Source organism: Eschrichtius robustus, chromosome 3, assembly GCF_028021215.1.
Source record: "Eschrichtius robustus isolate mEscRob2 chromosome 3, mEscRob2.pri, whole genome shotgun sequence".
NCBI lineage: Eukaryota > Metazoa > Chordata > Mammalia > Artiodactyla > Eschrichtiidae > Eschrichtius > Eschrichtius robustus.
Window position 1 is genome coordinate 3,510,916 of NC_090826.1, and position 144,179 is coordinate 3,655,094.

Genomic DNA, 144,179 nt, shown 5'->3' on the forward strand with positions numbered 1-144,179 from the left:
TGGACAGGGTGGCACCTGACCTCTGCCCCCAACCTCACTCAACCCTCTCCTATCTGGTCTCCATCCTCACTGCACCATCCAAGTGATTTTGGTTGAAGCCACTGGTGATCCTCTTGTCTTAAATGCAAAGCATGTGTCTCAGACTTCATCATACCCACCTTTCTGCATTCTTCACATTAAACCATCACCTTCTCCTCAAACTGACAGCCCCTCTGGGCTCTGGGGTGCCATACTACCAGGTGTTCATCCAGGGGCTCACCCCCTGCCCCCACAGGCACTCTCACCCACACCCGTGGCTTCATCAACACTGCACACAGGCATCCCCAAGACCTGCATCTGCTCCCACGTCTTCGTTGAGCACCAAAGCCACATGGCCAATCGTCTCGTTGACCAAAAGCCTACAATGCACCACCAAGTCAAAAAGTTAAGAGCCCCGATTTTCCATAACAAAGCCAATCTTACTTATTTGAAAGGTTGGCCCACCATGAACCCAGTAAACAAGCCAGAAATCTAGGAGTCCCTCTGGCTGTCTCTCTCTCCCTCACCCCCATATCTAACCCATCACTGAATCTTCCCAATTTTATCCCCAGACATCTGGCTGTTCATACAGCTTCCTCTGTCTCCAGTGCCTGCACCCCAAAAGCCATTGGTCTCTTTGCAAGTGTGCTTCTCAAATGCTCTTCACCCACTCTTGTCCCCTTCAACCCTTATTATTCTTTTCTTTTTAAGGATAATTACAAAGGGGGCAACTGGATACCCAAGAAAGAGACCTTGGCCAGAGTCTCAGAGGGCTTGTCCCTCCCCCATGCCTTCCCCAACCATACCCTTGCTCCTTTTTAACAACAATTCTCTTGCTTTTATTTACTGCTTTGCCACCTACAAAGGTATCCCCAAACAACAGAGTTTAGATTCTGTCAGCTACTGATCTTACAGAAAAAGAATTAGACTACATGTGTTCTCTGTGACTTGCTTGTGTAGCTTATCATTTATTGGTGAGTGTTTTTAGCGCTGTAACTTATTCATTTCCATTTCAAGTATTCAGCAATTCATTTATCTGATGTACAGCTGATAGACATCTGGGGTGTAGTCAGTTTGTTGCTCTGAAAATTCCCTCTGCAGGTCCCCTGTATAAAATACACAACACTGCAATGGGAAGTGGGAAGTCCTGCAAGTCCTCATCTATCTCATCACCTCCTGTTTTCAGGTCTTTAAGCTTCTACTCTTCTGAGGTATGTGGTGTAGCTCATTATGGTGTTAATTTGCGTTTTCCTAATTAACAGTGAGGTTGGGGTATCTTTATATATGTTTATTGACCAATTGGATTTCATCTTTTTTGACATGCTTATGTAATGCCTGTGAGGCTGTATTGTAGATGCTTTTAATTTTCTGTATATTAAGATGTTATAGCATCCTAAAACTAAACAAAAACTTTCTAGCTGGGAAGATACTGCCCCTCTTTGAGCCAGCAGATTCAAAGAGAGGGCAAAGGACCCAGCAGGGAGCAAGCCTTTGACGCGCAAAGTGACTAACCCAGAGCCAGACCTCCTTTATCTGACCCTGCATCCCAGGAGGCAATATTCCCTTGCCTTAATCATCCAGAGCCAGGCACCATGTAACTAGGGACCACCCCCATAGCCCAAAGCTAGCCAGAATTATTCAAACTAGCCAGTCCTAAGCTGTTCACCTTGCCCCACCTTTTCTGCAGAAGCCCCACTAAAGACTTTGACTAAATGCTCCCCACCCCCACCCTGTTCCTGCCTCCTGACCACTCTGGTGCTTCCCCATGGTGCCCTGCATGGCATGCCAGCTCCTGTGTCTAGGACTCCTAAGTGTAACAAACTTTGTGTTTTCCTGCACCTCTCCTCCACCTTCTCTTGTGGCAACACCTGACTGACCACCCCATAAAAGAATACAGAACAGGGGCTGTGGATGGATCCTGATAGGTTGTCCATCGTCTCTAGGTTGATTCACACAAGTTCTCACTATCATCTGGACACTGGTCCTCTACTGATAAAAGAATCCAGACACCTCTCTTCTGCTTGAGGTAAACATTCCTAATTTTAATGTCATCAAATTTATGGATCCTTTATTTTATAGTTAGTGCTGTCAGCACCTTGTAAAAAAAAATCCTTTCTCACCCTTCGTGATAATTCTTGGTAAAGGAAATTATCCCTCCTTGCTCTTCAATAGCTTTATCTGTTTTATCCTTCCCTGCATTTGTTGCTTGGCTTTTATGTGTTTCCTTTTTTATGTCTATGTCAATACAACACTATCTTACTCATTTAAAGATTGTTGTGGTAGATTTTTGGAGTAATGGTCCCCAGTAGATCACATCACTTGTGTGTTTCCATCTCACACTGTGACTTGCTCTGGGCAATGGGACATCAGAAAATGGGACAGAGAGACTTGATAAGTGCTCCTTCACTGGGGATTACCCCCTGGAATGCTGCACAAGAATGACCATGGCATGAAAGACCACATGGAGAGAATGGCTGGGCCATGCCAGCCACTGCAGCTGAACCCAGGCACACACTTCCAAATGCAGCCAGTGAGACAAGGCAAGCCTAGCAGAATGTGTGGGTCACTTCACAGAGGGGAAAAAAAGAGTCACTATTGCTTCGGGGTGTTTGGTTATCAGAAATAGATAAGTGAAGCGATGGCCTTGGTAATCTTGGGTCTCTGTGCTTCTATCTGGTCCACAGCTTTCTCTCCAGTTCCCACCCTTCCATCCTGGTGTGAACCACTGACATCTCTGCCAGAGCCTCTCACTGGTACCTCTGCGTCCACTTTGCTTCATCCAATCTATCGGAATTCAAACATAGAAAAGTACTCAGAAAAATTTAACAAACTTCTTTGTACTCAGCATATTTTTAAAATGTCATTTGATATTTCAATTCAAATTGTTTTGAATATAAAAACAATAAAGTCCCTTTGAGCCCTTTCCCAATAATACTCCCACCCTTCCTCTCCACAGGAAGCACTCCAGTAGGAACCATTATCCAACTCTTTGTATTGACTAAGATTCTCTCCTTGACCAAACTTTGGGCAGCCTCAAAATTTGTGCCCTGTTCTCCACTAGGCCTCATCTTTGGGCCCTGTCTTCAGCCTGCCGAGTCCAGTGTTAGCAAGAATCCTGATAAGTCAGTTAGGTAAGAATGCCTCCACCCCTGATAGCTTATTACCTTGGCCTGCCTTCATCAAGAATCCTGTTAAATCACTTTAGCAAGAATCCCCCCACCTTGATGCCTGCTCTTCATAATTTCCATCCACTGACCCCTGCACCCTGCTTCTTGGCTATAAATCCCCACTTATCTCTTGTATTTTGGGTTGAGTCCGATCTCTCTCTCCTATAGCAATAGTCTTCAACAAAGTCTTCCTTACCATTTTAACAAGTCTCAGAATGAATAATTTTTTAACAGATAGCATCCTTTTGTCAAAGTTTTTATATGCCTACTATGCACACATACACACAAACACACATACCATGTTAATCTATGAAATATTTTTAGCATTGTATGTGTTACATTTCCATAAGGTTAACAATTCTGTACATTCTATTATGCCTTCTAAAATTCAACCTCATATTTTGAGCACTATCAGGCTGATTCAAACAAAACAAAGTCATTTTTCCAAGGACTGAGTAGTATTCCATCGTAAGACTACACCACGATATATTTACACACTTCCCACTTGGTGAACATTCAGTTACTTCATGTTTTTCCCTCTTGTTGACCTTATTGCAAAGGAGATCTTTGTGCACATAACCTGGTGCATGTAAATAAGAGTTTCTAGTGTAGGATATAAAGAGAAAAGCAGCATTTCTGGGATTTAGGGTTACACATCTCACTTCCCTAGGCAATGCCCAATGTTCTTCCAGAGGGGAAGCATCAAGTGACATCCCACCAGCTATGGATGAGTCTCTCAACACCTTTGCCAACACTTGATATTTATATACATTTTAAAATTTTTACTTTTTATATATATATATATATATATATATATATATATATATATATATATATATATATAATTTTATAAAAATAATTCCCTTTGAGGTTATTTAAGGAAGGGCCTATGAATATAAAATCTCTTCATCTTTATATGTCTGAAATACATGTATGAATGTTCTTATTTAGCGTTCAACCTTGAATCATCATAACTATCCCAGTATAGAATTCTGGATTGATTATTATTTCCTCTTTGCCTTTTGAAAATCTTTTATCTTTCCAAAGTCTTATGGCATTTATGTGCTCTCATTCTAATTGCCATTCCTTTATAGATAATTTTCTTTTCTTCTTGGAAACTTTTAAAATTCGTTCTCTGGTTTTTCAACCTCCTGCAGGTTTGCTACCCTGTTTCTAGATTTGAGTTTGCTTTTATATTCTATCCCTTCAATATCTAAACTTTTTTTCATGATCTCTCTCTCTCTTTTTTTTAATTAAAGTATAGTTGATTTACAATGTTGTGTTAATTACTGTTGTACAGCAAAGTGATTCAGTTATACATATATATACATTATTTTTTAAATATTATTTTCCATTATGGTTTATTATAGGATATTGAATATAGTTCTCTGTGTTCCTTGTTGTTCATCCATTTGTGATCTATTTTTTATCTTCTTTTAGAGTGTCAATTTTTTCCCCTTTATCTCTTCTTTAAGTTTCCATCTCTTTATCCATCTGTGCAACATTTTGGCTGATTTCATTAATGTTCTCTTCAGCTCTATCTAGTTTCTTCAGTCCACCCATTGAATAGATTTTTTCCCACATAATTTTGTTTTCTGGAATTTCTCTCTGGTTATTTTCAGAACTACCTACCCATGTTTTTTACTGTCTGATCTTGCTCACAGCTTCTAGCTTTTCCTCTTCATGTCTTACTCTTTTGCTCCCTCATCTATTGTTTCTGTGTTATAGTTTATCTAGGATTTCTTTATATTAGAAGCAGGATAGGGAATTCCCCCATTTCAAATTTTTCCACCATTTTGCCTAAACGTTTCCAACTAGTTTTTCCCCCAGCAGCAAAAGTGAGCTGTTAAAAATGTAGATCTGCTTAAATGATTTCACTGGAAAATTTTACTAAATATTTTTTAAAAGAACATCAATTATACATAATCTCTTCCAGAAAATATAAGAGGAGGAAACACTTCCCAATTTATTTTATGAAGCTAGTGTTATCCTGATACCAAAACCGAGAAAAAGACAGTATGAAAAAACTCTAATGACAGCAACTACAGACTAATATTCCTCATGGATATAGATTTTTTAAAAAATTCTTAACAAATTATTAGCAAATAGATTTCAGAAACATAGAAATTACACACAATGACCAAGTGGGGCTTATTCCAGGGAAACAAAGTGGTTCAATATTTGAAAATTAATCAATGTAATCCAACATATTATCAGGTTAAAGAAGAAAAATCACAATAATATATCAATTAATGTAGAAGATACATTTGACAAAATCCAGCACCCATTCATCATGAAAAAAAAAATCTTGGAAAAGGAGAAATACAGGGAGACTTCATCAGCTTGATAAAAACATCTGCAAAAATAAATAAATAAATAAACAACTAACATTATACTTAATGGTGAGACACTATACACTTTCCTCCTCAGCGTGGGAACATGGCAAGGATGTCTACTCTTATCACTTTTATTCAATATAGTGGAGGATTTCTAGCCAGGGAGGTAAGGCATGTAAAAGAAATTAAAGACATACAGATTGGAAAAGAAGAAATAAAACTGTCCCTCCGTGCAAACGCCATAATTCTCTATGAAGAAAATTCCATGGAATCTCCAAAAAAACTCCTAGAAGTAATAGATGAATTCACTAAGGTTGCAAGATCCGAGGTAAACATATGGACATCAACTGTATTTTTATATATTAGCAATGTACACATGGACACCAAACTTTAAAATGCAATATAATTTACAATCGCTTAAAAATTAAATGTTTAGGTATAACTCTAACAAACCATGTACATGATTTGTTTGCTGAAAACTACAAAAGGCTGATGAAAGAAATCAAAGATCTAAATAAATGGAGAGACATACTGTGTTCACAAATTAGAAGACTCAAAACAGTAATATGTCCTCCTTTAATTGAAACACAGGTTTAGCACAATACATATCAAAATCTCAGGAAGATTTTTTGTAGATATAGAAAAAATATTTTAAAATTCATATGCAAAGACAAAGAGCTATAATAGCTAAAATAATGTTGAAAATGAATAATAAAGAGGAAAGATTTAGTCTATCCAATTTCAAGACTTATTATGTATCTATAGTCATCTAGAATGGGTGGTACTGTCAGAAGGATAGACACATAGGTCAATGGAACAAAACAGAAAACCATAAATAAACCCATGAAAGCATTCCCAATTGATTTTTGACAAAGGTGCAAAAGTAATACAACGGAGGAAAGATAAACTTTCCATCAAATGACATTTTTTATGGGTTAAATTGCATCTCCCGAAAAAAGTATGTGGCAATTTTAAAATCCAGCACCTCTGACTGTGACCTTATTTGGAGAAAAGGGTCTGTATATAAGTAATCAACCTAAAATTAGGTCATTACGGTGAGTTCTAATTCAACATGACGGGTGCCATTATAATAAAGGGACATCTGGACACAGAGAGAGCCAAACACAGAGGGAGGATGAAGTGAAGAGACAGGGAGAGGCCATGTGAAGATAAAGGCAGAGGTCAGGGTGTTCCTTCTACAAGCTAGGGAACACAAAGACGCCAGCAACCACCAGAATCTAGCAGAGAGGCCTTGATCAGATTCTCCCTCACAGCCTCAGAAGGAACCAACCCTACTGAAACCTTGATCTTGGACTTCTGACCTCCAGAGCTGTGAGAGAATAAATGTCCATTGTTTAAGTCACCCAGTGTGTGGTACTTTGTTAATGGCAGCCCCAGGAAACTAATACAGTACTGGACCAAGTAGACAGCAATTGTCAAAAAAATAAACCTCAACCTAAATTTCACACCTTATACAAAAATTAACTCAAAATGGATCATGGAATTAAATGTAAAACTATAAAACTTTTAGAAAAATCACAGGAAAAAATCTTTAGTATCTAGGGCAGCCAAAAAGTTCTTAGATTTGACACGAAAAGCATGATCCATAAAAGGAAAAATGGATAAATTAGACTTCATCAAAATTAAAATCTTATGCTCTGTGAAACTCCCTATTAAGAGGATGAAAAGGCAAGCTACAAACTGGCAGAAAATATTTTCAAACCACATATTTGACTAAGAACTAGTATCTAAAATATACAAAGTACTCTCCAAAGTCAATAGTCTTAAAAAAAGAAGAAAAAAAAAAAGCAATCCAGTTAGAAAATGGACACATGACATGAGGAGAGATTTCACCAAGGAGGATACTCAGATGTAAAATTACCAAATGAGAAGATATTCAACATCATTAGCCATGAAGGGAACGCAAATTAAAATCTCAATGAGATACCACTACCTACCTATCAGAATGGCTAAAAGAAGAAAAAAAAAAAAATCCACAACTCCAAATGCTGGTGAGTGTGCAGAGAAACTGGATCACTTACATTGTTGGTGAGAATTAAACATGGGACCGTCACTCTGAAAAAGTCTGGGATTTTCTTTATAAACTAAGCATGCAACTAGCATATAACCCAGCAATTGCACTCCTGGGAATTTATCCCAGAGAAATGAAGACTTATGTTCACACAAAAACATGGCCACAAATGTCTATTGTAGCTTGAATTTCCTAATAGCCCCAAAATGGAAGCAATCCAATGTCCAATGTCCTTCAATAGGTGAATGGCCAAAAAACTTTTGTACACTCACACCAGGTAATACTACATGCAATAGGAATGAACAGACTATGGATACACTCAGCTGCCTGCATGACCAAAGAATTATGCTGAGTGAGAAAAACCAGTCTCAAAGGTTACATACGCTATGATTCCATTTATGTAACATTCTCGAAATGAGGACATTATAAAATAAAGGTCAGTGCAGTGGTTGCCAGGAGTTGAGGAGGAGTTGGGGATCTGAGGGAAGTGGACGTGGCTATAAAAGGGCAACAATGTAAGATCCCTGTTCTGTATCTTGATGTATCAACATCAATGTCCTGGTTGTGAGGTTGTTTATAACTTTGCAGTACGTTACCATTGGGGAACATGGGATGTCCCTGTATTAGTTCCTACAATCACAGGTGACTCTATAATTATTTCAAGATAAAATGTTTAATTTTAAAGATGAGGATGTTTATTACTCTCCATTGTGTAAACCTCCCATATGAGCTTCCTACTTGTCCTTGTAAGAAGACCTGGCCGTTATCATGGCTAAGGACCCCTGTGATCTTGTCTCTACCACCTTCACCCCCTCCCAGCTCTTCTTCTGGTTTCTGCCCGTGCTCCCACCACACTGCCCTTCCATGCCCTCCATCCTCAAATGCGCCATGACCTTCCTGCCTCAGGGCGTGCAATGCCCTCTCCTCTTCCTGAAAGTTTATGGTACATCACACACTGAGTTATTCACTTATAGTGAGAATTTTTGTACAAAAAATGTCCGGGAGCATCTACGATGTACCAGGTCCTATTCCACGCAAAGAGGAAACAGCAGCGAGCAACCCAGCTGAAATGCTTGCTGACACACAGCCCACCTTCTGCATTGTCCGCCTGTGTCTCTGAGGAGGGCAGAAGCTGCAGGACAGCATGGGGTATGTATACCCCATGCAATATTTGGGATATACTTATACCAAAAGTTATTTGTTATTTATCTGAAATGCAAATTCAACTGGGTGTTCTGTACTTTATCTGGCAACTCTAACAGGTAGGGCCTTCTGAGAAACCTCACGAGGTATGTCTTAGACCCACCTGCTCGGGCTGAGTGGGAGCATGGCATCCATCTCTTCCTGTCCCCATTAGTGAAGGTTGACACATGGGATGTTAACTCCTCTGCACTTCTGGTTGTCTACATGATGCAAAACACTTATACCAAAAATTAGTTGTTATTTCTTGTTCTATTGCAAAAGTCTCTCACGCTCATCTGCACATAGCAAGTCCATGTCAGTAGTTGTTGAGTGAACCAATAAATGAATCATTGATACCTACACCCGTTCTCTGTCCTTCCTAGGAAACTGTGTGCTTTAAACATCTCTTAGACCCCATATCAGACCCTCTTGGGCTCACTCTTCTTCCAGCTGCTGTGATGGGGACCAGTTCTGCACAGTCTTGGCTGGCTTTATGCAGGTGCTACCTGGTAGCACCTTGCCTGAGGCCCATGGCACACCTTGCAGTGCCGTCCCCAGGGTTCTCTGATGCCCAGTGAGCATGGGAACCCTATGCAAACCTGATCAGCTCTCTCATGTCAACAACCAGGAGTAGTTACCATCTCCCCTGGCAACCCTTGGCTAATGGCGACAGGAAGAGATGGATGAATGCTCCTCCATTCAGCCCCTGAGCAGTGGTTCTAAGACACAACTCATGAGGCTTCCCCAAAGATCCTACCTGCTAGCGTTGTCAGATAAAGTACAGCATACCCAGGTAAATTTGAATCTCAGTCAAACAATAAATAATTTTTGGTACAAGTATATCCCAAATATTGCATGGGAATATGAACTGTATCTGTATGAATAAGAACAATATCTGCTGTTTATCTGAAATTCAAACTTAGCTGGGCATCCTGTATTTTTATTTGCTGAATCTGGCATCTAGCTGCTCATTAGTTGGGCCATGTCTATAATGTGTCCTTGTGTTGACTCTCCCTCCTTCCCTGGAATCACAAATAAGTTACTCCCGCTTAAGCCTTTGTCTCAGGCTAAGACACTCTTTGGTTTTCAAAGAAAGACTTTTTAAAAAAAGTCAACTGATCCAAAACTTAAGAAAACCCTCTTTCATAATGTGGGTCACCATGGTCTAAGTTAAGGGCATGCTCCCCACCCCCAGCCCCTACTGAGTTCACCGAATTTCCTTCTGAATATTCTTTATACCCTTTGAAGTCTGAGGGATATTAGCTAAGAAGACTAGTACTTAAGTATAAGCCTTTAAAAAGTCGTTTGACCTGGTTAAGTCACCTGTGCCCTACTTTGGCAAAATGTTTTTGAAGTCTTCATCTCGATAGCAACAAATCTTCCCTTTTAAAAAAGCTCCATGGAGAAGCAGAGGGTAGTAAGGCATGACCCCTCCAGTGGGCTAGTTTCAGCTTCAAGAACTTTCCTTATTAGTGATAGACTAGTGTGTGCTTACATAATACACCAATTACTCAAAAGCCTTCATTCAGAGACAAATTCAGCCACAGACATTCTCCCGGGAGAGAGGCCAGCCTTCAAACATCTGTTTTCAGATAAGGGATCTGCAAAGCTTTGTGTGTGTGTGTGTGTGTGTGTGTGTGTGTGTGTTGCAGGGGAGGGGGAATAGTGGTTATCAGAGGGAATTTTCCCGAACTACAAGGTAAGTCAAGGGCAGAGAAGAAGCCAGAGGTTTAATAAGGAACAGGATGGTCAAGAATGGTCAGTCTTTGGTGTGTGTGTATCTTTTCATTACTATCTTTGTTAGCACACCTCAGAAATAGAAAGCTCCTGTTAGACCCAGAGATAAAGCCCTTTCTGCTTTATACTCATCACCTTGGGCGAGAATGTTCTGTTTCGACAGATTCATGATGTTATATCCATCCTGCTAAAGTGCCAGATGGGACTCCCAAGATTATCTCAGTTTAACTGAAAGCCAGTTTTGAACAGTAAAGGGGCATCTTCACCCACCCATGTACTTGGGCTGGTTCGTATCCCAACCCCGCTGAACCTGGTCTGCATTCCAAACTCCTCAGAGCATCATGTGTCGACCCAGAAACCAGGGAAGGGGTGCAGGCTAGCTACATCAGAGTCTCCGGGTGAGGGCAATGAGCCCCCCAGTCCCAGCACCCACCCAAGCCCCTGGATCAGGCTCTCTGAGGGTGGGGTCCATGACTCAGCACCTAGACCAGCTCCTCAGAAGGACTTTGTGTGCTGTACGGTTTGCTAACTGCCCAGTTAAAGGAGACAGACCTCCTGCTCTTTCCTCTCTTCCTTCCCTTCGGGGTCACAGAGGCTAAAATGTCCCGTGTCCACATCTGCCTTTACTCCTGTTTCTCTTGGCTTTCGGTCTTTGTAGGAAAAGGATGGAAACTATTTCAGGGGGCTGAGTGCCCTTGCAATCCCATCCTCAAAGACATTTCATGTCACCTGAATCCCATTAGAGGCAAGACTGCCCCTGGTTGGGTACCTTCTGTCCTCTGCCTCTCTCTCTGCAGCTTTCTTGTGTCGCCCACCGAGCCTCCACACCAACTCAACACCAGGGGAATGGAGCCCATCAGCAAGTTCTCAGCTCTGTGTATATCTGAAGCCTTGGCATCACCGCAGCAGTTACTTTTTATAGCTTCTTTGCCCAAGATCTTGGGTACCACTGAGAGATGAGTCACCAGGTGTGCCTCTAACTAGCAAAATTAGGAATCATTCAGTGCTTTGATGGTGCCAATTAGCTTCCCAGTATGAGCACCAAGATTTTTTCTAATTAAGGCAGAAACGTTTCTCAGTCTATAATAATCTCATTTAAAGTGTGTCCAAAACACCTAACATGCCTTTGTTTAGGAACATCATTCCTAGGCATTTTTCAACTCTGTGAAGATAGATGGATCCGTGGGATGCTTACTGGTTATTCACCAGACACATATGTGGTGCTGGTGTGGGGCTGTGGCTTTGCGAGGCAAATGGGCTGTTCAAGTTGAGTTTGCACCTCTGCACACTAAAGACCTGCTCATCTATGGAAAGAGACTCATACCGTTAATGCCAAAGGAACAAAGATGTCCTTTGGATAAGAATAGTAGGTCTCTTGTCCTCAGACCTCTACCTCCCAAACACTGTGGAGGCATAGATTCAAATTTGACAGATTGCAATACCTAGGCTTAAGGCTCTTCTAAAGCCCCAGAAAATGGAAAATCAGTGTCCAAGGCTGCTCCTGAATCCCATTTTTAGCAGAGTTCTGTACAATCCAAGATTCATTGGACTGTAAGAGCCAAGAGAGTGGGGATTGGGGTATATTGTGGTCACTGCTGCATCCCCAGCACCTAGAACAGTGCCAGGCCCTTGAGGGTTGGGGGACCAAATCAACTGTTGTCCAACAAGTCATGTGACTTGCTCTTGTACTCAGTGAGATGCCTCCTCACAAAGCCTCATGACCCATGTTTCTGATCTCTTAGGTAGAGCTACAGAAAGCTAGAGCTCTTTGGAAGAGATGTAGTTTACCTTGCATGCAATAACCATTTTCAGTCTATAAAACAATCTAATCCAACTTATTTTTGTACCCATCAATTCCATAGTTGTGTGAATTTCCCTGTATGGAAGCTATAAAACCCAGGGAAGTCTTCTTCCTTCTGGTAAGGGACATCCTCTCCCCATCGTGTACTCTGTTGCACGGTAGAACAATAGTGCTTTTGTAGACATTTCACATCTGCCTCTTTCCTGACCAAACTATCATTTTAAATAAGATCTGTGGTCAAGGGGGGAGATGAGCTGGCCTGGTTTGTGCATTTCCTGCCCATTTACTGAGAGAGGCAGGTGCTCATGAATGGTCAGGAGGAAGTAAAGCAAAGACCTGGGTTTTGTGTCTCTGGTGTGAGTCCTCAGGTCACTAAAGTTGTTGGGAAGCAATTCTTTAGATGGTGATGTCAGTGTCCATGCAGGGATCATGCTTCACTTTTCTTTGCATCTCAGGGCCAAGGACTGCATTTGGTTTTAGTAAATGCCGGTTGAATGAATGAAGAGGCTCCTCAGATGGTGTGTAATTAGAAAAGGCACCGTCTTCTCTCCTGCTGTCTATAAATATTCCATCAGTGAGAAACGACGTAGCCCCAGGAAACAACAAAATGAGCTGGCGTGGAAACCAAGCGGCACTTTTTGGAATTCAGTAGAGAGAAGCCAGAAGCCACTTCCTTGGGCAGTCAACAGGGATGCCTGAGAGCTTCTGCCCTTTACAACTTGGAAGACAAACAGCAAAAACTCTGAGATTACAATAAAAATCCCTCTGCAAATAACTGCTGAGAACAGTGACGGGAGGGGAGGGGAGGGTTTGGTTCCTGGCCTCAGACTTACTGAGCAGGATGGGGGAAAGAAAGGAGAGAAAGAAACCCTCTTTGATCAGGAGGAAGTGTAGCCCAGAGGGCTCTCATTTGTAAGAAAACATTATCTCCTGATCCATATGTTCCATTTTCTATTTAGAGCTAATTTGCTGTAGTGTGTACTGTGCAGCCCTGAGGAACAGGCTGGCTTTTGGGCACCTGCCAGTCAGCCCCTCACTGCCCAGTTTACTGAATTCAGATCAGCTGGAGCAGATGTGAAGCAGCACAGTTAGTGCTGGTGGTAGTCCTCTTCAATCCCCTGGGTGGCAGGATGCACCCCTAACAAGCGTCCTTGCCATGGGGCTGCCTGGCCCAGGTGTCCCTTCTAAAGAGTCCCCAGGTCCCACTTGGACTTCACTTCTTGACCTCTCCTTTTCCTTCTTGTGTTAGTTTTCTATTATGACATAACACAAACGTAGCCGCTTTCTACAAATCTCAAGTGTTGCCTTGCAGTGTCCATGGGTCAGGAGTCCAGGCACAGATTAACTAGGTTCTCTGCTCAGGGTGACACAAAGCTTTAGTGGAGGTGTCAGCTGGGGCTGTGGTCTCACCTGAAGCTCAACTGGGGAAGGACCCAGAAGCTCACGGTTGTTGCAGCTCCTTGAAGGCCACTCAACTGAGGGTTCTGTTTCTTGCTGACTGTCAGCTGCTCACCAGGTAGCCCTCTCCAAAGAATAGCTCACAAGGTGGTGGCTTGTATCTTCAAATCCAGCACGTGGGTCCTCAAGACAAGCACGGCAGTGTTACAATGTAACAATTGTAAGAATCGTGGTAACGTAATTGTGTATGTCCCATCACCATTACCATATTCTATTTGTTGGAGGCAGGTCATAGGTCCCACTCACACTCAGGGGGAGGGAATCCCACAAGGACGTGACCCCCTGGAGATGGGGATCATGGAAGCCACCTTAGAATCTTCCTTCCACTTCTGTCCACATTCCATCCCTTGATTTTAAATTCTCTCAAAACCGCCAAATTTAAACACCAACTCCAAAATTCTAGACTTGCATATGTTATGCCTATTCGATATCTCCATTAGCAATCTAAAAGTGAGATTGAACTTAACACATTCATGACACAATCCTGACTACCAACCCTTCAAAAACTGATCCTCCTGTGATTGTCCTCATCTCATTTGATGGCAGCACCGTTTTTCTGAATTTTCAGACAAAAACTACCTTTCACTCGTCTCTGTTATATCCCAAAGCCCAATTCCTGCTGCCTGTACATTGAAATTGTGTCCAGACTCTGAAGACATCTTACACTCTGTCCTACTTCTGCACCCAGACCAAGCCAGCACCCCCATGTTTCACCTGGACCAATGGCATCCCAAATGGATTGTGCTTCTGTGCTTGCCGTTCTTCTCAATAGTTTAGCCAGAGTGATTGTTTTAAAGGATTCTCCTCTACTCAAAACACTCCAATGGCTTCCATCTCAATTAGAGTTAAGTCCAAAGCCTCCACTATGATCCATATGGCCCCAGGTGATGGGCCCCAGAGTACGTGTTTGACTTTAATAAATGCAACCTTTCCATTGCTTTCTCCTCTCAAACCTCATTCACCTTCTGCTGTTCGTCAGACACACAAAGCATTCTTCAGCCTCAGGGCTTTGTACAGGCTCTTCCTCTGCTACAATGCATGTCTCCCAGATATTCCAAGAAATTCCAAGATATTCCAGATATTTCCTCTCTTCCTCAGACCCCTGCTCACACCCTACATTCTGCATTCTGAGCGGGACCTTCCCTGACCCTGATATGTGTGTGTGTGTGTATGTATACATATATATATATATATATATATATATATATATATATATATATATATATATATATATATATATATATATATATATATATATATACATACATACACACACACACACACACACATACATGGCAGTCTAGCACCTTCTAACCCTCTTGCTCTACTCAGTGTTTCTCCGTAGAAGTGATGGAGTATGTGTTTATGTGTTGTTTGCTGCCCCCACTAGCATGTAAGTTCCACATCTTTTAGCACTCTTTCTCCAGGGCATAGCATCCTGCCTACTGAATAAATGTTGATTGAATGAATGAATGAATGAATGGGTCCTCAAGTCACCCTAAATTTGCTATTGTGCCTTGAGGCACAGGGAAATCCTTTTATCCATTCTCTCTATGTGTATGGGGTCTTCACCTCAATTATTTCTCTCTTCACTGAACCCTAGTTTAAGCCTTTCCAGGACTGGGGTCCAAGCTGTCTCTTTAAATAAACAACATTTCTCCTTCGGTTCCTGTTTTCCTCTCCACTCATTTGAAAAGTTTCAGCGCTTGATTATGCTGGTATGACTAATATTTTATCCTGGCAAATGCATAGTTTGCAGGAAGTGATGTTCCCTCCCCACGTTAGCTTCCAAGGAAAACAACAAAATGACAATGGTGAAGTCTGTGACAATAGTTAAGGAGATGAGGAGAAGCCCTCCACAAAATAGAGCCTTTCTGTAGATGCAAATTCCTGCTCCATCTCCTGCCAGCCATCTGACCTTGGCCGTGCTGTTTGCCCTCTCCAAATCTCATTGTCTTCATATACAGAACAGTATAATCACACCACCCATGCCAGGCTATTATGAGGAATACATAATTGAATGGATTCTCAAATGTCTACCACCGTGCCCAGCATGTAGTAGGAACTCAACAAAGAGCTAAAATTAGCCTTCATAGGAGGCTGACAAAGGCTTCTACCTTGCAACATGGTACAAAGAATGAAATAACACCCACCTTTTTCCTTTTAAGAGCATTTTTGCTTTTAAAATCACTTTGGACCACCAAGGGAACTAGTTGTGGTCTACCCTGTCACCAGGTAGCCAAACACTGAGTTAATCCTGATGGTGGTCTTGGAATATCAGACGGTTTTCTGTAGAACATTCCACCCCAACCAGGAAAGGGCACGCTTTACTACAGCACAGTCAAGCTGATCTTTTTATTTCTTCTAAATATTTGCTGCACTTTGAATAGTGTGACTGAATCTAAGAACAAAGACAGCGAATGAAGGGATTTTTTGTCAACAAATCCTTTCTGCTTCAGAGAACTTGGCAGAGTGGTTTCTGAATCCTGACGACTTTCAAAATCTCAATTTGGGAGGTAAGCCTTCTGGTGAGGTCAATGTGGTCTCCCATAGAAATAGTCAGAGTAATAAAAGACAGATGCAAACCTCCCCTTTCCATCACCTCCCTCCCATCCCCAACTTCACGTCACTGACAATCATTGTTCTAATTTATGAAAATATCACTTCCTGACAGAAAGAAGACTTTCAAAAGATTCAAAGAGTTTTATGATCTTCAACTAGATCTTATACAACAACATTTTAATATCATTTACCTCCACAGTAGCAGCATAAAGAGATTAAACTTCCGTCAAAATCGTCTGAGGAGTCAACATTCTAAGCACAAGATATGAGTGAGAGAATACTGCTTCCTATGGAACCCAGAATAGCGTTTAATAACTCTAGGAGCTGAGGCAGTCGACTCCTCTTCTTTCTTAACCCAGAAGGATGCTTGGTTGTACCCACCCAGTCCATTTTTCTTCATTTTCATAAATCTGGCATAGGTCCACCTTAAATTAATGTTAAACAGCTTTGTTAAGGCAAATTGACTTCAATTTCAAGGCTCTCCAGGAGCTGGCATGCATTAGTAGGCTCCAGTGGTTTCCAATAGATTCCAAAAGCATTTTTTTGTTGTTTTAAACATTGGGGAACATCAAGGCTGGGGATATTAATACACACTATGATTAAGCTACTGTTTTCTTTGTCAACGGTTTAATTGTTCACAGTAGGACTGCTGCTAACAGGTGTATTTCATATCCCATCACTTCCTTTACCAAGCTTTGCAGCCAGCTCATTCTGAGATGTAAAAATCATATCAGCACAGAACTTCTTGTTCTGCTCGAGAAGAAAGGAGTCGCTATTGTAGCAGGACGGCAGACCCCATGGCGTTCTAACAACTCCACGTCCTCATTCTTTCCCTCTGTGAACAGATGCAGACGAAGTTCTCTTTCTTTAATGAGCAATTAAATCACATGCAGGATGGCAGGATTGCAGTGGACCAGTGAGCAGGGGTTTCAGGATCTCACGCTACATCAGGCACAAAGCATCAAATCCGGCAGAGAGGCCTCCATGGTCTAATTGAAGTCACTTTCCCACTCATGTGTGTGAATGTGTGTGTCTACATGGATGAATGGATGCATGTGAGTGTGTGTATCTGTGTCTAGGTGGATAAATGGATGAGTGGATGGGTGGATGGATGGATGGTTGTGTGTGTATGTGTGCGTGTGTCTTGATGACTGGACTGATGGATGGACATGTGAGTGTATGTGTGTGTGTCTAGATAGATAAATGGATAGATGGATGGGTATATGTGAGTGTGTATGTGTGTATGTATACATGGATGGATGGATGAATGGATAGGTGAACATGGGTGTACATGTGTATGTGTGTGTGTGCATGTGTGTCTGTCTAGGTGAATGGATGGATGGATGGATGGACATGTGAATATGTGTTTTTGTATGTGTGTCTAGATGGATGGATGAATGTTTGTGTGTGTGTGTTGTGTGTATATAGAGGGATGGATAGACAGTCAAATATATACAAATGCATATGTATATATCCCAAACACACACACTAGCTTTCAACTTTATTAAAAACCCATCACATATTGGCCCCCACAACAAAACTTACACACTGACAGTTGTCATGAAGCTGAGAAAACTGCCTGAGGACTGTGATATCCAAGGAAGCTGCTGAAGATGCCCCTCGGAACCAACTTTTAAGTAATATGTTTTCTAGAAGCTCACACGTCATGCTGGGGTCAACACCAGTCCCAACTTCCTTTCTCAGTTAGGAAGTTGGATGTATTCTCTGGTTACTCCCAAGTTTCCCTAACTGTTATCTTTACGAGATTTGGACTATGATTCTTGGAAGAGATGGGAAAGGTTCAGAGGGGCACGTCCCACCAGCAACAGGGGGTCCTGGTGCTCCATCACTTGCTGCTGTGTCTTTGGCTCTAACCTGATACCTTCTGTGTTCAACTAACCAGTAACTCTGGACGATGGCTGGGCTCAAGCCACACACAGCATCCAATACCCCCACCCCACTCCCAAGGAATGGCACCATGAGGGCTCACACTTTCCCTGATTGCAACCTGAGAGCAGGGTGAGCAAACTGGGTTGGCAGGGCTGGGGGCTGCCCTCTGGCCAATCCCAGGAGCACTCTTGAATGACAGGACAGCCCTACTCAATTCCCTATCACATCTTGGCTAAGTGTCTAGAGGACATGGTCTTGATCAACTATGGGGCAGATTCTGCCTGGAACACAGCAAAATTGGAAGGTCCACTGTGTATGCACTGGATGAGCATCCTGAGGGCTCAAAGAAGTGTTTCAAGAGGTGCTTACAAGTGTTACAAGGTGCTTCTTTTGGTCCCAATGTGCTTACAGTCCAAATGGGGGTGGAGACACCACGTGACCACTCATGTAAATATTGCCCAAGGGTACACTTCTGGGGGAGGTGCAATGTAACTTCAATAAAGGAGGCACAGGAGGCACAAAGAAGGTGGGATCCTTCAGCCAGGCTGCATGGAGGACCTGGCAGAAAGGAAGTGAACACCTTTTGAGCAGGTGAAGTGGTGAGAGGAAGGCATTCAATAACAGGAACAGGGAGGTCATCCTCATGACATCTTAGGGGAGCATTAAAGAGGCTGTCTTTGCCTGAGCTCAGGGAACTTGAGGAGGAGGGGAGGAGGAGGAGGAGGGGAGAAGGAGGGGAGGAGTAGAAGGGGAGGGGGGAGGGGGAGGGGAGGAGGGGGAGGAGGGGAGGGGAGGAGGAGGAGGGGAGGAAGGGGAGGGGAGGAGGGGGAGAAGGGGGAGGAAGAGGAGGGGAGGGGAAGAGGAGGGGGAGGGGAGGAGGAGGGGGGAGGAGCAGGAGGGGGAGGGAGAGGGGGAGGGGGAGGGGAGGAGGGGGAGGAAGAGGAGATGGGTGTCGTTTGCAGGATGGACAGGAAATGAAGAGAAATGCGCTTTTCCATCAGATCATTTTAGAACTTTCTAACCGTTAGCACAGCAGCACTGAAGACGGGAATGGTTCCACTCATTCAGGAGTGAGACCAGGCTTTGCTCAAACATTTCAATCGCCCCCACAGGTGAGCAGCGAGAGACGTGTGACTCTGAATTATTCTTTCATCATGCAAAGCTGCTTCCCTAAGGAGCCATGGGCTACACCCACAAGATGTTCACAAGTGCCCTCTGTATCCCCAGGGGCACAGCATGGGGGAAAAAGACACGGGAATAAATGAGCCCTGAGCAGATCCCCCTGATCCGGACCACCGAGCCCTCCTGCTACCTTCCTGCGGGCTGTCCCCATCCTCACCCGTGACCACAGCTGCCTCCCACCAGCCCTCTCCCAATCCCTGTGTGTTGACGTGATCACTGGTTTCTCTGCCCCTGCAGGTGTCTCTTTATAAGGAAACCTACATGCTGACATTTCATGGCTCATATTCACAGCTTCTGATTCATTGTGCATCCCCTCCCCAGGATCTGGGGTCCTTGGACTGCGTGCTTTCCCACCCAGATTCCTCTCTCCTCTTTTCCCCAGCTGGCTTAGCAAGTTTCTGCACCTCCCTCAGCCGCCCCACCCCTACATCAACTCCCTTCATTGTCAACAACCCAGAAGCCTCCACCAGAAACCATAATCTGAATACTTAGAGTGCTGAATGCTATCCTGCTCTCTGCTCCAAGGGCTGTTTCTTCCAGAATGCTCTGCACACAGCTGTAAAAATAGCCCAGTGCACTCTGTACAAACATCAACTCCCATTCTTACAGATTTCAGGCACCACTGTGAAAAGATGTGGTGTTTCTCCTCAAGAAGCTGGCAGGCATCTGGAGCTGAGACACCTGATTGCCTGAGATGAAATCTGAGGGTGAGAAGTGGATAGGACAGGGCAACAAGCTTTTGACAAGCTGCTCGAATGGGCCTTGCAGATGAGAGAGGCCTTGGCCCTGGGGAGGAATGCAATGTCTGAGCTTGCTCAGGGATGGAACTGTTAGATGTGGACTTTGGGAATGGCAGCTCAGGGAAGCTCCCCGGATGCTCTGTTTTAATCCATCGGATAGTGGGTAGCTGGTAAAGGATTTGCACCTTATAAGTTAACTTCTATTAAAAGGATTGCTCAAGAGCTCTGTTTATGCTGTAATTTTAAAGACTTAGAAATATAATGATTTTACTTCTTGAGGATCTTTTATTCTCTGGAGAAACACACTCAATCTTACAGTGAAAATCCATGCGAAGGTACAAATTTGTACGAGTAATGTCAAGGTGGAGGTCAATATCCCCTGAGGTTTCCTCTACCTCAAGAGGTGTGTCTGTACTATTTCACAGAACAGGGACCCCAGGGGAGGGGACCATCACCAGACCTGTCCCTGGTGTCATCTTTCCTTACTTACTCCTGCCTTTTGTTACCCTGCAGCCAATTCAGACAATTACCCTTTAAGAATTTAAATACTGTGATGGCTCCCTTGGAACTTACCAACCTTCTCCTTCCCACTTTAGACTTTACTGTCCCATGACAAATACTCTCAGTTCATAAAATGGATCCTCAGAGGCTCTATTTTAATCTACATGCTTGTGCTTGAAATCAATAACCAATAACCAGTTTAAGCTCGTTGCCTTATTAGCTGCCGCACAGTACTGGTGCCCAGTACAGTGTCAGAGCTGACAGCTGATGTTAAAGAATGCTCGAAGGTCTTAGCTTTTTGGTGGTTTTTTTTTGTTTTTTTTGTTTTTTGGAAGTTCTACAGCTGTGCATTGTGACTGGAGAGCTAATAACTCTGAGATGTAGTACCATCCTCTCCAAGTTCATTTTAATACCGAAAACCAAAATGAACTATTAAAACTTATTACCATTTTTATCTCTAATGGTGCAGATTCCATTTCCTATTATTTTATTCTCATCTGAAAGCAAATCATATTTGCATAAGGATGGGGAAAACTCTTGGGTTTTTTTCTTTTTTTAATTAAGAAAAAATATACATAAAAGTTTCTAGGGGAAAGAAAGTGCCAGTCAAACACATCCGTTAAGCAAATCGAAATCCCCGAAACCTGATGTTATGGACTGAATCATGTCTCCATCAAGGTCATACTTTGGAGTCCTAAACCCGTGTACATTCGAATATGACCATATTTGGAGATCGGGTCTTTATAGAGATAATCAAGTTTAAATGAAGTCATTATGGTGGGTCCCAATCCAATGTGACTGGTGTCCTTATAAGAAGAGATTAGGACACAGACCCCCACAGAAGGACAACCACGAGGACAAGGGGAGAAGACAGCCATCTACTCACCAAGGAGAGAGGCCTCGGGAAAAACTCACCCTGCCCCTGCCTACACCTTGATCCTAGACTTCCAGCCTCCAGGACTGTACGACAACAAATTTCTGTTGTCTAAGCCACTCTGTGATACTTTGTTACAGCAGCCCAAAATGCCTACCACACCTGAAATTGAGAGGTTACTGAAGTATCAAAGTTTTGCTCATTGTGCTGATAACAGTAGGTAACATTTATTTATTACTTACTGTATGCCAGAAAATGTCCTAAGTGTTTTCATATATCATCTCATTTAATCCTAAAAAATCCCCGTGAAGTGAGTGTTACTATTGTCTGCAGTCTTGCAGATGAGGAGACTCATCACAGAGATGCTAAGTAATTGGTTCAAGGTCATCCCATTATTGGGCAGAACCAGGTGGCCTAATCCAGAGTTTATCCTCTTAACCAGGAAGCCCTACCAAGTCACTCTGGAACCTTGGATTTTGCTGGATGTGAAGTAAAATTGTGTGAGCCAGGAGTCTGGCTCCATTAAACCACCATACCTGAGCACAGGCTTTTTACTGATGACTACCCACATCAACACACACACATGTGTGTTTCATCCAGGACAGCAAAGATGAGCTGACAGGAGAAGGAGGGACACCTTCCATTGCCATCGGTTGCCCTAGGACTGGCCTGCCCTTCTTTCGAGGCATGGTAACAGCCCAGAGCAGGAAAGCCAGGGGCTCAGACAGAGACAGCAGGGCCCGAAAGGAGTCAGGGCCTCCAGGAATCGGATGTAGAGATGCAGCAGGTGGTGGCCCAGGGTTCAAGGCCAGGATGTCCAAGGCAACAAGAGACAAGCAGAAACCTGGAAGAAGGGGCAAGTTCCAGCCTCCTTGGAACTGAGCTTGGGGAACCCTGGGACCCTGGCAACACTTTTTTTCTGGGCTGGGACCACATGAGGAAAAGGGCAGCCCTGCCCAGTGCTGAGTACCATGATGATACAAGGAACCCTAAACACATCCCCCAGGAAAGGTATTTGGCCAAAAGGAGCTGCATCTGCTTCCCCTCCTACCATCGGGGGAGCAGGAGGTGACCATCTCACCTGTTCCCAAATGCCAAGATTCTAAGAGTTTCAAATTAAGTTACTAACACTTCCTGAGGACTTGCTGTGCACCAGGTTCTCTTCTCTGTGTTCCAACACCCATGATGTCTACGCCTGCTTTCACAGCCTTGTAAGGTGAATGTTATCATTGTGCCCATTTTAAAGATGAGGACACTGAGGCCCAGAGAGTGAAATAATTTGCCCAGAGACACACAACTAGCATTGAGACAAAATGTGAACCCAGGTTTGACTCCAACACCAATGTCAAATGTTAAGTGTCATGCTTCTCTTTATAACCCATGGAGTAGTCCAAGAAAGTAAGGCACATGCTACCCCTGCTGGGGGCATGGTTCTTCTCTCAGAAAGATGTGCTATTGAATATTTAATTCCCATGCAGGCCCAGGACCAAGTGGTGAAAACTGAGTAATAACTATTTCTGATCAAAAGGATACTTTGAACCCTATTATATAACATCAAGTATTTTTCAGGGACAGATATCATTTTACTGGTATTTTCTGAGATATGATTAAAACCAAGAGAGATCCTGGCATTCAGATTTTCTAAGCTCTGTTCAAGCTAAAGACTTGAGGGGAACAGGATGCCTTGTCTTAGCTCAAGCAATGCATCCATGGGGACACTGCTTCCCTGTGCAGGGGGCCGACACAATGGATGATCACAGTTGCCTCAGCTGTGAATATTCTTAATGAAATTAACAAGAATCTGGAACTATGGGGGTACATACAACGTGCCAGAGAGACCCATTCAAACAACAGGCCACTTCTGTGATGGAGGGTAAATAGTTCCATTTAACAGATGAGGCAACTGAGGAGTCAAGGTTGGACCATGTGCCCAAAGCCTGTGTCTGGGGAGCAGCAGAGCTGCGAAGTGAGTCTACTCTCTCTTCCTAGAACCCACAGAATAGCAGGTTCTGCTTCCTTCTTAACCAGCCAGAGGGCGGACACAGAGCCTGGATGGAAGGGAGCCGAGGAACCCTTGTGTTCTGTGTCATGGCAGGTCTTCACTCTACTTCCCTAATCCAGAGTAATAGTGTTCATCCTGGGACACGGCCACCACCTGGCTGCAGGTTAGCTCTCCAGCCTCCCGTGTTTCTAGGAGCGACCATGCACAGATGTGACACGTCCAGATTCCAAGTTTTGCCTTCAAGGAAGCTCCCACTGCTTGGCTGTCTCCCTGTCACCAATGAGGACAGGAGTATCACAGTGACATTGGAGGGATGCCCAGTAACAGACAAGAGGTTTGAGTCCTGCACTTTGTGGGAAGGAAATATATGAATAGTTATTTTGGCCGGTATTATTTGGCATCTCTTGCTTACAGCAGTCAAGTCAATATCTAAATGCATCTATAAAGACATTGGAGACAACTTCATCACTTTCCTTTTCCATTTTTGAAAGTTGTGAGGCTCTCATGCACACTTATAAAATAGGGTGTCACTTTCCAAAGCTTAAGATGATTTGGAGCAGAAAATGGTTCCCCAGTTTGTCTTTCGAACCAGTGAATAAATCTGGCAGATGTCCCTGATTCATAGCAAAAATGTTGGATCTACAGAGTACAACCATCTCAGCATCATTCCTCGGAAGGAATGTGTGTGTCTCCTGGAAACCAAGGGCTCGAAGGATTTCTCTGCAGGTTCTTCATCACATGTCAGCTTCATTCTTTCTTCCATAAACTGCAATGATGAGGCTGTAAAAGAATTACGTGGAAGGCATTTTCTGGGAACAAACAGGGATGGGGAGAACTGGAGTGGAAGGAGGGAATGGCTCCCCAAAGAGGCAAACTCAGTGAGTGGAATTGATGGAGACAATTGAAGATGCCAGGGGGCAAGATAATTGCAAAACACGTTGTAGTTCTGAAAACAAACAATTTTAGCAGGGAGGGCTCAGGGGCCCTGCGCAGCTTGGGGAAATCAAACTCAAGAAGACTGAAAGCCTTGGAAATCATCATCATGATGAACGCTGGAGTGTGCCCTCCCCTGAAGGTCAAAAAGGCGCTGAAGGACAATCCAGCCCAGGCAGCCCCTGTCCATGACTCTTGGTTTTTAAGGCTAGCTTGGACTTTTTCAGAAAAAAAGATGCTCATGGTCAAGGCACAGCATTTAGAGTTAATACCACAGCCCAGGCAAAAGTAAGGAAGATGAAGTCACCCAATGATCTACCAGACAATGAATTTCAGCAGGAGTGTAGATTAAAATAGACTCAGAGAGGAATGTTCTGGAAATTGTTGCACATGTTCACTGAGAGGAACATACAAGACTATTTCGGGCAGCATTCTTGGTTCTAGAAACAACGGGAACCCCTGAAATAAGGACTGTGGATGCATAAGTGTGTTGTGTCCACACTGTGGAATACACACAGCCATGGAAACAAAAGAAGCACAGACACAAGTATCAGCAGGGATGATTTGTGCTGAGGCCCCAAAAAAGGCAAGTTACAGAAGAATGTATACAGTTCATTCTTGAAAAATATTTATCTGTGGAGGGTCTACTATGTGTCAGGCACTCTCCTAAAGCAAGAGGTATAGACACACTGTAGACACACACACACAATCTCTGCCTCCAGAAAGCTTACATTCTGGTGGAAATAAAGACATTAATTAAATAGTTGTCAGATGGAGATGGTGCCATGGAAGCAGGGGGCAGGAAGGCAGACAGGAAAGAGCATCATTTAAATTTTAATTTGAAAGGTGTCACGAAGAAGGCAAGATTGAGCCACAAAGAAGAAAGAGTGGGGGAAAGGCATTCCAGGCACAGAGAAAGAATGGCATGTGCAAAGGCCCTGAGGTAGAAGGGTGCTGAGGATGTTGGAAGAACAGCAAGAGGCCAGAAGCTGGAACCAGAGTGAACAATGCAGAAAGTAGCAGAAGCTGAAGTCTGCGGAGGGAAACCTGGGAGCTCCAAAGGCAGAGGAAATGGGTGGTGCTTGGAAAGCTGCCACCATGAGGAGCTTGGCTTTAACTCTGCCATATAAGTGTCTTCAGCAGAGAGAAGGCATGAGCGGAAGAAGGGAAACTGAAGACGTTTATCCTGATGACCCAAGGGAGAGATGATGGTAGCTTGGACAAGCAGGGGCACCGGACATGGTGGAAGGGTAACTGGTTTATAAGATGCAAAAGTAAGCATATCATTTACAGACACATGGATATTTAGTAATTCTCTAAAGAAAAGCAAGGGGTGAAGAGACATCATGGAAAAAGTTTATCTGGTGGGTAGGGACAGGGGGAGAGGAAGGTTGATGGCAAGACATGCATTCAGGGTTACCCATGCAATGGAGACCATTCACCCTGGTATGTGGGAATTTCTTTCAGTATTCTTTTTTTTTTTTTTTTTTTTAATAATTCTAAATTAATGAACACATCTCAATAGAACCAACTTTGCATCCTCCTGCTTTATTTGAGATAGGTTTTGTTTTTTAATTTTTTTTAATTAATTAATTTATTTATTTATTTTTGGCTGTGTTGGGTCTTCGTTTCTGTGCGAGGGCTTTCTCCAGTTGTGGCAAGCGGGGGCCACTCTTCATCGCGGTGCGCGGGCCTCTCACTATCGTGGCCTCTCTTCTTGCGGAGCACAGGCTCCAGACGCGCAGGCTCAGTAATTGTGGCTCACGGGCCCAGCTGCTCCACGGCATGTGGGATCCTCCCAGACCAGGGCTCGAACCCGTGTCCCCTGCATTAGCAGGCAGATTCTCAACCACTGCGCCACCAGGGAAGCCCTCTTTCAGTATTCTTTACATGACATGTATATTGCATATAGTCTTTTGCATGTGTGAGATTTCATAATTAAAAATGACACGTGCCATTAGTTGAAATCTCTAGCTACTTAATGTCTCTTTTAACATAGGAACATAAACCTTAAAAAATAAAACAAGAAAGTGTGTGAATTCATTCATAGTCTTGGACCTAAAACCGAGGAGTCAGAAAATATAAAAATCAATCAATGCAACTATAAGAACATTAAAAGCCACATGCAGAGTCAAATGATGAAAATGAAACAAAATAGACCAGAACTCCTGGGAAGGGCTCACCCTGCCCCGTGGTAGGTGAGTCCCCCTCTTCACACCCTGGGAGCAGCACACAGGACCACCTTGTCTGACCCTGGTGTCTTGGCAAATCCTGGGATGAAATATAGTCATTGCTACTCATGTTTTCAAAGGCACCAGAAGATGGGCTTGTCAAGAGATAGGTCTTGTAAGGGACACTTAAGAATTACCAAGAACCAGGGTTCAGCCAGATTAAAGCTCCACAGAGTTCCCTCTGGATTCAGCTCACCTTTGTAAAACCACTTCAATGCCTTTTTGGAGGCTAATACAGAGGTTTGGAAGATGAGAAAATATATAAGGTTGATAGATACTGTCTACCTTTTATACAATCTACGTCATAGATGGAACTCTGTGCCCTAGGTAAAAACTCCTGCTTCAGAGCACGTATATTCTGAGTGTTAGGACTGAGTGCCAGTGTAGAGTGGACGTTTATAGGACTTGAAATTCCTCCAGCTCATGTTGTTTCTGGACGTGGATATGCTTCTGACTGTTTTATTATTTAAGCCAATAAGTGAGGATTCCTCCAGAGCCCAGACCCCCCTTGAACTGGAGAAGGGGGTTGCTATAAATATTATTTGATAAATGATGTCAAGTTTTAATAAAAACAGATGTCATAAAATTTTAAGTGCTTTCATTTCTGGATCCCTGGGATTTGTTCCAATATCAGAGTATTGCCAACTCCAAAATGAAATTACCTTATATAAGATAAAGGGAGGTGTTTGGAGAGTATTGAAGAATGGTCCTGATTGGGGATTTTACCCTATGGCAGAGAACTGCCTGGTCAGAGAAATTTTGCAAGATGTGGTTGTGGTCCACAAAATCTTTTCAGAAAAAAATCGATTCAATTCAGGGGCATATTTGCCTTTGTTTTGCAATAATCAGGGAAGATTTTCCAGCCAAACACTTCCGAAATATTTATTAATGAAACATCATGGGTTTCATAAATACTTTGTTTTCACCAGTTCTATTTCTTAAGATGTTCAAGATAATCTTGGTAAATAAATAACACAGTTTGGAAATTTTTCCCTCTTTCAAACCAGCTGGACTAAGCCTATTCAAGAGGCTGAAGAGAGGAACATTTTGTGTGCGTCTTGGTTTATTTTTGCATTGTTTCACAGCGCACGCTCCATATTCCACGTGGGTGGCCTCAGGCCAGCCGTGTGACCTGTCTGAACCTTCATTTCCTCATCTGTAAACAGCCATGTAATAATGGTGCCTCCTCCCCCTACAATGATGGAATTGTCAGATGGTCCCGCCGGGCTCGTGAAGTGCCTGCCATGGGGTCTGTTGGCAACAGCACCTGGCCCCATGAGCAGGTGCTGGGTCTGAAGACTTGCTAGACTGGCTGCCAGGTGAGCACTGCCGGCCTCATCAGACAGGCCTGACGGCACACAGCAACAGAGAATTTGCAAACGCACAGGCTTTCTCTGACCTCTCATTACTGAACAACTCACCTCCCCTCTCCTCCACACATTTTTGTTGTTGTTGTTGCTTTCATAAGAGGGGGACATTTTGTCAATTTTTCTTTCATTCAAGAAGATACAGCAAATAGGTCTTCTGGTCCTGCCTTGGATATTCTCATTCTACCGGTGGAAATTGTTCCTCTTTTTCCTTTAGAAAAAAAATGAATGAGTCTTCTCTACATGATCTCTTTGCATCATTGCATTTTACAGAATTGTCTTAAAGTTCCTTGTTTTTAATATGTGTGGTGACAATACTTTCATCCATTTCTACACACAAATATATATATATATATATATATATATATATATATATATATATATATATATATATATATATATTTCTACATAAATGGAATCTTATCTTTCACATTGTTTTCATCTAAAGTCTTTTCATTTTTAAATTTTTCTGCACACCAGTCACCCTTCCTCACAGGTAACTTGGTGTACATCCATTCACACATTTTTCGTGTGCTCATGTGATCATATCTGTTTTTGTGTTTATACTGATATACACACATAAAACAATAGCGAACTCTCACAGTGTATGTACTATGTTCTCAGCATTACTTTCTCTTCACTCCCACTTAATCCTCACAGCTCTTGGACGTAGCTGCCATTATTACTCCCATTTTTACATGTGAGGAATCAGAGGTACAAAGAGGTTAAGGAAGGTGACCAATTTCATGTAAGATTCAAATGCAGACTGGCAGTGTGGCTACAGGTCCATGCCCTGAAGGAGTTCTTGGTCATTGCTTACTTTGAAAATTGGGATAATGTTATGTAAACTCTTCTGAGTCTTGCTTTTTACGTGTCACAAGACATTGCAAAAATCCATCTAATTCAACTCATTATTTTGAATGGCTGCATGATATTTCACTTCATTCATATTCCACAGTAGAATCTCTGGGCATTTCCTTTGTTTAAAGTATTTTTGCCCCTATATACAACACTGCTAAAAAAAAGAAAAAACTGGAACATTGCCTTAGGTAATGGTGTTTCTGTTTCTCTGAGACAATTTTTTAAAAAGTATGAATGACACCAAAACTGACCGCAGAAGAAATAGAAAACTTGAATTGGCCAATTGACAAAGAAAACATTGGAAAGGCAATTAAGATGTACTATTTGTAAAGAAATGAGTTCACAGTTAAGTCCCAACTACCATGTAAAAAACAGATAACTCCAGTATAATTTACACTTTTAAAGGCATAAGGAAATATGGGAAATTATCAATTATAACATCCTGACTACCTCCAGCCCCTGTGGTACCTTCATGTAGATTAGAAAGGCTGCCCTGTCTGAAGTGATGCAGATCTGCCCATGATGCCTTGGACAAAAAAGAAGTACCACTGCCTATGGACTTCTTCAACTGCATGGCTTGGTCACCAGAAGGCTGGATCTCAGTGTCACCTGCCCCTCACCAGTCACCTTTGTGCACTTCACAAAGCACACAGCTCCTTGGGACAGTTCCTTGGGAACCTGACCTCTGAAACCATAGTACAAAATGTAGTACAAAGAAAGACACTCATAGGCTAGCTCCATTCATCAGTGTAGACGTCACTGTTCCAAATAGTGTTTTAACAAATTCATATATCTGGTGATATATGAAAAGAATAAAACTCTATAACCAAGCAGGGCTTGCTCCAAAAATGGAAACATGCTTTATATTTTGAAATTCACTACCACAATTTTTTAACTTATTAAGGGGAAAAAAAGATATGAAAAAGTCCTAAGAAGACATTGGACAAAATTTTAGTAATCACTAGTAATAAAAATTCCAAGAAAAATATAAATAAAAAAACAATAATATAGGGCTTCCCTGGTGGCGCAGTGGTTAAGAATCTGCCTGCCAATGCATGGGATACAGGTTCAAACCCTGGTCCAGGAAGATCCCACATGCCATGGAGCAGCTAAGCCCGTGCACCACATCTACTGAGCCTACGCTCTACAGCCTGGGAGCCACAACTACTGAGCCTGCATGCTGCAACTACTGAAGCCTGTGAGCCTAGAGCCCATGCTCTGCAACAAGAGAAGCCACCGCAATAAGAAGCCTGCTCACCGCAATGAAGAGTAGCCCCCGCTTGCTGCAACTAGAGAAAGCCCACGTGCAGCAATGAAGACTCAATGCAGCCAAAAATAAATAAATAAATAAAAATTTAAAAAACAATATGATAAATGTTATTTCTTCAAAACAAGCACCAAATATCATTCTGAATGGTAAATAACTGAAATGATATCTATTAAATCAGGAAAAAGGATAGTTGTTATCACCACTATTATTGACCATTCTTCAAAATTTCAGAGAATGTAATAAGAAAAATTTAAAAATCAGGACAAAGAGGAGATAACGCTCCCCTTCCCTATGTTATGATCACATATCTAGAAAACACAAGAGATTACAGGAAAAAAAATAATTCTGGTATTATTAAGGGGTTTTTATTAGGTGCACAAATAAAAGAAACAAATAAAGAAAAACTAGTAGCTTTTCTTGGTTTTATAAATAATTTTAGTAACAGAAAACAGAGCTTGCTATATACCAGGCATGTTCTAAGTTCTTTACATGGATTAACTCATTTAACCCTCACCACAAAGCTGGGTAGATACAATTATCATCCCCATTTTCAAGATGAGGAAAGAAAGCACAGGGAGGTGAAATAGCTTGGCCTGAACTAGTGAGTCATGGAAGAGTCAGATAGGAATCCAGGTAATTTAACTCCAGATGTGCCTTTAACCCACCTCCCTCTGCTGCTTCTAACTGTAGAACAGAAATGGGATAATTCAATTTAAACAGAAAGAATCTATATGTACACTGCTAAAAACTTCTCTGGTTATATTTATGTTCATTACACACACAGACACACACTTATATTCTTTTACATAAATCATAAATGAATAACAGAATAATGTTATGCATGATGAAGTTTTTAAATTTTCTCTCTCTCTTTCTCTCCCTCTCTCTGTATTTCTCTATCTCTGTCCATCTGTCTCTGTCTCTCCATCTGTCTCTGTCTCTCTCTCCCTCCCTCTTTCTCTCTCTCTCTCCCCCCCCCCATGCTAGTGCCTCAACTTCCATTCTTCTTCTGCATCTACCATAATCACACCACTCCCAATCCATGTTAATCAATGTTTGCAAATCAGTGTCTGTCCATCCATATTTTTCACCACTGCCATATACTTACATACAACACACATATTTTCATGCATACCAAAATTTTGTATTGTTTTGTAAAATGATGTCTTTATAACAAGTTTATTCTTTTAACCTCTGCATAACATTGATTTTATTATTGTAATTGTACCATTTTTCATCCAGTCATTACTTTCTTGGGAGGTATTAAATTGTTTTTTTTTTTCCTGGTTTTTAGCCACATGGCATAAAGCTGCAGAATCTATCTATCTATCATCTATAATAATTACATATTATATAATTATGAGTATATAACTTTAGGTACTGGCTTTTGTATTTTTAGGTGATAGGATGGAATCCATATTTTTAATTTTAATTAATTTTGTCAAATGCTTTCCAAAATACCTGTTAAATGTACATTTCTACTAGAAACTGATAAGAATTTGCTCTCTGGAATATCTTGCCAACAGTAAGTGTAAAAGTTCTCCTTAATTTTTATGGCCAGATTGTTGTAAAGAGATATCTCTTTTTAACTTCAAATTGCATTTGCCTGACTGCTGATGAGTAAGAGAGCCTTTCCCTATTTGCTAATCATTTGGATTTGCTCATCTCTGCATTGCTTACTGATATATTTGGTCCATTTTTGGTTGAGTTGTCTTCCTGTTATTTGCCAGTTATTAGAGCCTTTTATATTATACTTATTAACCCTTTGCCTGTCATAGACACAGCAAATATTTTACAAATCTCTCTGTTTTTATTTTTAATTTCTTGTCAGCAGAAGCTTTTTTAAAAATTTAATAAAATCTATATTTTATCTCATAACTTCTGGGTTTCTGGCTCAGCTTAATAAATTCTTTCTTTCTTCTAGATGCTTTATATATTTGCAGTTGTCTTTACTGCGTTTGTACTTCATATTTTTTGTGGTGTAAGGAAGGAGCTGAGCTTTATTTTCTTCCAGAAAGATGACCAGTTACACTAGCACCATTTATTAATCCATCTTCTTCCCAGAGAAGTGAAATGTTCCCTACACTGAGATCTGTGTCTGGATTTTCTATGCAATCCCTCCACCAGAATGAATTGTGTGCAGCCTGTTTTGAAGTCTGATAAGAAGAGATCAGTGCTCTTGGTTGTCCCCAGTACCAATTCCTTCTCACGGACCTGAAGATTATTTTTCTTCTAATTTCCAAAAAAGGTCCCACAACTAACCAGCCGACCAACCAACCAACCACCCAACCAAACAACACAGAACACAGTCTGTCTCTCTGTCTCCCTCCCTCTCCACTTCTCCCCCTCCTCCTCCCCCTCTTCCTTCTCTTCTCCCTCCTCCTCCCCTTCTTCCTCCCCTTCTTCCTCTTCTTCCTCCTTCTCGTATTCTTCCCCTTCTTCTTCTTCTTCTTCTCCTTCTTCTTCTCCTTCTCCTCCTCCTCCTCCGCCTCCTCCTCCCCCTCCCCCTCCCGCTCCCCCTCCCCCTCCCCCTCCTCCTCCTCCTCCTCCTTCTTCTCCTCCTTCTTCTTCTTCTCTGTTTTCCATAAAAGTCCTATATCTTGTTTGTTGTTTATTTGTTTCAGGTGCTTATCACTATAATAAAGAAAAACTATTGAGTTGTGTACACTTCTCTTTTAGTCACCCATTTTGTCAAATTTCTTTTTTAATTTCAATAGTTTGTTACTTAACTGTCTTGGGTTTTTTGATTCTGCAATCTCAACAGCAAAACAAACAAAAAATGATAGTTTTATCTCTTTTCTAAAGTTTATACTTTTTTTTCATTTTCTTATATCTTTGCCTTTCCTACAATGACAAAACAATGTTGACTAATTGTGATAGTAGAAATGTCTTAGTTACCAATTTTAAATAAAACAGATGTAGTGTATGTCCATTAAGGATAATAATTGTTGCTTTTTTTTGTAAATAATTTTTGTCATATTTAAGTAGTATTTATTTAGTCCTATTTTACTAAGGGGTTTGTTTTCATTTTCAATGGTATCTAAATTTTAATAATTGCCTTTTCAGTATTACTGGTTTGATCATAAGTGTTTTCCTCTTTTATTTTCTGTTAGAATAGATTATGTTGATAGATTTTATAACATTCAATCAGACTTTCATTGCTGTAACAAACATCATCTAAATTATTTAGATGCCCATTGACAGATGAATGGTTAAAGAAGATGTGGTATGTATATACAATGGAGTATTACTCAGCCATAAAAAGGAATGAAATTGGGTCATTTGTAGAGATGTGGATGGATCTAGAGACTGTCATACAGAGTGAAGTAAGTCAGAAAGAGAAAAACAGATATTGTATATTAATGCATATATGTGGAACCTAGAAAAATGGTACAGATGAACCAGTTTACAGGGCAGAAATAGAGACACAGATGTAGAGAACAACGTATGGACACCAAGGGGGTAAGTGGCCAGGGATGGGGGTGGTGGCGTGATGAATTGGGAGATTGGGATTGATATGTATACACTGATGTGTATAAAATGGATGACTAATAAGAACCTGCTGTATAAAAAAATTTAAAAATTAAAAAAAAAGCCTAATGCTAATAAATAAATAAATAAATAAAGTAAAATAAAATACTTATTAAAATAATAGAATATCTATTTGTTGATTTATTTTTACAATATTTAATTGTTTATTATTTATATTTATATAACTTCTATTGGTAAGTTAGATTGGACTGGACTTTCCTCTTTTGATTTTACCTTGATCACATTCAGCATAAGACCACACTTGACTTTACTTCTTCCATTTTGCTTTATGTTATTTCTTTTACCTTGTTATTTCCTTCTTATTTTTTCCTATTTTTTTTAATAGTGTGATCAAATCACTATTGACTTCTCTTTCCCCTTGTTCACTTGGAAGTTGTATTTGGATCCTTTTAATAAAAGCCTTCAGTGACTCTCACCTCCCTGTGTCCACATCCAATAGCATTCCCATCAAGAGATGTGTAACAGAGCATGGTCCTATGGGGCCTTCCCAGGTCACACCCCCTCCTCCATGTCCTCTGCCTGCCTCTTGTATGTAGAAAACTTTAGCCAAAGAATAAATTTAATCAGAGAAATGAGAAAATGCAGAAACAAAAGAAAACAGTCAAACAAGACAAAATAATAATTGTTTAGCCATTAAACCAAGTCAGGGACCTTTAGTTTCTCCTCAAGGGCTATAAATGATATTCTGAGCCACGTCCTTGGAGCTGTTTTGCAGATACTGAAACCCCCACAAGGTGGAAGAAGTTAACAGCATGATGACCAGAATGCAGCAATGACATAAGCTGTCACAATTCCAAGAACTGGCCTCAAGGAAATAGGAACAAACTGACCCTGGAGTTGAAGATTAAATGTACTTAAAACAATCAAGATGATACTGATCAGGCCACCAAATGACCAATTTCAAGATGACTGCCAGAGGTGGCTGTGCTGTTCTGCATTTAGCACCCCACAACCTGTGCAGGCCTGAAATTCCCCTTTAAAATCTCTTGCCCCCTGATCAACAACAGGGAGTTGGTTCTTTGGAACATGAGTCCACCTTCTCCCCAAGACTGTCTGCTTCCTCAATAAAGCTATCTTTCCTTTCACTCAACACTTGTCCTTCAGTATTAGATTCTTTAGCGATGAGCAGCCAAACCTGAGTTCATAACAGATGGAGTCAGTGTCCCCATCCTCTTGCATCTGACCTGGGCTCGTGACTTCATTTAACCAAGAGAGTGGAACAGGGCTTCCCTGGTGGTGCAGTGGTTAAGAATCTGCCTGTTAATGCAGGGGACATGGGTTTGAGCCCTGGCCCAGGAAGATCCCACATGCCACAGAGCAACTAAGCCTGTGTGTCACAGCTACTGAGCCTGTGCTCTAGAGCCCAGGAGCCACAACTACTGACGCCCACATACCTAGGGCCCATGCTCCTCAACAAGAGAAGCCACTGCAATGAGAAGGCCAAGCACCATAACAAAGAGTAGCCCCCACTCGCCACAACTAGAGAAAGCCTGCACGCAGCAATGAAGACCCAATGCAGCCAAAAATAAATAAATTAATTAATTAATAAAAAAAAAAAAAACAGAGTGGAGCAGGTAATGTGAAAATTCCAAAGTTGAGGACTTAAGGATCTTTGGGGCTTCTGCTCCTGCAATTTGGTCCCTACCTCCATGCGTAGAAGCTTCGGCAATTCTCTTTAAGGATAAGAGATCCTGTGAGAACCTTCAAGGGACCTTGATAGCACATGGAGACGGAGAGATCCAGGGGCCCCTGATTCCTAGCCAAATGCAGCCACACCAGTGACCGCAGTCAACCCAAACAAATCATGAGAAATAACTGTTGTTTTAAGCCATTACATTTTGGGGCTGTTGTCATGCAGCAAGAGGTAACTGATTCCACAGTATTTTTCCATCTGCTATATTCATAATCAAACAAGCATTTCCTCATTATTGTATGAAAACAAGATACCAACTATTTTCTTCCACCAAAATAGTATTGCCCCATCTGACGAGGCAGATGTGAATTTCAAATACATTGATTTCCACCTTCTCCCTCCCTTTCGGATCTGCTGAGAGCTCCGTGGCAGTCTGCAAGTATGTTCACTCCAGTCAGCAAACATGTCTTTTCTATTTCAGGAATTCCTATTTGGCAGTTATTTTACTTGCTTTACACATTTCCAGTCACTTTATCATTGTACATTTATATTTAACTCTGTGTGTGTGTGTACTTTCAAGGCTTCTGTCAGCTTTAATATTAAAAACCCCAGATATAGTCTCTGTGTCCCAGCCATGTTGGCGCTCTTTCTCACCTGTCAGATGAAGGGTTTCTAGTTTCCTGGAGGGCAATCCTTCTCCCTCTGTATTTTGTCTGTTATTCCAGTCTTCAGTTTCCAAAGCAGCAAAAGAAGAGCCTGACGCCAACCTAATTCCACTTTTCCTCTTCCTCTTTATATTGTGTATGTTTAACTAGACTCTAACTTATCAGGTAACTAATGCAGAACGGTATAATCTCAGGGGCTTGGTGAGAAGTAAAAAAGGACTGCCCCGGGGCTACATGGGATGGGACTGGAATGGTTGGCATCTCGGGGCCTATTTCAAAGAATGAGCTAGCTGGCTATGTTAATACTAACAGATTGACTTTGTGATGGAATGAATTATAATATGGTGCAGAAGTCATTCTCATGCTACTGAGCCATACTTAAGTACATTTTAGGTGGTGCATAATATACAAACAGAGAAGTGCAAAAATATCATCCTTCAAGAAGACGGCATAGAATATCCTCACACACAGAATGAGTTAAAGCTTCTGTTAACTTCTAGAAGCTTTATTGAGTTACCTTTGGTATCAAGGTCTTTGACTCACCTGGAATTGATTTTGGGGTCCCTGAAGTGACAGGGAGTCATGGTTTGTTTTTGTTCTTCATATATGATTATTCAGTTGATCCAGTCCAATGATTGGTTACCTAATTGTCACAGGCCATTAATTGAAGGACTATTATTCTGGACTCTTTATTCTATCCCATTCATATATACTTGTGCATGAATACTATATAGATTTAATTACTATAATTGTTAACGAGAATCTTTGAGTCTATTCTTCTTCAAGGTAATTTTGGCTATCCTTAGGTCTTTGTGTTTTCATATATAATTTAGAATCTGATTGTCCATTCTCTCTTTCTCCTTGACATGGTTGGATTTAGATAACCATATTGCTATTTGTTTTCTATTTGTCTTATCTGTTCTTTGGCTTTTCTTTATCTCTTTCCCTTTCTTTTGGATTATTTGAATGCTTTTGTGTTGCCATTTTATCTCTTCCATTAACTTATTATCTACACTTCTGTGTTTTATTGCTTTTTATAGTTGTTGTTCTAGGGTTTACAATATACATATTTAACTCATCATAGTGAATCTTCAAACAATAGTATGCCACTTCACATACATTGTAAAATCTTTACAAGAGTATGTTTTTCTTTCTCACTCTTGTAGTTTGTACTATTGTTATCACATATTTAAATATGCATATGCTATAATCACATTTTTATTATTTTTATATTAAACAATTTTTAAAGATATTTAAAAATGAAGAAAATGTATTTTATATTTACTCACACATTTACCATTTCTTGTGCTTTACCAACTTTCGTTTTGTAGAGCTAAATTTCCATCTGGTATTGTTTCTTTTTCCTCAAAGAACTGCCTTTAACATTTCTTGTACAGTGATGAATTCTCTATGTTTTTTTGTCTAAAAATGTCTTTATTTCTGCCTACATTTTTAAAAAAAAGTTCATTAGGCATAGAAGTTTAGGCTGACAGATTTTTTCTTTTAGTACTTTAAATATGTTGTCCCATTGTCTTCTGGTCTGCATAACTTCTGACAAGATGTTTGCTTACATGATTATTTTTGTTCTTCTATACATGATGTATCTGTTTACCGTAGTTATTTTTAAAATTTTCTCTTTGTTGCTGGTCTTCAACAATTTAATTATAATGTACCTTGGTATAGTTTTTGCCTTGGGGTTCTTTGGTACTCTGATTTGTGGATTTGGGGTTTTATCAAATTTGGAAATCTTTCAGCTATCATTTTTTTCAGATATTTTCTCCTACCCCTCTTTATTATATGCCTACAATTATATGTATATTAGACAATTTATCCATAAGCCACTGAGGCTTTGTTAATTGTTTTCATGTTTTTCCTTCATTTGGAATAGTTTCAGTTGCTATGTCTTCTATTTGGCTCATCTATTTTGCTGCAGTATCTCATTTGTTATTTATATCTTTTATGACAGTTGTATTTTTCATCTCCAGAGCTTATTTTTAGACTCCTTTAAATTCTTTCATGTTTCCCTTCATTGTATCTCCTTCATTCTTGAGCATTTGTAGCATATTTAAGTAGTAGTTTTTATATGTTCATCTCCTAATTTCATCATTTTGTCACTTCTGCCTTTAGGTTCTGTTAGGGTCTAGAGCAGAATGCAGTCCAACGTTAATTTCATTTGTGTTCTAAGACAATCACCTTATGAGAACTCTTTAAGTGTCTCTTTACTCTGGCTGGAGGAAACAAACTATTTCCATCCTTGTTCTAGTTGCAAGAATGTTTTAGCTTATTACTTTTTAGAGGTTTTTTCTTTTTCACTCAGCCTTGTGGAGTTCCACTCCACACACATGCCAGTCCGCACTCTCTGGTGTTTTGCCTTACTGATGCTAGCTCTCAGCTTCTGTGAACTCCAATCTCCTTCTCCTCAATTCAATGAGTCTGCTGTGTTCTATTTGGGTTGACTCATCCTGTACTAAGGACTGGAAAATGCCTCAGGCAATGTGCTGGGACAGTCCCATAGCTTACTTTGTTTCCATTCTCTCAGGGATCACAGCCATGTGCTTCCTGTGTCCAATATCTAAAAATTGTTCTTTTATTTATTTTGTCTAGTTATGACAAGGGGGCAATTCTTATAGTAGTTAATTTGTCACTGTCAGAAATGGAAATCTTATCTTGTAATTTTCCTGTCTCATAAAGTTCCTGTATGGTTTTGGTATCAAAGTTATGCAGATCTCATAAAGTGATTTTGATGGTGTTCTATTTTCTCTGTAAAAGTTTGCACAATATTGCAGTATGGAAGTTATTTCTTCCCTAAATGTTTGAATGCATTTACTAGTATAGCCATATGGGCCTGGAGTTTTCTTCATGGGAAGGTTTGAATTATTGATTCAATTTCTTTATCAGTAATAGGTTTATTAAGATTTTCTTTTTCTCCTTGTATCAAATTTAGTAAATTTTGTTGTTAAAGAAATTCTTCCATTTAATCTACATTTTAAAATTTATTGGCATAAAGTTGCTCAAAATATTCTCTTATTTTTATTTTTTGTAAGATGACCCTCTATTCTTTCAATCTGATATTGAAAATTTGTGCTTCCTTTCTCTTAATTAGGCTTGCTAGAGATTTATTCATTTTATTAGTCTTTTCCAGTAACTAATTTTTGTCATTGTTGTTCTTCTTTATATGTTTATGTGTGTGTAACATATGTATCTTTATTTTTATTCAATATAATTTTTCTACCTTTGACTTTTCTATCTTATTGATATTGATATTTAGATCATTGGTTTTCAATATTTACTATTTCTTTATGCATTTAAGGCTAAATTTTTCCCTTTAGATACTTCTTAAGCTTATCCCATAAGTGTTGATATGTCATATTTTCATTATCATTCAGTTCCCAATATATTCTAATTTTATTGTGATATATTATTTAAACCTGCCTTAATTGAGAAATGTAATACTTGATTTCTAAACATTTAGGGAATGTTCTAATTATTATTTTGCTAATGGTTCCTAACTTAATTGCACTCTAGTCAAAGAACATATTCTGAAAAATATTTTAACACTATACTATTTGCTGAACATTTGAGTAATTTTGGTTAAAGTTTCAGGTAAACTTGACAAAAGTATGCATTCTGTATTTGTTAGCTACATTTGTATTTGTTCTCTGTGTTATTTAGCTCAAAATATTAATTTAATTTTCAGTTATTGATCATTCTCCTGATTTGTGGCTCTGGAAATTTCGTAAGTATTAATAGTTTTTAAATATTCTTCACTTATCTCTTAAAATACTGTTTCTTTTCCATTCTCTCTCACCTCTCATTTTGGGAACCCAACTGCAGGTATGTAAGAACTTCACACCTTGTTCCCTGTATCTCCAGCACCCTGTCATGCAGGTTTCTTTTAATCTTTCTTGATCTTCCTAATTTATTCAGAATATTTTCTACTGTCCCATCTTTTAGTTCACTTGTCCATCCTTCAGCTATACTTGATCTGTGATTTTACCCATCTACTGATTTCTTAATTCTAATAATTTTATTTTTAATCCTAGAATTTTTAATATTTTTAAAATAGGTTTTATCTTATAGGTTTTGAAATGTACCATCTTGTCATGTACATTACTCATTCTGTAACACTAAATATAATAATTCCAATACCATGACCAACAAGACTGTTTATATTGTCTGGTTTCTCTTTTAGATTTTGGTCACTTGGTTCTGTCCCCTGATGTCTCTTTCAATGTTCATTTGATTGTCTAATATTGTGTAAGAAATACTAAAGTGATCATTGGTATTCTAAATGATGTTACCTTCCTCTGCAGAGAATTTACCTTTGCTTTTAACAGACAGGAACCTTAAACCAACTAGCGATCAAGCTCACTTCAAACTGGGGTCAGTTATATGAGTGCTGGTCAATTTCTGCTTCATTCTTAGTTTTACTGGGTAGACTTCAGAAGTCCTAACTGAAAACCTGGTATGCTTACTACAACCCCCTATCAGGTCTTGAAATTTAACTTCATCTCCTCAGCATCAAGAGACTGCCAAAAGATCCAGTCAACTGCTTATCTTCTTAGTTGCTACTTTCTGTTGTTTCTCATCTTCTGGGCTACTGCTTACAAACTGGTAAAAATCTCAAGGTGAAAAGTGATGGCAAATACTCAGCCCTTTCCCTCTACATTTTCCTCTTTGCCATCATTTTGATCTTTAGGTCCTGGTTTCCTTGGTAGCTCTTCAATACCTCCCCTAAATATATTTATTAAATTTTATTAATTCAGCTTTTCTAGTTCTCTATGGGAGCTTTGGTTTAATTCAGGCTTGCCCATCAGAGCCAGAAGCCAAATCTCTTTTTTTCTTTTCTCATGTATTTTGTTTTTCCTCATTGAAGACATGTGATTTCTTTTCTTATCCGTGGAATTAGGAATTTCACAAAGAGTATGTTCTTTTCCATTAATCCTGCTTAGGACTTGTTAGCTTTTAAAATTGGATATCCATAATTCTTTCCTTAGCACATTCATTCATTCAATAAATATATCAATCATGTCCAGCAATTTCACTTCTAGGTATATGCCCAAAAGAATTAAAAGTAGGGACTCAAACAGATATTTTACACCCATGTACATAGAAGCTTTATTCATAATAGCCAAAAGGTGAAAATGATGAGATATTAGCCTTAAAAAAGAAGGAAATTCTGACATATGATACAACATAGATGAACCTTGAGGACATTATGTTAAGTGAAATAAGCTACATACAAAAGGACAAATGTGCTATGATTCCACTTATATGAGTACCTAACAGTAGTCAAAATTCACAGATTGAGAGAATAATGGAGGCTGCCAGGTGCTGGGGAGGGGAATGAGGAGTTCATGTTTAAAGGGGACAGAGTTTCAACTAGGGAAGATGAAAAAGTTCCGGAGGTGGATGGTGGTGAAGGTTGTACAACAACATGAAAGTACCTAATGTCACTGAATTTATGCTTAAAAATGGTTATCCAGGTAAATTTTATGTTATAGATATTTTACCACAATAAAAATACATGTATACCAGGATCTTATTGGGGAACAGGCAGCACACTTGAACTGGTGATCGAGGAGATTTAATAAGGGAGCATGTACAAAGGTGGGACAAGGTAAGAATTGCTCAGGATGGCAAGGAACACAGTCTGGAGAGGGTTAAGAGCCATTAGCACAGAACAGTTACCAGAACCTGAAGAGAGCTGATGGAGAGGGTGCCCTGGCAGTAGTTGTCGCTTCTTGACCAACTTCCCTCTGACCTACGGTTGCCCTCCCTACGCCTTGGCAGAATCCAACAGGACTCAAGAAGGCAAAAAGGCCCATATATGCATTTCCTCCAGGTCAGCCTCCTGAGAAAAAGAAAAGGTGGGTAAATGTGGAGAGCATACCTGGTGGAGAGTGAGAAGAAACCCAGCAGAACAGATAGTTCCTGAGCACCTCTTCTGTGCCAGCCATTGCTCCAGGTGCTTAGGTCAGAGCTGTAAATGAAACAAAGACCCCTCCTTATAGAAGACCCCTTCCACCTAACACCCAGAAACTAACTTCTATGACTTATGTAAGAATCACTGTATTATCGTCTTTTGTCTGATCTTTGTTGTTTTTCTGGAACTCCTATTATTCTCTATTTGGGTTGTGGATGCATATTCCAAATCACCTGTTCCTTTTGTTAATATTTCCATCTCTGGCTTTTTGTTAGGTCTTGAGAAATTTCTTTCATTTCATCTTCTAGCCCAGGAGTTGGCAAAATTTTCTGCAAAGGGCCAGGTGGCAAATGTTCTAGGCTTTGTGGGCTATGTAGTCTGTCCCAACTACTCAACTCTGCTGTTACAATGCAAAGGCAGACACAAACATACGCAAAGGGATGGGCCTGGTGGTATTCCCATAAAACTTTATTTACAAAAACAAACAGTGGACTGGATTTGGCCTGTGGCCCTTAGTTTCTGACCCCCAATTTAGGCCATTAAGTTGGGTCCTAACCATGATTTATTCTAACCTTCAATTCATCTATGCAGTCATCTAATAAAAAAAAATCATATTTTGTTAAATTGTTGTTTTCCAGAAGGTCTGCTTATGTAATTTAATCTCCTCAATTGTTCTTTGATATTTTATCCAGCACCTTGGGTCCCTAAAGCCCACCAGTTTGGGTGCTCTGTTTCTTTCTCATGCTGGGTGCAGGTCCTTTGGGAATGTTGTTATTTTCCTTTGGCAATTCATGGCTGAATTGATCCTTGGTTCTAGGAGTACATTTGGTGGTCGAAGTTCAACAACTCTCCTCTGATTGGCAGCAGGTGACAAAGCATCAGCTCCCTATCTGGGAACGAAGCACAAGGGCAGGGCTCTCTCCTCCCAGCCTTCTTGGGCTTCAAGGTTGGAGTTTCTGGGGCAGCAGCCCTTCTGCTCTCCATTTACCTGTACCCCAGCCCTTTGTGGATCTGTACCCCAGCAGGTCTCATGAGATGACACATCAGGCTGGAGCTCCTCCTTCCTCTAAAGAATATATGTTGACCAGTCCTCACCCCAGGGTCCCTCTGCCAGGCTCTCACCAGCCCAGAAGGCACCATATTCTGCACAACTTCTCACAGCCAAGACCCCCAATGTATGCCACCTTGGTTTCCCCCTCCAGGCTCCACATACGTGCCAACCCAGAAGCTTCAGGTATGGCCTTCTGCAGCTGGATGTAAGCTGGGATGGAGGAAGGGCAGTAGGAGGTGATTTTAGGCTGCTATCATTTACTGTCAACATTAACGCCAAAGTTTCAATCTGTCTAAGCATTGTGAGTTTTCAACTGGCAGCAGCCAAAGCTTTTCAGAGTCAGAGTTTTTGGTCATCAGCATGAAGAAACAAGGACACTGGGTGAATGTGGTGATGAGGTTCACACAGAAGAATCCAGGTCCAGACAGCAAACATGGATCCCCAGGCAGCCTGAGGGCAAGTTTAGCATGGAGAGTGACTCTGGAGAAAGAACATCTCTGGGCAGAGTCTGCATCTCAGACAGTTAGTTTGCCTACCATGCCATGTGATGGGCTTCAGGCCAAGTGTCTGCCATGCTCCTTCCATGACATGAGCAAGACCCAGGGCAGGTCCATAGGGTTGTGGTGTGAGGGCTGGAAGGGACCATTGGGACCATCAGCCACATCACCCCCAGTCCTCTGGTGCTTCTCTCTTCCATCCTCTCCTCCCTCTAAACACACGCATCTCTAGAGCATCTTCAACCACGATGGGGTGGCCAGCATGGACCCTTAGCTTCTGCCCATTTAGAAATACATCATGCACACAGGATCAATGGTGCTGCTGAAATAACAAAGAACATGGCAGCAAAATTATCACTGGTTCACATTATCTTTAGAGAGTGACAGATGTCCAGGTTCCTGATGTGGGTGTTTATGCAGGAAGACATTAAAACATTAAATATGACTTTATTTTTGACAACAGATCCGATCCCCTATTCAATATCAATATGCCAGCATTATTATTATTTTATGAAAACAATAATTCACAGTTTGCTGAAAGAGAATAACAGTATTGATCTTCTGAACAGTGCATTTTATATTCCATAAAATTTTTATGGATCATGACAAGCCGTGTGCTGGCTCTGATCTCTTCTGCACATTAACGTACAAAGCTTTTGCAGATGTAGAAATTATGAGAGCTGTGTTAATAAAATGAGCTCTGATGGTCTAGGAACAAAAAGTAAACATTTCCTCACTGCAGTTTTGCTCCAAGCTTATTAGTTTTTGAGGTTTGTGAACTGACCTAAAAAGAAAACAGAAATCTCTCCTTAGTGAGCAGGGGGAAATGTGTTAGCAACCACCAGAAACTCCTTCTCAGAGGCTTCTTAATAGCATTGAAAATGCACTTTTCAGAAGCAATTGAGCGTGAGCAATGACATGGGGTGATTCAGACAGACCACAGCATGTCTCCCTACCCTGAGATAATATCTGTCTTCATATAAGAGTATTTCTAATATTGTTTGGAGTAGTTATGTCCTTGGAAATACTTCTCTGAGGATCTCTAAAACCACTGCATTTCTCTAATTACATTAAGTTCCACTCAGAAGTTGTTATTCCAACTGGTCCATTGGCAATTTGAGGGTGGAATTATTTGGGTGATCTTTCTCAAGTCTCCAAGTTCTATGTTGTGTACTACAAGGATTCACTACTGTCCATAGACATGATGTGTTTTAATAGCTCTCTCTCTCTCAAAAAAAGAAAAAAACAAAAACAAAAGAGTTACCATGTCAAAGTCTTGGTCTGACTGTGGTATACAGAGGTACTCCCAAACAAGGGCATTTATGATTAACATCTGGAGTAGGATTATGGGTTTAATAGCTTCTTTATCTGGCCACCTTCACTCTGCCACAAATATATATGGCGTGTGTGTGTGTGTGTGTGTGTGTGTGTGTGTGTGTGTGTGTGTGTTTTCCAAAAACAGCCAACTCTCTGACAGCAACTTGGTGTCCAATAACTCAATCCAATTCTGTAACTAACTACCTGGAGTTACTACAGATCTTACAGGTTAAGAGCTTAATTCCACAAGGCTTCCCATTCTTCAGTTGCTAGCTGGAAATTGGATCCCCAGGTTACCTGCCCTTCTGCCTAGCAGACTACAAATTTGGGGATTACCACAATCCCCCCTCAGGCTCAACAACTTGCTAGAACAACCCCCAGAACTCAGGAAAGCACTGTCTTTACTCTTATGGTTTTATTATAAAGGATATAACTCAGGAGCAGCCAATGGAAGAGATACAAAATATGAGGGAGGGTGGCCATGGAGCTTCCATGACCTCTCTGGGCAAGTCACCAGCACTTCAATGTGTTCATCAGTCAGAAGTCTCTGAACTCCATTTAGGATTTTTAAACTGAGGTTTCATTATATAAACATGATTGATTAAGTCATTGGGCATTGGTCATTGATCTCAATCTCCAGCTCCTCTACCCATGGGGTAGGGCTGAAAATTCTAACCCTCTAATCACTTAGTTGATTTTCCTGGTGACCAGTTCTCATCCTGAAGCTATCTAGGGGCTCACCAAGAGTCATCTCATTAGCATACAAAAGACACTCATCACTCAGGAAATTCCAAGGGTTTTAGGATCTCTTTGTCAGGAACAGGAGACAAAGACCAAATATATTTACATTAAACCACAATCTTCCAACATGTTAGGAGGAGGAGCAGGGAAAGGCAGGCATCCATCTCAGCAGCAGAAACCTGTATTTTATCTCCCTGAGTATAGTATTATAGAACATACATGCACACCCAGGCATTAGTGCTCTGCTGGACAAAGGGAGAAAATGTGTCTTCTTATCATTAGATTAAATCAGGGAGAGAGAGTTTTTTTTTTAATTAATTAATTAATTTATTATTTATTTTTGACTGTGTTGGGTCTTCGTTTCTGTGTGAGGGCTTTCTCTAGTTGCGGCAAGCGGGGGCCACTCTTCATCACGGTGCATGGGCCTCTCACTATCGTGGCCTCTCTTGTTGCGGAGCACAGGCTCCAGACGCACAGGCTCAGTAGCTGTGGCTCACGGGCCTAGTTGCTCCGCGGCATGTGGGATCTTCCCAGACCAGGGCTCGAACCTGTGTCCCCTGCATTGGCAGGCAGATTCTCAACCACTGCGCCACCAGGGAAGCCCGAGAGAGAGATTTTTATGAGCTCATGATCTGAGCCTACTCCTGTCAAGGAAGCCATCAGTCTTCCAGTATCTTTCATTCTCTCTCCCTTATATTGTAATTAATCAAAAATGAACTGTAAACTGACGCCATTTTTTTTTCACAGAGCTTCCTGAATAACAAATTCACTCAGCTTTTTCTGATTATTAAATTATGACATTAAAGAGATTGGTCTCAAGCATCTGCAGAGCCAGTTATACTGGACAGTGTGGAGAAGTCCCATAAATCACTTTCCAATCTGTAACCCACTCACAGTGCAAATGGAAAGGCTTTCACAAGATGGACAAAAATTCTCAGCAGGTAGGAGATGAGAAATCCCATAGCACCTTGAAGCTATAGTCTCAGTCCTACAGGGACTTGGCATGACCCAAGCTGACCATCAGGAGAACCTCTCCAGCTGGAAGTCAACTGCTATGTATATTCTAAGACCCACTCCCAAGGACCCATCCACTGTGAAGCCTGTCCTAAATCCCCTGGCTGAAGCGGGATGTCTACCCTCCCCTTTGTCCTTCTCATTCTCTTTCTCTTTATAATGGCCAGCTCTGTGTGGGTATTACCTTTGCTCAGCCCCTCTGGACTGTGAGCCCCTTAGGCACAGGGTTTCACTCATTTGTTGTGCACATTGAATGCTGGTAGTAAAACTGAGGATGTGGAAGAACACAGGGACATTTGGAAACAGGTGGAACTCTTTTCATCACCATTCTTTACCATCTCTTGTGATTGCCAGCACTGATGAGGCTTCTCTGTAATACAGATTGACTCACGAAACAGATCAAGGATATTAACGTTCTGTTGGAAATTTACAAGTGTGTACAAACTACCAAAAATAACCGGTTTGGGGAAAACATGGGTTTGAAAAACAAACTTACCCTAAAAATCAAAACAATGTTGACTCAGAAGAATGAATTTATTTTGGAAGCCAGCAATTTCAGATTTAATTGTGTTGATTTGTCACTTTTCTCCCTCCTTCCCTTTTCCACAGTGCTTTGTTGAAAAAAAGGCTCAGAGCTGCCTGGGCTTTGATTTATCTTGCATGGCAAAAGACCCCCATGCTTTCAAATACAGACCTCCTAGCTAACTCTTACTTCAAGTGCAATTAGAAGGACTTGAACATCCCATTTGAAATTTCATCCTCATACTTCAAAGAAATTAGTTTGATGAGTGATTGCAAAGGAGTGAAGCTAATAACAAAAATAATTAATGGTGGAAAATACTTCATAGGCACAGAAATTGCTCATGTACCTTCCTTATATTTAAAGAAAACTGAAAACCCCTGAGTCAGAAAGGGAATAAACCAGGAGGCCAAATCCCAACTCCAAACAGTTTGCCCACTGCAGCATAATTAAGAGATGCCTCCTGACACCTCTCTGCTTGAACCAGCATTTGTAAACAGTGAGGCCATTTAACCAAATTCATATAATTGCTACAGAAAACATGGCCCAGACTTTTAAATATCACCAGCACTCAAGAGAAAATAACAATTAAGAATGATGAAAGCTTGGGTGATGTATACGGGGAGAAAGAGGTTCTTCATCTCCATATCTCATTCTTAAACTTCACCAAACTTGACAAGGCTTTTCAAGGTGGAATTCAAGATCATGTTGACGAGGAATATGTGAATTGATTATTTCTATTCTACTAACCTATGCCACATGACCCCAGCAGAATGGGGATGCCCGAGCACAGAAGTACTTGAGGCATGAACTCCCACTTTGTCCATCCCCAGCAGCAATCTCAGAGGAACAGTTTATTCTCATGCACTAAAGAAGTCTCAGGGCTTCTTCATCTGTCCTTACTACAGACACCAAGCATCTCTAACTCCTTGTAAAATGTTCTAGTCCCCTGAATCCCTGATATTTTGTTAAACTGTTCTCCACCTTCAAAGTCCTAGTCACTCACTCTGATTGACCCAAGTCTTTGTCTCTTGGCCCACTTCTTGATTTTATCCTTCATAGAGAATCCCATCCAATCCACCTGCTTCTGTATCCCTTGCCTTCTGTATGGACTGAATTCTGTCCCCACCCCACCACCCCCCAGTTCATATGGTGAAGCCCTAAACCCCAATGTGACTGTATTTTGAAAGATGGCCTTTAGGGATGTAATTAAGGTTAAATGAGGTCATGAGGTGGGGCCCTAACCTGAAAGAATAGGTGTTCTCATAAAAAGAGGAAAAAACATTAGAGATCCCTCTCTCTCCACACATGCACCGAGGAGAGGCCATGTGAGGACACAGCAAGTAGGTGACCATTTGCAATCCAGGAAGAGAGCTCTCACAAGAAACCAGCCCTAACAGCACTTGATCTGGATTCTGGCCTCCAGAACTGTGAGACAATAAAATTCTGCTATTATAACCCCCAGTTGTGATCTTGCCATGGCAGCCCAGCTGACCAGGACCCCTTCTTTATATTCTCCAACGTTCTCAGCTTCTTGTGTCCAATGTCACCCTTTATGCACTATTGTCATCACTACTTCTCAAAACTTCCTCTATGGTCAAAACCTCTTCCTTCTTCCACCTCCTGTATTCAATGTGCCTCAAGTTCTCACCAGAAGCTCTGGTCTACTTACCATCTCCACCTCCTCCCAACTCACCTTCCTCTCTTTCCTCACTTTTCTCCTTCTTTGCAGATTTGTCAGCCATTATTTCATTAACAGTCTCACCAATGCCCTAAATTCTCTTATCTTTGGCCAAGAGAGCCCCTTCTTTTGGTTCCTGTGTCCTTTTGGCATGACTCATGGATTTTTGAAAGCTTCCTTGCCTTCAAGCACAAGGTGTCCCAGACGCGTACGAACGTTTTCTACTTCAGACCTGGAAATACTCCTTTCTGTAATAATCTCTGTTCCTTTTAGGGGGAAGTGGTATTTAGCAACCACAATCTGGATGGCAGGATGTTTATTACTCTTGGGTCATCATTGTTCTTAAGGTTTTCAGTGGACAGAGTCAGAAAATACATATTTTTGGAAAGAAGAAAAAGAATATGATTTACACCAATACTTCCTATTCAGATTGAATCCATTGATTTCTAACGTGTTAAATGTCCTCCCTTCCCATCTCCACCCACTCTCCTTGGTAACACCCTATTTTATTTTTGCAAACCTTCTGAAGAGACTGTTTATACTTTTACTAAGTCAATTTTATTCACGCAGTTGCATATTTACTCCTCAATACACTCAGATCTAATTTGCCTTCCACCACACAGCAAGACTGTTTTTGTTATGATAACCATGCCCCTCAACCCAATGGACCACTTCCAATTTTCACCTTTTTAAAGCAATATTTGTTGCTATAGACCCTCTGGTCTTTCTAAAACATTCTTCTGTTAATCAAGTCTCTTTCTCTTTCTGTCCCTGTAAAATTCTTCTGTTTCCTCTAATTTGCCATGAAATGTTGGTGGCACCCAAGGTTTGAGTCTATGGCCCTGCTCTCTCTCACCAATTCCTCTCTCCAGTAGAGCTCAGACATGCCCACAGCTTCAATGCCTCCAAACTTATCTGTTGCCCAGATCTCTCCTTTTCACTCCATGCACATAGATCTCTCTATTCGTGACTCTGCATAGATGCCACAAAGACATTTCAAACCTACCATGTCCAAAAGTAGCTTGATTCTATACTCCATCCCCACCCGACCAATAGCACTGATCCTTTTCTGAGTGAATGCTGTCATCTTCTCGCCTGCTGCCCAAACCCGCTTCAGCTTGGTGACTAAAAGACCTGGCTTTGGAGTCACTTTCATGCCTTTGAATACGAGCTCTTTCATTTACTAGCTGTGTCTCATGGTCTTCATTTCTAAAATGTGGGTAAAAATTGACCTTACCTCATAGGGTTCTTGTGAAGATTAAATAACATGACACAGGTTATATGCTTAGCATGAAGTCTGGCACAGCCATCACACATGTTGGTGCCTTTGCCACCTCTCCTTCACCCTTTAACTACCAAATCTAGCTATCAGAACAGATATTTCTTACAACAATGGACTGGACAGCTCATTTGTGTCTATGCAGCTTTCTTTCCCATATCTCTTCTTCTCCTTCTGATGGGGTGCTTATTCCAAGGGTCTCCTGTACTAAAGACCATGTCACAGAAGTGAAAGATGGCCTAGCAGAACTCATCAGATACTGATGAGGGAATTTGCTAGAACTATCAGGAATGAGATGATTTCCATTGTTTTTATTGTGGTTCTGAGTTCATAAACTCTAAGTCTGATATGAGTCTCAAGCAGCCAGTTGTCACTCTATGCCACGAAAATAGAATGATTCTGACAGATAACAAAACCAACACAGGGCAAAGCTAAAAGAAATAAAAATAGAGAACTGAAAAGAAATAGAAAGAGAGAAAGGCAGAGAGAGAGAGAATATATATAGAGAGAGAAAGTGTTAATGGTGTTACTTCAGTTCTGATCCTTCCTATGCCTGAAGCAAAACATTTTCCTGATTTTCCTAGTTGTGTAAGTCACAACATTCTCATTTTTCTTGTTTAACCTACTCTGAGTTAGTTTTCTGAAACATGCAACCAAGATTCCTCCCTAACACAGCAATTTGTTCAAGAAAAGACTCAAGACATCTTTTAAGATATATAAAATATAGTGACAAATCATAAATTCAAATTCAGAATAAAAAGAGAACAATGAGAGTAAGATTATAAAAGGATATAGCAATGAATATAAAATAGTAACGTCTAAATTACCTCAATACTTGGAAGAGGTAAGACATACCTTTTGGTTCTAACGTTTTTCCCTCAATTGACTCATAAAGTGAACCCTGAAAGCTACACAATTCATAGCACACACAAGATTCTAAGCAGATAAAACGCTTAGGAGAAGCACACCAACTCTTGGTCCTGAGACCAGACAGAAAAGCCAGGAGTCATAACTATTTCCCTCCATATGCTCTACGTCCTAGATAAATGAGAATGAAACCAACATATCCATGCTTTTCAAAAAAGAGCCCATTATTTCCCCTCTGTGGCTGTAGCAGATTCTGTTGAACTTCCCCTCCCCCCATGTCCTTAACCCTGGGTCTACCTGCAGTAGTAGTTCTCCCCTCAGATGCCTGCATCTCTCCTCATCTTCGTCTTCTGGCTTCCTCTACACCCTGAGAGCTTCCCCATCTGCATGCAAGTATGGCCCAGAAATGAAGAGTCATTAATGTCCCTTCCCCCAGGAAACCTTCCAAGGGTGGCAGATGAGAGCTAGTGAATGGGTCCCCAGTTCCCCAACTTGGGGTAGGTGACAATTCTGAGGCACGTGCACATGGTTCCTCCAAGTGTCCCCTGCAGGAATGAACATCAGCTTCCCACAGGAGTAGCCCACGTGTTGATGTATCTTCTACTGGGCTTTCTCTTTCCTCTTTCACTATTCCTGTAGTCTCACTTAAGCTTCCTGGGATAACCTCACAAATAAAATCCTTGCATTCAAGTCCTTGTCTCAGGGTTTGGAAACCCAAACAAAGACAGTCACTGATTGTTCCTCCAAAATGTCCAGAGTAGTCTCTGCTCTCTGCCACACAAGTTCAGACAGAGGGTGCTCTCCCCATGATGGACTATCCATAGCTCCCTCTGAAACAAAGTGGAGTTTGCCATCCAACTCCAGGCCCTCTGTTATGACTTCTTAAGAAAGTCCTTAGATGGAAAGTCCTGGTTTCTTTATAATCGAAACAGAAGTTATGGATCTCTCCATATTAATCATTTTTTTAAATTTTATGATGCTTTGACATCTTAGGAGCCTTGCTAATCCTGGAAAGACTGCCCCTTTCAGGGTCATCTAATTCCTAGAGATAGCAAAAACTTGCCCGCTAGCTCATTTTTCACAAACAAACCAATCAATCCAGAGCCCACCCCTCCAACAATCTCCTTTATCTAATTCTCATACACCAAGCCCCTACCCTAAATCATTTCAGGGCCAGGTACCAGACAACTAAAAAACAACTAGATAGCCCAGAGCCCTTGATATAATTCAAACTATCAAATCCTAAGCTTGCTCAAAATTGCATACCCTGCTTCACCCCATTTCTTCCTGTGAAAACTGCGATAAAAGCTCTGGGCCATGCACTGCCCTCACTCCTTCTGCCACCTGACCAGCCCTGGTGCTTTTCCATATGGTTCTACATGACATGGTGTGCCCCCTACTCTTAGGAATTGTTAGTAATAAATTCTTCTTACAAAGGCAGTTATCTCCATGTCTGTCATCTTACACCTGATTAAAACAAATTCTGGGTACTATCCAAACAGCCTCCTCTTCCTGCTTCTCCTTAAACCCAAAGGCTACTGGTACCTGGGCCCTCTGCACCATTTCAAGGCACCAAATATTAACAAGATGTGTAGTGAGTTCACTCTTCTGAGACTGGGCTTCCTTAACTGCAAAGAGTTGTCAAACGATCTAAGAGAGAAATAAGAGAATGCCTGGGACAGATTAGATGCTCTAGATTATTGGGTTTTATTTTTCATCTTATTATTACCTTGGGGACAAATTCTAGGTTTAGATGGCCTTGTGGTAGAGTCTGATAAAATCATGAACTCCAAGGGTAATCAGTAATTCAATGGGTCTTGAATTTATGACTGAATGAATGAATCTGTTGCTTTCCTGGTTCCTGTGAAAAATATCTTTCTGTATTTTCTTCAGCCTCAGTTTTTGGATTCTGGTTTCATGCATTCAATTCAAAGGACTAAGATAATAAGTAACCTGCCAATTATTCAGTTCCTCTGACAGTTTATATGGTAATGATTCATTATATCATTCATCTGAAAATAAGTGCACAAGTATACAAAAATGACCAGCAGATGAAAGGGCAGAAGGAATTACTGTAAAGCCTGCCACTTAAGGCACACACCACCACCTCTCCTGTCTTTTCTTCCTATGATGTTAATCTTACATAAGGGTTATTACCACATGAAACACATTTGAGATTATTTCAATTAATTATGTTTGCTACATAGTTTCAAAAGATTATTCTACCATTTGCTAGCAATTAAACAGGTTTTCATGTTAAGTATGCTGCTTGAGGGTATGTTGAATAAGACTGTGGATATGGTAATTGAAATTAAACTTCCACTTGGAAGAAGTCTGTCCTTTGGAAGTCAAGTATCTTTGAGGTGGTGATTTAAAAGAGTAGGAAAAGCATGAATAATAACATGAATTAGTTAATAGGGTGACCAGAGATCTCCAAAGCTTCAAACCCATTTCTCCTTCTTAGAATAAAAAAGTATTTTCCACTTTGCAAAAATAGTCCTACCAAGGAGAACCAGAGTTAGTTATAGGTATTTACTGTCAACAAAGACTGATTGAGTGCACCATGGGTTATGGTAGTGTGTTGGTTCAGTAGAAGATACAACGTAATAGCTCCAATTGGGGAGGAGATATTTAGACACTTAGCATGTGGCAAAGGATGGACATGGGCCAATCAGAACACACTCAGGCCTTAACAGCGGAGCAGTTTTCTAGAGACCTACTTTTGGGCAATGATTAAGCCTGGATTAGCTGGATGCTGGGGAGGTCCACACATGGCATATCTTCATTATCATTCAATTCAAAATATAATTTTAAGAGTAACTTCCTCTTGAGCTATGGATTATTTAGAGATGAACAGTTTAATTTCTAGGCAGTAGGGGATTTTCTACTGATTGCTAGCTTAAATCCGTTGTGGTCAGAGAATATACTCTGAATTATTTTAATAATTTTAACCCTATGAGATTTTTTGCTTCTTCTTTATGGGGCACCATATGATCAATCTTGGCAAATGATCCCATGCACTTGAAAAAGAAATGTGCATTCTCTTGTTGGGTGCAATGTTTTCTGTATATCAATTGGATCTTGTATTAGTTGTCCTGTATGGACATATTTTCTTCCTGATTTTTTATCTTCTCGTTTTATTCATTATTGAGTTTGTCAAAATGTCCACATTGGTTATATGTTAATCTTCCTTCTTGTGGTTCAGTCTATTGTAGATTTATATATTCTGAGGTTTTGGGTACTTACATATTTAAAAGTGTGTGATATCTTCCAGCTTGATTAATCCCTTTAAAATTATGAAATGTCTAAATATCTAGTGATGCTGGTTGCCTTACAGTTTACTTTGTATAATGTTAGGTACAGCTCTCTCAGGTTTCCTTTGGTTCATGTTTACAATGGGTAGCTTTTTCTTTATACATTTACTTTCAATCTTTATGAGTCCTCATGTTTAAAGTATATCTTTCTTGTAAGCATATATAAGCTTTTTTTTTTAACAGTTGTTTTGAATTTTTGAATTTTATTTTACTTATTTTTTATGCAGCAGGTTCTTATTAGTTATCTATTTTATACATATTAGTGTATATATGTCACTCCCAATCTACAGTTTGATAATCATTATCTTCACCTTGCTTGAGGTATTGAGTCCATTTATATATTGTATAGTGACTAATACATTTGGCTTATATCTGCCATCTTACAACTTATTTGCAGTTTGGTTCAGTTGTTTAATATTCCTTGTTTTTGCTTTCTTGTGTTACTAAAGATTAGTCAAATATTTTATTAATTTTCCCTTCTCTCCCCCTAAAATTTTGCCAGCTAATGGATAATGAATAAAATAAAGCAAATAAAGATTCTTGGAATAATACTTAGAAGGGAATGTCTAGCCTTAAATACAAATATTAAAAGAGAAGAAACGTTGAAACTCAAGATCTAAATTTCTGTCTGAAAATTTAGATTTAGAAAAGAAGATCAAGTGAAAACCACCAAGAAAGTAGAAGAAAGGAAATTTTAAAAGATAAGAGCTGAATTGCTTTCTCCATTTCAGAAAATCTTGGAGCTCGTTTCTTTTCAACTCCATCTCCAAAAGTATCTAGCTGTCCGCAGCCATGTGGCTGACAGTGTATATGTGCCCCGGCAGGGTGTCAGGCCTGTGCCTCTGAGGTGGGACAACTGAGTTCAGGACATTGGTCCACCAGCGAAGTCCTAGCTCCATGTAATATCAAACGGCAAAAACTCTCCCAGAGATCTCCATCTCAACCCTAAGACCCAGCTACACTCAACAACCAGCAAGATACAGTGCTGGACACCATATGCCAAACAACTAACAAGACAGGAACACAAACCCACCCATTAGCATAGAGGCTGCCTAAAATAATAATAACGTCACAGACACTCCAAACACACCACTGGACTCTGTCCTGCCCACCAGAAAAATAAGATCCAGTCTCAACCACCAGAACACAGGCACTAGTCCCCTCCACCAGGAAGCCTACACAACCCACTGAACCAAACTCAGCCACTGGGGACAGACACCAAAAACAACAGGAACTACAAACCTGCAGCCTGTGAAAAGGAGACCCCAAAGACAGTAACTTAAGCAAAATGAGAAGACAGACAAGCCCACAGCAGATGAAATAGCAAGGTAAAAACACAGCAGACCAAACAAACAAAGAAGAAATAGGTGGTCTACCTGAAAATGAATTCAGAGTAATGATAGTAAAGATGATCCAAAATCTTGGAAATAGAATGGATAAAACACAGAAACGATTAACAAGGGTCTAGAAGAACTAAAGAGCAAACAAACAATGATGAACAACACAATAAATGAAATTAAAAATTCTCCAGAACGGATAAATAGCAAAATAACTGAGGCAGAAGAACGGATAAGTGACCTGGAAGATAAAATAGTGGAAATAACTACAGCAGAGCTGAATAAAGAAAAAAGAATGAAAAGAATTGAGGACAGTCTCAGAGACCACTGAGACAACACTAAATGCACCAACATTTGAATTATAGGGGTCCCAGAAGAGGAGGAAAAAAAGAAAGGGACTGAGAAAATATGTGAAGAGATTATAGTTGAAAACTTCCTTAATATGGGAAAGGAAATAGTCAAACAAGTCCAGGAAGCACAGACAGACCCATACAGGAAAAATTCAAGGAGAAACACGCCAAGGCACATATTAATCAAACTATCAAAACTTAAACACAAAGAAAAAACATTAAAGGCAGCAAGGGGAAAACAAAAAAAATAACATACAAGGGAATCCCCATAAGGTTAACAGCTGATCTTTCATCAGAAACTCTTCAAGCCAGAGGGAGTGGCAGGACATATTTAAAGTGATGAAAGGGAAAAACCTACAACCAAGATTACTCTACCCAGCAAGGATCTCATTCAGATCTGACGGAGAAATTAAAACATTTACAAACAAGCAAAAGCTAAGAGACTACAGCACCACCAAACCAGCTTTACAACAAATGCTAAAGGAACTTCTCTAGGCAGGAAACACAAGAGAAGGAAAACACTTACAATAACACACCCAAAACAATTAAGAAAATTGTAATAGGAACATACAAATCGATAATTACCTTAAATGTAAATGGATTAAATGCTCCAAACAAAAGATACAGACTGGCTGAATGGATACAAATATAACACCCAAATATATGCTGTCTGCAAGAGACCCACTTCAGACGTAGGGACACATACGACTGAAAGTGAGGAGATGGAAAAAGATATTCCATGCAAATCAAAAGAAAGCTGGAGTAGCAATTCTCATATCAGACAAAATAGACTGTAAAATAAAGACTATTACAAGAGACAAAGAAGGGCACTACATAATGATCAAGGGATCAATCCAAGAAGAAGACGTAACAATTGTAAATATATATGCGCCCAACATAGGAGCACCTCAATACATAAGGCAAATGCTAACTGCCATAAAAGGGGAAATTGACAGTAACACAAGCATAGTAGGGGACTTTAACACCCCACTTTCACCAATGAAAAGATCATCCCAAATGAAAATAAATAAGGAAACACAAGCTTTAAATGATACATTAAACAAGATGGACTTAATTGATATTTATAGGACATTCCATCTAAAAACAACAGAATACACTTTCTTCTCAAGTGCTCATGGAACATTCTGCAGGATAGACCATATCTTAGGTCACAAATCAAGCCTTGGTAAATTTAAGAAAATTGAAATCATATCAAGTATCTTTTCTGACCACAATGCTATGAGACTAGATAACAATTACAGGAAAAAATCTGTAAGAAATAAAAAATATATCGAGGCTAAACAATACACAACTTAATAACCAAGAGATCACTGAAGAAATCAAAGAGGAAATAAAAAAATACCTAGAAACAAATGACAATGAAAACATGACGACCCAAAACCTATGGGATGCAGCAAAAGCAGTCCTAAGAGAGAAGTTTACAGCAATGCAATCCTACCTCAAGAAACAAGAAACATCTCAAATAAACAACCTAACCTTACACCAAAAGCAATTAGAGAAAGAAGAACAAAAAACCCCCAAAATTAGCAGAAGGAAAGAAATCATAAAGATCAGATCAGAAATAAATGAAAAAGAAATGAAGGAAATGATAGCAAAGATCAATAAAACTAAAAGCTGGTTCTTTGAGAAGATAAACAAAATTGATAAACCATTAGCAAGACTCATCAAGAAAAAAAGGGAGAAGACTAAAATCAATAGAATTAGAAATGAAAAAGGAGAAGTAACCACTGACACAGCAGAAATACAAAGCATCATGAGAGATTACTACAAGCAACTATACGCCAATAAAATGGACAACCTGGAAGAAATGGACAAATTCTTAGAAAAGCACAACCTTCTGAGACTGAACCAGGAAGAAATAGAAAATATAAACAGACCAATCACAAGCACTGACTTTGAGACTGTGATTAAAAATCTTCCAACAAACAAAAGCCCAGGACCAGATGGCTTCACAGGCGAATTCTATCAAACATTTAGAGAAGAGCTAATACCTATCCTTCCCAAAATCTTCCAAAATATAGCAGAGGAAGGAACACTCCCAAACGCATTCTACAGGGCCACCATCACCCTGATACAAAAACCAGACAAAGATGTCACAAAGAAAGAAAACTACAGGCTAATATGACTGATGAACATAGATGCAAAAATCCTCAAAAAAAATACCAGCAAACAGAATCCAACAGCACACTAAAAGGATCATACACCATGATCAAGTGGGTTTTATCCCAGGAATGCAAGGATTCTTCAATATATGCAAATCAATCACTGTGATAAACCATATTAACAAATGGAAGGAGAAAAACCATATGATCATCTCAATAGATGCAGAAAAATGTTTTGACGAAATTCAACATCCATTTATGATTAACACCCTCCAGAAAGTAGGCATAGATGGAACTCACCTCAATATAATAAAGGCCATATATGACAAAACCACAGCCAACAGCATTCTCAATGATGAAAGGTTGAAAGCATTTCCACTAAGATCAGGAACAAGACAAGGTTGTCAATTCTCACCACTATTATTCAACATAGTTTTTGGAATTTTAGCAACAGCAATCAGAGAAGAAAAAGGAATCCAAAACAGAAAAGAAGAAGTAAAGCTGTCACTGTTTGCAGATGACATGATACTACACACAGAGAATCCCAAAGTTGTTACCAGAAAACTACTAGAGCTAATCAATGAATTTGGTAAAGTAGCTGGATATAAAATTAATGCACAGAAATCTCTTGCATTCCTATACACTAATGATGAAAAATCTGAAAGAGAAATTAAGGAAACACCCCCAATTACCATTGCAAAAAAAAGAATAAAATACCTAGGAATAAACCTACCTAAGGAGACAAAAGACCTGTATGCAGAAAACTATAAGACACTGATGAAAGAAATTAAAGATGATACAAACAGATGGAGAGACACACCATGTTCTTGGATTGGAAGAATCAACATTGTGAAAATGACTATACTATGTAAAACAGTCTACAGATTCAATGCAATCCCTATCAAACTGCCAATGGCATTTTTCACAGAACTAGAACAAAAAATTTCACAATTTGTATGTAAACACAAACGACCTTGAGTAGCCAAAGCAATCTTGAGAAAGAAAAACAGAGCTGGAGGAATCAGACTCCCAGACTTCAGACTATACTACAAAGCTACAGTAATCAAGACTGTATGGTACTGGCACAAAAACAGAACTATAGATCAATGGAACAAGATAAAAAGCCCAGAAATAAACCCACGCACATATGGTCACCTTATATTTGATAAAGGAGGCAAGAATATACAATGGAGAAAAGACAGCCTCTTCAATAAGTGGTGCTGTGAAAACTGGACAGCTACATGTAACAGAATGAAATTAGAACACTCCCTAATACCACACACAAAAATAAACTCAAAATGGATTAGACACCTAAATGTAAGGCCAGGCACTATAAAACTCTTAGAGGAAAATATAGTCAGAACACTCTCTGATATAAATCACAACAAGATCCTTTTTGACCCACCTCCTACAGAAATGGAAATAAAACCAAAAATAAACAAATGGGACCTAATGAAACTTAAAAGCTTTTGCACAGCAAAGGAAACCATAAACAAGACCAAAAGACAACCCTCAGAATGGGAGAAAATATTTGCAAATGAAGCAACTGAAAAAGGATTAATCTCCAATATTTACAAGCAGCTCATGCAGCTCAATATCAAAAAAAAAAAAACAAAAACAAATAACCCAATCCAAAAATGGGCAGAAGACCTAAATAGACATTTCTCCAAAGAAGACACACAGATTGCCAACAAACACATAAAAGGTTGCTCAACATCACTAATCATTAGAGAAATGCAAATCAAAACTACAATGAGGTATCACCTCACCCCAGACAGAATGGCCATCATCAAAAAATCTACAAACATTAAATGCTTGAGAGGGTGTGGAGAAAAGGGAACCCACTTGCACTGTTGGTGGGAATGTAAATTGATACTGCCACTATGGAGAACAGTATGGAGGTTCCTTAAAAAACTAAAAATAGAATTATCATGCGACCCAGCAATCCCACTACTGGACATATACCCTGAGAAAACCATAATTCAAAAAGAGTCATGTACCACAATGTTCATTGCAGCACTATTTACAATAGCCAGGACATGGAAGCAACCTAAGTGTCCATTGACAGAAGAATGGATAAAGAAGATGTGGCAGATATTTGCAATGGAATATTACTCAGCCATAAGAAGAAATGAAATTGAGTTATTTGTAGTGAGGTGGATGGACCTAGAGACTGTCATAGAGAGTGAGGTAAGTCAGAAAGAGAAAAATAAATACTGTATGCTAACACATATATATGGCATCTAAAAAAAAAAAAAAAGTTCTGAAGAACCTAGGGGCAGGACTGGAATAAAGATGCAGATGTAGAGCATGGACTTGAGGACATGGATAGGGGGAAGGGTAACCTGGGATGAAGTGAGAGATTGGTAGGGACTTATATATACTACCAAATGTAAAATAACTAGTGGGAAGCAGCTGCATAGCACAGGGAGATCAGCTCAGTGCTTTGTGACCACCTAGAGGGGTGGGATAGGGAGGGTAGGAGTGAGATGCAAGAGAGAGGAGATATGGGGATATATGTATATATATAGTTGATTCACTTTGTTATAAAGCAGAAACTAACACACCATTTTAAAGCAATTATACTCCAATAAAGATGTTAAAAGAAAATGAAAGAAATACTGAGGAATAAAAAAAGATATAGCTGAAATCAATAAACTAGGGGAAAAACACCATAAAGTAGAGAAAAATTATTACAGTCAAAGGTTGGTCACAATATGTCAGAGAAAATGAAACAGTAATTCCATAAGTCCATTGGTCAAAAAAAAAAAAAAGTCTAGCAATAATTCAAAAAGTTAGAATCAACTTTTTGGAACTAGAAATTAAATGAAATCCTATAGCAATCAGGGGAATGCTTCATCACAAAAACAAAACAAAACAAAGAAAAAAACAAAACAAAGAAACACCTGAATCTCAGTAAGAATAGCAAGCTTTGTGGTAGTTAGCTTACCCTAATTCCATCTCCTGCTCCTAAATTCGGTGGTAATTCTGAAGAAAACAGTTCACAATGCTGGTACAGGTCCCAGTCAATACCAGAAGGAGTTGAGAAAACCTCATCCACAATGAATTGTGGTTGTTTGTTTTGACCAGTCTGGTGGCTCCCTGGAAGACTGGCCCAAAGAACTTGGCTTTGTGTCACATTACTTGGAACTTCTGCCAGTCCTGAGGTAGAAACCCACAGGACATCTGCTGAAAACATTTAGAGACAGATGTATTAGTTGCTGATGCCTGAGGCAATGAATAACAATTGGGGGAAACAATAGACTATCCATAAACTTGGGAGGAAAATATGGAGCATAAGATGTTTTGGGGAATAAGCCATTAGAAAAGCTCTAACATATCCTGGAAATCTAGAAGGTCACCCTCAGGACCAGGGCTTGGTTCATGCTTAGAAAAGACCTGAGTGACCCTGAGATTTCACCTATGTTCTGCACAAGCAGGAAGTGAATTCAGAGGCAGGTTGTAAATTGCTTGGCTTAGCGTTAAAGGCATGCCCTAATACACAAACAACCCATCTTCAGAGAGTGAGAAATTTTTTGGTCCCAGGCATTTAAGAAATCTCTATCCAATCAGTAGCTGACCACTAAGTTAATTGAAAAAAGATGACAAAGAATACAGACTTTAAAAAACTGTTTCTTTAAAGTCACTAAACAAACAGATAAACAACTACAAGTACTACAACAAGCAACAATGCAAACACTGGGGGTGGGACAGAGTCTGAATTTCAGAGTTTCCATATTTTAATATTCAAAATGTCTGGTTTTCAATAACAACAACAACAACAAAAAATGAGGGATCAATAGAAATTAAAAAGTATAGTCCACACATTAGAAAAAAGCAATTGATAGAAACTGTCCCTGAGTCCAGACATTGGAATTACTAGAAAAGGGCTTAAATGAACTATTTAAAATATATTGAAAGAACTAAGGGAAGCCATACATAAATAACTGAAGGAATATGTGAAAATGATGTTTCACCACATAGAAAATATCAACAAAGAGATAAAAATTACAGAAGAGAATTAAATGCAAATTCTGGAGTTGAAAATTATAATAACTGCAATAAAAATTTCACTAGAGAGTCTCAACAAGTTTGAGCAAGTAGAATAAAGAGTGATTGAACCTGAAGATAGGTCGATTGAAATTATTGAGTCTGAGGAACCAAAAGGGAAAAATATAAAGAAGTGAACAGGGACTTCCTTGGTAATGCAGTGCTTAAAAATCCACCTGCCAATGCAGGGGACACAGGTTTGAGCCCTGGTCCAGGAAGATCCCACATGCCATGAAGAAACTAAGTCTGTGTGCCACAACTACTGAGCCTGCGCACCATAACTACTGAAGCCCGCATGCTGCAACTACTGAAGCCCACACACCTAGAGCCCATGTGCCGCAACAAGAGAAGCCACTGCAATGAGATGCCTCCGCACCACAACGAAGAGTAGCCCCAACTAGAGAAAGCCTGCATGCAGCAACAAAGACCCAAAACAGCCAAAAAAAAAAAAAAGGAAGTGAACACAGCCTCAGAAAATGTGAGACACCATCAAATGTACTATTATACACATACTAGGAGATATATAAAGGATCAGAAAAAATACTGGAAGAAATAATGACCCCAAACTTCCCAAATTTGATGAAAAAACATTAATTTACGCACACAAGAAGTTCAAAATACTACAAGTAGAATAAGCACAAAGAGATTCACACCAAGACACATTATAATTAAACCATTAAAAGGCAAAGACAAAGAGACAATCTAGAAATCAGCAGAGCATTCCATCACATACAAGTTATTCTCAATAAGATTACAACTGATTTCTCATCAGAGACCATGGAGGCCACAAGGCATTGGAATGAAGTATTCAAATCATCAACTCAGAATTCTATAATACATCCAGCAAAATTTTCTGTCAAAAATGAAAGAGAAATGCAGACATTCCTAGATACACAAAAACTGAGAATTGTTGCTAGCAGTTCCACTGTACAAGAAATCCTAAAGAAACTTTTTTCAGTCTGAGAGCATGTGACCACACACAGTAATTCAAATCTACTAGGGAAAAAACCAACAAGAACAAAGAACATAGGTAAAGTTATTTATGTAATTACAAAAAAAAAAAAAAAAGCATAAAAGTAAACATTTATCTCCTTTCATCTCTTAACCGATTTAAAATGCAATAATATAAAATTATATATATATATATATATATATATGTGCACGTGTTATATATTTTATATATATATAATTATATTGCTAGACCTATAAAAATATATAAATGTAATGCATTTGACAATAACTATACAAAGGATGTATGTAAATTTTGTGAGAACAAAATTTCACTGAAATAAAAAAATTGACACTGATGGTAACTTGATCCACCAGAAAAATGAAGAAAATCAGAATCGTTAATAATAAGGCTAATATACAAACTCTATAAATATAAATATTACTCTCATTCTTTTTCTCGGTTTCCTTGGTAGACATAAAATTATTTAAAGTAATGGCTTTAAAGTGTATTGCTGGGTTTGTAACATATATAGATGTAATATATATAATAATAATTACACAAAAAGGGGGAAGTGAGAATATAGTTATATAGGAGTAAAATTTCTAAATCTCACTGGAATTGTTAGCATAAATTTGAATCTGATTCTGATAAGTTAAGATGTATATAATAAGCCCCAGAGTAACCACTAAAATAATTCTCAAAAAAACATAGTAAATCAATCATTAAAGGAAGCAAAATTTTACACTAAAAATTATTCACTTAATGCAAAAGAAAGTAGTAATGATGAACAGAGTAATAGAAATACATGAGACTTGTAAAAAGCAAAAATTAAAATGGCAGACAAAAATTCAACTACACTGATAACAACATTAAATATAAATGGATTTAACACTGCCATTTAAAGAAAGGGAGTGTAAGACTCAATAAAAATAAAGATGCAATTATATGTTGTCTAAAGACACACATTAGAATCAAAGATATAAATAGGTTAAGAGAAAAAGGATGGAAAATTATATACATGCAAACAGCGGCAATAAGAAAGCTGCAGTTACTAAACTAATGTCAGCCAAAATTGACTTTAAAACAAAAAAGTTGCTAGGTCTAAAAAGGGATATTTTATAATGATAAGAGTGTGAATCAATCAGGAAGATATAATGATTATAAATATATATGCACCTAACAACTGAGCCACAGAATATATAAAGCAAACACTGATGATATTGAAGGAAGAAATAAACAAATCAACAAAAATAGATACTGCAATATCACTCTTCAATTAATGACTTGAGCAGCTAGTAGAAGATCAATAAGGACATAGAAGACTTGAACAACACTATATGCCCATGAGACCTAATGACATTATAGAGAACTCCACCCAATAAAAGCAGAATACACATTCTTCTCAAGAGCACATAGAACATTCTCCAGGATAGACCATGTGCTTGCCCATAAAACAAGAATCAATACATGTAAAAGGATTAAAATCATACCAAGTATGTCTGCCAATCACAATGGAGTATAATTAGAAATTTATAACAGAAAGAAATTTGGAGATTCACAAATACGTGAAAATTAAAGAACACAGGAAAACAAGGTTAGTTTAACATCCAAAAATTAGTGTAATACATCATATCAATAGACTAAAGACATGAATCACATGATCTCAATAGACACAGAAAATCATTTGACAAAATACATCACACTTTCATGATAAAACAAACACAACAAAACTCTGCACATTAGGAAGAGAAGGGAACTTCCTTAACATGTTAAAAGATATCTTTTTAAAAATCTGCATTAACACTGTATTTAATGGTGAAAGACTGAATTCTTTTCCCTAAGATCAGGAAGACGATAAAAATTTTACTCTTGTCATTTCTACTCACATTGTACTAGGGGTTCTAACTGGGAAAATTAGGCAACAAAAAGAAATAAAGGATACCCAAATTGGAAAGGAAAATGTAAAATTATCTCTACTTGTCAATGACATGATCTTGTATATGAAATTCTAAGGCATATACTGAAAATGTATTAGAACTAATAAAGGAGTTCAGCAATGCTTCAAGAGGTAAGAAAATCAATATAGAAAAATGAATTGTATTTTACACAGTAGCAATGAAAATATCAAAAATTTAATTAAGAAGACAATTGTATTTACAGTAGCATCAAAAAGAATAAAATACTTTAGAATAAATGTATGCAATGACATGATAGACTAATAATCTTAAAACTTCAAAACATTGTTGAAAGAAATTAAAGAAGATCTAAATAAATGGAAAGACATCCACATAATGAATTGAAAGGCTCAATATTGTTAAGATGGCAATATTTTCCTAATAGATCTACAAATTTAATGTAATCCTTATCTAAATTCCAGCTGACATCTTTGCAGAAATTGACAAGCTGATCCTAAAATTCATATGAAAATTCAAGGGCTCCAGAAAAGCCAAAACATCTTGAAAAAGTAGAACAGAGTTGGGGAATTCACATTTCATGAATTCAAAATTTACTACAAAGCTATAGTAATCAATGCAGTATGGTACTGGCATGACAGTGGACGTTTGTCAATAGTGTAGAACTGTGAATACAAAAATAAACCTTCACATTTTCAGTCAACTGAATTTTAACAGGAATGACAAGACTAATCAATGGAGAAAGAATAATCTTTTCAATAAAATGTACAGGGACAACTGGATATCCACATGTAAAAGAAAAAAGGTTTACCTTTACCTCACACCATATACAATAGTAAATTCAAGATAGATTAAAATCCTAAATATAAGAGCTAAAACTATAGACTCTTAGAAGAAAACACAAGTGTAAATCTTCATGACCGTGAATTGGACAATACTTCTTAGATACGTCACCAAAAGCACGAACAACCAAAGAAAAAATAGAAAAAATAAACTTCATTAAATTAAGAAATTTTTTTCCTTCAAAGAACACCACCAATTAAGTAAAAAGACTACCCACAGAATTGGTAGAAATTCAAATTAGACTTATGATAAGGGATGAAAAGCTTTGAATTTTAATTGAGCTCTGCACTCCTATAAAACAGTGATGGTTAGGAAATCCCCCCACCCTTTTGTATTCTATGAAATGGCTTGCTAAAAAGAACCATTCTTCTCCATATGGCTTAGATAATACTTGAAGAAAACCCCCTTGTTTACCAATGACAAGGCTACACACAGTTCCTCAAAATTTTCATTGTCTCATGAACAATTGGCTGAAGTGTTTGTCCACACTGATCAACCTGGACTTAATGCTGGCTACCTTGACTCGATTAAATTTTAATTAGGCTTCTCCCCTCCCCAGAAGACCCTGGACCCTGACTCACCCATGAGCTTAGACAAGCATTGGAACACGGAAAAATCCTTCTTGAGAATTAGCTGACCACAGAGAAAAACATTTCAAGCTCAGCTGGCCAGTCAAACCATCTGCTCATCCCAGTCTCCACAACTGGCTCCTTCTATCCTTGCTTACTCCTCCCTGCAAAAGTAAATTCCTTTCTACCTGAGATTCTTTAAGATTCATGGGCAGAGAATTTTTCCTGTTATAATAGCTCTCTCCTCCCATTACAAAATTAGTAAAGTCCTTCCCGACTAATGTCCAGTCTTTCATTTTTAATTGAGAATGTATATCTAGACTATACATAGAACTCATACAACTCAATAACAAAAAGATAGATAACTCAATACAGAAAATGGGCCAAAAGCCTAATAGACATTTTTCCAAAGAAGGTATACAACTGGCCAATAAGCACATAAATAGATGCTTGACATCATTACTCATATGGAAAATACAAATCAAAATCATGATGAGAAACTATTTTATACCCTTGGGATGGCTACAATCAAAAGTTAGATAATAACATGGGGACTTCCCTGGTTGTCCAGTGGTAAAGAATCTGCCTTCCAGTGCAGGGGATGGGGGTTCAATCCCTGATCAGAGAACTAAGATGCCACATGGTAAGGAGCAACTAAGCCCACACGCACCACAAATACTGAGCTCATGCACCTCAAAGTGAGAGCCCACATGCCACAAAAACTAAAGAGCCCATGAGCCCTGGAGCCCATACACCACAACTAGAGAGAGAAAACCCACATGCCACAACTAGAGAGAAGCCCACTCACTGCAACAAAAAAGATCTCTCACTCTTCAACAAAGATCTCACGTGCCGCAACTAAGACCCTACACAGCCAAAATAAATAAATAAATAAACTAGCATAGACTGCCCTTTATTTTTTTTAACACCTTTATAGGAGTATAATTGCTTTAAAATAGTGTGTTAGTTTCTGCTTTATTACAAAGTGAATCAGCTATACATATACATATATCCCCATACCCCACCCTCTTCCATCTCCGTCCCACCCTCCATATCCCACCCCTCTAGGTGGCGACAAAGCACAGAGCTGATCTCCCTGTGCTATGTGACTGTTTCCCACTAGTTATCTATTTTACATTTGGTAGTGTATATATGTCCATGCCACTCTCTCACTTCGTCCCAACATAGGCTTCCCCCTACCCATGTCCTCAAGTCCATTCTCTACGTCTGTGTCTTTATTCCTGTCCTGTCCCTAGGTTCTTCAGAACCATTTTTATTTTTTTTTTTAGATTCCATATATACGTGTTAACATACGGTATTTGTTTTTCTTTTTCTGACTTACTTCACTCTGTATGACAGTCTCTAGGTCCATCCACCTCACTACAAATAACTCAATTTCATTTCTTTTTATGACTGAGTAATATTCCATTGTATATATGTGCCACATCTTCTTCATCCATTCATCTGTCAGTGGACATTTAGGTGGCTTCCATGTCCCGGTTATTGTAAATAGTGCTGCAATGAACATTGTGGTACATGACTCTTTTTGAATTATGGTTTTCTCAGTGTATATGCCAAGTATTGGGATTGCTGGGTTGTATGGTAGTTCTATTTTTAGTTTTTTAAGGAACCTCCATACTGTTCTCCATAGTGGCAGTATCAATTTACATTCCCACCAACAGTGCAAGTGGGTTCCCTTTTCTCCACACCTTCTACAGCATTTATTGTTTGTAGACTTTATGATGATGGCCATTCTGACTGGTGTTAGGTGATACCTCATTGTAGTTTTTTTTTTTTAATTTTTATTTATTTATTTATTTATTTATTTATTTATTTATTTATTTATTTATTTATGGCTGTGTTGGGTCTTCGTTTCTGTGTGAGAGCTTTCTCTATTTTGCGGCCAGTGGGGGCCACTCTTCATCGCGGTGTGCGGGCCTCTCAGTATCGTTGCATCTCTTGTTGCGGAGCACAGGCTCCAGACGCGCAGGCTCAGTAATTGTGGTTCACGGGCCTAGTTGCTCCGCGGCATGTGGGATCTTCCCAGACCAGGGCTCGAACCCGTGTCCCCTGCATTGGCAGGCAGATTCTCAACCACTGCGCCACCAGGGAAGCCCCCCTCATTGTAGTTTTGATTTTCATTTCTCTAATGATTAGTGACGTTGAGCATCCTTTCATATGTTTGTTGGTGATCTGTATATCTTCTTTGTAGAAATGTCTATTTAGATCTTCTGCCCATTTTTGGGTTGGGTTGTTTGTTTCTTTTGATATTGAGCTGCATGAGCTGTTGTATATTTTGGTGATTAATCCTTTGTCAGTTGCTTCGTTTGCAAATATTTCCTCCCATTCTGAGGGTTGTCCTTTCATCTTATTTATGGTTTCCATTGCTGTGCAAAAGCTTTTAAGTTTCATTAGGTCCCATTTGGTTATTTTTGTTTCTATTTTCCATTTTCTAGGAGAGGGGTCAAAAAGGATCTTACTGTGATTTATGTCATAGAGTGTCCTGCCTATGTTTTCCTCTAAGAGTTTTATAATGTCTGGCCTTACATTTAGGTCTTTAATCCATTTTGAGTTTATTTTTGTGTATTGTGTTAGGGAGTGTTCTAATTTCATTCTTTTACATGTAGCTGTCCAGTTTCCCCAGCACCTCTTATTGAAAAGGTTGTCTTTTCTCCATTGTATATTCTTGCCTCCTTCATGAAAGATAAGCTGACCATATTTGCGTGGGTTTCTCTCTGGGCTTTCTATCCTGTTCCATTAATCTATATTTCTGTTTTTGTTCCAGTACCATACTGTCTTGATTACTGTAGCTTTGTAGTATAGTCTGAAGTCAGGGAGTCTGATTCCTCCAGCTCCATTTTTCTTTCTCAAGATTGCTTTGGCTATTCGAGGTCTTTTGTGTTCCCATACAAATTGTGCAATTTTTTGTTCTAGTTCTGTGAAAAAATGCCATTGGTACTTTGATAGGGACTGCATTGAATCTGTAGACTGTTTTACATAGTATAGTCATTTTCACAATGTTGATTCTTCCAATCCAAGAACATGGTATATCTCTCCAACTGTTTGTATCATCTTTAATTTCTTTCATCAGTGTCTTATAGTTTTCTGCATACAGGTCTTTTGTCTCCTTAGGTAGGTTTATTCCTAGGTATTTTATTCTTTTTGTTCCAGTGGTAAATGGGAGTGTTTCCTTCATTTCTCTTTCAGATTTTTCATCATTAATGTATACGAATGCAAGAGATTTCTGTGCATTAATTTTATATCCTGCTACTTTACCAAATTCATTGATTAGTTCTAGTAGTTTTCTGGTAACATCTTTGGGATTCTCTATGTATACTATCATGTCATCTGCAAACAGTGACAGTTTTACTTCTTCTTTTCCAATTTGGATTCTTTTTATTTCTTTTTCTTCTCTGATTGCTCTGGCTAAAAACTTCCAAAACTATGTTGAGTAATAGTGGTGAGAGTGGGCAACCTTGTCTTGTTCCTCATCTTAGTGGAAATGGTTTCAGTTTTTCACCATTGAGAATGATGTTGGCTGTGGGTTTGTCATATATGGCTTTTATTATGTTGAGGTAAGTTCCCTCTATGCCAAAATACAGCAGATGGAGTAACACTCTCAAACTCATTCTATGAGGCCATCATCACCTGGACACCAAAACCAGACAAAGATGTCACAAAAAAAGAAAACTACAGGCCAATATCACTGATGAACATAGATGCAAAAAGCCTCAACAAAATACTAGCAAACAGAATCCAACAGCACATTGAAAGGATCATACACCATGATCAAGTGGGATTTATCCCATGAATGCAAGGATTCTTCACTATACACAAATCAATCAATGTGATCAACCATATTAACAAATTGAAGGAGAAAAACCATATGATCATCTCAATAGATGCAGAAAAACTTTCCACAAAATATAACACATATATCCAATGGAATATTACTCAGCCATAAAAAGAAACGAAATTGAGTTATTTGTAGTGAGGTGGTTGGACCCAGAGACTGTCATACAGAGTGAAGTAAGTCAGAAAGAGGAAAACAAATACTGTATGCTAACACATATATATAGAATCTTAAAAAAAAAAAAAAAAAAACATGGTTCTAAACAACCTAGGGGCAGGGCAGGAATAAAGACACAGACATAGAGAATAGACTTGAGGACATGGGGAGGGGGAAGGGTATGTTGGGACGAAGTGAGAGAGTGACATAGACATATATATATTACCAAATTTAATATAGATAGCTAGTGGGAAGCAGCCACGTAGCACCGGGAGATCAGCTCAGTGCTTTTTGACCACCTAGCGGGTTGTGGTAGGGAGGGTGGGGGAGAGATGCAAGAGAGAGGAGATATGGGGATATATGTATATGTATAGCTGATTCACTTTGTTATAAAGCAGAAACTAACACACCATTGTAAAGGAATTATACTCCAATAAAGATGTCAAAAAAAAAAAAAAAGAGGTAGGAAGAAAGAGGTAGGCTTTATGAAAAAATATGTTGGTTCAAGTAATCGTTTTTCATCTATCTACTGAGGATGCTGTAATGAAAAATTGTTAGAGATAAGAAGTGACTATTCTCAATCTAGTTAGATTTAGATATTGTACCAGTGTGACCACTTTAGAACTACTTCGTTTACATAATTTTCCTTCTAGCAAAAGTAAAGCATGCATGAGCATCTTAAACTCCATGTTAAAACTGTGATTCAAATTAGAGTAATACATTTCAAAAGAAAAATAAAAAGACATTTTATGTCATCCAGAATCTTCAACATTAGCTCATTTAAATAACATTACAGGTTAATTCAGGCATAAATACGTAAAATATTTATAGACATTTATTACCTTGCTAAATCTAGAAAACCATAAGGAAAAGAACATTTTTGTTGGCAAAGATAAATGCAGTTCATACTCAAGACAATAAATACATGAACACTAAATGAAAGGTAATTTTTAAATATACTTATCTCCTAAGTGCTTAAAAATGTTTTTACTTCACTTCTAGGTTAGATAAACTGGGTTTCATTTTTCAGCAAAAATATTCAGTTCCAAAAGTATTTATGAAATGAGTATGCGTTCAATAAATAAAGAAAGAAAAGGAAAAAGAAGTTAAAAATAAAAGTTACCATATGTTCCAGCGGTTCCACTCCTGGGTATTACCCAAGATAAATGAAAATATATATCCATGCAATAACACCAGTGTGTATAACAGTATTATTTATAATAGCTAAAATGTGGAACCAGCACAATGTTCATCAACTGATGAATGGAGAAATTAAACATGCTATATGCCTACAATGGAATATTTTTCAGCAATAAAAGGAAATGAAGTACTGATGCATGCTACAATGTAGATCAACCTTTAAAAAATTACAATACTAAGTGAAAGAAGTCAGTTACAAAGGAACACATATAGTATAACTCCATTTATATAAACAGGCCAAGACAGGTAAATTTATAGAGAAAGAAAAATTAGTGGTTGCCTAGAGCTTTGTGGTTTAGGGGTGGGGATGGAATGGGGGTGGGAAGGATGGGGAAATGGAGAGTGACAGCTGTGTGTACAGGATCTCTTTCTGTGATAATGAAAATGTTCTAAAATTGATTATGGTAATGGTTGTACAACTCTGTGGATATAATTTTAAAACTGAATTGTACACATTAAAATGGTGAATTTTATAGTATGTACATTATATGTCTATAAAGCTTTTATAAAAGAAGGAAGGAAGGAAGAAGGAAAGAAGGAAGGAAGGAAGGAAGGAAGGAAGGAAGGAAGGAAGGAAGGAAGGAAGGAAGGAAGGGAGGGAGGGAGGAAGGAAGGAAGGAAGGAAGGAAGGAAGGAAGGAAGGAAGGAAGGAAGGAAGGAAGGAAGGAAGGAGAAAAATGATAGAAAATGAGGTACCACCCGGACAATACACCAAAGAAAGCTGAAGTGGCTATATTAATCTCAGACAAAGGAGACTTCAAAAGAAGAACTAATACCAGGAATAAATACAGACATTAAATAATGATAAAAGGGTCAATTTGCTAAGAAGACTTGACAAATCTTAAATGTGTATGTGTCTAACAACAAAGCTTCAAAACACCTAAAGCAAAAACTGATAGAACTGAAAGGAAAATTAAACAAATCTATAATTAAATTCAGTGACTTCATCAGTCTTCTTTCCTTGAAACTGTATTGAAGTGTGCATTTTTGTCTTACTCCTTATACTAAGAGAAAACTTTCACTATTTCACCACTAAGCATGTTTGCAGTAGGTAGCATTCATCAGATAAAGGAAGTTCCGTTCTTTTTATAGTCTTCTGAGAGCTTTTTATGAATGGGTGTTGAATATGTCCAGTGATTTTCCTGTCTCTACTGAAGTGAAGGTGAGAGATTTCATCCTTTTATGTAAATGTAGTAAATTTTATTTATTGATTTTTCAATGTTGCATTCATAGAATAAAACCCAGTGGTTGGTGATGTATTATCCTTTTTTTTTTTTAATGCATTTCTAAGTCAATCTGGTATTATTTAGAGTTTTTTTTCATCTGTGGTCATGAAAGATAAGCCTGTAATTTTCCTTTCTTATATCATTGTTGTCAGGTCTGTTGTCAAAGTCATGCTGACCTTATAAAAAGTATGTGACGTGTTCTCAATTTTTCCATTGTTTGGAAGAGTTTGCATAAGATTAGTGTTATTTTCCCCTTCAATATTTGGAGGAATCACCAGTGAAGTCAGTTGTGGCTGAGATATTCTTTGTGGGAAGATAATGAATAATTAATTGAATTCATTTAATTGACATTGGAGTGCAGTAAGGGAAGCATGGTCTCTTCAATAGCTGGGGCTCAGTCAAGTTGACATCATGTGGAACAAAATAGGCTTTCATCTCTAACTCACACCATGCTGAAAAATCAATCCCAGATGCATTAGAGACCTAAATGTCCAAACACATCTCTGTAAACTTGAAATACTCAAAGACCTCTTTGCTTGAAGACAAAAAACGCTAAACATATTGGGGAAATGTGATAAAATTATACAATATTAAGGTTAAGAACTACGTTTAACAAAATATACCATTGAAAGAATGAAAAGCAGCTATAAAATGAGAGATATATTCTTAATACATTTATCTTTCAAGGGCCTCATGTCTAGAATAGATAACTAACTTCTGAAAATCAATTGGAAAGACAGACAACCCAATAGAAAAATTAGGCAATAACATAAACAGGCATTTCCAGAAGAGAATATCCACATGGCTGACAAACGTGTAAAGGCGCTCAACCTTATATGTTTTCAAAAATGCAAACTCTTAACACTAGGGTAACAGCTACAGCCAGTAGAATCGTTAAAATTGAAAAAAAAAAAAAAAAGACCAGTTAGAATGTGGCACAACCAACTCTATCACACACTAACAGTCATACTCATCTTTAGAAAAGTGAAATTTAAGATACCATTTTCACCTACCCACTTCTCAAAATTTTAATTTGTACAACCACTTTGGAAAATTCTTTGTCAGTATCTACTAAAACTGAGTACACAGTTGATCCTTATTATTTGCAGGTTTCATATTTGCAAATTGATATACTCACTAAAATTTATTTGGAATCCCCAAATTAATGTTTATGGCTTTCCACTGAAATTCATGGACATGCACAGAACAACCGAGGTAAAACAAAATTATGCTCTGCTGTGTTGCTTCAGCTCTCATACTGTAAACAGGTGTCCTTTTCATGGTCTATTTAGTACCATGTTTTTTTTCAAATTTGTGTGCCTTTTATTGGTGTTTTTGCTTTAAAAATGTTCCCAAGCATAGTGTTGAAGTCTTTTCCAGCGTTTCTAAGCAGAAGATTGTGATGTGCCTTATGGAGAAAATATGTGTGTTAGATGGGCTTCATTCTGGCATGAGTTATAGTGCTGTTGTCAGTGAGTTCAAGGTTAATGAGTTAACAGTATAAATTAAATAAGGTGTCTTTAATCAGAAACACACATAAGACAAGGTTATGTATTGATCAGGTGATGAAAATGTTTTAAAAAGTGGCTCACAGGAACCTAACCCTGTATTTCCCCTAGGAGCAATGTCTCAGTATTTGCTAATTCAGTGTTTGCAGTGACTTTGTAAGACAAGTATTGTGAATAATGATAATCGACTGTCTGTCCCAACAATTACACTCTTAGTCTTATATTCCAAATAGATATAGACATATGTTTCCCCCAAAAAACACACACACGAATGTTCACAGCAGCATTATTTTCAATAGCCTCAACCTGAAAATTTCCCCAGAGTTCATAGCAATAACATAATTTTGGTTCATTCCCAGAGAATGAATAAACTCCAATACTCATAAGAAGTACAAATCTTACAGATAAAATGTTTAGTGAAAGCAGTCAGACACAAAAGAATGTATATCGTATGATTCCATTTACAGAAAGTTCAAAAATAGGGCAAAACTAATCTATGATATTAGAAGTCAGGAGAGTGGTTCCCCATGGGTGGGTGGGTGGATTGCGGGGATTAGTGACTGAAGGAGAATGAGGAGATTTCACAGATGTTAATAAAGTTCTGGTTAATGATTTAATGCTGGTTACATGGTATCTCAAATTTTTCAAGATCTATTAATGAGTAAATCAGCAATTGCAATGGGTGTTTTTCTCCTCCTAAGACAAAGAGAATTATGAGCATTTAGCTATTTTTACTGTTTTGCTCCCCTGGGCTATTTTCAATATCCTCTAGCTCAGTTTGTGTGTAGATGGGCATTGCTATTCATCTCCTCCAAGGAAGGACATTCTTTGGCTAGTTCATTCCTGGAACTGAACACTTTTTAGTTTTCCCAGCTCCGGTGGCTCTTGAAAATGGCTTGGTCTACACTGAAGATATTAATTACAACCACACACTTCTTCCAGGGCAGGTGGATTTATCACTCAGAAACATGGGCTGGCAGAGTGGAGCTGGTAACATGTTTAATTTTGCATAATATCTAACAGCTCTCTGTGTTTAATTTCTCTTTTCTACTTCCCAGTACATTTTATGAGATAACGCATTTGGCATCTTATTGTGGCAACGTCCTTAGTGTGTGATAAATAATAATATACTAACAGGCACCCTTGGCTTCTTCATGGATTAAATATGGGGGGTGGGGGTAGCTGGGAGGTGGAAATAATTAGGCCAACCCAAGGATAAAAAATAAAAAGTCACGAGATGGTCCCAGACAACTCTAGAAATATTATGGGGTGTCCAGATGCATGAAGACAGATGCCTTTGTCATGTTGACCTCAGTTTCCTATTCCACAGTCACTCTCAAGACCTATTTATGAACTCAAGTTCTCTTGGGGCAGAAATTTTTCTTGTTTTTCTCACCAGTGTTTCTCCAGAGCCTTGAACAGAACCTTGAACATGGTAAGGGATCCATCAATTGCTTACTACTTCTATCCAAAGAAGGGAAACAATAAAATAACCACTCTAACCCAAGAGAAATGCCAACATGCTGTTAGGAAGGCTGATATGTAGAATTAAGAACAGGCAACGTGGCCAGTCATCCAATTCATTCCTGTGACTCCAGCTTACGAACCTGGATTTGATGAGTTACAAAAGCAGAATCCTCTTGTTCTTCCAGGAAAGAGTCGCCCGTGCTCCATCAAAGTCAGAATCATGCATCTAAATGTTTTTTGTGACTCCTAATGTTTAGGCAGAGCCCACAAGTCCCTGTAAGTCTACCCGTATTTGAGAAAGCCTCATGTACTATCCAAAACAGAAGTAATGAAGGTGTCTACCTAAATCTAGAAATTTGGAATAGAACTGCTAATGTGGGTCAATGTGCTCATCAGTTGGCTTGTTTATCCATCTGCCCTTACTTAGCTCTTAACAACAGAATGGTAAGGATCTTTTAGATTCCCATGGACTTTGAACTGGCCCCAAAGATTGTCATGCCTATCTTGTAGTTTTAAAGATTTGGTTTATTCCCCAGAACAGATTACACGGTCTTCTAAGCAGCAGTTTATAACAGGAACCCTTTCATTCACCCATATGCCCTGTGTTTTTCTTATCTCCCTATTCTTATTATCTTTAATACCAATTCTCTGAAGCAGGTCTCAACATCTCCATTTAACAGAGAAAGGAAAGGAGATATTTGTGCAAGGTCACATTCAGATGCAGGTCGCCCATGCCCTGTGGATAAAAAAAAAAAAATGAAGACTTAGGTTGGGGAGACGATTCTGAAAGGATTAGTGTAAGAAGGGGGAAGAGACTATTGCAGTGGGCAAAGCTCCCACCATGAGATCTGCAAGTATCTCAAAGGCCAGGCAGGACATGTTTTCCTTTTATGAGGAGGAGTCAGCAGGGCTAGAAAGAAAGGGGTGTGGGAGGGTGGGAAGAAAGGGTGGCCTGGTGGGACAGTGGATCAGAGACTGTTATACCCTGAGGCCAGCCTGTTTCCAGGAAGGGCTGTGGGCTGCCTCGGGCTGAGTCACAGGTCAAAGTCCAAGGGTCCAGAAGAAGGAGAAATGTTTAATTAAACTTTTGCTAACGAGCATTTTATTTTTATTGATCAGCAGACACAGTGAAGCAAGTCATTTGTGAGGCAAAGAATGGGAATTTGGAGGGTCTGTGTCAGGCCTCATTGTAGGTACGCAAGTAGAGGGGCACTGTGTTTGTCATCTAAGTCACGTCAGGAGGGAGTCTTTGCAGTAAGCAATTTCTAGGATCACAAAAGTCTGAGGTGGGGGCTTTCTGAAACAGACACTGTTTACCAGGAACACAGAGTCCAGTCAACTCTAACACTGTCATGGCCCAACTACGTTTCATCCTGATTTTGAGGCCGGTCTTAACATCCCCATTTACAGAGAAGGAATATGAGGCTCAGACACTTGTACAAAGGCACACAGCTGGGATGAATCTCATCTGGGATTCAGACTCTAAAGTCAACACCCTTTGATGCTGTTCTGAACTCTGCACCCAGAGTTTCAGGAGTCAGAGCAAGGGCAGCAGGATCAGATGTGGGCAAGGAGGTGGCCCTTGGCTCCTTTCCAGGTCCCCCACCAGTTTTTTCCCATCTTTGTCCCTATTTGTTCTCACCAAGCCATCTTGCCCTCCAAAGCCACTATTGCATCTTTGAGCTGCCTAGTGTTTGCTCCACTGCACCCAATTTGCTGTATTCAACTGGGACAAAACATCATTATTTGTAAGCTCCACCAAGGAAGATCCAGGCAATGTTCTGCAGAAATGCATCGGTCACAGTCCATTTAAGGCCAGGAAATCAAGTTTGAAGGCACTATAATTATAATCATTGCTTTTGGATGGTTCTGTGCTGCTATATGCAAAATCTATAATTCCCTTGGCAAGATGGCAGAACATGGTACAGAACCCTGAACCTGAACCTGTAACAGGAAAAGCTACTGTGCTCACAAAGCCTCATGGGGGAGACTTCGTTGCTCACCCTCCAGAACAACTCTCCATGGGTTGATGGGAGGAGCCTATGGAAATACACAAATCAAACCTGGTGGCCATCCACCCAAGAGCATTCATGAAGGATCCTGTTTCAACTTGGCCTTTTCATGTAAAATGTCGTCATCCAGGCTTGACTTTTTTTTCTCCTATAATTTAGAAGAAATTATCGGTGAGGAAAAATGTTTTTTCTTCTACCCTTCTAGTTTCGTGGCCAGGGCTTCGTAAATGAAACTGACTAAAGACAGATGAACAAGAGAAAAATGGAAGTTTATTAACAAATGCATTGTGCATATGCATGGAAGCACCTAGTGAGGACTAATTCAAAAACGTGGTTAGAACTTGTGAAAACGCATTCTTTCTTGGATGGGACTTGAATCCACGGTCCCTGATTTAGGAGGGGATTCAAACCCACTGTCTTTTAATTGAAACGACTCATCTGGTGTTAGGACTTACTGAAGCTCAGGTTCTTTTGTCTCATAATAGAAAGAAATCAGCATGAGGCAAAGGGATAGGCAAACAGTGGATTTATTAGCATAAGATGCTTGTGAGAGATACAAGTGGGCAAGCAAGGGAGCACAGCCCAGAGAACAAAGAGGGCTACATTTTTATAATCAAAGAAAAAGTAGGGAGGAGACAAGACCACTTTTTCCTCATTCTTTGGCAGACATCAAGACATACATCATTAGTTCCTCCTTTGACCCTATATGGTTTAACCAGGAGTGTCATGGCGCTATTTAAATTATATGTATATTAACAAAAGGGTGGTGATATATACTAAAATATGGTAATTCATCTCAGGTTTCAGTATAATGTCCCCTTTCACCTAGTTTCTTTCCCCTTTCACTTATATTCCTGTCTTGGCTACATGCAGAAATGTTACTCTTCAAGAACCATTAACTCTCTGACTTCATGTAACAAGGTTCAGACCCCATATCTATTGTCTTATGTTTTAACTATCAGGACTTGTGGCTTGAGTGTGCCTGGTGCTTGAATGCACATGGTCTTCCTTCAAGGTAGAGTAAATTGTTGCTAGGTTACTGGATTCTTTTCTTGAGTGGTCATTAGCTTACAACAGTCTCCCAAACTTCCTTAAAATTCCCTTTCTGTCCTTAATCCCCTAGTGGGATTTCTAAACTAACTATTTAATTATCCTACTCTATCCCTATCATGTGGGCTTAAATATGAACAAAGGAAGAGGGGTTTTTTTGCTTCTGGGCAGGGGAGGCAAGTTGTGGGTAAGTGGCCTGGAAAAGTATGGTAAACAAGGGTTTTTAGTAGGATTTGTTATGCAGATTAAGTTGGTGCCTCCTCCACTGATAAGGGTTAAGAGTCCTCCTCTTCCTTTATGAAGGAGAGAAACACATCTCTACAAATGCAAATTTCCTTTATAAATGCAAATTTCCTTTAAAATAGGAAAGTTTTGCCCAGTCTTTAAAGCTTTTTCTGTGTCTTCTGGTTCTCAGTAAACTTTAGCTCAAAATAATCCATATGCCAAAAAGATATATTTTGGGGTGACACTCTTTGGTACCCCCTCAAATTCAAACATTACAGAAATCTAATGCAACTCTGTTAAGGGTTGAATTTTATCCCCCAAGTAATGAAAAACCCCAGAATTTGAGAAGGTGACCTTATTTGGAAAGAAGGTCTTTACAGAAGTAATCAAATTAAAATGAGGTCATTAGGGTGACCCTCACCTGTCCTTATAAAAAGGGGAAATTTGGACACAGAGACAGACTCATAAAGAGAGGAAGATGATGTGAAGAGACACAGGGAGAAGATGACCATGGGAAGATGAAGGCGGAGATTGGAGTTACGCTGCCATTAGCTAAGGAACATCAAAGATCCCCAGGAAACCACTGGGATCCGGGGGGAGAGCCGTGGGAGAGATTCCTCCTCACAGCCACAAAAGGAATCAAGCCTGCCCACACCTGGGTCGGACTTACGGCTTCCAGAGCTGTGAGGGAATAGATTTGGTTGTTTATAATGCCCAGTGTGGTCTTTTGTCACAGCAGCTCGAGAAACTGATGAAAACCCCAACACAAAAAGGAGTGTAAAGAAAGAATGTTGGTGAATGTGCACAATATATTTTGATCTGAGCAAGTGGCTGTATTTGTCCAGAAAAGCCTTTCCCTGGTGATAGACATCATCACTGGTGAGAAAAAGATGTGTCAAAAGCCTGGGTAATGGTGCATCCTGGGGCATCTGGGGCTCTAGTCACACAGATAAACCCTCACAAGTCTGATCAGAACATGGACGGCATTGGCCAAACCCATTCTCTGATGTGGTCCATGATCACAGCGACCTGAAATCCTAATTATCTTTCCTCAGGTGAGACTTTTCCTTTCCACCAGTGGCTAAATAAATTGAACATGACGGATAATTTGGCTCATTTATTTTTAGAATACCCTGCTCTTTAACCTATCTTATGAGCCTTCATTTAAATAATCACTCCAAGCTTCCCCCAACAGAGCATCTTCCGTTCCTTAATTACACCCTTAATGACAACCCATGGCACGGAAGTGACAATTACTCTAGGGACTGCTTCAACTGTGTTTCTAAGTCACGATCCCTTATCTCTTCTGGCTCCCGGAGGCAAGGTCCCTAGAAAATCCCCCAAAGGAGCCTTGAGCTTCCATCTTTGGGGGATAGAGGTGTGTCTTGAGGATCATGCAGCTTTATATATTCCCTGGGAAGTTGCACTAGAACATTTGCTCACTGAGATTTAATCAGTAATTTCTTGTCCCTTCTTGCAGCATCACCAGATTATAACAGCACATTATTGTGAATACAGGTTCCATCTTAGCAATCTCACAAAGGATTTGCCTGTTCAGAGACCTGGCACCCTCTGACTATCTGACTCTTCTTCTTCTGTCTCCCAGAGGTTTGCAACACATCCTGCTGATGAGGGGTTTTGTGGCTTCTTTTGGATTAGAGTGTGCATAGGGTGATGTCTCCAGATGTTTTTGGAATCCCTCCATGGCTCATCCTGCATCCACAAGCCCCAGATGGGCTCCATCCACGCAAAGGACTCAGTCCTGGGGGAGACCAGAGTGTTCCCATTCAAATCATCAGAACTTCAAGTGTAGTCTGTGCTTTGCAGATTACTTCTCCATCTGCCTTCCATAACCAAAGTATTTTTGTAGCTCTCCAAGGATGGAGGAATACAGAACAGCAACCAAAATATTTAGTCCAATGACCTGTCTGCAAACTATTGTTAATGAAATGCCATTCTTATGATTAACAGGAAATGCTGTTAAAAAATTATTGCTAAAATAAATGAATTTCTTAATGAAAATTCAGAGAGATGTAGAGATATTGAAATTATTCTGAATGGAAGGAAAATGAAGTCACCATTATCTGGGAGAACCCAGATGACCTAGATCTTCCCCATGAGAAGTGCCATGGGTCATAGAAGGGATTTCACCCCTCCCCCCTCTGTCAATCCTTTCTTCCTCCCACCCCCATGTTTAGCTGGGGAGAATTGCACTCATCCTAGAACAGCTTCTATGCACACACTTCCTTCTGGTGCATAATTTCTCCAGCCTCACACTCTCCTGTGTTTACCAAATCAGAACTCACTCACCTATGATCCCTCTGTATTACATATGTACTCACCCTGAACATCCAGCCTGCTTAAATAGAAAAACCTTTTTAATATCTCCACATTTTGTTTTTTCTTGAAATTTAAATTCTGCTATCAATAAGTAAAGTAGAAAAGCCAAATGTGCTTTTTGTTCTGATCAATTCTGAAGCTGGCTTTGGATTTCAGAGACAAAGTTCTCATTACCTGTAGGATGAGTTTGGCTGTCTCAGAGGTTAAGAGACATGTCATCTGGTCTTTTTGCTTTTGGTTTCTCTCTTCTTGTCTGCTCCTGTGCACCACCCCCCTCCCAAATTCATCCACCTCCGTGTCACTGGAATCAAATTCCCAGAGCCCATGTCTGGTCCTGCTTCAACACCTGGAGGATTAGTTTCCTGCTCTTCACAGGATAAGGGCTCAGATCCCCTGCATGGTACTCAAGACCCTTCAAACCTGTTGTCTTTCCTGAGCCTCAACTGGGTTAATTCCTCTGTAAAATATTGTCTGGAATTATTGGAATAATTGTCACTTTCCGTGTAGTAAAGGATCTAACCTTGCCCAAAGAGAGGTCTGGCCTTTGCCTGAAGCTACTGGAAGGCATCTCTAGGTTCTTGGAATGTCCTGCCTGATGGGAGTGTCTTTCTTCACCTGAGGGCCTTGGTCACTGGACAGTCTAACAATGTGATTTATGATGAGGACTTTGGGTCTTGTAACGTTCACTCTTCTCCCAGAGGACCTGGAAACTAAAGGTCAACCATGTGGGCAGTTGACCATGCGGCCACCATAAAGACTCTGGACACTGAGGCTTGAGTGAGCTATCCAGGTTGGCCGTACTCTGTACATGTTGTCATGTGTTGCTGCCATGAGGGTTTAGTATTCCCCATGACTCCACAGGGAAAGGACACATTTGGGACTCTGTAGGGCTCTGCTTCACGTGTTTCTTCTCCTTATTTATGTTTATGGACGTCCTTTCTCTGAAATAAACCATAACCATGAGCATAACAGCTTTCAGTGAGTTATGTGAGTTCACCCAGGGAATTATTGGGACTGAAGGTGGTTTTGAGAAATCCCTGAACTTAAAATTAGTATCAGAAGTGGGGTGGACTGTGGACCCTGAAATCCACACTATCTTAAAATACACAAAACTGTTCCACTGTCCCATTTCTGTTTTTGCACTCCCCCCCCCCAACCCCCTCCTCTTTATTCACTGATGGAATCCTTTTCAAACATAAAGACATACTGCACTGATGTAGTTATGTACTGGTCTCATCTGGTAATGAGGGATAAATGAGGGACAGTGTCAGGTTTAATTCATAAATGATTTATGGCTTTGGATTCTGAGTGAAGGGAGCAGACAAGAAGTGAGGTGTCTAGGTATCTTGTTTGATTCCACTTGTTTCTTTGAAGCAGTGGCTGAATTGGAGGTGGGGGGAGTGTGTCCTCCCTCATGAGAGCAGAAAAGTTAATAATTTATCAACTTCTGTTCACATTCTCATTAGCTCCAGCTTAATTTAGATTAGAAATATTTGCCTCATAATATGAGATAATTTAACTTCCTACTATTTCCTTCAAGTCTCTTTTGTATCTAAGAAAAATTTTTTTTCTGAAGTTCTACAAAAATACAAAAATGCTGACACTTGTCTTTGTTTTACTGCTTCCTTTTGGCCATATCAGACCATCCACTGCTGATGTGGGAAGATAGAGCCTTAATAAATGCTACCCAAAGAATGCTCAGAACAAAGGCATTTCTGAATGCCCAGGCAAAGCACTGCTGTGTTTATACAGAAACCCAGTCCATAGTACTAAACACATCAGCCCCTCTTCCCAAGAGGAGAACCCAAAAGTCCATATGCTTGTGTCATCAGAAGCACCGAAACCACCATATGTCACTAAAGATGGCACTGAGACTGCCCTTGGCCAAGTTCCTGATGCTTGCTGATGATATATTTCCCAAGAACAGACGTTTTCAAATCAATTACTGAGAAGTTGAATGACAGGCTATGAGGCCATCAAAAGACTGCAGTTCCAATCAGGTCTTTGGAGCCAAAACTCAGTCCCTGGTAGCTCATGTGGCTGAGTCCACAAATTGGTTCCATCAGCAATTTAAGCTTTCCGAGAACATCTGAACATACTTTCCTTACAAAAACTGTGGCAGTCCTTCGATGCCTTGGCATATAAATGAGTCAGTGCCAAGACTGGTAGAGACTGCCAGTCCCTTTTTGATGGGCAAATTAATATTCATTATTCAACAGGGGAGAAAATGCTGAGTTGTTTATCACTTGTTCATTAGTTTTAGCCAAATAAAGGATAAACATAATTACTCTTATAAACTACTGTGAGAGAGCCTAAAAATTATAGGGGTAAAAATGGAAGCCTTCAGGAAAACCTTTTTAAAAATGAGAACGTTGGGTATTAGCAGGTGAGCGGGAATAACAGTTCTCATCTCTACTGGTGCCTGCCAACTCCATCTTGCTTTGGATCCACATGAGAAAGTTTGCCAAGAAAAACACTATTCTACTCTTGCATTTTCTATGGTCTTTGTCTTCACTGATGAGGTGTTGGAGGCATTTTACTACTTGTTACTTCTGTGTGCAGGAATTAAAACTGCTGTACAAGCAAGTTCTCTGTTAAGCAGAAGGCCATTCCTGATGGCACCTACCTCTGAAGTCTAGACTCCCACCTCTGTTTCTGGTAAAGGTTTTCTCCTCCAACTCTTTCTCTGCCATCCCATTCTGTTCCCCTTCCCCGACATCTACAGTTTCAGTAACTCAGGACTTGAGATTCTGCTTCTGAATGAATCTAACTTAATCTTCTGTGGTATGGACTGAATGTTTGTGTTCTCCCAAAATTCATATTTGAAGTCCTAACCTCAAGTATGGCTGTCATTGGAGGGGGTGCCTCTGAGGAAGTAATTAAGGTTAAATGAGGTTATAAGGGTGTGGCCCTGATCTACTAAGAATAGTGTCCTTATAAGAAGAGACACCAGAGCGTTCTTCCCCTGCCCATGCACTGAGGAAAGGCCACGTGAAGATACAGGGAGAAGGCAGCCATCCACAAGTCAGGATGAGAGCCCTCACCAGGAACTGAAAATGCTAGCACTTTGATCTGGGACCTCCCGCCTCCAGAACTGTGAGAAAATAAGTGTCTATTGTTTATGCAATCTATAGTATTTCATTAATGCAATCCAAACAAGCTAATACTCTCTATAGTTCTGGAAATCATAACACATACATACATGCACACACATCTGTGCACATGCATGCACATATGTGTACACACATGCTCCCTTTCTCATTTTTACCCCATTGCCCTGCCATTGTGTTTTTAGGAAGTAATTGATGAGGATACTGGTGATGATGTTTATGTGAAAGAAGAAAGGTATTAGGGTCAGGTGCTTATGTTTTTTTTTTCCCCCCCTCAAAGTACTTATACATTTAGTGCTTCATTTGAGGGGCCTGGATTCATACAGTCATGGTTTACATGATAAAGTCAGTCTCTGAAAGATGAACTTCAGTGAGCAAAACTGTCCTTCCTCAAGTTAATGAGGAGAAAATAAAACTCAGAATCTACAAATCTATAGTGATCTTTCCCTGGTGGGTGCAGGGTGTGATAAAATAAAACATAGATGCATAAAACAGAACCCCAACCTCCCTCAGTCACTGGGTATGAGCTGCCCCCAATGATGTGACCTCAAACAAGGCAGCTCTGCAGCTGAGGCTGGCTCTGAAAGAACTGCAGCTGAGGGCTGTCTGTCCACATACCCCACTGCAGGGCAGCCAATCCTTCCCAGAAGGGGGAGCTGGGCTACCTCTCTGTGTCTACAGCAAGGTGAAGCTCCCTGTGGACCCTTTCCTGATCCTATTCCTATTTCCAAATATGACCACTATACTGAAGCAGGTTTAGATCCTTCCCATCAATGTTTTTATACAGTCAGCAGTCTGTATCTGCGGGTTCCACAACCACAGATTCAACTGCAGACCAAAAGTACTAAAAATTAAAAAAATCCAGAAAGTTCCAAAAAGAAAAACTTGAATTTGCCATGTGCCAGCAACTAGTTACATAGCATTTACATTGTATTAGGTATCATAAGTAATACAGAGATGATCTGAAGTATACAGGAGGAGGTGCATAGGATATATGCAAATAATATGCTATTTTATATAAGGGACTTGAGCATCAGGAATTTTGGTGTCCATGGGGATCCTGGAACCAATTCCCCCACCGATATTGAGGGACGACTGTGCTATAAATTACTGGCTCCATAAAAACTACTTGGTTCTGTTTAGTATGCTTTTGCTGTACTAATTTAATTTAATTCATTTTCAGTGATATAAAAAAGCTCATTGTGTTTCTATGCTAAAATTTATTTTGTTATGTCCCCCAATGGATATGTGAGGCTTTCCAGTTTTTACTCTTACAAGCAAAGCTGCAGTGGACAGTCACCCGCCTGTGTCCCTGGTCTGAAGATTTCTCTAGGGCACAGGTGAAATGGCGGCTCTTGTATTTCTGCATCCCCACTGAACCTAGTGCAGTGTCCACATACAATTAATACTCAAGTATAAAACACCAACCTGCAATTCCTGCAATGATGCTCTCTAAGTCCCTTCCATCCCACACTCAAACTACCAGTTCTTGGAAATCAATACTTAAACATCACAAAGCAGGTAGATTGCTGCTATTAGCAGTGCAAAAGCCTGTATTCCTTTTGAACTGAACTGTTTGTAAACCTGCCTTTTTTGATCGAAAGTTTTTCTCTGGGAACTCTTTCAAGATGGAGAGACTTAGTGTAATATCTATGTAGATGTGGTAAACAAAACAAAAAAGAAAAAATATTTCAATCTTGTGTTTTTTAATGTAATCAACATAACAATTGTTATACTGAAAAATGAGGAGGTAAGCAAAACAAAAACAAAGAATAGCCGTGTGAGCAGCGGAAGCAGATGTTTAGGCAGTAAAAGTCTGTGTTTTCATCACAGGACGCACCTTCCCACCCTCATCAAAATGTGTTTACTCTCACTCTTTCTGTGGTACAGTGGAGACACACAGGGTGACACGTATAATTTAGAGATTCAATAATGGATACTCAACAAAAATGAGAGGTGAGAAAATGAAAATTAATCATTTAAAAAACACAAGTGATGGGTTCTTTTGACCCATTCATTCCAAAGAGCAGGTTTTTTTTTTTTTTTTTTTTTTTAATGAACCCACTGTGAACCTGAAATGATGTGTTGGCACCTGCTCCTCTTCTTCCCCAGCAGTGTGACCTAGCATGCTACCAGATCTCTCTGTGCTCTACATCCTTTACCTGAAAATCAGGTGTAATGATAGCCGCATAGCACAGGGAGATCAGCTTGGTGCTTTGTGACCACCTAGAGGGGTGGGATAGAGAGGGTGGGAGGGAGGGAGACGCAAGAGGGAAGAGATATAGGGACATATGTATATGTATAATGGATTCACTTTGTTATAAAGCAGAAACTAACACACCATTGTAAAGCAATTATACTCCAATAAAGATGTTTAAAAATAAATAAAATAAAATAAAATAAAATTATATCATGGAGATAAGTAAGAAAAAAAAAATTTTTAATAAAAATAAAGCACTTGTTGCATTGGCCCTTGTTGAGACTGAACGCATAGAAGAAAACCCTTAGGATAATGACCAGTACGTATCGGGTGCTCAGTGTTGAGGATGAATAAGCCACAGCAACCCCTGGAAAATTATAATTTTAAAATTGCAATAACTAATGTTAATGATCATGACCTTGTTTCATGGAATAAAAGAAATAATATTCAGTAATTTCCCCCCAGATGGTTGGTGAATAAAATATAACTCAATAGTAACAGATGAAAATATAAATATAGATATATATCATTATTAAAATGTGAATAGCAGTATAAAAATAATTGTGACCTTGATTCATTAAGAAAACAATAATAAATAGTGCTCATAATGCTCAATGTTTTCTCAGAAAGTAAAATGGTAAATATGATATTTTGGAATCATTTGTATACAAAAATAACATACAGAATGTATACCAATGTGCTAGGTTAATTATATCATCATTTCCCCAAACTGTATTCTCCAAGTGCCTTAACAAATTTTCCATGGAAAAGGTATGTTTGTGTTAAAGTATGTTTGGTCAATGTTGGCTTAAAGAAAGTTAAACAGGGATTTCCTCTTTGAGTAATGAATTTGGAAGCTAGATCTAATTTTTCTTGCTAAAAACAAATAGAAAATCTGGGAAAATATTAACAGAAAATTTTAAGCTAACAATGCAGTGAAGAATTATGGAACTAAAATCTAGTAGAGAAAGGAAACCCATAAAGGTAAGCCTGGCATGTAGAATTCCTTTTCCCCAGGAGCTGGTTACCGATTTGGAAGAAATAGCTGAGAAGATTAGAAGCTGAACAACGTTGTTAAGAGTCACAAAGAACTAGAGGGCCAAAATTGCAGTTGAGGGTCCAATGTGGGGAGCCCTGGTGAATCCATCTACTAGGTGTTGAGCCTCTGTAGAGCTATGTGCTAGCAGTAAAGGGGGAGGGGGTTGTAAGTAAATTATTTTCTCCCAAGGACTTAGCTTTCTTTACATTATCTTAAGTCTCTGAACTTGGACTGAGATAGACCCTAATTGCCAGTGTCCTGAACTGCATACCAGAAGCAGTATACATCTAGTACACCTGAAACTAGCACAACATTTTAAATCAACTATACTCCAACATAAAATAAAAATTAAATTAAAAAAAAAGAAGCAGTATACATCTTTGTGGTAGAAGTTAACATCATCTGAGGCCACAAGTTATGTCTACAATGTTTTTGTGCACAATTTAGAACTCTTAGTAAAAAATAACCAGATAGAGAAGAAGTCCAGACAACACTAATGAAAACCAAGAAACATAACAGATATTAAAAAGTAGACCCATAGAGGGACCAGAAGATGAAAATGACCATAATTATTATATTTTAAAAATAAAACAACAAGATTAAAATTTTGGCAAAGAAATAAAGACCATAAGAAGTTATCAAATAGAAAGTGAAAAATACAATGATCACTATTAAAAGCTCGATGGACAGGTGGACAGATTAAACAATAGGTTAAATGTACTTGGAAAGAGAACTAGAGCTTTGGAATATTCCTCAGAAGGAAATATCCAGAATGAAATATGAAGAGTGACAATAGGACTGAAACTACAAAAGAGAAGTTAAGAAACATAAGAAAATCCCCAAGAAGTTATGTGAAATTGCAGTCCCAGAGAAAGAAGACAGACAGCATGCAGTAGAAAAGACAGTTTTGGAATTTTCTAGGACTAATGACATATATCAGTACATATGTCCAAGAAGCCCTATCCACCTGCAGCAGAATAAATAAAAATGAAACAGCACACAGATGCAGCAGGATAAGACTGCTGTCATCTGGAGACAAAGAATAAAATCTCAAAAGTAGTCAGAAATAAGAAGTGCGTTACATTCAAAATAGTCAAAATTAGACTTACAGCTCATATCACAACAGAAACAATTATAAATGAAAGACGATGTAATGACATATTCATTCAAAGTGCTGAAAGAAAATAACTGCCAATCTAATTCTTTGAGTAATGAGAATATTTTCAATAATGAAAGTGAACTAAAGTATTTTCAAACAAATAAATATCAGGCAATCCATGTTTAGCAGACTTTAATTAAAGGAGAGAGACGTAGACATAAAATTAAAATGCATAGAAACAATGGTATATGTTAGGGAAAGGGCAACTGTTATTCTAAAATCCGTGCATTGTCCAAGAAGAGATTAAATTGCCAAGTGATATTACATTTTGAAATATCAAGGATGCAGACTGTAACCACTAAGGTAACTACTAAAAGAAGAGTAAAAGAGTTTTTAACAACCAAACAAAAACGGGGAAGTGGAAAGAAGTGAGACAAAACTGCTCAATAAATCCAAATGAAGGCAAAAAAAGGGGAGACCAAGAAACATAGTTGGGACAAACAGAAAATAGTATTAATATGGTTAGTTTAAAAACTAAAGGTCTAAATTACATTAAATGTAAATAGACTACATGTTTCCATAAAAATAGCAATATGCTGCTTACATATCATGTACATAAATTATAAGCATACAGAAAGTTTGAAGTAAAAGCATGAAAGAACACATACCATGCAATATTAACAAAATAAAATTTGTGTAACTATATTAATATCAAACAGAGTAAACTTTAAGGCAAAACACATTGCTAGAGACACACAGAGGCATTTCATTATGAGAAAAGCATCAATTCACAATTGAGTATAAACTTATACATCTCTATCACTTACTAAAGTGTATTCAAATATTTTAAAGCAAACTGAACAGAATTACAAACAGAAATTCAAAAGTTTATAATCACCTTGACAGATTTTAAAACAACTTTCTTAGTAATTTTAAGAACAAGAATAAAAATAGGGAGAGTCAAGACATTCTTGAAGAAGACAAAATAGAGAAATTGCTTTACCAAGCAATTAAATGAAATCAAATTAAATGTGTATGTTATATAATTAAATTATGTACCAAGACTTATTAAGTTACAGTGATTAAGATAGTGTGGTGCTTTGACCTGTGGGTAGAAAAATAGCCCAGTGAAACAGAGTGGAGTCCAGAAACAGATCATGCATATATGGACACCTGATTTACAGAAAAGGTGGCACTGAAGTACGACGGGAGAAAACAGTTGTTTTCAATAAATGGTGTTGGGCCAATTGGATTTATATATGGAAAAAAATGTAAACCCTACATCATACCATACAAAAGAATCAATTTCAGATGAATTATAGACCTAAATGTAAAAGATAAAATACTAAAACTTTAGAAAATAATGTTAGAATATGTTCATGAACAGGATAGAGAACATTTTCTTAAGTATGACACAAATTCATTCAACATAAAAAGAATGAATAAAAATGGATTATATCAAAATTAAGAAATTCTGTTCATCAAAAGACAATGTTAATAGGGTGAGACAAGTCACAAAAAAATATAAATAACACTGACAAATCATACAAAAATAAAGCCAAACAGCCCAATAAAAAGGGTACAAGTGACTTGACTAAATAGTCTATTAAAAAAAAAACCAAACAGTTCTAAGGATTCAACTTCACAAGTCAGCAGGGAAATGAAAATTAAAACCACAATGTAATATTACTTCATTCCCACCAGAATAACTAAAATTGAAATATCTTACAGTACCAACTCAAACTCTCATACAGTGCTGGTGGGAGTGTAAACTAGTTTAGCTACTTTGGAAAACTGCTTGGCATTATTTAAATTAAACATATCTGATAATCTAGCAATTCCTCTCCTAGGTATGTGAACAACAGAAATACATTCACATGCTTAGCAAGAGACAGCTACAAGAATGTTCACAACAGCATTTGTCACAATAGTCCCTAAAGGGAAATAATCCAAAAGATTATTGATGTTAGAATGGACAAATAATTTGATATAATTAGACAAGGGTATACTGTATAGCAGAGAAAATGAATAAACCAAGCTCCATCCAACAAATGAATGGATCTCACAATCATGATGTTGAATGAGAGAAGCAAAACACAAAGGACCATATACCTCATACTTCCATTTATATAAAGTTCAAAACTGGAAAACTGCACTATGGTGTTAGGAGTGAAGACAATAATCATCTTGGGGAAGAATAAAAGGAAATGAGATGGTGATTGAGAGGGAGGATGAGAAAGCATCTAGATTATCTACAACATTCCATTTCTAAACTTGTATGATGATAAATTAGATATTCACTTTGTGATCATTTGTGGAGATGTAATGCAGGTCTTCTGTACTGTTTGATACATGTCTTATATGTCAATTTTTTTTTAAGTTCTATAAAAGGGAGAAAAAGAGAAGTTACATAGGTTTCTTTAGTTCAGGACTTCTGTGAGAATTTAACACACATGAGTCTTCAAGTGTAGGAATATAGTATGTAGTTTATCCTGACTTACTTGATCACAGAAAACTTCTTCTTAACCACTGAAGGATCTGTGGTTTCCAGGGAATAGTTTGGGAATCTCTGAATTTTCTGTAGTTCATAATCATCCATAGCAATCCCTATGCTATTATAGTTATTTCTAGAAATCAACAGGAACAAACTTTATTTGATAAATGTACAGAAGGCTTGCTAGAATGTTGTCCTCAGGGTTGACAACTATAGAAGCCTTACTAATAAGATTACATTTAATAGCCAGAATGCAGCCTTGACTGCTATAACAAAATAACCCAAAATAAGAGCGGTGTGCTTATACAAGATAGTTCACATTTCTTGGAAGTCTGAATACCATTCCAAGGCTGGTATGGTGGTTCTGCTATCATCAAAAGCCAAGGCTCATTCTGCCATCTTGTTCTGCCACCTTTCTATATGAAGCTTTCTTCTCATGGCCCATGATGGCTGTTGGCGCTCCACCCATCACACATCCACATTTAAGCTAGTGGTATTAGGGAAACGGGAAAAGGTAGGAGGGAATACTTCTCATTTTAAGGGGATGGCTTAGAATTAATATATATTATTTCTACTTTCTCACCATTAGTCAGAATTTAGTCACATGGCCACACCTAGCTGCAAGGGAGGCTGGAATAAGCATCACTGACAAATTAATATATAGATTTATTTTACTAAAGGAAGAGAGAGAGGATAGGGATTGGGGGGGGGAATGTCCTTGATCCTTCCCTAAGTAAATTCCTCCAGAGGGAGTTTTAAAAGATACTCCCTTTCGTTGGTATATCCTACAAACAATATCAGTGATAAAGTACAGGGAAATCAGAACCTAGATAAAAGTAAAAAAGACCTGCAGAAAGGAATAATGATGGCCAGTTTCAGTGGCATTACATCAACAGGACTCTGGTTATTTCTGCCTTTTAGAAGAGGGAGGCAATCTGGAGAATGTTCCATCTTTGACAGAACACCTAAGCAGCTGGTTCACCAGGAAAGTGCTGCAGAGAATGTTTCGACCAGATGACCAATATGTGTTGAACATCTGTTGGTGTGAAGTCGTGTCATATGTTGGAAACAGCAGGAGCTTTGGAGGTCAAAAGGACCTGGCTCTGAACTTTGCTTTGCCACTTCCTACATTGCATAATCTTCTAAGCCCAAACCAAAAGCAAACCAAACCCCACCAATGTCTGGGTTTTCATTTTAGTGTCTTTTCATCGGTATTGATTGCCTCTTCCCATGAATCTGATTTCAGTGTGTAAACGTTGCTGCTTCTCCCGAAACCCCACTGCCTGCAAGACACCTAATTAACAGGTGCATTTTGAAAGACACCTAACAAAAGCCTCCCTGTGTATCTGAACACAAGGACTCTCATTAGTAAATGAGAGGTGATTATTTATACCACTTCTATAATTAAAAATTCTGAAAACTAATTACAATTATCCATCAGTATTTCAACATGCCAGAACTGAAGATCATAACCTTCCTTGCAGCATTGTTCTTTCTTCTCTTCCCATTCTAATCGCCTCAAGGGCCCCACTGCTTTCCTTTTGAAAACTCTGCAGTAGCTCTCTAGTTCCCAGAATGTAATTGTTTGTTTTCCATATATTTCCTCCAGTTCCCGGCTGTTAGAAGGGCTATTTTTTTGTCATCTCTGAAATGGGAAGGGAAGTGCCAACAATTGCTTCATCGTAATACCTTGGCTATCCAAATAGATATTTGAAAGATGGAAGCCTCGGGCTGCAGCCGCTGTGCCTATGTCCTGATTTGTTTCTCAACCTGTTCTTCTTGTCCTGTGCAACCTGTCAGGGCTTCTAGGTGTCTCTTGTAAACATCACATGTAATTCATAGCCATTAGTTCCACCCATGGATCAAACAGGGAGAAAAACCAAAATATCAGACGTTCCAGTTAATTAAAGTAACTGCATTGAGAAGACTCATCTGAGTTTCTCTTGCAAGTAATTTTTGAACCCCAGATGAAGCAACAGAGAAATTTCCATCTGTTGATTACATCTTCATCATCATCATGACACCACCATCATTATAATTATCCCAACACATTGGCATTGGAGTCCCCCCTCACTGGGTGCACAACATCCCACACTGTGGGCATGGGAGTTCATGCTGGCATGGAAACCATCCAGGCCTGCTTCAAGCAATGGACATATGCCATTTCACAAGATAGGATAGCTTCTGGAAATTGTTCTGTAGATTGACTCTCAAATGCCCCAAGGAAGCTGAATTTTCCAGCCATGTGTGTCTGCACGGGCTTATGGTTTAAAATGACACTTGGTGAGGAGTTTCTCACTAAAAGACTTTGGATAGTGCTAAGAAGGGAGTAGATTTAGACCACTACCAAGAGCTGGATTTGACCATCAAAGTTTTGCTAGAATCAGAGAAAAAGTTCTCTACTTTCAAAGCTAAGGATAGTAAGTTGGAAAGTATAGTCTCTGGACCAACTTCACAGGGTCACAAAAAATTAATAAGCTTGTTTGGCTGAAATGACTGGCAACTTTTGATTCTCTGCCTTTTGGTTTTATCAACTAGAACACTAGACAGCCATCGCTTAACTATGGGGGAACTTTTTGTCAGGTAGAAATGTGTCCCACCCTCCCTAGCAGGAACTGCCATTCTTCCAAAGCAACAGGACACAATTGGGGAAGATGAAAGATGGAGGTTGCTCTGGCAGTGTCATACTCTGGCAGGGGTTGATCACAGGTAACAGGCACAAGAGATAATTTCATCTCAGCCTAGCAGAGCTGCTTTACAAGAAAGACACTGGGAATTTGACTATAATCCATGATCATTTTCCTTCCTTCTATCTGTACTTCATAGGATGGATCCCAAATTGCACTCAAAGTAGAGAGAAAATGGGACCAAAGGCAATATAATATGCTTATATGCAAATATCAAGCCAGTGGAAGTCTTCTCAATTGGAAATTATGATAGATATAAAAAATAGATTTTTTAACTATAGTTTATAAGTGTCCTGTGCCTCCCCTTGTTATAGGAGGGTACTTCCCCCTCATGTTAAATTAAGACATGCTCATGTGACTGGCATTGGCCAATGGTAGGTGAGCAGTGTGATATGCATCATTTTCTGTTGAAAGCCTGAGGAGTTAGCATGTGTGTAACCACTATGTCTTCTCTATCACTGTATCACCACTGCTACCATGATGGACAGCAATGTTCCAGAGAGAGCATGCACTATTAGTGTCTGCTATTATTGTGCTGGCCAAAGTAACAAGATACGCCATTGATCAATTTTATAATTATGTATGTTATAATTTCTGCAATAACCACAATACTGTAACTTCCAATGCATGAGGGGAAAAGAAAAGAATGAGAAAACAAATAATTTCAAAATATGCTTAAAGAAAAGAAAATGAAAAGAAAAATAGAAATGTCAGAAAAATGGGAAAAATTAAATGACACAGTATGAAATAAAAATGTATCATTTTTACAATCCACATGAAAAATATTGTCATATTTCCAGTTCACAGGTGACATATCTAAAAGCTAAGAGTACAGTGTTTAAAAGTAAAGGCATAAAAAAAACATACTTGACAAATACTAATAAATCAAAGCTAGCATCACTGTTTTTGTTTTTAAACATCTTTATTGGAGTATAATTGCTTTACAATGGTGTGTTAGTTTCTGCTTTATAACAAAGTGAATCAGCTATACATATACATATATCCCCATATCTCCTCCATCTTGCATCTCCCTCCCACCCTCCCTATCCCACCTCTCTAGTGGTCACAAAGCACCGAGCTGATCTCCCTGTGCTATGTGGCTGCTTCCCACTAGCTATGTATTTTACATTTAGTAGTGTATATATGTACATGTCATGCTCTCACTTCATCCCAGCTTACCCTTCCCCCTCCCAGTGTCCTCAAGTCCATTCTCTATGTCTTCATCTTTCTTCCTGTCCTGCCCCTAGGTTCTTCAAAACCATTTTTTTTTTTTAGATTCCATATATATGTGTTAGCATACAGTATTTGTTTTTCTTTTTCTGATTTACTTCACTCTGTATGACAGACAGTAGGTCCATCCACCTCACTAAAAATAACTCAATTTTGTTTCTTTTTATGGCTGAGAAATATTCCACTGTATATATGTACCACATCTTATTATCCATTCATCTCTCAATGGACACGTAGGTTGCTCCCATGTACTGGCTATTGTAAATAGAGCTGCAAAGAACGTTGTGGTACATGACTCTTTTTGAACTATGGTTTTCTCAGACTATATGCCCAGTAGTGGGATTGCTGGGTCATATGGTAGTTCTATTTTTAGATTTTTAAGGAACCTCCATACTGTTCTCCATAGTGGTTGTATCAATTTACATTTCCACTAACAGTGCAAGGGGGTTCCCTTTTCTCCACACCCTCTCCAGCATTTATTGTTTGTAGATTTTTTGATGATGGCCATTCTAATAGGTGTGAGGTGATACCTCATTGTAGTTTTGATATGCATTTCTCTAATGATTAGTGATGTTGAGCATCCTTTCATGTGTTTGTTGGCAATCTGTATATTTTCTGTGGAGAAATGTCTATTTAGGTCTTCTGCCCATTTTTGGATTGGGTTGTTTGGTTTTTTTTGATACTGAGCTGCATGAGCTGCTTGTATATTTGGAGATTAATCCTTTGTTAGTTGCTTTGTTTGCAAATATTTTCTCCCATTCTGAGGATTGTCTTTTCGTCTTGTTTATGTTTTCCTTTGTTGTGCAAAGCTTTTAAGTTTCATTAGGTCCCACTGTTTATTTTTGTTTTTATTTCTATTTCTCTAGCAGGTGGGTCAAAAAGGATCTTGCTGTGATTTATGTTATAGAGTGTTCTGCCTATGTTTTCCTAAGAGTTTTATGTCTGGCCTTACATTTAGGTCTTTAATCCATTTTGAGTTTATTTTTGTGTATGGTGCTAGGGAGTGTTCTAATTTCATTCTTTTACATGTAGCTGTCCCGTTTTCCCAGCACCACTTATTGAAGAGGCTGTCTTTTTTCCATTGTATATTCTTGCCTCCTTTATCAAAAATAAGGTGACCATTATGTGTGTGGGTTTATCTCTGGGCTATCTATCCTGTTCCATTGATCTATATTTCTGTTTTTGTTCCAGTACCATACTGTCTTGATTACTGTAGCTTTGTAGTATAGTCTGAAGTTGAGGAGCCTGATTCCTCCAGCTCCATTTTTCTTTCTCAAGATTGCTTTGGCTATTCGGGGTCTTTTGTGTTTCCATACAAATTGTGAAATATTTTGTTCTAGTTCTGTGAAAAATGCCATTGGTAGTTTGATAGAGATTGCAATGAATCTGTAGATTGCTTTGGGTAGTGTAATAATTTTCACAATGTTGATTCTTCCAATCCAAGATGGTATATCTCTCCATCTGTTTGTATCATCTTCAATTTCTTTCATCAATGTCTTATAGTTTCCTGCATAGAGGTCTTTTGTCTCCTTAGGTAGGCCTATTCCTAGGTATTTTATTCTTTTTGTTGCAGTGGTAAATGGGAGTGTTTCCCTAATTTTTCTTTCAGATTTTTCATCATTATTGTATAGGAATGCAAGAGATTGCTGTACATTAATTTTGTATCCTGCTACTCTACCAAATTCATTGATTAGCTCTCATACTTTTATGGTAGCATCTTTAGGATTCTCTATGTATAGTATCATGTCATCTGCAAACAGTGACAGCTTTACTTCTTCTTTTCCTATTTGGATTCATTTTGTTTCTTTTTCTTCTCTGGTTGCTGTGGCTAAAACTTCCAAAACTATGTTGAATAACAGTGGTGAGAGTGGACAACCTTGTCTTGTTCCTGATCTTAGAGGAGATGGTTTCAATTTTTACGATTGAGAAAAATGTTGGCTGTGGGTTTGTCATATATGGCCTTTATTATGTTGAGGTAAGTTCTCTCTATGCCTACTTTCTGGAGAGCTTATATAATAAATAAGTGTTGAATTTTGTCAAAAACTTTTTCTGCATCTATTGAGATGATCATATGATTTTTCCCCTTCATTTTGTTAATATAGTTTATCACATTGATTGATTTGCGTATATTGTAGAATCCTTGCATTCCTGGGATAAACCCCACTTGATCATGATGCATGATCCTTTTAATGTGCTATTGAATTCTGTGTGATAGTATTTTGTTGAGGATTTTTGCATCTATGTTCATCAGTGATATTGGCCTGTAGTTTTCTTTCTTTGTGACATCTTTGTCTGGTTTTGGTATCAGGGTGATGGTGGCCTTGTAGAATGAGTTTGGGGGTGTTCCACCCTCTGCTATATTTTGGAAGAGTTTGAGAAGGATAGGTGTTAGCTCTTCTCTAAATGTTTGATAGAATTCACCTGTGAAGCCATCTGGTCCTGGGCTTTTTTTTGTTGGAAGATTTTTAATCACAGTCTCAACGTCAGTGCTTGTGATTGGTCTGTTTATATTTTCTATTTCTTCCTGGTTCAGTCTCGGAAGGTTGTGCTTTTCTAAGACTTTGTCCATTTCTCACAGGTTGTCCATTTTATTGGCATATAGTTGCTTGTAGTAATCTCTCATGATCCTTTGTATTTCTGCAGTGTCAGTTGTTACTTCTCCTTTTTCATTTCTAATTCTGTTGATTTGAGTCTTCTCCCTTTTTTTCTCTTGAGTCTGGCTAATGGTTTATCAATTTTGTTTATCTTCTCAAAGAACCAGCTTTTAGTTTTATTGATCTTTGCTATTGTTTCCTTCATTTCTTTTTCATTTATTTCTGATCTGATCTTTATGATTTCTTTCCTTCTTTTAACTTTGGGGGTTTTTTTGTTGTTGTTGTTATTTCTCTAATTGCTTTAGGTATAAGGTTAGGTTGTTTATTTGTGATGTTTCTTGTTTCTTGAGGTAGGATTGTATTGCTATAAACTTCCCTCTTAGGACTGCTTTTGCTGCATCCCATAGGTTTTGGGTCGTTGTGTTTTCATTGTCATTTTTTTAAGGTATTTTCTGATTTCCTCTTTGATTTCTTCAGTGATCTCTTGGTTATTTAGCAGTGTATTGTTTCGCCTCCATGTGTTTGTATTTTTTACAGATTTTTTCCTGTAATTGATATCTAGTCTCATAGCGTTATGGTTGGAAAAAATACTTGATACAATTTCAATTTTCTTAAATTTACCAAGGGTTGATTTGTGACCTGGGATATGATTTATCCTGGAAAATGTTCCATGAGCACATGAGAAGAAAGTGTATTGTTTTGTTTTTGGATGGAATGTCCTATAAATATCAATTAAGTCCATCTTGTTTAATGTATCATTTAAAGTTTGTGTTTCCTTATTTATTTTCATTTTGGATGATATGTCCATTGGTGAAAGTGGGGTGTTAAAGTCCCCTACTATGATTTTGTTACTTTTGATTTCCCCTTTATGGCTGTTAACATTTGCCTTATGTATTGAGGTGCTCCTATGTTGGGAGCATAAATATGTACAATTGTTATATCTTCTTCTTGGATTGATCTCTTGATCATTGTGTAGTGTCCTTCTTTGTCTCTTGTAATAGTCTTTATTTTACAGTCTATTTTGTCTGATATGAGAATTTCTACTCCAGCTTTCTTTTGATTTCCATTTGCTTGGAACATCGTTTTCCATCCCCTCACTTTCAGTCTCTATGTGTCCCTAGGTCTGAAGTGGGTCTCTTGTAGACAGCATATATACGGGTCTTGTTTTTGTATCCATTCAGCCAGTCTATGTCTTTTGGTGGGAGAATTTAATCCATTTACATTTAAGGTAATTATCGATATGTATGTTCCTATTACCATTTTCTTAATTGTTTTGCATTTGTTATTGTCAGTCTTTTCCTTCTCTTGTGTTTCCTTCCTAGAGAAGTTCCTTTTGCATTTGTTGTTAAGCTGGTTTGGTGGTGCTGAATTCTCTTAGCTTTGCTTGTATGTAAACATTTTAATTTCTCCGTCCAATCTGAATGAGGTCCTTGCTGGGTAGTGTAATCTTGGCCGTAGGTTTTTCCCTTTCATCACTTTAAATATGTCCTATCACTCTCTTCTGGCTTGCAGAGTTTCTGCTGAAATATCAGCTTTTAACCTTTTGGGGTTTCCCTTGTATGTTACTTTTTGTTTTTCCCTTGCTTTTTAATATTTTTTCTTTGTATTTAATTTTTTATAGTTTGATTAATATGTGTCTTGGCTTGTTTCTCCTTGGATTTATCCTGTATGGGACTCTCTGTGCTTCCTGGACTTGATTGACTACTTCCTTTCCCATATTAAGGAAGTTTTCCACCATAATCTCTTCAAATATTTACTCAGTCCCTTTCTTTTTCTCTTCTTCTTCTGGCATCCCTATAATTCGAATGTTGGTATGTTTAATGTTGTCCCAGAGGTCTCTGAGACTGTCCTCAATTCTTTTCTTTCTTTTTTCTTTATTCTTCTCTGTGGTAGTTATTTCCACTATTTTATCTTCCAGGTCACTTCACCATTCTTCTGCCTCAGTTACTCTGCTATTGAATCCTTTCAGAGTATTTTTAATTTCATTTATTGTGTTGTTCATCATTTGTTTTCTCTTTAGTTCTTCTAGGTCCTTGTTAAACATTTCGTGTATTTTCTCATTCTATTTCCAAGATTTTGGATCATCTTTACTATCATTACTCTGAATTCTTTTTCAGGTAGACTGCCTATTTCCTCTTCATTTGTTTGGTCAGGTGAGTTTTTACCTTGCTCCTTCATCTGCTGTGAGTTTCTCTGTCGTCTCATTTTGTTTTACTTACTGTGTTTGGTGTCTCCTTTCCACAGGCTGCAGGTTCGTAGCTCCTGTTGTTTTTGGTGTCTGCCCCCAGTGGCTGAGGTTGTTTCAGTGGGTTGTGTAGGCTTCCTGGTGGAGGAGACTAGTGCCTGTTCTGGTAGATGGGGCTGAATCTTGTCTTTCTGGTGGGCAGGGCCGTGTCCGGTGGTGTGTTTTGGAGTGTCTTTGACCTTATTATGATTTTAAGCAGTCTCTCAGCTAATTTGTGTTCCTGTCTTGCTAGTTGTTTGGCATAGGGTGTCCAGCACTGTAGCTTGCTAGTTGTTGAGTGGAGCTGGGTTTTAGCATTGAGATGGAGATCTCTGGGAGATCTTTTGCCATTTGATATCATGTGGACCCGGGAGGTCTCTGGTGGACCAATGTCCTGAACTCGGCTCTCCCACCTCAGACACAGAGGCCTGACACCCATCCGGAGCACCAATACCCTGTCAGTCACAAGGCTTAGAGGAAAAGGTAGAATAAAAGAAAGAAAGAAAGAAGGAAAGATAGGAAAAAAGAAAGAAAGAAAGAAAGAAAGAAAGAAAGAAAGAAAGAAAGAAAGAAAGAAAGAATAAAATAAAAGTTATTAAAAGTAAAAAATAATTCTTAAAAATAAAAAAAGTAATTTAAAAAAAAAGAAAAAAAAAAAAAAAGAAAGAAAGAAGAGGGCAACCAAACCAAAAAAAACCAAAAAAAAACAAAAAACCAAATCCACCAATGATAACAAGCATTAAAAACTATACTAAAAAAATAAAATAAAAGGACAGACAGAACCCTAGGACAAATGGTAAAAGCAAAGCTATACAGACAAAATCACACAAAGTCCACAACCTCAATTTTGGGATGATTCGTTGTCTATTCAGGTATTCCAGAGATGCAGGGTACATCAAATTGATTGTGGAGATTTAATCCACTGCTCCTGAGGCTGCTGGGAGAGATTCCCCTTTCTCTTCTTTGTTCACACAGCTCCCGGGGTTCAGCTTTGGATTTGGCCCTGCCTCTGTGTGTCGGTCACCTGAGGGCATCTGTTCTTCGCTCAGACAGGACAGGGTTAAAGTAACAGCTGATTATGGGGCTCTGGCTCACTCAAGCCAGGGGAGGGATGGATACGGAATGCGGGGTAAGCCAGCAGCGGCAGAGGCCGGCGTCACATTGCAACAGCCTGGGGCGCACCGTGTGTTCTCCCGGGGAAGTTGTCCCTGGATCATGGCACTCTGGCAGTGGTGGGCTGCACAGGCTCCCAGGAGGGGAGGTGTGAATAGTGAACTGTGCTTGCACACAGACTTCTTGGTGGCTGCAGCAGCAGCCTTAGCATCTCATGCTTGTCTCTGGTGTCCATGCTGATAGCCGCGGCTCACACCCATCTCTGGAACTTGTTTAAGTGGTGCTCTGAATCACCTCTCCTTGTGCACCCCAAAACAATAGTCTCTTGCCTCTTAGGCAGTTCCAGACTTTTTCCCGGACTCCCTCCCAGCTAGCTGTGGCACACTAGCCCCCTTCAGGCTGTGTTCATGCAGCCAACCCCAGTCCTCTCATTGGGATCTGAACTCCAGAGCTGGAGCCTCAGCTCCCAGCCCTCGTCCGCTCTGGTGGGTGAGCAGAGAAGCCTCTCAGGTTGGTGAGTGCTGTTTGGTACTGATCCTCTGTGAGGGAATCTCTCTGCTTTGCCCTCTACACCATTATTGCTGTGCTCTCCTCCGTGGCTCTGAAGCTTCCCCCGCCAACCCCCCTCCACCCACCCCTGTCTCACCAGTGAAGGGCCTTCCTAGTGTGTGGAAACTTTTCCTCCTTAACAGCTCCCTCCCAGAAATGCAGGTCGCTTCCCTATTCTTTTGTCTCTGTTTTTTCTTTTTCCTTTTGCCCGACCCAGGTACATGGAGGAGTTTCTTGATTTGGGGGAAGTATGAGGTTTTCTGCTAGCGTTCAGTAGGTGTTCTGTAGGAGTTTTCCCACATGTAGATGTATTTCTGATGTATTTGTGGGGAGGAAGGTGATCTCCACGTCCTACTCCTCGACATCTTGAAAGTCTCCCCTAGCATCACTCTTTTAACATCAAACTGGACTTGAAGGGAAAAACTATTATCTAAGAATAAGAGAGTTACTCATAGTGACAAATGATTTGATTGACCAGAAAAACATAATGATTCTAAGTAGGTATGCATCAAACAGCACAGGTCACAATACATAAAGCCAAAAATGATAAACAAACAAACAAATAAATAAATAAATACACAAATGAAAAATCATACTGGGAGATTTTTAACACTTTATCTGGGAATCATAGAATAATATGACACATGAAATATCTATATAGTACATTTGAATTAGCTGATTTTAAAAACCTGACCCAATGGTCATATAAAATGCTACACTTAAGAGAATACATAATCTTGTCAAACACACTAAGTAATAAACCCAATCTCAACAAATAAAAAAGAATTGATATCATAGGAACCATGTTTGTAAATAAAAATGAGAGTCAGGAATCAATATTTAAAGATACCTATGAAAAATTCTATATGTCTGGAAATTTTAAAACTCACTTCTGAATAACTATTTAGTCATATATTAGGTCATAATAGAAAGTAGAATAAATGTAGACTAGGAAAATAATAAAAATAATACATATTGAACATACTAAGACCATATATGTATATACATCCTTAAGTGTTGACGCTAGAAAAGAAGAAAGTCTGAAAATTCATGAGAAAATAATTCATCTAAAAAAGGTAGAAAGGGACTTCACTGGTGGTCCAATGGTTAATCATCTGCCTTCCAATGCAGGGGACACAGGTTCAATCCCTGGCTGGGGAACTAAGATCCCACATGTCGTGGGGCAATCAAGCCTGCACACCACAACTACTTAGCACATGGGCCACAACTAGAGAGCCCACATGCCACAACTACAGGGCCCACATGCTCTGGAGCCTGTGCACCAAAACTACAGAACCTGCACACTGCAACGAGGAGCCCGTGCACCACAGTGGAGGATCCTTCATGTTACAACAAATATCCTGCATGCTGCAACTAAGACCCAACACAGCCAAAACTAAAATAGATAAATAAATAAATATTAAAAAAATAAAAAGGTAGAAAAAGAAAAATAACATAAATACAAAATAAGTAGATGAAGATGATAATAAAGATAAAAGAAAAAATTGAAAAATAGAAAATAAAATATGGTGAGAATAGAGCTAACAACTGGTTCTTTAATGAATCTAATAAAGTTGATAACTTTTGGGCAAGATTTATCTAGAAAAAGGGAAAATGCAAATGAAATGCAAATGAAAGATGTTAAGGATAATGTTGCAACATAGAAACTAATAAGAAGATACTGTCATTTCAATACATAAAAAATTAGACAGATAAAATATTTCCCACCAAATAAATCCATATTTTAAAAAATACCCAATATAGCAAGAGATAAAATGATCTCCAGTTTCTTTGATGACACTAGCACAACATTAATTAGAACATGTGACTAAAACAGTATAAGAAAAATTACAGTCCCATCTTTTTCTTTAAAATCCTAAACAAAATATTAAACTAAATCCAGCTTGATTTATAACCTTAATAAATCATGAGCAGGTTGGGTTTATCTCAGAAATGGAAGGTGGATTTAGCATTAAGAAATTACAGCAGTTTACCACATTAATAGATTAAAAGAGAATAATCATATGATTGTCTCATCAGATGCAGAAGAAAAGTTTTTGGCAACTTCTAACATCGATTCGTGACAAAATTTCATAACAAACTGAGGGAAAGGAGCCGCTTTAATTTGGTAGACTATCTTTAGAAACATACTTCATCAGATTTCATTCTTAATAGTGAAACATTAAAAGCAGCTTCTTTAGAAGTAGACCAGAGTGTTCACTATTCCACCTGTGTTCAACATTGCATTAAGGGTTTTAGCCAGTTCAGTAAGGCAAGAAGACTAAGTCATAGAAATTGGAATAAAAGAAACAAAACTTGTTATCTGTTACAGTTGCGCTACAGGAATGGAATAAACTCCTGCCAACTAAAGAATGTCCACTCACCATTCAGCTCTACAAGGATAGAGTCATTAGGCACTGTGGGTCACTGACCTTCAACACACTCTGAAAGGATTTCAGGGCAGAGATCAGGAAGGAGGCACTCTGTGCTCTGGGAAAACTGGCAGAACAGGCCTTCAGATAGTTAGATATTTTCAGGAGAAAATTTTATAAACCCAATTTCTTGCATCTTCCCATACTTAGAAAAGCACTAAAATCATTAAATAAGGTAGCTGCTCCTCATTACTAGCAGCAACCTTCAACCAAGATGAGTGCTTGATTGCAGGTACCCTTCTCCGAAGTCACATATATATTGACCTCCCCCCAACACCCTGCCTCTTCAGAACAGTTCCTCAGAGCTATCTCCTGGGCTATAGTCCTCAGTAAGTCCCTCAAAAAAACTGGAGCTCACAGCTCTCACGTAGTGGGTTTCTATTTCAGTCGATACTGCCTACTCAAAATTTGGTTGGGATGTGGAGACTGATGATACCACACATACACTTAAAGGGTATGAAAATGTTTATTATTCACATAACAAGACTTTCTGGGGAGAGCAGGGCAGGATCCTGAGTTGGTCCAAAAATGGCTTGAGAAATCAGGAACAGGAAATTGGCCCGTGGTTTTTATGGTGTTTAGGTTCCCATGTGCAAGGCCTGGGGCTTGAGTGGTTCAAATGTCATGCTTGACCACCCAGATTTTCTCATCAGCTTGCTCAGATGTGGGGCAGAGAGGAGGTGGGAGGAGAGTTAAGAGCTGACAGCAGTCAAACATCAAAATTGGAGTCAGACTCTTTATTACACTATTTAGAGATGATATTATTGAAATTAAAAACGTGAAAACACTGCAGATTAAGTATCAAAATTACTAATAAATAAAACAGTAAAATTGCTAGGTACAAAATCTGTAGACAAATTCAGTTGTATTTATATAAACTAGCAGCAACAGGTAGACATTTAGATTAGAAGAAGATTTACAACAGCATCAAAAACTACCTAGAGATGAATCTAACAAAAATGTAGGAATTGTCAGAGGGAAATTTATAGAATATTAATAAAAATTATTTTTACAAAATCCAATAACAGAAAGCTCTCAATTCTGCCCAAATTAAATGAAATCTATTCAAAAGAGCAAAGCCCTATTTTGAAACTTTATTAAAAAGAGCACTGGCTCTTCCATTCTTTGGCTAACTGACACATGCTCTTTCCGCAGAACCATTGGTTTTGGTTGAAATTTGTCGCATGGCTCTGCCAAGCTGTGAAAGGCTGCAGAATGTGGGGAAGCAGGCAGAATTACTGATAAGCACCATCGTCCCTGCAAAATGTCCAGTAAAACTGAGCATGCACAAATCTTCTGACAAAGTTTAGATCATGAAGAAACTCTTGAACATATACACTAGAAGGTGTTGACTTAAAGAAAAATACACAACATGAGAGTTGTGAGTTTAAGGTTTTTTCAGGGTCTTACTGAGGACCATAGCGTGGGAAACAGACTTCCAGATAGTTCTGAGGAATTTCTCTGAAGAGGTAGGGAAGGAGCAAGTGTATATATATATATAAATTTTTTGGCTAGGAAATAAATGCAGTCAAACATACATCTTGGTAAAAGATTACTGCTAATCACAAATAACAGATACCTCAAGTTAATGATTTTAGTGCTTTTCTATGTAAGAGAAGATGCAAGAATCTGGGGTCATTGAAATTTTTCTTGAGATATGCATCTTAACTATCTATGGGCTGTTTATCCAAAGCACAGAATACCTCATCCTAAATTCCCCTCAGGGTGCACTGTCAGTGGGTTGTGATTTAACTGTTTGTTTGGATGATGAGTGACGTTCTTAGTTCCTTCTTTTTTTTTTTTTTTTCTTTCCACGGAGGCATATCCAAATCTGTCTTTAACAGCATTGTTCATAATAGCAAAAAAGTTGGAAATGATCCAAAGTCCATCAACTGTAGAATGGGTAAATAAATTGTACATTCTCACAATGAAGTATTCTCACTGAGGGCTGGAGTCAGCTATGCTGCCTTGCAAGAGCTATTTGTGCACCTTTCTTCCCAACTCTGCTTGGAGGGGCTTTACTTTACACCACAGAAATGGGCAAATGGTACAAATCAGGGGTTTTGCACTTTGGAGAGCCTGTTGTTAAACATTCACCAACACACCACTGTCTGTACTACAGTAAGGGTGACAAACTATAGCCATATGCACCAGCATCATTAAATCTCTGTATAATGTGTATTATGTGGAGAAAAAGAATAAAGTTATAGAAGAATACACACAGTATTATCCTACTTATCTAAAGTTTCAAAACTGACAAAAATAAGTACAAGAATAACCAGGCAGTTAAGGAAAAAAAAAAATATCAAGGAAACCAATGAAATGGTTCATAGCAAATTTTGAATGTGATTATTCAAAGGAGGTAGATCCAGGGGATTGAGAAGAAAGAACACATGAAGGAGGGAGTTTGGTTCATGGCTCTGTTCTATTTCTTGGCTTCAGTCACGGGTCAATGAATAGTCATTTTCTAATAGATCTTTCAATTGTTCATACATATTTTCATCTGTTCTTTGGTGGGTAGGTGGGTGTGTTACATTTAACCACTTACAAAAACTTATAAAATAGTAAAGTTAAAATCAGCACTGGAGAGAATAAGGAGCAAAAATGACAGGTGGAAAGTCAAATATTAATAAATGCTGTGGAGAGAACACTGGCTTCAGTCTCCTAGAATGCAGGGAAAGAAGACAGAGCTGAAATGAAGAAGGAGAAGAGGATGGACATGGCACCCAGGTAACTTAGAAGTTGTGGTTCTTCCTTGTGGGTGTGTGGGTGTGGGGAGGGGAGGGAGGAGATAAGAGTCATCGATAGAGAATAAATATTTAAAATGGAAAAAATTCTACATTAAAAAACCCTCTGATCAAGCAGCTCAAAGGAATGTTTCAGAAAAAATTAATGAAAAGTTATTTATATCTAGATGTACCTGGGGAAAAATTATTTTTTAAAAAGTGGGTCAAGGGAGTCTGGTCAAGAATAACGGAAGAAAAAATAATCACATTGGGTGCAATCTTTTCTGTGCTCCATTTCTTCCAGCACTTGTACTGCAGTGTCCACAGGGTTTTGAAGGTAAATGTTTGTCCCTCCAATTTGTGTCTAATGGAGCTGTCTTACATGCATTCAGGTAACTGAAAGATACTTTGAGAATGGTCAGGAAATATATTATTCTCATATGATTTATTCCATCAGACCAACCAGGTAATCACAGTGTAAAACTCAAGAAACAGGAAGCCCTAGCTTTTTTTTTTCTTTTTTTAAACATCTTTATTAGAGTATAATTGCATTACAATGGTGTGTCAGTTTCTGTTTTATAACAAAGTGAATCAGTTATACATATACATATGTTCCCATATCTCTTCCCTCTTGCCTCTCCCTCCCTCTCACCCTCCCTATCCCACCCCTCTAGGTGGTGACAAAGCACAGAGCTGATGTCTCTGTGCTATGTGGCTGCTTCCCACTAGCTATCTATTTTACATTTGGTAGTGTATATATGTCCATGCCACTCTCTCACTTTGTCCCAGCTTACCTTTCCCCCTCCCCATTAGCATACAGTATTTATTTTTCTCTTTCTGACTTACCTCACTCTCTATGACAGTCTATAGGTCCAACCACCTCACTACAAATAACTCAATTTTGTTTCTTTTTATGGCTGAGTAATATTCCATTGTATATATGTGCCCCATCTTCTTCATCCATTCATCTGTCAGTGGACATTTAGGTGGCTTCCATGTCCCAGTTATTGTAAATAGTGCTGCAATGAACATTGTGGTGCATGACTCTTTTTGAATTATGGTTTTCTCAGTGTATATGCCAAGTATTGGGATTACTGGGTTGTATGGTAGTTCTATTTTTAGTTCTTTAAGGAACCTGCATACTGGTCTCCATAGTGGCTGTATCAATTTACATTCCCACCAACAGTGCAAGAGGGTTCCCCTTTCTCCACACCCTCTCCAATATTTATTGTTTGTAGATTTTTTGATGATGGCCATTCTGACTGGTGCGAGATGATATCTCATTGTAGTTTTGATTTGCATTTTTCTAATGAATAATGATGTTGAGCATTCTTTCCTGTGTTTGTTGGCAATCTGTATATCTTCCCTGGAGAAATGTCTATTTAGGTCTTCTGCCCATTTTTGGATTGGGTTTTTTGTTTTTTTGATATTGAGCTGCATGAGTTGACTGTTTTGGAGATTAATCCTTTGTCAGCTGTTTCATTTGCAAAAATTTTCTCCCATTCTGAAGGTTGTCTTTTCGTCTGGTTTATGGTTTCCTTTGCTGTGCAAAGCTTTTAAGTTTCATTAGGTCCCATTTGTTTATTTTTGTTTTTATTTCCATTACTCTAGGAGGTGGATCAAAAAAGATCTTGCTGTGATTTACGTCAAAGAGTGTTCTTCCTATGTTTTCCTCTAAGAGTTTTATAGTGTCCGGGCTTACATTTAGGTCTCCAATACATTTTGAGTTTATTTTTGTGTATGGTGTTAGGGAGTGTTCTAATTTCATTCTTTTACATGTAGCTGTCCAGTTTTCCCAGCACCACTTATTGAAGAGGCTGTCTTTTCTCCACTGTATATTCTTGCCTCCTTTATCAAAGATAAGGTGACCATATGTGCAATGGTTTATCTCTGGGCTTTCTATCCTGTTCCATGGATCTATATTTATGTTTTTGTTCCAGTACCATACTGTCTGGATTACTGTAGCTTTGTAGTATAGTCTGAAGTCAGGGAGTCTGATTCATCCAGCACCATTTTTCTTTCTCAAGATTGCTTTGGCTATTCAGGGTCTTTTGTGTTTCCATACAAATTGTGAAATTTTTTATTCTAGTTCTGTGAAAAATGCCAGTGGTAGTTTGATAGGAATTGCACTGAATCTGTAGATTGCTTTGGGTAGTAGAGTCATTTTTACAATGTTGATTCTTCCAATCCAAGAACATGGTATATCTCTCCATCTATTTGTATCATCTTCAATTTCTTTCATCAGTGTCTTATAATTTTCTGCATACAGCTCTTTTGTCTCCTTAGGTAGGTTTATTCCTAGATATTTTATTCTTTTTGTTGCAATGGTAACTGGGAGTGTTTTCTTAATTTCACTTTCAGATTTTTCATCATTAGTGTATAGGAATGCAAGAGATTTCTGTGCATTAATTTTGTATCCTGATACTTTACAAAATTCATTGATTAGCTCTAGTAGTTTTCTGGTAGCATCTTTAGGATTCTCTATTTATAGTACCATGTCATCTGCAAACAGTGACAGCTTTACTTCTTCTTTTCCAATTTGGATTCCTTTTATTTTTTTTTCTTCTCTGATTGCTCTGGCTAAAACTTCCAAAACTATGTTGAATAATAGTGGTGAGAGTGGACAACCTTGTCTTGTTCCTGATCTTGGTGGAAATGGTTTCAGTGTTTCACCATTGAAGATGATGTTGGCTGTGGGTTCGTCATATATGGCCTTTATTATGTTGAGGAAAGTTCCCTCTATGCCTACTTTCTGCAGGGTTTTTATCATAAATGGGTGTTGAATTTTGCCAAAAGCTTTCTCTGCACCTATTGAGATGATCATATGGTTTTTCTCCTTCAATTTGTTAATATGGTGTATCACGTTGATTGATTTGCATATATTGAAGAAAACTTGCATTCCTGGGATAAACCCCACTTGATTGTGGTGTATGATCCTTTTAATGTGCTGTTGGATTCTGTTTGCTGGTATTTTGTTGAGGATTTTTACATCTATGTTTATCAGTGATATTGGCCTGTAGTTTTCTTTCTTTGTGACATCTTTGTCTGGTTTTGGTATTAGGGTGATGGTGGCCTCATAAAATGCGTTTGGGTGTGTTCCTCCCTCTGCTATATTTTAGAATAGTTTGAGAAGGATAGGTGTTAGCTCTTCTCTAAATGTTTGATAGAATTCACCTGTGAAGCCATCTGGTCCTGGGCTTTTCTTTGTTGGAAGATTTTTAATCACAGTTTCAATTTCAGTGTTTGTGATTGGTCTGTTCATATTTTCTATTTCTTCCTGGTTCAGTCTCAGAAGGTTGTGCATTTCTAAGAATTTGTCCATTTCTTCCAGGTTGTCCATTTTATTGGCATATAGTTGCTTGTAGTAATCTCTCATGATCCTTTCTACTTCTGCAGTGTCAGCTGTTATTTCTTTTTCATTTCTAATTCTATTGATTTGAGTCTTCTCCCTTTTTTCTTGATAAGTCTGGCTAATGGTTTATCAATTTTGTTTATCTTCTGAAAAAAACAGCTTTTAGTTTTATTGATCTTTGCTATCATTTCCTTTATTTCTTTTTCATTTATTTCTGATCTTATCTTTATGATTTCTTTCCTTCTGCTAACTTTGGGGTTTTTTTGTTCTGCTTTCTCTAATTGCTTTAGGAGTAAGGTTATGTTGTTTATTTGAGATGTTTCTTGTTTCTTAAGGTAGGCTTGTATAGCTATAAACTTCCCTCTTAGAACTGCTTCTGCTGCATCCCATAGGTTTTGGGTCATTGTGTTTTCATTGTCATTTGTTTCTAGGTGTTTTTGGATTTCCTCTTTGATTTCCCCTTTGATTTCTTCAGTGATCTCTTGGTTATTAAGTAGTGTGTTGTTTAGCCTCCATGTGTTTGTATTTCTTACAGATTTTTTCCTGTAATTGATATCTAGTCTCATAACATTGAGGTCAGAAAAGATACTTGATACGATTTCAGTTTTCTTAAATTTACCAAGGCTTGATTTATGACCCAAGATATGATCTAGCCTGGAGAATGTTCCATGAGCACTTGAGAAGAATGTGTATTCTGTTGTTTTTGGATGGAATGCCCTATAAATGTAAATTAAGTCCATCTTGTTTAATGTATCATTTAAAGCTTGTGTTTCCTTATTTATTTTCATTTTGGATGATCTGTCTATTGGTGAAAATGGGGTGTTAACATTCCCTACTAAGATTGTGTTACTGTCAATTTCCCCTTTTATGGCTGTTAGTATTTGCCTTATGTATTGAGGTGCTCCTATGTTGGGTGCATAAATATTTACAATTGTTATATCTTCTTCTTGGATTGATCCCTTGATTATTATGTCGTGTCCTTCTTTGTCTCTTGTAATAGTCTTTGTTTTAAAGTCTGTTTTGTCTGATATGAGAATTGCTACTCCAGCTTTCTTTTGATTTCCATTTGCATGGAATATCTTTTTCCATCCCCTCACTTTCAGTCTGTATGTGTTCCTAGGTCTGAAGTGGGTCTCTTGTAGACAGCATATATACGGGTCTTGTTTTGGTATCCATTCAGCCAGTCTATGTATTTTGGCGGGAGCATTTAATCCATTTACATTTAAGGTAATTAACAATATGTATGTTCCTATTACCATTTTCTTAATTGTTTTGAGTTTATTATTGTAGGTCTTTTCCTTCTCTTGTATTTCCTGCCTAGAGAAGTTCCTTTAGCATTTGTTTTAAAGCTGGTTTGGTGGTGCTGAATTCTCTTAGCTTTTGCTTGTCTGTAAAGATTTTAATTTCTCCATCAAATCTGAATGAGATCCTTGCTGGGGAGAGTAATCTTGGTTGTAGTTTTTTCCCTTTCATCACTTTAAATATGTCCTGCCACTCCCTTCTGGCTTGCAGAGTTTCTGCTGAAAGATCAGCTGTTAACCTTATGGGGATTCCCTTATGTGTTACTTGTTGTTTTTCCCTTGCTGCTTTTAATATTTTTTCTTTGTATTTAATTTTTGATAGTTTGATTAATATGTGTCTTGGCATGTTTCTCCTTGGATCTATCCTGTATGGGACTCTCTGCGCTTCCTGGACTTGACTAACTATTTCCTTTCCCATATTAGGGAAGTTTTCAACTATAATCTCTTCACGTATTTTCTCAGTCCCTTTCTTTTTCTCTTCTTCTTCTGGGACCCATATAATTCGAATGTTGGTGCCTTTAATGTTGTCCCAGAGGTCTCTGAGACTGTCCTCAATTCTTTTCATTCTTTTTTCTTCATTCTGCTCTACAGTAGTTATTTCCGCTATTTTATCTTCCAGGTCACTTATCCGTCCTTCTGCCTCAGTTATTATGCTATTGATCCCTTCTAGAGAATTTTTAATTTCATTTATTGTGTTGTTCATCTCTGTTTGTTTGATCATTAGTTCTTCCAGGTCCTTGTTAAATGTTTCTTATATTTTCTCCATTCTATTTCCAAGATTTTGGATCATCTTTACTATCATTATTCTGAATTCTTTTTTAGGTAGACTGCCTATTTCCTCTTCATTTGTTAGGTCTAGTGGGTTTCTGCCTTGCTCCTTCATCTGCTGTGTGTTTCTCTGTCTTCTCATTTTGCCTAACTTACTGTGTTTGGGTTCTCCTTTTCACAGGCTGCAGGTTCGTAGTTCCTGTTGTTTTTGGTGTCTGCCCCCAGTGGCTGAGGTTGTTTCAGTGGGTTGTGTAGGCTTCCTGGTGGAGGGGACTGGTGCCTGTGTTTTGGTGGATGAGGCTGGGTCTTGTCTTTCTGGTGGGCAGGACCGCGTCTGGTGGTGTGTTTTGGGGTGTCTGTGACCTTATTATGATTTTAGGCAGCCTCTCTACTAATGGGTGGGTTTGTGTTCCTGTCTTTTTAGTTGTTTGGCATGTGGTGTCCAGCACTGTAGCTTGCTGGTCATTGAGTGGAGCTGGGTCTTAGTGTTGAGATGGAGATCTCTGGGACAGCTTTTGCTGTTTGATATTATGTGGAGCCGGGAAGTCTCTGGTGGACCAATGTCCTGAATTCGGCTCTCCCACCTCAGAGGCGCAGGCCTGACACCTGGCCGGAGCACCAAGACCCTGTCAGTGACACAGCTCAGAAGAAAAGGGAGAAAAAAAGAAAGAAAGAAAGAAAGAAAGAAAGAAAGAAAGAAAGAAAGAAAGAAAGAAAGAAAGAAAGAAAGAAAGAAAGAAAGAAAGGGAGAGAAAAAGATAGAAAGAAAGAAAGGAAGAAAAGAAAGTAAAGTTATTAAAATAAAAAATAAAAAATAATTATTAAAAATTAAAAAATTAAAAAGTAATATAAAAAGAAAGAAAGAAGGAAGAGAGCAACCAAACCAAAAAACAAATCCACCAATGATAAGTGCTAAAAACTATACTTAAAAAAAAAAAGGACAGGCAGAACCCTAGGACAAATGGTAAAAGCAAAGCTATACAGACAAAATCAAACACAGAAGCATACACATACACACTCACAAAAAGAGAAAAAGGAAAAAAATATATATATATATATATATTGTTGCTCCCAAAGTCCACCACCTCAATTTTGGGATGATTCGTTGTCTATTCAGGTATTCCAGAGATGCAGGGTACATCAAGTTGATTGTGGAGATTTAATCCGCTGCTCCTGAGGCTGCTGGGAGAGATTCCCCTTTCTCTTCTTTGTTCGCACAGCTCCCTGGGCTCAGCTTTGGATTTGGCCCCGCCTCTGCGTGTAGGTTGCCTGAGGGCGTCTGTTCTTCGCTCAGACAGGACGGGGTTAAAGCAGCAGCTGATTAGGGGGCTCTGGCTCACTCAGGCCAGGGAGAGGGAGGGGTACGGATGCAGGGCGAGCCCACAGCTGCAGAGGCCGGCGGGACATTGCAACAGCCTGAGGCGCGCCGTGCGTTCTCCCGGGGAAGTTGTCCCTGGATCATGGGACCCTGGCAGTGGCGGGCTGCACAGCCTCCCGGGAAGGAGGTGTGGATAGTGACCTGTGCTTGCACACAGGCTTCTTGGTGGCTGCAGCAGCAGCCTTAGTGTTTCATGCCCGTCTCTGGGGTCCGCACTGATAGCTGCGGCTTGCGCTCCTCTCTGGAGCTCGTTTAGGTGGTGCCCTGAATCTCCTCTCCTCATGCACCCCGAAACAATGGTCTCTTGCCTCTTAGGCAGTTCCAGACCTTTTCCTGGACTCCCTCCCAGCTAGCTGTGGCGCACTAGCCCCCTTCAGGCTGTTTTCACGCCACCAACCCCAATCCTCTCCCTGCGATCCGACCGAAGCCCGAGCCTCAGCTCCCAGCCCCCGCCCGTCCCAGCGGGTGAGCAGAGAAGCCTCTCGGGCTGGTGAGTGCTGGTCGGCACCGATCCTCTGTGCGAGAATCTCTCCACTTTCCCCTCCACACCCCTGTTGTTGTGCTCTCCTCCGTGGCTCCAAAGCTTCCCTCCTCCGCCACCTGCAGTCTCCGCCCATGAAGGGGCTTCCTAGTGTGTGGAAACCTTTCCTCCTTCACAGCTCCCTCCCACTGGTGCAGGTCCCATCCTTATTATTTTGTCTCTGTTTTTTCTTTTTTGTTTTACCCTACCCAGGTACGTGGGGCGTTTCTTGCCTTTTGGGAGGTCTGAGGTCTTCTGCCAGCGTTCGGTAGTTGTTCTGTAGGAGTTGTTCCCCATGTAGATGTATTTCTGATGTATTTGTGGGGAGGAAGGTGATCTCTGTGTCTTACTCTTCCGCCATCTTGAAGCTCCACCCCAGCCCTAGCTTTAAAGAAATCTGTTTTCTTGACACCAAACTCAGAATGCAAAGCTAGATTGTGTTATGTTATCCTTCATCTGCATCTATAATGCATCAGAATATCTCACCTGTAGGATATCTTTTACCCCACAAGTCAGATGGAGGCTTGTGATATTTAAAGAGCAAATAAACAAAATATAAAAATATAAATAAAACACCTGTTTTGAATGATACAAATGAACTTACTTACAAAAGATAAACAGACTCACAGACTTAGAAAACAAACTTATTGTTACCAAAGGGGTAAGATGGGGGGAGGGAGGATAAATTAGGAGTTTGGGATTAACAGATACACACTAGTATATAAAAATAGTTAACCAACAAGGACGTACTGTATCATACAGGGAACTCTATTCAATATTCTGTAATAACCTATATGGGAAAAGAATCTGAAAAACTAATATATATATACATGTATATGTATACCTGAATCACTTTGCTGTATACCTGAAACTAACACATTTTAAATCAACTACACTCCAATATAAAATTAAAAATTTTAAAAAACACCTGTTTTGTTCTATTCTTGCATTTACTAAACAATGCCTAAATTTATTCTCTTGTTTTTATTTTCCAGCTGTGTGCTGTGGAACACCAGGGTGGCACACAGACACCTCAGAGGTGCTGCAGGTTTAAAAGTTAATAAAAACAAATTGTGTGCTCAGATGTGTTCTATGCTAAAATTTAACTTATTGATGACACTCCCAACACATTGCCTTGGATAATGACCTCAGAATAAGCTGAGCATTGATCTGCTCCCTGCATCCTCATGCATTTAAACTTCTACATGTGTCGCTGACCCAGCAGGTTGCACTGTGCAAGCATCCATTTACAATTTGGGAAATTTTATGTCCATTCTCACAACACCATGGAAACAGGCGAACTTCTTTAGCACATGTGTGTTTTGAGTGATGGAGGACCCGTGCTTGGCTGAGCCTATTTCTGACTCTGTGTAACCACCACTTTAGAAATACCAAGTGCAGCTCATTACATCAGAACTACATTATAGATGTTTTATTTATTTATTTATTTTTTAACACTTACTGTAAATCTTAGGTGTTCCCGTGTTGGCTTTTATATTCTCTTGAAGGAATATAAGAAGATACCGTATTTGTGGATTCAGCTCTGAAACAAAAACTGTCTGACAAGTCTTCTTTTTAAACAGCCAACAGATGTGCTGGGGAAATGTGTATGAATTTGTTATTTGCAGTGCTCCTTGCCTTTGAGGGCAGGTGAGTCTTCAACAGATTTAATGTTTGCTCAGCGTAAATAGTCATGCTCTGGTGGTGGCTTTTAGTATTAGAAGAGGGGTGTGGGATGCAAAAGCAGAGAATCAGGGTCCTGACAATCCTATGGAGAGGTTTGCTCTGGGGGAGAAGGTGGAAGTGTGTGCTAGCTGGTTGGGGGAGGAGGTGAGAATATGGAGGACTTTTTTGTATTTATGAAGGGCAGAATTATGGCTGATATTTTTTTCTTTTTCATGCTTCTCTGGACTTCCCAAAGTTTCTGCAGTGAGGATACACTGCTTTCCTTAATCATAAGATATACTTTATTTATTTATTTATTTATTTATTTATTTATTTATTTATTTATTTGACTGCCCTGGGTCTTAGTTGTGGCACGTGGGATCTTTGGTTGTGGTATGTGGGATCATTTAGTTGCAGCATGTGGGATCTAGTTCCCTTACCAGGGATCGAACGCAGGCCCCCTGCATTCGGAATGTGGAGTCTTAACTGCTGGACCACCAGGGAAGTCCCTTAAAAACAGTATACGTAATTATGTATCATCTGTGTGATGTCAGACACATAAAATATGGCTTGAATCAGCGACAGGGGACATGGACTCAGAACAAAAGTCTGGCTGGCACTGGCTAGCCCAGCCTCAGCTCTCAGGAAGTCAGCTAAGAGGTGCATGGGCTGCAGAGGTTCCTCTTAGTCTTCTCTACCTTGGTTGGAAAATGCCACAGCCTTCTGAGCAGGGACTGCCTTATTCACCATTGTACAGATCTTCCTCTACCCAATAGACCCATCATAAATTGAAAATATCATTAAGGAAAAAAATGCATTTAATACACCTAATCTACTGAACGCTGTGGCTTATCCTAGCCTACCTTAAATGTGCTTAGAACACTTACGTTAGGCTACAGTTGAGCAAAATCATCTAACACAAAGCCTATTTTATAATAAAGTGTTGAATATCTCATATAATTGATAGAACGCTGTACTGAAAGTGAAAAACAGAATGGTTGTCTGGGAACAGAGTGATTGTAAGTGTATTGGTTTTTTACCCTCAGGATCTCGAGGCTGACTGGGAGCCGAGGCTGCCTCTGCCCAGCATCACAAAGGAGCATTGTACTGTATACCACTAGCCTGGGAAAAGATCCACATTCAAAATTTGAAGTACGGTTTCTACTGAATGCGGATTGCTTTCACACCGTCATAAAGTAAAAAATTTCTTAGTCGAACCATCGTTAAGTCAGGGACGGTCTTTGTTCCTAGGACCTAGCACACTCCTTCATGCATAACTGCTCTTCAGTAAACATTTGTTGCAAGTGAAAAGGTAATTTTCAGAAAAAGATAAAATCATGACCCTCCTACAGGTATAAAAACGAACACTTGTTAACGATTTTATTTTACTCATATGGTACAAAGGAACTAGGCAGATGTTTTAACCAGTTCAAAGGAAAAGTCAAAACAGCCCAAATTTATATCTAATAAGGACATGTTGAAATGAGTTATGAAGAGAGACAAAATTGTTTTTTTACAAAGGGGAAGGAAACCAATTTAAACCACTATCAGGCAGAATAAGCTTTACATACCTATAATTTTCCTACAATTTGCAAATGGTTGCCAAATAGTTCAAAGATAATGGACAGGACTAGAATCTGATAACCCAGAAGGGCATGATACAGGCCATGCAGTTTTCTGCAAATGAATGAATCACTGATGTCATCTTGACAAGTAGAAAAGAGAGAACATTAATCAGTAAAAATACCTTTAAGTCAGGATCCTGAGTACAAGATATCAGTGATCACTTTTAAGACAAAACATTGTGATCACTTTTAAGACAACGCATTGTGTTCCCAAGTTGTGTGTCTGTCTGCTTTGTGAAGACACAGGGACTGGGTTGTGTTCTTGTTTATTTTCCTTGTGCTGCAGGGAGTAGTCACAGGGCAAACTCTGCCATGAGGATTTTGATCACATGCTGTGATTATCTCTATCCAAAGCAGGCTTATCTGTAGCAACATGCTACTCCAGAATTGTACCTTATATTTGTTAGATTTCACATGCAGTCAATGGCTTCTACTCCCAATGTGCTCACCTTACAAGCCAAAACAGGTCCTGATGCTCTTATTCATAACTGCTGGAGCAGGACCCGGCAGGGAGCCCAACCCTGACTGTGATATTTCCACTGTCTGACTGATTATCTGGCATGAAGCTTCCACATTTAGGCTGCAGTTAGCAACTGTGCATTGATTATGTGGCTGATCCAGAAGTGGGGGGAACTCTACCTTGCTCAGCACCTGTTTGTTCTGCTGGGAATGAAGGCTCTTTGCAGGCAGGGAGGGGAGTGGTTCCAAGTAGCTTTTGTTTGGAAATAAAATGACTGGCATCCTTCTCAATGAGTAGAATTCAGTAGCAATTTTATTTAAAATAATAATAAATTAAAAGTGTCCGTTTGCTCATTAAATTTTTACAAAGCCCCAGGCAGTGTGCTAGTAGTATCATATGTAATATATTCGATCATTATAACCAAGCTGGGAGCTTTGAGTTCATCCATCCACCCATCAATCCATCCGCCCATCCATCCAACCAACCATCGATCCATCCATTCATCCATCCACCCATCCATTCATCCATCCAACCATCCATCCATCCAACCATCCATTCATCCACCCACCCATCCATTATTTATCAAATTCCATTCTATGGACCAGGAGTTGTACTAGCCACACAGCAAGATGAACAAGACAAACACTGCCTCTGCCCTCGGGGAGCTAACTCAATCCATCAGCAAATCTCATTGACTCTATGTTCAAAATATATCAGAAATCTGATCACTTCTTGCCACCCCATTGTTACCACCCTGCCTGAGCATTCACAATCCTTAGAAAGACCTGAAAGGGCCTCACAGTGTTGTCCTGCCTTGTCCTCTCTCACTTTGTTTCTTAAGTCTCTCCTCCCTCCTCAGTCTGCTCCAAGCATGCTGGACTCCTCACTGAGTTACTGTCAGGATATGAGACATGGGCTGCCCTACAGTTTTTGCCTGGACTCCTTGTCCTCTCATCCTGGCCAATTCTTCCCCTAGATAACAACTTGGCAGACATGATCACCTCCTTCACACCTATGCTAAATTGTCCCTTTTCAATACCTTAACAAGGGCAACCTAAGTCCCATTTCCAGCACTCTTAACCCTCCTTACTAGCTCGACTTTGCCTTTTGTCCATTCTAGACAAGGATTTATTTAAAATATGTCTCTTTAGGCCTATTGGGATGTAAACTCCATGAGGACAGTGATATTTGCCTCTTTTGTTCCTTGATGTGCCCCAGATGCTCATAAAAATGCCCAACATAGGGTAAAACTCAACAAGTTCTTACTGAATGGATGGATGGTTGGATGAATGGGTGGATGAATGAATAGTCTAAGCAAGGAGAGATAAGCTAGCACAGTGGTTTTCAACCAGGGGCCAATTTTGCCCTGGAGGTGATGAAGGACGTCAAAATACTCCATCCCCCAAATATGCCACTTTGATATAAAGATTATTCTAAGCTAAACACGTTTGAGATTAAATAGGTGCAGGATTCTCCTGGCCCGTTCCCTTACCTGACTAAAAGTAGCAACTTTGGGGAAATAAGGCTGCCATAAATTCCTCTTAAGGGTGGATTTACTCCCAGAAGCAGTAAATAAAACTCATCAAAATCCCTTTTACAGGGAATTTTTCAGATTGTAGGTGATTGCTAAGTAGACGGACAAAGTTAGCTTGGTTCAGAGGCAACTTTTCCTATCACATCAATTTTGCACACCCATTGAGCAATAACAACAGCTAAATGCACACCTACCTGCTAATAACAGCCCCGATGGGAGAATGCTGTATGGTACATGATGTGTATTTACACTTACCTCTCCTTTGGTCCAGCTTGGTCATGGGCCCTGCCTATTTGGAAGCTTTCATTGCAAGGTGCTCCATAATGTGTCCCAAAGCAGCATGGGACCATGAACAGCCATCTCAGAGCCAGGACCTGCTACTGCACCTGTACCTTCTGAGCCACATCCTCAGCAGTCTCAGCCCCTCTCACCTCCATCTATCAGACTACTCTGATTCCTTTTGTTAAAGACTGTATTTGCTTGAGTACTTCTTTACTTAATAGGTGTTCACACAGCATACCAACTGTGTAAGTGATTCTTAAGGACTTGTTTTTATTGATGCTCTGGTTATAAAACAGAATAGGTTTTGGATAGTTTTCCCTGTACCCTAATGTTCCTATTAGCATGCTCTCTTTGACCCCACAAATTTTTAGAAGTTTAGTTCCCAGGAATATAGATGTGGTGTTTTGGTAGTTTGAATTATTTATTCAAAGTGCTTGCTACCCCTCCCTAATGGAGCTGTTGCTTAGGAGGGCACCCCTCTGATGCCCTTTCCTGTGAGATGAGACAAGTATATCCCTACTACTTCCAGGCTTGGTCATGTGACTTGTTTTGGCCAATGAAATGTGATAGGAAGTGACATACCCATAAATCTGATCTGGGTGAAAACTTTAAGAGCTGTTTAAGAGTGGTTCTGCCATTCCTCCTTTTACTCTGTTCTAAGCCTGAGAAGGGGAGTCTGGATCAGGGAAGCTGCCTCGAAATGAATGGAGAAAACATGGAGATGAGCTGAAGCCAACCCACAAAAAACCATGTAAGGTGAGTGGGAAGAACATTTTGTATCCATAAGCCACTGAGATTTGGGGGCTGTGTGTTACCGTGGCATAACTAATGAAAGCTGACAGATGCATACATTTCATCAGGAATACCTGTGATTACTCAGTCCCAGGGTAACTAACAACAGACCTCCCCTGCACAGAGCAAGCCTTTTACCACTTGGCAGGTGGCAGACTTAAGAACAGTGTTAAGGGCTGAATTGTGGGCCCCAAAATTCATGTCAAAAGACTTAACCCCCCCAATGTGACTATATTTAGGAAGTAATTAAAGTTAAGTGACATCATAAGGGTGGGGTCCTTATCCAATAGAACTGGTGTCCTTATAAGAAGAGGAAGAGATACTGAGGCTTTTCTCTTGCTGCACCCACAGAGGGAAGACCACGTGAGACACAGGCAGAGGGGGACACACAGAAACCAGGAAGGGAGCTTCACCAGGAACTGGCCCTGCAACACCTTGATCTTGGACTTCCAGCCTCCAGAACTGTGAGAGGATACATGTCTGTTATTTTGCTCACCACCTTCCCGCCCCTTGGTCTGTGGTGCTCTGCTATGGAGCCCAAGTTGACTAATCCAGACAGACAGATCTCCAGAAGAGGAGGGAAGAAAGGGGATAATCTGGTCACTCTCAGTTCCTTCCCCCAAACTCACTAATCAGGGAAGTCCCTTCCCCCCTGGTGAATGTGGATATGGCAGGGAGACTCCAGGGTGTCAGTCTAAAGAAGTTCCTCCATGAAAATATGAGGAGTGGGCAAAAGGTGGGGCCATGCCCCCCTCTAACAAGAGGGATGGGATGGACTTTGCAGGAATCCTTGTGCTGATGAGTGCCAGTGGGAATATAGATCATAGATGGACTGAGAGTGAGGGGTGATGGGTTACAATGTGGGCAGGTTGGACTGGGATAAAGCAAAGGTCAGCCCCAGACAGTAGAGAGATGGGTGTGATGAACACCATGAGAGGGACATGGGAGGAGGAACAGGCTCTTGGAGAAAGACAGCTCACTCTCAGACTCATGGCCCAAAAAACTGTGGTGCTGCCCAGAGGTTTGGAGGTGGAGACATTGTTGTTGTTTCACCAAGCTGATTGCTCTTCCTGTGCCCCCGACTCTCGTATTGGTGGGGTTGCATCCACGTGGCTAAGTTCTGGCCAGAAGATATGGGTTGAACTGGCGGCAACCTCTGCATTCTTCTGCTTGAGCTGCCATAACAAAGCACCGTAGACCAGGTGGCTTAAATAACAGAAGTCAATTGTCTCCCAGCCCTGGAGGTTGGAAGTCGAAGATCAAGGTGTGGGCACGGTTGGTTTCTCCCGAGGCCTCTCTCCTTGGCTTGCCAATGGCCATCTTCTCCCTGTGTATTCACATGGTCATCCTTCTGTGTGTGTCTGTGTTCTGATCTCCTCTTCTTATGAGGACAGTACCTTTTTTTTTTAAATTAGGGCCTACCCATAAGACGTCATTTTAACTTAATGCCTCTTTTTTCTTTTTTACAGTAGATCCTTATTGGTTATCTATTTTAAATATAGCAGTGTGTACATGTCAATCCCAAACTCCCAATCTATCCCTCCCCTGCACCCTTCCCCCGGTAATCGTAAGTTCATTCTCTAAGTGAAGTAAGTCAGACAGAGAAAGACAAATATCATATGATATCGCTTATATGCAGAATCTAAAAAAAAAAAAAAAAAAAGATACAAATGAACTTATTTACAAAACAGAAGCAGACTCATAAACTTAATTCCTCTTTAAAAGCCCTATTTCCAAATACAGTCACATTCTGAGATAGTGGGGTTAGGACTTCAACATATAAAAATTTACCACTTGGGGGGAATCCAATTCGGCACATAACAACCATTTTCTGGCTTAACTTTTAAAATATCTTGCTTGATCATCCAGCCCTGTCAACCACTGCTGTGGTGAATTTGAAGGCCACTGTTATTGATGGTACATCTGTAAGATGAAAAAGGATACGAGGCATGCACAGTTTTGTATATAGAAGTCTTTATGGGGTTAACTGACTGTGATGGTTTTTTTGGTCTGTTTTTCACTGCAGCCTAGCTTAGCCTGCCTGATTTATGGACACATACACATCTGTAACTCAGGAGCTGTCTGGGTAGAAATACAGATCTGTGTGTTCTCAATAATACAAATTGAAATTAATGTCATCTGAGTAGATGGAATTAGCTATCCAAGGATCACTGTTGCAGAAGCAAGGAGAAGAGAGTGGATGTTCCAGAGTAGCAGCTAGTGGAAAAGAGTGATAGTGGAGGGTAGGTACTTATGGTAGCAGCTGGAGAAAAAAAATGTGCATCCAAGGGATTTTATTTAAGATTAAACCTTCTCACCTCGTGTTTAAATGTTGATGAGAAGTGGCTTGGTCGAAAACATATAAGAGTGGGACTAATTAGGGATTAAAGTCCTTGAGAAAGTGGAAGGAGAGAGAAAATAAAAGCCAGAGAATGTGCAGAGGGATTCACTTTAACCTGGTAAATAGCCACTTCTTTCAATGAATTAAGAGCAAGAACAAAGAGAGAAGAGGGTGTGGGTGGGGGAACTGGACTTGTAGAGCTGGTGATAGGAGAGGGAGTTCCCATCGCTGACTTGTTCCACACATTCTCATCAGGCATCTACTCTGTGTCAGGCACTTGCATGATGATGAGGTGGGAGAGAGGGGGCTGATGAGGGATGGGGTAAGTGGGTATTGCAGGGGAGGTAACAAGTCCCATTATGCCAAGATTTGCAGGTGTCTCCCTGGTGTTGGAGTATCTGCACTGGGTCCGGATGAGGAAGTGGAAACAGTGACACACCAAACAAGTCACTGGGTCCCATGGAGAGGCAGGAGTGACTTTGGCTTCCTAACTGGGCTCTATGTCTCTAAAACTCAACTGTATTCCAGATACTCAGAGGCAGACAGAAGCCAGGAACTCAAGGCCACGCTGGACAGAATGTCTCCTTCTGTTCCTCCAACTGTCACACATCCTGACTGAGTCCCACCTGCTGCTCCTGTCCCTCCCTCTCCATCCCCATTCCTACTACCCTGGTCCATCCACTTGGCCTCTTGCACTTTCAACAGTGCACTGAGCAGAATGAGGAAGGGGCTCCTTTTCGGGAAATGAAGGAGGAAGGGATGTGATCCAGGTGGACAAATCAATTATTGGCGCTGAAGCTGAGGGGTTATGTGTGCCCCGTGAAGTGCCAAGATTGCCACCCCTGCTCTCCTTTCATTTTTCTCCCAAACCTTCCTGCTTGACAAAGTTTGTTTCCGGGTAATTATGTGCCACAAATGCATCTAATGAACAGGTATCTACCTGGTTTTGTTCAATATGGCTGTTATGGACTGAATATTTGTGTCCCCCCAAAATTAATATGTTGAAGTCCTAACCCCCACTATGGTGGTATTTGGAGATGGGGCCTTTGGAAGGTGTTGACAAAAAACTAATCAGTCAGTCTAAGAAAGATATGGAAAATTTATTTGAGCCAAATTTGAGGATTATAACCCAAGAAGAGCATCTCAGAAAGCTCTGAGAACTGTTCTGCCCATTAGAAGTCAAGGTACAGTAACGTAAGTTTTTTTGAGATAGAAGGCTGTACATTAAATCATGTATTATTGACAGTTTACACAATCCAGATCTAAGACTCATTGTGGCTCCTTACAATATCAGGAAGGAGTGTTATCTGTTAAGACATTGTCTTGTTGGTGCTAGAATACCGTTTCTCTTTATGGTGAGCAGGTATTTCTGCCAATGTGGGAGGTCGGTCGATGCTTAATGCAGATACACAATGCACAGTAGAGGGGATAGAGGAGGCCAAAGGGCAGAGAAAAATTTGTTATGTTTAAATTTTTCTTGTTTTGCCATAAAATATGAATTTTATTTCACAGAGATGATTAGGTTTAGATGAGATCATGAATGTGGTGTCCCCATGATGGAAATAGTGCCCTTATAAGAAAAGATACCAGAGACAGTGAGACATAGCTGAAAGGCAGCCATCTGCAAACCAGGAAGAGAAGCCTCACCAGAACCCAACCACGTCAGCACCCTGATTGTGGATGTCCAGCCTCCAGAACTATGAGGAATAAATGTCTGTTGTTGCCATCCACTCTATGGTATTTTGTTATGGAAGTTCGAGCTGACTACTACTATAGTTTATAATTTTAAAATAATAATAAACCTAAAGCAAGAGAACTCCAAGTGTTTGATTATGTCTTTATTATTTTTGTTATCATTGGTGGGATTTGGGTTAGGATGCTAGCAGTGTTATTTTTTTCATTTATTCTATTTTTTCTGCACCCTGCAAAAACCCTATCATAAGCATGCATCTTAAATACAAAAAAAAAGTTTTCAGACATTGTTTAATAACTTAGAAAACAGGGAAAGATTTACCTATACCTAGCATCTATAGTGTTATCACTTCTGAAATTGAGCACTAATTTTAGAGATAAATATTTTGGTAGTTAAGATGAAAAGGAAGATTTTTATGTAACATAGAATTTGTCTGATCAAGGAATGCATAAGATGCTGCTGGAGACAAACTTGGAGTCACTTTCCAGAAGGAATCCACATAAATTCTGATGTAAGAGATAAGGGTTAACATAACAAGTAATGTCTGACTATTGCTGTGGGGAAGAAATAAAAATATTTTTCAAATGGACATCACTTTTATTTCCCTTCAATGAAAGTTGAGGAGGTAGTGTTATGTCAGGACATTTTACACAAATTATAAATGTGTTATGGGAGCCAAGTAAAATGTTTTCTAAAGGTCTAACATTATCCATGGACACACTGTGAGAAACTAGAAGAACGAGAACTTAACACTGACAGTCTCTCTGAAAACATCAAAAGCCCCAGGTGAGTAATTTTTAGAGAGTGCTATATATATTGCAGGCAGAAAGTTCTGGAAATTGGCCAAATAGGAAGCAAGCTTCTTCCTCCAGACTCCACATGAATAAAGCTAGACAATCAGAGCACTCGAGTCTTCTCAATTTGTTCCCTGGAGTTTGCTGAAAGAACTCCAGGCCAGAAAGCCATGACTTTGGTTTCATCCTTGTGGGATACCCACAGGTACACTCACCAAGGATGCAGGTCCATGAGCCCCAGGTGGGGCTCTTGGGAACCTGCTTCCAGAGCAGTACATTCTATGTTCTGTATTGATGGAGAGTGCTTGGAAGGTGACCATCCAGCGTGAAGGGGAGCCACGTGGCTAGCCCAACCCAACTTGTGCCCAAATCATTGTGTTGAAAAATGGCATGCCTCCTGGGCTTGAATGAATGTAATTTTCTAGAAGGACTTGAATATTTGGGGATCACTGAAGAGAATGCTCATTTCCTCCCTGGACCAGAGGAAGGAACTTTGTGCAGAAGTGAAGCAGGAGCTTTGGGGCTCTTCAGAACTGGATCCATTGTTTTAACTCTTCTTTAGTAGCTGCGTGGCTTTGGTCAAGTTTCTTCACTGTTCTTTCCTTTAATTTTCTCAAAAGTAAAATGGGAGGATGCAATGCTTAAATGAGAAAAAGATTCAAAGTTGCCAGCACAGTGCCTGCACATAAGGACTCAATCGTTACATGTTTTTACTGTTGCATGAGAAGGTAGAATTCCAGTAGTGAAAACCTGGTGCACTCACGTTCACCAGTGCAAAATGGCCCCAGTAGAGGGTCACTTGGAAATGTCCAAAGAAGTAGAAGAGGTTGGAAACCACGTAGGTTCAAAATGGTTTTTTTTAGAAATTCACGTTCTTTTATTTATTTATTTATTTATTTATTTATTTATTTATTTATTTATTTATTTATGACTGTGTTGGGTCTTCGTTTCTGTGCGAGGGCTTTCTCTAGTTGTGGCAAGTGGGGACCACTCTTCATCGCGGTGCACGGGCCTCTCACCATCGCGGCCTCTCTTGTTGCAGAGCACAGGCTCCAGACGCGCAGGCTCAGTAATTGTGGCTCACGGGCCCAGTTGCTCCGTGGCATGTGGGATCTTCCCAGACCAGGGCTCGAACCCGTGTCCCCTGCATTGGCAGGCAGATTCTCAACCACTGCGCCACCCGGGCAGCCCCAAAATGGTTTTTAGAAATCAACCACTATTTGATTTACTAGTGAAAGGTTTGGACTGTTAGAAGCATGGAGCTGTCCTTTGAGTCTGTCTGTGTTGGTTGGGCATTTGCGGTTAATCCATTAGGGTGATGATGGCATTGGAAGAGGCTCACAGATAAATTTCTGGAGCTGTGAGAAAATTTCCATTCTTCTTGGACTCACAGCAAGCACCCTCCTCAGATCCCAGAGACACAACACCCACCATCTCAAATCTGAAAGATACAGGACATTTGGAGACAGTTAACACTCCAGGCAAATCTAGGCTTCCTTTCCAATCCAAAATGATAAACCCTGGTTGGAAGGGCTGAAGCCGGAGGCTGAAGGTTTATTTCTCATTTACTTCTGGCCAAGAGTGGCTGGCAAACTTGACGAAAATGAGATGAGAAAGTGAATTCTCTTCTGACAAGATGGAGAAGAAAGATGCACCCAGGAAAAGATTTATTTCTGCAAGTAAACATAACCCAGAGTATTATTCTTGTAGGTCATATTCATTTACCAGTGCTGAGAAAATCACTCCCTGTCATTGTCCTCACATCATAAGTCACTTTCAGAACTTCTTTATTAAGACCAGATAAGGATCAGGGAAAAATGAGCTGGAAAGAACACAAGATCCTTTGCCTCCAAGTCTGCGAAGTCATCATCCTCATACGAATGGCTTAAATCGCCCAGCTAATGAGCTCATTCTTAATTTCCTACAACAATGGCAGTTTCCACCAGCTTTTTATCAAACCCAAGATGGGACTCATCACAAGATGGTAAATGATCTTTCATCCATTATTTTTATCAGCACCACTGATTTATTTATTATTCATAAAGGCATCACTGTTTCTATACTTTCTTTGGGAGGAGGGAGGGTGAGGGTGGGGAAAAATTCCACCAGTGGATGTCATCTCAATCAAGATTTCCTACAGGGTATCTTTTCTTCATTTCAGCTGATGCCTTCTTAAACTATATCAACGCCAGCCTCCCCACTGACATCCACACCCACAATGGCAAAACTCTGAGCCTCTCTTTCAAACATTCTTGACCAAAAAATATTTTTGACTACCTTTCTTGGTTTTTATATTAAGTCATCTTATAAAAAAAAATGATCATGATGATAGTAACAGTAGAGACAAGATGACACCAATAGAAATTAACTCTTCAACTTCCCAAGATCAATACCATTTCTCTAGCTTTACCTCCTGTCTTGAATCAGCTTGGAGACGGGGTCTACTGTTCACTAACCTATGGTTTCCTGAAATTCTAAATATCAAGGCAATAAAGTTGGCCAAGCTGACATCTACTATTAGTTGCATTCAGACAGTAAACGTAAAATTCATGATTTTCACTCTGGATGTGTTCCTGCCTGTACAGCTGAGAGCCCTACAACCCCTGGATATTCTTTCTGGGGCTTCCCATTTAAAGATGGGGATAAAAGATCTAGACTAGCTACACATTATTAAGATGAAAAAGTATACATGTACATCTACATCCAGTTGTTTAAAAATGTGACTTGACAGAGAGCTTCTCCCAATATTCGCTGACTACCCCTTCGCCTGCATCATTATTTACATTCCATTTTTTTACTGTTTCGAGATGGTGTTCATGGTACTCCTGTATTGTCTGGAAAGCTGTCAGAGCACTTACTGAAGAATGGTGTGTTCTTCTGCAAAACCCCGAGTTTCATCCAATTAACCTTTATCCTGTTTGTTATATTAACAACAAAGAGCTTCCCTTCACCTACATCAACCCAGCCCATTATTCCTTTCAAGACTGACCTGACCTCAACACTCAGGAAGACCTCCTTGATTTATCCCCCATACCTTCATCTTTGACCACCATTTTATACACACCCCCACCCCAACTCACATTTTATTTGCTAGCCCAGTAAGTCACAATTTGGTTACTCATCAGAATCCAGGCCCTTAGGAAGTCTAGGTATGAAAGCACCTGTATCCAAGTCCAAGGATTTGGATTGATGTGGGCAGAGATGTGGTCCAGCCATCTGTATTTTTAAAATTTTCCACGAGATTCCACCATCAGACAAAGACAAGATGCCCACAGCAGTGTGCATTGCACACTGGGATCGCCACCTCCAGGAATTCTGATTCACGTGGTCTGGGGTGGGACCTGTGCAGGAGGACTTCTAACATCTTCCCAGGTGATTCTGTCACAGAGATTGGTGGAAAGCCACCAACTTGGACTTTATCTGTTATGCAGTTGGGTGTTCACAAAGCATATGATGTCATGAGTGAGCTTGCTTCTCTCTTCCTAGTAAGAGGAAAGCAAGGACTGGAAACTGTAAGGGAAGAGAAAACTTTTCCTCTCTACCCTTCTAGGCTCTCCAGCTGTAAATTAGACAAACAAAAGACACAGTGATAAAAGAAAAACAAACAAGTTTAATAACACATGCATTACCCGTATGCACAGAAGCACCCAAAGATGTATAATCCAAAAGATGGTTAGAACTTGGGTTTATATCAAACCTTAGCAATAAAACAGCAAATTTATAGAGAAGTGACAAAACAAAGGAAAAGGACTCTGAGTTTCTAAGGCAGCAAATTGTGGGAAAGTAAATATATGGGGGAAATCAATGGAAGTCAAGGGCCAGTGAATAAAGTTTGTTGTGTAGGTCCCTCTGGCGCTGTCTCTGGTGCCGATCAGGGTCAAGAATTGACTCCAGTGATTAACATCTGTCCTTCCTGGTAGAAAGAGGAGGGAGGACACCTTCACAAATGTAAGTCTTGCTTTTAGGCAAATTGAGAGAAGACAGCTTTTCTTGTATTTGCTTCTTCTCCATTGGCTCAAAATAATCCTTCTTCCAAAGCAGCACATCTGGGGCTGGCATATTCTGCTACCCTTCAACACTTTCACTGGTTCATCCTTCTCTCCCCAAGATCCCAACACAGTGGAATGTCCATACCCACCTGATATTCATCTAGCCTGGGCCAGATCTATGTTTCAGGGGACTTCATGCTTATTCAAATTGGGTAGGGGTCCTCTTTAAGAGAGAATCCCACATGATAGATAGAGATGTAGATTTAAGGGCCGTCAGGTGGCCCTGAAACACTCTCAGGTTCATGGTAAATACAGATCTGCTTCCCTCCAGGTGGGTTTGCTGATATTTCTAACAGCCTTTGGCTACCTCTGCAGACAGATCTTCTTATTTTGATATGTCTACTGTATTAGGAACAAGGCCATTTTCTCCACCTTTAGGGGCAGTTCTCAACCCTGGTATTACACAGGGAGATATTTCTTCTCAAGTCACAAGCAGAGGAACGCTCAAGAGAAAAGGTCATTTATTCCCCTGGAGGATAAACCCAGGTTGGGGAGAGGCATCAGCCTTAATATATGGAATGCATTTTGCCAAGACCGTGACTGTCATTAGAAATGGGCCTTTGGTGTCATTACCCCAGAGTCATCCTGGTGAAGTATGTGTCCTCTAAGTAGACAGAAAACGTTAGAGAGCCCTAAGCTGAATTGGTCAGCTGAAAACACTGGAGTGCTTTATCCTTGGAAGGAAATGAAGCCATTTATTGGAGGACAGAAGTTCAGTGCAATAGTTAAAGCAATCTGATATTTCCATAAATTAATAAAATGTGCATGGTTGGCATAATTCAGTGTGTAAAAGCATTGATCTCTCTCCTCCCTGAAGTCCAGGAGGATTCCAGACAGTGGGAAGAGATGGATCCTCAGGGCCAATGAATGACATCAGACCTGTCAAGGGAAAGATGATGAGCTTGCCTGGGTGGGAACCCACACACGTGCACACATGCACACACACGCAGACACATGCATACATACACGCACACACACACATGCACGTGCACATACATGCATTTTCGGGACTCAGCTCAGATCTGGGTTAACTCTGGCCCTCTCTCAGGCCCCTCTCCCTTCTGAGCTATGAGCTCCCAAGGGCAGGCACATTTGTGTGACTCCTTCAATTCCCAGCACTTAACAAAGAGCCTGGGGCAGAATAAGCACTCCAGGGATGCCTATGCATGAGTGGATGAATGATCAGGTGTGTCTTACTTTGTAAGGACCTCTGGCTTGATCCCACAAATAGTCAGGTTTCTGGACTGTTCAAGTATGAGGTTATCATCTGTTTAACGATTTCCTTTCCCAGCTGACTCCTCACAGGGACATAGGCCTATGTTTACAGGGAGGCCTGGTGGGTCCAGGTCCCTCAGGCAATAACTGTGGGTCTTTGGGTGACACCTTACATCCTTCCAAGGTCTATTTCCTTATCTATAAAATGAGGACAATAATGGTACCCACTTTATAAGGATTAAATGAAATAATTTCTTTAAAATACTTGGTGCAGTGTCTTCCCCAAATAAGCATTCCATAACGGCCAGCTGTCCCTGTTTATGCCAATTGTCAGCTCTTATAAAAAAAAAGATGAGGGGCTTCCCTGGTGGCGCAGTGGTTGAGAATCTGCCTGCCAATGCAGGGGACACGGGTTCGAGCCCTGGTCTGGGAAGATCCCACATGCCGCAGAGCAACTGGGCCCGTGAGCCACAACTACTGAGCCTGCGCGTCTGGAGCCCGTGCTCCGCAACAAGAGAGGCCGTGATAGTGAGAGGCCCGCGCACCACAATGAAGAGTGGCCCCCGCTTGCCACAACTAGAGAAAGCCCTCGCACAGAAACGAAGACCCAACACAGCCAAAAATAAATTAATTAATTAATTTAAAAAAATAAATAAATTAAAAAATAAAAAAAAATAAAAAATAAAAAGATGAGGTCAAATTACCCCATTTATTTAAAACATTTTGCTTTTTCTTCATCCCTGTCCTGAAAGTTCACAGGCAATGTTTTTGCGGTGAATATAGTTTTGGCTTGGGTAGTAATAGCATCATTATACCCTGAACTCCCCGGGAAGAAGTCCAGAGCAACAAGAAAACTTAGGACTCCCCAGGGAGAGGCAGGGATAATGATCAAAGGGAAAACCCTACATCCAAGATCAGCCAGAGTAAAATAGATTATAGTGATGTCTTAAACTAGCCCATAAGCAAATTATCCCCAGATTCTGCCCCACGGTTTAGTTAAGGTAAGATGGTGAGCACAGCCCAGTACAAACAAACCATTTTAATGAGCGATCACAACAAAATTAATGATGCTGATAAGTAGCAAAGTATCTTAGTTTGTTTTTCTTGGGTGTAGGTACAATTGGATGTCGAATTAGGTCAAGGGCCTGTGTTGGCCGGGGCAGGAAGTGCCAGGTCCGCTCTGGACGCCAACCAGCCTGGCTTCTAGAAGGCTCCCTAAAGCCACCGTGAGGTTGTCGGCTGGTTCCCAGGCCCTCTGCTTTCAGGCAGGTTGTTAGAGCCTCATCATGGGATGGATTTGCCCAGGATGAGGAGTTTTGCTTGTGTTCCAAACCCCCAGACCTTCTCCTGCTGCCAAGAACACAGGAGAGGAATTCAAGCATTCTATGGATGCTGAAGCAGGTTACTTGTAAAGGACCTATGACCTACAAAAGTATGTCTTCCATCACATGGAGAAACCCATTCTTATTGCAGTGAGAGGAATTCTTCCAGATGACTTTGGGCTGAATAGGATGGGGCAAATGACCCTCCAGAGTTTTGGCTTAATGGACAGAATGTGACTCCTGTTACCCCAATTGTGCAGGAAATGTTAAAATATCCCAGCTTTCTCCTTTATCCTCTGATCTTCCCCCTAAACCAGCAGTTTTCTGGGTTAGGGTTAGGGTTAGGGTTAGCGTTTTGATTCCCAAAACAGCAGGACGATGTTTTGGAAACAGTAGGTGGGGGAGCACCCAGAATATCTGAGAGCACAGTGCATATCAGGAGGGAATTCTCTCCTTTTCCCTCAACCTTCTTGATGACACCAAGAAGATTGGTAAGTCTGGTGTTGGTTTGGCTTCACGACCTTTACAACCCATATGAACAGAGAGAGTTGGCCTGATGCCTGGTGCCTTCAGCAGGAAGTCAGAAGAACTGAGAACACAATACCTTTTCTCTTTTCATTTTGTATCGGCTTTTAGAGTTCATTTTGCCTAATTCCACTTAAGCTTGAAATATCATTTCTTTTTCAAAGGAGTTCGTTTAGCTAGAGAACGTGACTTGATCTGAATACAACATAAGTTACCTAACAGCACAGGTAGATTGGGAGTCACGGTCCTGCACTGGGCTTGGCCCCTAGCTCAGCATGGCATTCGGTGGCTGTGGACAGGCAGAGTGCAAGCAGGGCCAGCAGAGCCCCAGACCACCCCCCTCCCACCTCCTGCACATCAGCCTCTGCTTAAACCTCCCAGGAAGAAAGGACATCTCTGCTGACACTGATTTTGGACAGCTGTCCTGAGTGTTGTAGGACAGGATGAGCTAACAAGCCTGGGTCCACACAGGATGCTGTTCTCTGGACACCAGGGTGCCCAGCTGCCAAAAGAGCTTGGATCTGAGGAGTCTCTCTAGAAGAAGAGAGGCTCAGCCTTCATGATGCTGGGAAAGCTAGGTGGATGCGTCCTGGGAGCTAGGTGGCACAGAGCCCCAGGGGGAACCATGAGAGGACGTGGCTCTGGAGTCAGAGTGCTCTGGGCTCACCCTGCCTCTGATGCTCAAGGTCAACCACTATGTCATCTTGGACTTGGGGACAGTCACCCCTTCAGAATGACTTTCACCACCTGCAAAATGGGATGAAAACGGTCCAACATGCAATGTCACATAAGGAATAGCAATTAATGCTGATGAACACCAGCACCACTGGGGAGTCCAGTAACAGGAGTGGTTATTTCTATGGTCAGACTGCAGAAGGCATCCATCTCCTTGGCCCTACTCTTTCTCGATGGGCATCAGTGTCAAGGGCATCCATCGCTTGGCACAATTTCCAACAGGGAGACAAGACCATTGCTCCCTGGCAGACCTGTGTCTTCCAGTAGAAGCCAAACCAAGGATGTGGCAGCTCATCGGAATCTCATCCTTGTATTCAATTGTAAGTCCCTGTCACACCATTTTCTCTCACTGTGTGTGTTAAGCGGAATCCGTGTTCATTAAGTTTGTTGTCATCACCTGCCATCTGAAGCTGATTCAGCCATTAGCAGCTTCTCTACGTTTCTATAAATATTTAAACCACTGATACCTGGTAATCACCTTGCTGTAAAATTAGGAAAGATCAGAGGACGTCGATTTACTCTGGTCATAAAGCAGAAACTAACACAACATTGTAAAGCAATTATACTCCAATAAAGAATGTTAAAAAAAAAAAAAGCCAGCTTGATCTTTAGTGCTCAAGTGCTTCTTGCTACACAATGAAATGTGAGTAAACAGATTTGAATGTACATAGGAGTTTTTTCTTTTGTTATGTCTTAAGCCAATAAATCATTTGAATGCTTGCAGCTCTCACACAGATTGTCCTGTGTCTTCATGGCAGTGCTACTCCTGGCCAAACTTGGAGACAATTCTGAGTTGCCTCCTTGGCTACATCTGCTACTCATCTCAACTCTCGGGCTCCCTTGTGATGCCTCTGGGGAAGAGGAAACTCCCCAGTGGACCATGCTGACCATACCTCATATCCTTAGATTTGCAGATTGAGTATTCTGGAAGATAACAGCCTTCTTAGAAATGATAGTGACCCCTTGCCAGATGGACAGAGTATGTTTCTGGCTAAGCAAAAATACAGAGGGTTTTTTAAAAAAATAAATTTATTTATTTATTTTGGCTGCGTTGGGTCTTCGTTGCTGCGCTTTCTCTAGTTGTGGCGAGCAGGGGCTACTCTTTGTTGCGGTGCTCAGGCTTCTCATTGCGATGGCCTCTCTTGTTGTGGAGCACGGGCTCTAGGCACACGGGCTTCAGTAGTTGTGGCACGCGGGCTTAGTTGCTCCGCGGCATGTGGGATCTTCCCAGACAAGGGCTTGAACCCAAGTCCCCTGCATTGGCAGGCGGATTCTCAACCATTGCACCACCAGGAAAGTCCAAGAGTGCTTTTTTTTTCTTTCAACAAAAATCCAGCCGAGACCCCCGTGTTGGGTGTGGCAAATCACTGTCATCTGGACTAACATCTCCCCATGACAAACATCACCAACTGGTCCCTCCACTTGTTCTGGGATCAAGGATTAGCCTCACGATCTTTCCCGGCACTACAACCCAGGCAGTCACTGCCAGGTAAAGGGATGCATGATGAAATCTGTTTGTGATCCTGGACCTTAACTATCTTTCTTTAATTAAAATGGGATATCTTTTTCCTGTAAAGAAATCCTTCTACATCTGATCGGGGAATTCTCATACATTTGCAATCGATATTTACATTAACTCATCAAAAGCTCTGCTGCCTTTTACAATCCCCTTAGTGAGTCTGCCTGGTGTTTGGAACAACATCCCTCTGAGCCTGCGTGCCCCCGTGACAGAGCTTCCACGTGGAGGTGGGGACTCGATCCAAGCCCCAGGGATTTAGAGACAAGCTGGGTGAGAACCACACCTTCTATATCTGGACCTGCTGCTCCATCAGCCTCGGGCCCTTCACACACCCAAACACACATACCATCCTCACTGGTCTGCAATGAGTCTGTCCGGCTCAGAGAAGACATTTGGCAGGAGGTGTTTATGACGTCCGGGATCACCTGTGCCTTTCCTCTCCCTGAATCCTTACACCCAGTACAGCACCTTGCATGTGGCAGACTGACTGTGAGTCATGAGTGTTTATTGCCTCTGCCCCTATGGAAAGAGTTTGTTTTTAATCTCATTTCCCCAAAGTAGGATTTATACCAATAACGTTGGTCCTTCTGTTCTGAAGCAGAAACCATGGAGATCGTGTGTGGTGGGTCACTCTCCCTGCCCCGCCGGCTTCTGCCGTCCGGTTCTGGCAGTAACAGAGATGTTCTCTCTGGTCTGCATCTGTGCTCTGGACATACTGCCAGGCTCTGAGAGGACCACTTACGCGGCTGAAGTCCATTCGTGGGGGGGTGAGGGGTGATGATGCTATGGGCGTGGCAGAACATTCCAAGATACAACCAGCTTTTCCAGAAAGATTCTTACATAAAGTGCTTCATTGTGTGCTTGCCTTAGGTTGGGCACAAAAACACAGATGGGGTGGCTTAAACCACAGACGTGTATTTCTCACAGTTCTGGAGGTTGTAAGTCCAGATCAAGGTGCTGGCAGGCAGATTTGGTTCCTGGCGAGAACTTTCTTCCCGGCTTATAGATGCTGTGTGCCCATAAGGTGAAGAGAGAGCCAGTTCTAGCCTCTTCCTCTTGTAAGGACACTAATCCCATCACGGGAGCCTCATTCTCATGACCTGGTCTAAACCTAGTCACCTCCTAAGGGTCCCATCTCCAAAGGCCATCATGCTGGGGGTTAGGGCTTCACCATACGGATTTGGGGAGGACACAAACATTCAGCCCATTACTGGTCCCTCAATGTCCTCCAGGAATTACTGGCTTCATGGGGCAGAGGTGAGAGAGTGCTTTGGTTAAATCAGTCCTTCTGAATTGGGGCAGCACATCGGAAATTCTGATTTAATTGATGGAGTGTGGTCCAGGCATGGCCCGGGAGTTAGGAGTTTTAAAAAGAACCCTGGGTGCTTCCAAAGTGCATTTCTAGACTCAGGGGGACGCACCTGTCACACACCCGCCCCATCATCCCTGCTCCTCCAGGGATGACTTCTGGGTGTGGTAGTCATACGCTGCCTGACATTTCTGAGCAGGCCTCTGCACAAGGCATGGTGCCAAGTACTTCCACAGGGTGACAGCGTCCATCCTACAATGACGCTGCAACGGAGCTGTCACCATTCCCACTTCTCAAGAGGAGGCGAGAAGGCCTGGGGTGCTCACTCTGACCCCAGGCCTCACTTCACTGCTGAGCTTGTGTCTTTAGCCTGTACCCCACTCTGCTTCTTCCAGGACTTTTGTTGAACAAGTGCAGAATCACGAACACTTCCCTCATGCAAAAAGAAGAGGACCAAAAAAGAGATTCCCTGCGGGACCCCAGAAATTTGGGGAGCTGGGCAGTGCTCTGCCATTTGGACAGTGGCACACATTCTGGTGAATTTCTACACAGCCTCTAAGGAGTAGAGGCAGGCGAGGGAGGGGCGGTGTTGAGTGGCCCACATGACACTGGGTCCAGCTCCCCTCCTGGGTCTGCGCTGCAGGTGGGGGCAGTGGGGATGGGTTTGCCTTTCACATCCCAGGGGCTCAGAAGGTGTGACCTTCAGAGCCTGTAGACCTGCCAGCTCGGGCAGTGGATGTCTGCACCTGCCGGCCTGAGAACAACTTGGCCTGTGATGCAAAGCCTCTCCGGGCAGCTGGCCGCACCTGCAGGGCGGCACCAGCCGCTCTGGGTACCACGTTCTCAGTGAAGCAGGAGCCCACATTCCAGCAAACCCATGGCCAAGCAGGGAGGCAGGGAGTTTCCAGCTCATTTCCCTGCATTATCCCGGGTCTGTAGATAAACAAAAAAAACAATAATAGCTCTTGTGGTGTTTTAATTGGCATTGGCTGTTTTAATTAGTAAAAGGAAGAGGAGAAGGGAGGTCTGAGAGGACTTTTCTCTAACTGCCACCTTCTCCCAAGTGTTTACACGGCCTCCCTGGGAAGGGGCGGCAGCTTTTTATTAAACATAATTCCCTCACAATCAGTGTCTCTTCTCGAATCTAAGTCAAGGCACCAGGTTAACCTATTGGGTCTAGAAAATAGCATTTGTTTGTTAAATAAACGCCCAGGCTCTGTTGCTTAGCACAGTCTGAGAGTCCTGGGAAAGGCAATTTTCAGATTTAAAAGCAGGTTCTGTCTTAGAGGGAGAGGCAGGCAGAGGGTGTGTGTTGCCGGGGAACAGCTTCCCAGACAGTACAGAGCGGTTCGAATCCCAAACCCACCTCCAAGAAGCTGTGGGATCTGGGACAAATCGTCCTCCCTCTGATGAATTTCTTAACTGAGGCCTTTAGATAGATTTACGGGGGCAGCGCAGGGTTGGGGGGTGGACTCATCTTTGGAATCTGGGGAGACAGGATGTTTATGTTTAACAAACAGTCACAGGGGTTAAAGAAATGGTAAAACCCTGGGTGCTCCCAACTCTTAGATTCTATGATTTTATTTCGTGGGGAAAACTCATTAAGATAAAAACCAAACAGGCGCATAACGTGTAATAACATTGGAATCACTGGCAGAACTTTCAAGCTACGTCCGTTTATCTCGGTGTTTATCAAGCTCCTACTCCAGGGCAGCCGGAGGCCCAGGATCCCAGCCCACAGATGAACAGGCAGGAGTTTGACAAAGCAGACCTGCCCCTGGCTGTTTTCTCCATTGGAGATGCTGTCCCTCCAACCTGGTGTGGACAGACCTCCGGTCCAGCTACTCCCCCCACCCCCCGTCCTTGTCAGCTTCCTCACAGTGTACGTGCTTTTTTATTTCTGTTTATCCAAATATAAGTCAGGCCACCTGACTCCCAGCCTTGCACTGCCGTGAGAACCGCCCACACGCTCCTCACCTGGGCCTCCTGGGCAGCCCCTGTCCCGCCTCACGCCGCTCAGGACCCCCAGTTCAATTGGCGGGAGTGGGACCCCAGTATTATCCCGCCCCCCCATGATCTCAAAGTGCAGGCAGGGTGGCTACTGTGGTCAAGGGGGAAGGAGGTCAGCTGAGTTTGGATGGGGCTGGGGGTACCCGAGTGTGTGGCTTCCCTGTTAGGTTAACGGTGGGCAACATACAGAACAGTAGAGCGAGGAAGGACAGCCAGACAGGGAAGAGCAGGAGCAAAGCGCAGAGGCAGGAGGGAGGTCCTGAGTTTGAGCACAGGGGGGTCTCATCCACGGAGTGGACACAGCCCGGGAGGGCTGAGGAGCCTGAGGCACCTGTGCCGGCCACACCGAGGGTTTGAGCTGCCAGTGCCACTGCCGACCCTAAAGACACTGAGAAGCCATCCAGAGGAAGAAGTGGTGCTTCTGTCACACACTCTGCTTTTTCCACCACAAATACTCCAAATAAGCCCCACCAAGTTATGGGAATGCCGTGTGTGTGTGTGTGTGAGAGAGAGTGTGTGTTGTGTGAGTGTGTGTGCTGTGTGAGTGTGTGTGTGCTGTGTGTGTGAGTGTGTGAGAGTGTGTTGTGTGAGACAGAGTGTGTGTTGTGTGAGTGTGTGAGTGTGTTGTGTGTGTGAGTGTGAGAGTGTGTGTGCTGTGTGAGTGTGTGTGTGAGTGTGTGTGTGAGTGAGTGTGTGTGTGCACGCAAGTGGGGAGAGGGAGCGGCAGGGAGGCGATGGGAGGGAGAGGGACATGCGCAGGTGTGAGGAGACCTTGTGGTGCCCTGATTCACCTATGACAGAAACGAGTCACCGCCGGTGATTTGCCCCCACACCCACATCCTTATCCCCGAGGCAGCGCATCCTAAGTCTGGCTTGGTTTTTCTTTCGACAATGCTCTTGTTTGTCAAAGTCCCTGAAGTGTGGCCAGCCCTGAGCAGGGCAGTGGTGGCCAAGAGCTGCTGCTTTGTTTGGGAGATGGTTTGGCATCTTCCCCCTGGGTGCCAGTAAACTGGGTCTCCAGATTGTCACCATGTGCATCACCATTTAGGAGCTGAGGCAGCATTTGACCAACGACACTCAAACAGTTCTTGTTTTTTGTTTTTCTTTTTTATTAATTCAATCTAGCAAAGACTGTTACCTCCCTCCTTCCTCCCTTCTTCCTCCTTCCCTCCCTCCCTCCTGCAGACAGTAGGCATGGGGCATTCTTGCAGGCTGGGAGGATGGAGCAGGGAGCAGGAAGGGGAGCCCTCCTGCCCATGGGGTGCGCGGTCCAGAGGAGAGCACTTTGGATCTCGACTGTCCCACTGAATTGATCCGCCCGCCCCCTTCCCCACCCAGGCCCCTGTCATCAGGAAATGTGGTGGAAGGGGCTCCATTGCCTCCCTGAAAGCCATCAATACAAAGTTGCCCGGGACTGGAACACAGACAAAGTCCTCAAACAAAGCAGGAGGGCCGTCCTGCTGGATGGAACCATTCTGCACCTCATCCTGCGCTCTCTTTGCTCTCAAATCCCCTGGCACATCTGCTGTACTCTGCAGAATCCTAGACCCTTATCTTACCCTCTTCTTCCTTCTCCCACCAGACAAAGAATAAATAACAGAGCCTTCTTAGGAAACCCATTTCCACCTGTGACAAGAACACTGGGGTGGCTGGGACACATTGCCCACCACCCTCCCATCAGCCGAGGGACCAGGGACCAGCCCCACATGCCCACTCCTCAGTGGCTCATCTGGAGAGTCAGAGAAGGTGGCTCCCTGAAAGCCCTATGCATGTGCACGTTTCCTGGAAAACCCTTCTCCTGGGTGACTTCTGGTCGTCAGCAGCTGATCCGATGACCTCATTAAGTACCGCACTTGCCTCATAGCCTGTATCCATCCGCATTTTCCTTCCTGCTTCTCTTACTAGACCGTCAGCTCTAAGAATGCAAGGTCCACATTTGTATCCCAATCACCCCAAACAGCGTCCAGCGCTTCATGAACACAGAGTAAATACTGGTGAAGGGATCAAGAAATTCATGGCTTCATTAACGGATGCAGCTCATAGACGGTTTGTGTGTTCATTTCTGTAAAACGTTAGAAAATACGATGCTGAGTCAGGAACGCGAGACAAATGTCAGACCTGGCTCCTGCACATGGCAGCTCTGCCAACCTCAGAGCCCACAAGTGTGACAGTGACGTGCATCAGGCTGGGATGAGGCAGCCAGACAAACACAAACCAAGATAGGTCGTGGAACACCAGCTGAGAAATAACAAAGTACGTTCCGTGCAGAGTTAGGATTAAATGCGTGTGAAACTTACATCTTGCCAAACCGCCTTCAACAAAACTGTGCAACACAGGCCAGGAACCAGGAACCTTTCTGACTTTGGGAGTGACAAGAAGGCCATGAGTAATGCTATCACAAGGATTTCCAATCAGCAAGCAAGAAATGGTACTTTTCTGACGCCTCCTGCACACAAGAAGAGTTCCAAGGTAATGCTTGCTGTCCTCAGAGTGCCTTTCTGATGGGCAAAAAAAAAGTTTGATTTTCTTCTAATAGATATGTCATTTTACTTCAAGTATCCAGTCCTATTGACCCAAGGAACCTCAATTTCAGAGCCATTAAAATCTAATTTTCCACATGGTGCCCCCAAGAGATTGACTAACTTTCAAAGAATAATTTTTTCTTTTCAAAAATGTTGCATATCTCTCTCTCTATTTTTTTTTTTTTCTTTAAAACAGGTCGGGAAACATTGCTGTCAGCTTCTCCATTGTTACTCTCCCCAGTGTCTTTCATGCAAAAGAACATAAAGGCTCCTCTGACAAAGTAAGATTTGGCCACCATGGAGGGAAGGCTGTATTTTTGTGATATATTATATTTACGTGGCTTACTGATATATTATAAAGGACCTACTGTCATGTTTCGCCATCAGGAAAGCAGGACAGAAGGCTCAAGGTTATTCGTCTTGGAAAATAACAGATGTGTCAAAAACTAAGCAGAAAAATGCTTCTGAGGAGAGAGTGTCTTCTTGCAAATTTCAGGGACTCTACGAACTCTACAGGTTAGCTTTTTTTTTTTTGTTTTCAAGTGTTAAACTAAACACTCTATTTGAAATTCTGAGATCAGAGCACCTAATGAGAGGCCATGCAGGCAGGTGTCCACAGACCCCTATACGGAGAGATCAGTCAATTGATGAGAGTCACCTGGCTGCCCTCACGTGGGGCCACCTGGCTGCCCTCACGTGGGGCCACCTGGCTGCCCTCACACGGAGCCGGTTAAACTTTCTCCTTTACACCTGAAGGCAACGTGGAATCCTGGAACCGGTAAGGGACATTCGTGGACAAAATTGGACAACTTAAGTAAGGTCTGGAGCTGAGCTGCTAGCATCGTCTCAAGGTTAACTTCCTAGTTTGGGTAATTGTACTCTGGCAGCTGGGTGAAGGGTTTAAGCAGATGATCTGTACTGTTGCTGCAACTTTCCTGTAAGTCAAAAACGATTTCAAAATAAACATTTAAAAAGAAGGTGTACTGCGTATATTCAGAAAGGTTGGAAAGCAAGAGAGCAAAGTACCATCAAAATTAGCACAGGATATATGTACCACATCTTCTATATCCATTCCTCTGCCGATGAATATTTAGGTTGTTTCCACGTCTTGGGTATTGTAAATACTACTTCAATTAACACTGAGATGCATGTAATTATGTTTTTTTCCTGGATATATGCCCAGGAGTGGGATTGCTGGATCATGTGGTAGTTCTATATTTAGTTATTTTAAGAACGAAATTATGCCATTTACAGCAACATGGATGGATCTAGAGATTATCATACTAAGTGAAGTAAGTCAGACAGAGAAAGATGAATATATGATATCACTTATATGCATAATCTAATAAAAAGTGATACAAATGAACTTATTTACACAACAGAAACAGACTCGCAGATCTAGAAATCAAACTTATGGTTACCAAAAGGGAAATGTGGGTGGGAGAGAGATAAATTAGGAGATTGGGATTGACATATACACACTACTATATATAAAATAGATAACCAACAAGGACCTACTGTATAGCACAGGGAACTCTACTCAATATTTTGTAATAACCTATATGGGAAAAGAATCTGAGGAAGAACAGATATATATATATATATATGTATGTGTATATGTATATATATATATATATATATATATATATATATATATATATATATATATATATACTCTCACTTTGCTGTACACCTGAAACTAACACAACATTGTAAGTCAACTATATTCAATAGAAATTTTTTAAAAATAGCACAGGATACTAGAGCCAGGGAGTGCCTCCTTCAAAGGCTCCTTTTGTAAGATGTCCTCAAGTCAGTGGGGGCAATGCTAGAGTGATGCCACCAGAGCAACATCACCTGAATGTGTGGCTTCTGTCTATGACCAGCTGTGGCTCTCGTGTGCACCCTGACTCCAGGGAAAATTCTGCACCTGCTCTGGAAGAGTCATGAAAGAAGACACGTTGTCCATCAGTGGGGGGAGGGGTGTCACAGCAGCATGTGGAAGCACTGATTGCAAGGTGGTCGCCCAGGTGTAGGTGCCCAGTAAGTCCTCACTAGGTTGAAGCCTGCAGGTCAAGTCATGGCCAATGAACTCACTAGTCATGTGACTTCCAGAAGCCTAATTCCCAAGGATAAACCTCCAGTCAAACAAGGGTGTGTGGATTGGTCTAAAGCACTGTTACCATAAGAGAGAGCAGTTTTACACAATCACAAAAATGATACGAAGGGAAAGAGTTGATTCAGAATCCATGTCTGGGGTCCAGAGGGGAGGTGAAGTTAGCAGCAAAACTTTGCGATAAGGGCCATCATTTTCAAATGGCACATTTCACAGAAGTCCAGGTGGGTTTGAAATGGGACAGTGCCTCCAACGGGACCCAAGTGGCCCTGGGATGACCGTCAACTTCTCCCATCTCCCAAGAGATGAGTTTTGCTTCTGCTCCTTCGATTTATGTAAAATTAAATAAGCCTGAGTTCCCTTTGAGCTCTGCAGGCCAGCGCTTTGCGGAGTCCTTAAACCAGCCCTTGGCTCAGGAGAGCCTCCACAAAGGGACCAGGGAGGGGCCACAGCACAGGGGGAGGCGGACGTGGAGGGGGCCGTTCCTGTCCTGCTCTGCCCAGTCCTCGCCATGCAGCTGAGCAAGTGACCCTCACCCCACTTGATGTGTGTCTCCTCAGAGCCACTGTGGATCACAGCTCTGCTGTGCTGGGTGACGTGAGGAAGCACCTGCACACACCTGGGGTGATGTGTGGGAGGCTCTGTAAATGTTGGGGGTTGTTATTACTATTTGTGATCCTGGTACCACCAGCAGGGACACAGGGTTTGCAACACAGCCAGCTCTAAGTTGGGACCCCCCAAACAGGAGGAAAACCAAAGCCAAGACTACTCAGCTGTTTTGCTTTTCTGCACCAAGAGAGCACACAGAGGGGGTGAGGATTCTGAAGGACAAAGGCACCAAGAGGAACCCAAGAGGCTGGGGTTGGGAAGAGAACACTGCAAGAAGGGGCAGAAATTATTCCAGCCAATAAGCCAGAGATGCAAGCGGGTTCCACTCAGGGATGCTGCCTGCCCAGACCCACCAGCTCACCCCTCTTCTGCCCACCCAAATCCCCTCTCTGAGCACCCTCAGCATTTATTCTATAAACGTGGAAGACAGCAGTATTGCTTGTGATGCGTAAACCTTCTCAAAATGATTTCAGGAGGCTTGAACTAATACAACATAAAAATAAGACACCTTGGAACAAAGTTGTGGAAAAGTCCTTTGAAATTGCTTATGAATGCTTCTGAAAAGTCATTTCAGCAAGTACTAAATGCATGCACCCTTCAAGCATTGTCTTTATTTCCAGTGTGCAAGCACGCTTCTTCAAATCACCTTAGTGGGCATTTACTGTGTGTCCGGGTGTTTTCCTCAAGTCACCCATTGAGTCCCCACAAGAAGGCCAAGAGACAGGTATGATCATTGGTCTCATTCCACATATGCGAGCATGGAAGCTCAGTGGGGTTCAGTCACCTGCTCGAGGTCATGGGGCTCGGCAGTGGCAGAAGCAAGTCCAAGACCAAGCCCCCATGTTCTGTGCTGTCCTGTGAGTCAAGACAA